The sequence below is a fragment of the Melozone crissalis genome, unplaced genomic scaffold (assembly GCF_028551555.1).
Source record: "Melozone crissalis strain CALT ecotype California unplaced genomic scaffold, PUWL_Pcris_2 ptg000018l_1, whole genome shotgun sequence".
Taxonomy (NCBI): Eukaryota; Metazoa; Chordata; class Aves; order Passeriformes; family Passerellidae; genus Melozone; species Melozone crissalis.
In genome coordinates this window covers 13,439,007-13,583,185 of record NW_026535796.1, presented here as the reverse complement: position 1 = coordinate 13,583,185, position 144,179 = coordinate 13,439,007, and the positions used below count along the sequence as shown (strand labels likewise).

General features: G+C 41.0%; 2 protein-coding genes across 5 annotated transcripts in view; both read left to right on the top strand.

Moving 5' to 3' along the window:
- PAMR1 (peptidase domain containing associated with muscle regeneration 1) overlaps nucleotides 1-48,435 on the top strand; it is a 55,506-nt gene extending 7,071 nt beyond the window's left edge. The window contains exons 2-12 of one of the 4 annotated variants that reach the window (XM_054276021.1): nucleotides 1,540-1,716; nucleotides 2,477-2,605; nucleotides 8,455-8,569; nucleotides 13,878-14,095; nucleotides 19,178-19,285; nucleotides 37,880-38,050; nucleotides 40,667-40,879; nucleotides 42,414-42,480; nucleotides 44,551-44,783; nucleotides 46,130-46,425; nucleotides 47,388-48,435. In XM_054276021.1, coding sequence (XP_054131996.1) covers nucleotides 1,540-1,716; nucleotides 2,477-2,605; nucleotides 8,455-8,569; nucleotides 13,878-14,095; nucleotides 19,178-19,285; nucleotides 37,880-38,050; nucleotides 40,667-40,879; nucleotides 42,414-42,480; nucleotides 44,551-44,783; nucleotides 46,130-46,425; nucleotides 47,388-47,924 — 2,264 coding nt within the window. In that variant the 3' untranslated portion in view covers nucleotides 47,925-48,435. Of the gene's footprint in view, nucleotides 1-1,539; nucleotides 1,717-2,476; nucleotides 2,606-8,454; nucleotides 8,570-13,877; nucleotides 14,096-19,177; nucleotides 19,286-37,849; nucleotides 38,051-40,666; nucleotides 40,880-42,413; nucleotides 42,481-44,550; nucleotides 44,784-46,129; nucleotides 46,426-47,387 lie in introns of all 4 variants that reach the window. The other 3 variants (XM_054276020.1, XM_054276022.1, XM_054276023.1) reach the window with 3 other exon arrangements.
- A 4,068-nt stretch (nucleotides 48,436-52,503) lies between these two features.
- On the top strand, nucleotides 52,504-138,250 carry SLC1A2 (solute carrier family 1 member 2). Its single transcript, XM_054276220.1, has 11 exons — nucleotides 52,504-52,962; nucleotides 103,763-103,902; nucleotides 105,250-105,402; nucleotides 106,023-106,273; nucleotides 109,687-109,846; nucleotides 112,813-112,939; nucleotides 114,787-115,020; nucleotides 115,760-115,954; nucleotides 119,886-120,020; nucleotides 125,456-125,687; nucleotides 129,137-138,250. The coding sequence occupies exons 1-11, from the start codon at nucleotides 52,946-52,948 to the stop codon at nucleotides 129,209-129,211; spliced, it is 1,719 nt and encodes a 572-aa protein (XP_054132195.1). The 5' UTR covers nucleotides 52,504-52,945; the 3' UTR covers nucleotides 129,212-138,250.
- Nucleotides 138,251-144,179: the final 5,929 nt, after the last annotated feature.

The following is a 144,179-nucleotide window of genomic DNA, read 5'->3' as shown; positions in this document are numbered from 1 at the left end:
GATTCCACTAATGGAACAAAAAAAATACAGAATCTTATTGGACAGAAGGGACATCTTTTTCTTTTTGAAATGCTTATAGGGGCAGAGAGGGGGGATGGAAAGGTTTCAGCACAAACAGCAGCCTCTTTCCTAAACTTAGAGCAGCAGTGGACTCTCCCTGGTCCATGCTCCAGGGACAAGGGATAGGCTCAGCTCGGAGGAGCACAAAGGGCTGCATTTCATTTCCCAGCCAAAGTGGGGGAAAAAAAAGAAAAGAAGAAGAAACAGTTTGGTGGTCCTTTTTTATGGAGTCAGTAAAAATCATTAGGGGGGAAGATAAGCTTCCAGCAACCAGGCTTCATGAGGTCATGGAGAGTCAAGTGAGACAGAGCAGCAAGGCTCAGTGGTAGGGAGCTCCAGCAGGCACAGTAATTAGGTTGTCAGTGACAATGAAACAAAAAAACATTCGTGTGAGAAGGCAGACAGGTACAGGCATGGATGGGAGTGTTTCACCTTAGAGATATGTGGCTTGTTTCATGACAAGGCAACCCCGTTACTCAGAGTTTATTACACAAGGAAAAAGGTTGTTACCTAACCACAATTAAAAAAGAAAAAAGAAAAGAAAAAAAGAAAGAAGAGGAGGATAGAAGGGAAAAAAAGAGCTAGTCTCATTAAGTTTCCTTCATGTCTCATCTTTCTAGTCTGCTCTCTCTTTTTACTATCAAACTCCATGAAAGCAGTCATCAGGGCTGTCAGCTGCTTAGAAGGCATGCTGACAGCTCTGTGCACTCCTTGGATCTCTCTTTGTAGAATTTAGACAGCGCACTGGTGGAGAAAGACAGGATCTGCACTTATTGTGGCAGTCCTGAGTCACAGTCTGAGGTTGTTTCCTAAAAGGGTACTTCCAGCACAGCGTAGATACCATATGAGGCTATGCTAAATAATAGAAAGATGTTACCATATTAGAAATGGCAGGCAAAATGAACCTTTAAAAATAACATAAAATCTTGTTTCCTTTGGCAGTGAAGTCAAATGTAACAACATGTGCTTCTGGGTGAAAATAGGGAGCAAAACCAGCTAAAAACCAACTTTAAAAATGGCCTTTCCTGGTGGGCCCCCTAGTTTTCAAGAATAGCAAATTCACAAGCAGAAATATAACCAAAACATGCAATCATAGTTCAAATAATCTAAACTATAGATGATGCTTTAAATCAGTCCTGCAATCTGAAGAAACTTTCTCATGTGATATCATCCTCTGTGTTTTTTTAAAGCTATTTTTCTCACCACGGAAGTGGGCAGGCCTTGCAGAGAAAGCGAACATATTCCTTCCCTCTGGTCTGTTTGCTTCCTCTGGCTGGCACTGTGAAACTCCTGTGTGTTCCTTAGACATGCAAGCCATGCTGACATTTCAGGTGCATGTTGCCACGTAGTTTGGGTGTTTCTGGGCTGAAGACCTTGGCCAGCCTCATGGCATCCATGATCTGACAAACCATTGGACAACAGATCCTGCCAGTCCTCATCAGATAATGGATTGTGTGTCCTCCTCTCCGTTCCCTGCAGAGTACACAGTGATCAATGAAAACTGCCCAGGAGCCGAGTGGAATATCATGTGCCGGGAATGCTGCGAATACGACCAGATCGAGTGCATCTGCCCAGGACAGAAAGAAAGAGTGGGCTACACCATTCCCTGCTGCAGGAACGAGGATAATGAGTGTGACTCCTGCTTAATCCACCCAGGTATGTTTGTGGACATGCTGTGTTCACACCAAATCTTTGGCCAAGGCATCACGGCAGATGCTGGGCAGGGCAGTGGTGAACAAGCACATCTCACTGAGGCATGGGATTGTCCTGCATTTCCGCAGGAACTTCATCTGCCGCTCAGCTGACAGCAGCAAGACACTTGGCAAGGTTCCCCCAAAGCAGGTAGCATCACTGGCCAAAAACCCAACAGCAGTGTTGTTTCTACTAGCAGTGTTGTCAGGATGTCTTGGGCAGGCTTGGAAGCTGCCAAAGGGTGACACAACAGATGGCTTCATACCAGGAGTGTTTTGGTGGTACTCTTGGTTGATTTGTATCCCTAAAGCAAAAGAGGAGCGATAACTTGGAAGTGCCACAAGCAAGGAGGAAAAAGAAAAGTGAAAGGGGATAGGAGGAGAGAGCAGGAGGAGCTAGGACCAGTTTAGAAGGCATCAGAATAATTTAGGCTGGGCCCAAGTGGCATCAGCACACACATTCAGACTCCTGAGAGAGGAGTTTACAGTTGGAGCAATGGGATTTAGAGGTTTGGGCAAGTCAGACCAGGAGTTTGGTTCCAAATCTCAGAGTGTGAGCTGCCTAGGGTGTGGAGGTTGGGTATGGTCCCTAGTGGGAGAGCTGTCAGCACCTCTGCAGTCATGAACGTCATTGGCATTTTCTGTGGAAAAGACAGAGAGGCTGCTCCTCTTCCCACAGGACAATCTACCTTGGCTTTCATCTAACACAGTGGCTCTCTTTTTAGGCTGCACCATCTTTGAGAACTGCAAGTCCTGTCGCAATGGCTCCTGGGGAGGGACACTCGACGACTTCTACATCAAGGGAATCTACTGTGCAGAGTGCAGAGCTGGCTGGTATGGAGGGGACTGCATGAGTAAGTGTCCTGCACGGGCAGGGAGGGATGGCAGGGACAGGGAGTGGTGGGACAGAGCCAGGGCCATGCTGTGCCTTTCCAGCTATTCCTGCACAGCAGCTCTTGCAAAAGGCACGAGCAGAAGGCAAACACAACCAGGCAGTAAGCAGATCTACAATTAGGAAAAAACTTCTCTCCCAGTGCTTGTCTGAGGCCCAGGAATTGGACTGGGCCTCATGTCAGGGTGAGTTAGAACCCTACTAAATATCTGTTTGGGTTTGGTTTATTTTAAAACTTTAACTACTGTGACTCCGGAAATCTTCTGTAATCTGCATTTCTTGGACTCACGTCATCATAGACCCTGAGCATAAGCATAAACATTTCAAGGGCAGCAGCTTTATCAAAAAGAGCTTACCCTCTGTCCTCCTTCAAGCCCTGCCAGCCCCAAAGATATCCCAGAGTTTCCTTCCTCTGCCACACATCTTCAACACACTTCAAGGTGCCTCTGGAAAACTGTCTTGTAACTTCTGATTATGTCACAACAATGAGTATTTCAGGCCCCGGTAGCAATATCTAAAGGTTTTGGTCCTGACAGTGTACAAAAGCTCCTGCTTTTGAGTTTTGCTAAGTTATTAATCCCAATTCTGTCTTTCAATAATGAATTCCATCAGGCAACTGTGTAATGTTTAAGACTGGTATTTCCTTCACCAATTTCCCACCAGTGAAGGTGAAGCTCTCTTTCATTTTTTATTGACTATCTCTTTGTTCATATTTTGCTGGAAGGGATAAAAGCAGATTCTGCTTTCCCTACTCTGTTCTGTCTATTGGGCTATATACCTTAGGCTTGTGTCCTCTTAGTCATTTAATTGAAAGCAACAATTTAACTTGCTTTCACAACACTGCCCATGATCATTCAGGAGGTGAAAGCATATAAAATAAAATCATTGCTTCAAATAGCAGAATGTGGGGAATCAACATGTTCCAGCAACAGAGCTATCTCAGCCTTGAGGCTTTGAAGTTGATCAACTGAGTCCCCTGCCGTTTACGGTGTGATTTCTGAGAACACTTTAAAGTCCCATTTTCTCTAGGCGCACGCTAGAGCTTCTCTGGAATTTTCTTTAAAAGAAGAGCCAAGAAAGAGTCATTAGCTCATCAAATTTTTCCTCCATCTGCCTGTATACATTGGTTGCCTACAGTATATTTCAGTTTATTCTTCCCACTTGTATTGAAGCAAACACACCTTCACACAGAGGTCTATTTGGATATTTTTGCATACTGAAATTTTGGACAGCTTTGTTTTATAACATTTTTCTTACTACCTGCTCTTTTAAGGGACCCAGTGTGACACTGAGGCTGTGCTCTCTTTCATGTGGTTCTGTGGTACTTGAGAGGTGGGGTAGGAAGGTTAGACAGTGCTGTTGTCTCTTCCACTCTTACAGTGGGGACACAGAGGACAGTTGTGATGCCAACACATCCTGAGCTCCCCTTTTGTGGCTAACTCAATTTTGGCCTTGATGCATGGCTCAGGCATGGAGAAAACCGCATGTCTGGAAAGCAGCCCACAACCACGATGGGTGCCGGACTGCGCCTCCCAGCGATGTGGCTCTGGGTCTGGAGGGCGGCCAGCAAGCAGCCTTGGAATGCCAGCAGGCACAGGCTGCTGGAGCCGTGGATGTGCTAGCACACCTCAGCTGGGAGAGCACAGGAGGAGCCATCTCTCTTTGGTACCTGCATACGTATCACAGCTCAAACTCTGCAGCCAGCCCTGGGTGCCTCGCCAGCGGCAGAGGGCCAAGAAATCCCGGAATGACAAAGAAGCGCCAGCACGGTAATAGCGGGATGTAAACAATTTGCCTACTCCGTCCTACGCTGCCAAGGCCAGCGCTGCCGGGCACGGCGCGGCCGCCCGTGCGGCGCGGGGGGCGGGCGGCAGCTCCCGCCGGGCTCTGTCTCCCTCTCGCGGGGCCGGCGGGCGCTGCCGCCGTGCCGCGGCTCCTGGGCCGGGCCGGCCGGGCAGGAGGGCGAGCGCCGCTCCGGCCGCATCCCTGCACTGCCGTGCTGAGACAGCGCCCCGGGCACGGCGCGCCCGGCTCGGCGGCCACTGCAGCCCGGCCCGGCGGGCACTGCAGCCCCGGCCGCCACGGGCCCCGCAGGCACCGGCACCGGCCCGCACGGGCGGTAGGGGGCGGCCGGGGGCCCGCGGAGGCCGCGCCGTGAGGCCCCGGTCATCCCGCGGGATAGGCGCCAGGAAGGGAGCGCGGGGGTACGGGGGATCTGCGGGCACGATCAGCGCCTGTTGATACTGAACGCGGCGGGGGCAGCTCTGTGGCACGGTCTGGGTGCCTCCGGGGGAACAATGAGGCCCAGGCCCCGCAGCGCTCCAGGGGCTGAGAGCGTTGGCCAGCGCAGGATGAGCCCCCTGGAGAGATTTGTGGGGCCTGCCAGCAAAAGTAGCAATGATATAGAGCCATGGCAAGGAAGAAGTACCACGGGACGGCCCATGGGTCTGTCCGGTTTGTAGTATCCGCTGGCATAGCTGGAAGCATGGGTATGGCTGAAAACCCACCAAAGGATACCAGATAATTTAGTAAAAGGGTAAATGATATAGGGTAGGCCAAAGGAGTGCTCTTAGGAAATAAGCACACTGACTAGATTTAATTGGGTGCTAGAATATTTCCTAATGGGACTTCTCTTGGACTGAATCATCATGACCTAAAAGGCACATCAGACTCTAAAACCAGGAGAAAACCAACCCTGCAGAACCCTTTCCTCTGTACCCTGCATTCCAACAGTTTTTGCCAGCCACAAGTTGTAATGTCACTTCAAGGCACATGCTCCATCAAAGCAGGGGAGAAAGTGGTGTTTGCTAACAGCTGTTCTCAGCTCTGCTGTCCAAATGTGGACCCTGTGCCAGAAAAGAGTACTCGTAGTTTTTGAAACTTTCTGAACATTACTGTTTCACATAATACTGGTGACCGACAACCAACAGGAAGCAGCAAGTTGGGACAAGTGACAGCTGCCTTCCCATATCAGCCTGTTTCTGAATAGCAGAAACCTTTCTACTGTCTTTCTCCTCTTTTCAGTCGTCCTTACCTTTGAAGGAGCCTCACATCTGAGATGCAGCACTCAAACAGAAGATAAGATGTGTCCTTATCAAAGGTCGTCTCAGGACCTCTCCCTCCATAGACCTATGGGTCTCTGTGGGCTACAACTCAGAGGTCTCCTGAATTTTTTATTCTCTGTTAGTAACAAGCCTTGGAGGAAATCTTACTGTGGCCCTGAAAGCTGCCTTTTTTTTCAGGAACAGGAACGGAACAAGGATGTTGATACTCTGCCAAAGTGGTTTATTTTTTTGTAAATGAGGCAGAATTTGCCAGCATTTGTGTTTATGATGTAAATTATTTTTGAGGGCTTTCCAGGTCTCCTGCAGATTTAGAATAGGAAGAGAAAAGGCTCCTTTTGATCAACATATGATTGAACTGTTGGTCTGGGGAGTCAGCCTAACTTCTGCTAGAAGCGCTGGAGATTAAAGAGCGCAGATTTGATGTGATCGCAAAGGTGCTTCGTGCAGAGAGGGGTGGGAGCAAACCTGAGAACGTTCTTTTGGAGAGGGTCACTGAATGGCTCCTCTTTAGTCTCTGGACCACCTGCTTTGCTGGCCAAACCTACTTCCTCGGCGCCAGTGTTCAGAGAGTTCAGGCTGTACCACGGCAAACAGAGAAGTGTGTTTAGTATGCCGTGCATACAAGTATCTCTTTGCACCAGTTCTCTGGCTTTCCTTTGTTAAAGGCATCGAAAACTCAAAAGCCCTTCAGGACGAAAGGGAAACTTTCTTTGAGGTGGTCCAAGCCCCCTGTCAAACCCTCTGAAGATTTCTAGCAGCTTTGTCCCAGGTTGTTTTTGAGGCGGGAGCCAATGGCAGCACAAGGGCCTGTTTCTTGCTGTGGGAAGGAGCATTATCATTTTCACCACAGCAGATCCTGCTGTACTCGTTGAATCCTAATGTGGTTGCTGGGCACACTCATTAATCCTCGCCTTTTACAGAGGGAACTGAGCGAGCCACAGAAGAGGATGAAACACTTTTGAGGAACTCTTCTGAGCAGGATTTCTGTTTCCTTGGGTCCTGCTTAATTAAGGGTAACTGAGGGTAAATGAACAAAGGGTATTTCATTTGAGCAACACTTTCTTAAGAAGAAAGAGGGGGAATTGACCTGCAGTCTTCATGTTTCCCCATAGACCAGATGCAGCAGGATTGATTTCCAGACACTATGATCAATGGGAACCACAGATGCTCGGTACTTCACCAAATCAGGTCACTGTCACTCTTTCTCCCTCGGGAAGGAAGGGCCCGGAGGCGAGTGTTAAAACCCTCTGTTTCAGTAGGAAACATTCTTCCTGGGTTACTGGTTAAAAGCTTAGGGTTTCTCTAGGGAAACAGACGGAAGCAGCAGAGCTTTCTGTCAGACTGAAGAGGTAAAAAAGAAGTGAGAGAATTGCTGTGGAGGTCTTTTGGGTCATTCAACTTTTTGCTTATCCTCATCTGCAGTGTGTAGGCTCTCCTGATTAGGTGACACTGTTAGACTGAATTGCAATTTTTGGCTTACAGATAACAGCCTCATTCTCCAGCAAAGCAACAGAAGGCTTACCAGGGGAGGTGGCCATGTGCAAGACTCCACTTGGAAAGATGTAGTCAGGAAAGCAGGAGCTGAAAAATTAGCTCTGTCTGATACAGTGACTTAACTGTGCATTTTGCTAGGACATGCATGTGCAGATCACAGTAAGCTCTGAAAAAAATCGCTTAACAACTTTGCATCTTCCACAGAGGAAAATATAATTAGCCATATTTCATAGCTGGGGAAAAGGGAGAGGTTACTGAAGGTGAGAGAACTCTCTGGGCTAAAAATGTTCAGCATTCAAGATGAGGAATTAGGACAACTATCCCTGGACAGATGCCTAGGGACAGCTGCAGGATTTTCATGAAAAGATATTGCTCCCCTGGTGTGACCTTGTCTGCTATTTGTTCAGCTCATTGTCCTCTGATGGTTTTCTTGGATTGGGCACAAATGACTGGAGCACTTCATCTTGTCCTGTTGGTGCTGAAGCACATTCCCATAGTATGGTGAAAAACTGAGAGCAGCACAGGCAGAGTGGAACAAGACTAGAAGAAGGATAAGAAATGAACCTGAAAGAAGAGATAAGGGCTGTATATTCTATATGTGTCACACTGAGTCATCAGTGTCACGCTGATGATAGAGGAGCTGTGATGTTTATATATCTTCATTGGCATGGTGGCATTAACATGCAAGGATGATGTAGGGAATCCTGAGGACAAACTTGTCCTCTATGAATATATCAGCTCTTTTTCCTCCTAGAGTCTCCTTATGAAGGACTAGCAACCATGACGTTGGGTGCAACAGATTTTTTGTCTCATTCTTTTGCTTGAGCTAATTCAGGTGTTCATTGTAGTTTTGTCGCTTTCCCACCAGCTTCCTCAGCTTCAATGGTTGCAAATGTCAGCATGGGCTCCATCAAAACTGTTCTGAGCTGGAGCATCAGCCAGGTGTGTAGGTGGGCTAATTAGAGGCAAAAGCTGCAAGAAATGGTTTCATGAAGTAGCATTGCAAACCAGGGAGAAGCAATCAACTGCAATTTTCCTGGGGACACTCTTAGCCTAGACAATACTCCAATATAGACCTAACTCATTATAACCATTGTGTGGCTGTCCCAGTATTTTATACATTGCCTTGTAAGAAAGAGTGTATCTTCCTAAGCCACTCCGTCATCTCCTTCTGGTGTTATTTCTACTTATATTTTCTTCAAATGTCTCTTGAAGGTCCTTCACACAATTTTTTTCTTCTTTTTCTCCCCAGGGTGTGGGCAGGTTCTTCGGGCCTCCAGAGGTCAGATTTTGCTGGAGGGTTACCCACTGAATGCACGATGTGAATGGACTATCCATGTTCAAGCTGGATTTAACATTGAGTTAAGGTGGGTCCTGCTGACTTTTAGCCAGATCTGATTTCAGGTGGACATTGGGGTGTGCGGGTAACCAAGAGTCAAAGAGAGTTAGCAGCTGTGAGCCCTGGGGCAGTGAAGGTATAGCAACCACTTTGCTTTTGGTACCAGAGCTCTTTCCCCTGGTCTGGCTTGTGATGGAGAGGCTCTGGACAGATCAGTGCTGGGCTTTCAATTCCCATTAAGGACAGATGGATGCTGAGGAGAATTTCTCAGGCATTGGGCACAATGTGTGTCTTTAGAGGTGTTTTCAAGCCCTTGACAGCAAAGCACTCTATATTTTCTGAACTAAGCTTTACCAGGCTGAACTAAGACATTCTTTGAAGAAAAGACATAAGAATGTTTTTATATAATATCTCATGCAAGAAGAGAGTTGCCCATGAGTCCTACCTTGCATTTAGCCTTCATTTTCCCTCTTTTTTTTTTTCACTCTTTTCACCAACCATGTTTTCTATCAGCCTCTGTTATTCCTCTCACCATTCCTATGCTTGGAGTATGTGATTGGTTTTCCTGCAAGTCACAGAATCACAGAATTAACTGAGTTGGAAAAGACCTTTGAGAAGATCAAGTCCAGCCTGTGACCTAACACTACCTTCTCACCTAAATCATGACACTCAGTGCCACATCCAATCTTTTTTTAGACACCTTCGGGGATGCTGACTCCACCACCTCCCTGAGCAGCCCATTCCAATGCCCCATCAGTCTTCTAGTGATTATTTTTTTTCCTAATGTCTAGCCTAAACTTCCACTCACACAGCCCAAGACCGTGTCCTGTCATTGCTCTTCTGAGCTGTGTATGCTTGACCTGTTAACCAACCCTAATGTCTCGAGCTCACAGTTCCTGCCTAGTGCAGGAGAGCCTCTTGTTGGGGTAATTAATACTGTTTCCAAATGTACACAGCAGGGTGCTCACACATGCAGCAGGAAGTATGGCAGGGGATGGTAATCCAAACACACTAGCTAATATAATAAAAAGAATAGCTTAATCCTTCACATTGATATTTCACTGAATTTGGAGCCCAGGAAAAGAACTATGCTAGATACATAAACATTTAAAATACGTTTAAGCAGTTTAAATATGCTTGCAGAGAAACTTAATGGGCGGAAGAACAACAAAGTATTTGAAAAGAAGAGCTTGTGGTTTTCCCACACCAATGCACTTTTTCCAGACCTGCAAATGCAAGCCTTTTGTGTAGTTCTGAGCTGTTATTGCCTAGATAGCATTGTATAGAAGACACAGGAAGAATGCTGTGAGGAAGAGTTTTCTGTGCACATGACACAACTTTGCATCAGTGTCAGTCAGCATGGATTGTACCTGCCTTCTTTTCAAGAGATATTGTTGGTGAGGTGTATGATTTGCACAGCCCATGCTTAGGGAGGTGGTATTTTTCTACATTTCTGAAAAGGGCTTTGTTAATTTTGAGGCTTAAAAAGTGCTTCAAGAGCTACAGGTATCACCCTGTCTTTGCTGTTGTGGGGATGGATGTGTGAGAGTGGAAATGGATCCTGTTCATGCATATAATTATTGAATGTACCGATCTCTGATTGAAGTTTTACAGCCAGATGGCATCAGGCACAAGAAGGGGACCAGAGGTTATTTTAGCAAAGAACACTATATTGAAGAGCAGAACTTGCTGTGGCTGCACAAAGGAGACTCTAATCTGTTTTCAAAGCAGTAGAGTGGGGAGTGCTGTAGTTAACAGATGTACTAACTCTTTGGAGAAATCAGACTTCCACTCTAGACCCTGAGGGCCACCCACACACAGACTAGGAAGATGTGTCACATGAGATCCATACAGTTCACAGTATGGTTCACAGTTCACAGTTCAACTTTGCTGTTACAGAAAAAGGAAAACTTTAACACAAGAGTGCCTTTCTCTTCCTTGCTATGTCCATCCTTCCTTCCTGCAATCAAATAAACATAATACTAGGTATCACCCTGATGTAAAATAATGTTACATTTCAACTGTGAAGGTTTCCAAGAGGGAAGCCTGAACTACCAAATTTCTGTTGTCAGCATCTAATTTATCTGAGTTGACTAACATTCGAGAATCCTAAAGCCCTTTGTCTAGGGCCCTTTGCCTGATGATGAGCCTAATGTCTGACTGCCTAGAAATCTCAGCAGATGACATAGCCCTCCCAGTGAAAGACCAGGAACTCTCCTGAATGTCCACACTTAACCCTGCCACCCTGCAAGACCTACAGGAGTCATAGAGAAAACCTTCTTGGCAAAGATGGAACAGGAGGTCCTCACAGAAGTTAACCCTGTAGTGTGTTCTGAGTCAGTTGACATCTTCAAGGTGCACCACCTCAGAGCTGTCCATTGAGGTATTTCACCAGTTAGATATTGTGGAAAATGTGTACATTTAATCTAAAACTTCACCTTTAGGCTGCTCCTACACAGAAGGGCAGGTTTACATAAGCTAACCAACAGAGCCTGCCTCCTGAGTCTGCCATCCATGTTTCCTTCACTTATTTTCATATAAACGTGCCGATCCCCTCTGTGGGTGGTAACTGCTTAGAACTGTAATGCACAGCCAACCCTGTGCTGAATCAGCACAAGTGCCAACAAAAGAACTCCTTTTCTCTGTGCACAAATCCTGTTTGCTGCCACTCTGGCTTGCAAGGGCAGGGATGAGGACAGGGTAATACAGAAGGCGAACAAAGTGGTTGTCTTTGCTTACATAGGGCAGGAAGAGTAACACTCCCAGGAGCACAGATAAATCTTCTCTTGTTTTAAGCTGTGCCATGCAGTCCTTCGGGGGTTGGCTCAGTAGAGCTGTTTTGATAAATAGTGTCCATGTTGTGGTGGTAGTTTGTTTTCTCTGCTTTTTTTTCCCAGCCTTGGAGTTTTTTTTTTGGGTTGTGATGTATAGGCTCCCTCAGCCTGAGTCATGTCAAGGATGTCATATCACAGTGGAAGCAGCTCACAACTTCCAATTCTTTTCTTTAGTGCCTCAGCAGAGACGCAGTTTTAAATATGTCCTTTGGCTAGAAGCTTTCCTCAGATGGCTTGGCCAATATATGCCCACTGCAGCCACTGATGAAATCAAGACAATACTTTTCATTCCATTTTGTATCTGATGACCTGTAGCACAAAATTAGCATGCTGAGCTTTATAATATTCAAGAGAATTATGATATAATTACACTTTCACTAGTGAGAAAACTGAGGTCTGTTGAATTGCGTGTACCTGAGGCTCAAACAGCAATAGACCTTACGGTCTGTAAAGGGTCCTGTCAGCTGGGCCATAGCCAAGAGGTTTTTAAAAGCTTTGGCAGGTTTCCTGACCTGCCAATTCTGAGTCTTAATCACAGGATCCCATGTCGTCAGTACAGTGTATCTGCTTCTTTGCCAAGTTAAATAAAATGCAATTCAGAACTCTTATGCCTTTCACATTTTCCACTCTGTTTTCATCATTTTTTAAAACAGACAAAGCAAACAATTAAAACCAGTATTCTTTGTATGGCTCTTTCATTCTCTGTGCCTGTGTTTTGATATTCTCTGTTCAGGGACATGCATCAAGAGATAGTTTACCTTTACATCTATAAATAATACTGGGCATTCCAGAAATTTTCCTTCTGTATTTGCACACATACTTAATTTTAATCAGAAATGTACCAGTTCAGAAAACCAGAAAGTATTTTTAGGATTGAGTCAGGATAAACTGTAGCCCGATAAGTATGACAAAGATGAACGGGTTAATTTGTATTGCTCTGTAACTTCCTTAAGGCTAGATCCCTGGGGTATGTTTCACCAGTGAAAGAATGTTTTGAAAATGTAGTGTATAACCTGATACGTGTGAGGATGTCTCTGACAGACCTGACAGAACTAGAATTCAACTCATGCATTTTATGCAAAGCCAAGTTGAATTATCTCTCTCTAATGCATATTTAAAGCAGATGTTTTGTTTTTTCTTCTACATTCCATCAAATTATTTAAAAAAATGAGGGGCTCTGCTCCATTGGTGCAGCTTCCTACAACTGCTCAGTCATTTCTCTGTAGGTAGTGTACTCCTGATGTTCAAAAATCAGCTGTATGACCTGAACAAAGGTGACTGAGTGCAGAGGCCTCTTAAGTCAGCTCATGAGTTGTCAAGGGAAGGTGGAGGAACATGGAGGCCTCCTTAACATGGGCACCTGAGTCTCAAGATAAGAATAGTGTGAAGCAGGCTCCAGAATTCTCTTCTCTTCACACTGTGAGGTCCAGGAGCAGATCCAAAATTTGTCTCACCTCTTTGGTGTGAAAACGCAGTCTTTGCAAACCACTAGGCCCACACTGGAATAGGCAATGTGGGAGACACAGCCTCATCCTAAATACACATCTACAGTGTTAGGAGTCTTCAGGAAGATTGAGTACATAATGAGTTTCATTTATAAAATATCCTGCTGAACAGTTAGTAGCACAGCCTCTCCCATGCCCATTTCTCCTTTTCCTGCTGTAGCAAGGCTGAGCCCAGCCCCCCGACCATTGCACATTCTCCAGAGGCACTTGGTGTTGCTCCTTCTGTTTCTTGTTCCTATTCTGGTGGGGTGCTTTGGCTCTGTGCCCACCTGAATTCCAGTGGCAGCATATAGCATGGCTGTTAATGAACAAAAGCCTTGCACAGTGGCTGGATCGAAGCTAGGAAAGGACAGACATTGTGGGAAAAGGCTTAAAGTATTTCCCTTCTGCACTAATTCCTGTGCCTTATTTCTGCTCTCAAAAGACAGGCAAGTGCCACACATTGGGGATTTACTGCCATTTTGCTTTCTAATGCAAAACATGCTGTAGTATTTTGATTCTGTTTCTGTGGCTGTTTCTGCTTCTGTTACATCCCCAAGCTCTCCTTGTATCCCTAATTGCTGACTTCTGAATGTAGATAGCTTTTGAACTTTGTTATTTTATACTGTAACTTTCAGTACTTAGAACTTTATTTAGGCCAAATAGAACATTTTTTAGCAAACAATGACAGTAGAAATATGCCCCCTGCAGTGCCTGACCCTGGATGAAAGTTCTGACATTGTATTATGGCTAGGGACCTGATGCACGTGTATAGACTGTATGACTTCAACTTGGACTTCACTGTTCTGATACTTGTATGTTCTCATGGAGCAACTGTATAGAGTTGAGCCAGCTTCTAGGGGTCATGATGCAAAAATTGAGATGAGTGAGGGGTCTTTGTGTGGTTAAGGGCATGTTGATTCACTGAGGGGGTATGCCCTAAATATCTAAATGCCCAAATAAATAGTATTCAGGGTACCCAGGTAAGCAGTCTGACTGTTTGTTCTTGTTCCCCAAGATTTTCCATGCTGAGCCTGGAGTTTGATTATATGTGCCAGTATGACTATGTGGAGATTCGTGATGGGGACAATTTGGACAGTCAAATAATAAAGAAATTCTGTGGAAATGAGAGGCCACCTCCCATCCGAAGCACTGGGTCTTCACTCCATGTCCTCTTCCAGTCTGATGGATCCAAGAACTTTGATGGATTTCATGCTGTCTTTGAAGAAATTACAGGTAACCTAATCTAAAAGTGGAACATGCCACTCATTCTCATTAATTCAATTTCACTAATCTCTTTGCCTGTTTTGCATCATTAAAAACTTTCATGCTGTGTTGCCAACAGCAACTTACATAAAGTCAGTGTGGGGAAGATTCAGAAGCTGTCAGATGGCATGTGAATGTGAGGCTCTTCTAAAAAAGACCGAATTCCTTCTACTTGTGTGAAGAACAAGCACATCAGCCAGCAGAGAAAAGCTGCTGTTTTGTGTGACTTTTCTGTTTGAATTGAAGAATTAAGAGCACAGAGGAAGTAGGGGAAGGGGCATGTGTATCTGCAGTGGCAGAATTGCTCAATGCTGTATGCAGGGGCAAAGTCATTGTCTCAAGCAGCAAAAACCTGATGCAAAGTCTCATAGATAGTTCAGTGAAAATGCCCTGACAGAATTCTTGTGTTGGCTCATGTACCATTAGGAATTTAAAAAAACCCCAATCAACCAAGACCAAAACAAACAAAAAATCCCCTAGTGTGTACACAGAACAAATTATTTTCTTTAAGAAAAAAAAATGAAGAGGCGTTTCCCATTCTGTGATGATCTCAGTGTTATGAATGACAGAAGTGGGGCTCCAGAATTACTGGTTTCATTACTACTCAGTGCTTCAGTCCCCTACCTTGCTTTCCAAAGTTTCAAAATAGCACTGAAAGTGTAGCTGGCTTGTCATTTTGCCATTGGATTTGCAGCAGCCTCCACGCTCATCCTGGAACTTCCTTATTTAGCTATGCAAGGAATTTTGGTCAAATCTATCTACAGAACTCCTGGCACAGAAGACTAATCAGACTGTGCTGTTTTGCCATAGATAAACCCTGCAGGATCTATGACTCACCATAACTTGCCTTCTGTACACCCTGGTGACCCACATTTCATGAGGCCATCCAGGGTATATCTGGCTCAGGAAATTTAGTTAGTTTATATAACCCTTACATAAATACACAAACCTGGCTCTTAACAATGATCAGAGGTGTATCTAGCAATATGAAATGTTCATACTTCTGGATGTAGCTCCTATGCCATTTCTCAGCCTGCCCTGCTCTTCAAATGTCACCTTTAGTACCTGCTAGCAGGAGCAGTTAGCTATTGATAGTTTGCCTGGGCTTACAGCAGGAGAGGTGATATAGAACAAATGAGTGTGGCGTGGGCTATGTTGCATAAGGGCTGCCTACACTCAGGGAACTAACATTTTCCATATGGTGCAAGCTGAATTGGTTCTGTTTTCTCTGCCCAGCAGGGAACACTCGGTATTTGAATATTGTGGAGCACTTTATTTCCGCCCCATTTTGAGGGGTAATTATTCTGAGGCTGTGAGGCTGCAAGTGTGGTAATCCACACAGAGCACATTGTAAAGGGCTTCTCAGAGTTTGTGAGGAGCTCTATTTGTGCACTTTATTATGAGGCTGTTCTGGTCTAATGTGTAGCGCAGTGAAAGGCTTTTCAAACACTCCCAGTGTCTTTTTATGTGAAGCACTAACCTGGCCAGCAGGACCATTTAAGGGAAGAATAGAGTGTGCATGGGGCAGCATAGAATTGAAAGTGGGGGCAGCACAGGATCGAAAGCTCTGGCAGCACATTGAAAACTGAAGCATTTGCCCTGAAATTTCCTTCTGTGCACAGCACTGTGGAAGAGCCAAGGTCCCCAGAACAGATTTCACGGGGCTTACTAAAGCAATTCCCTATGCTGCAGGTGGGAGCAGCAGCAACAGAGGTGCTTACAGGATGTGGACTAGGACATGAAGGTGATCTGGTGTCCCCCAGCACCTTAGTGGTGTAGTGGAAAGGACACAAGAAGTGTGTCAAAATTGAATTCCTTCTTTTTCTGCCTCCTCTTCTTGTGAGCTCTGTACTGGCTTAGAACCCATAGTTTGCTGAAGCAGGGGCACTGACTGCACAGAGATCACTGGTTCAAATTCCAGAAAGGTCTTGATTGATATAAAATAAGCTGCAAAGCCTATATCTCCTTTAGGAAAGGTCACTGTGTATATAGTTATTAAAGGATGAAACCACACAACCTGCTGTTCTGCCTAGTCTGGAAGCAGGTGCTAGGTCCCATCCCATGCCAAGTGGGAAATGGGAACCAGTAATTGGCATGAATGACTAGAAGTCACTGAACAGAATTCAGATGAGAAGCATGGGAGGCCAGATGGGGAGCTATCAGAGTCTCTTAAGGATTAGACATATGCTGGATCCAGTTAGATGAAAGCCAGTTACTGACTTTCAATAAAGATTTCCTTTCTGTACACACAAGCTAGTGGACATAACATAGTGACTTTAAACATTTGTAGTATTGTCCCTTGTTGTTTGACTTAAGCCAGGAAATCAAGACTCCTTAAAACAGAAAAAATATTTAGTGTTTTTTAGTATCAGGCATTTTCAAGGAGAGTATCTGACACTTACCTTATTCACTTGACTTGCTTACTTTTCCAGAATCAGGAGACAAAGCTGGGACAAAAACAAAGATAAAAGTTCACTAGCTTTAACCAGTGACTACAAAAATATCAGTCTGTAAGGAGTCTTCTAGTTCTCCTTCTCTTTCTCAGTGATATTTTGCATTAGTTGTATACAGTACAACTGTCACATATATATTTTATTTTAAAGAATGAATTATTGTTCTTATTCAGGCCCTAATCTTCAATGAGACATGGAAGATATTAATTGCCTGGCCATGTATAAATTGCTCCTACACCACCACATGAAGCCTCCAGAGAAATCTATATGTGGTATCTATATATTTCTTACCTCATGCCATCTGGATAATAAGAAACTTCTCTGAGAGAAGCTGCTCTGAGGTTGGTCCATATGGTGGCAGTGACAGATCCTGGCACCCGGGGGCTTTTCCTGAGCTGGGAGACACCTGAGCAGCTTGTGGGAGGTGCTGAGGAGATCTGCACAGTGCCAGAACAAGAACCTCTCTGTACCCCCATGCCTTTCAGAGCAGCCCAGGGTGCAGCCAGGGTGTGCAGCAGTTCATGGCACCTTGGGAGTGCAGGAAGGGCAAGGTCCTGCTGCAGCTGCAGAGCAGAGCCCAGGCAAGAATCAGCACCCCCTGGGAGGGAGGGCAGCTGTGGTGTCCCCTCAGCAGGAACCTGTCCTCTGCATGCACCAGGAAGGAGGTGATGACCCAGGCAGGGCTGCCACATTAAACATGGAGCCATGCAGGTTTGGCTGCAGGGAGGGCCAGAGCCTGTCTCTTTTGACTCAGTCATCGCTGGCAACCTCTCTTCATACACTCCTTGAGCTGAGGCAAGGAGCAAGGCAAGGACTGAGGCAGCAAACTCCTTCCCACCATAAGAGATGATCAGTGTTTTTCCTGAGGAACCTCAACATACATGAGCCTCTGGGACCTGATGACATACACCCCAGAGTCATGAGGGAAATGGCTGATGTAGTTGTCAAGTCACTTTTCATGATATTTGAAAAGTCCCTGGTGACTGGAAAAGAGATAAAAAGGCAGCCATTTTAAAAAAGGGATAGAAGGAAGGACCACAGAAACTACTGACCTGTCAGCCTCACCTCTGTGCCTGGGAAGTTCATGGAACAGGTCCTTCCAAAAGGAGGACTAAGGCAGATGGAGGGCAGGGAGGTGATTCAGTACAGCGAGAACAGCTTCACCAAGGGCAAGTCCTGCCCTGACCAATCTAGTGGCTTTCTACAGTTGAGGGACTTCACCAGTGCACAAGGGAAGGGCTACAGATGTTATGTCCATGAACTTTCATAAGGCCTTTGGACATGGCCACAACATCCTTCTGGCTAAACTGGAGAGAGATGGATTTGATGAGTGAACTGTTCAGTGGATGAGCAATTGATTGAATGGTCAGAGCTACAGGGTGGTGGTCAACATCTCAGTGTCCCAGTGAACATCAGTGACAAGTGGTGTCCCTCAGGGGGCCATATTGTGGTTTGGATTTTGTGTGGTAACACACTAATGTTTTAGTGATTGTAAAGTAGTGCTACTCTAAATCAAGGACTTTGCATTTTCTTTCACTCTGCCAGTGAGTAATTGCACAAGAAGCTGGGAGGGAGCATGGCCAGAACAACTGACACAAAGTGGCCAAAGGGATATGCCATACCACAGAATATTGTAAAAACTGGGGGGAGTTGGTTGGGAGCATGGTTTGCTGCTTGGGGAGGGCCCGGGCTTCAGTCAGTGATATGGTGAACAGCTGTGTTGAGGATGGGTAGTTTTTTCTCTCCAGCATTATTTCTCTCTCTCTCTCCCCCTTTCAATGTAATTATTATTCCTATTATTATTATTATCATCATAATATTTTTTTTCATTTCAATTATTAAAGTGTTCATATCTCAACCAATGAGGTTTTGTTTTTCTTTCTCAATTCTTCTCCCCTCCAGCAGTGGTGGAGTGAGTAGCAGCATGGTACTTAGCTGCCAGCTGGGATTAAACCACAATAGTTCTATTAACTCATCTCTTCTTAGAGCAGGCATCAAAAAACATGTGGAATGGAAAAACAATAGAATTTTCTGGTATTTAATTCACAGTTACACATTCTGATATTAAGTTATGCTGGTGTATACAAACTGTATACAGTTTGATGTGCATCACTCTTAGATTGTTGTATGCAAGAGTTTCCCACAGACAAAGCAACTCCCAAAATCTAAAACAAGGTCTGAGACACAAAAAAACATCACAAAAACCATGGATCCCAGAACTGATCCCTAAAGTGTGGGTTGAATGTCAGGAAAAATGTAGGTTGCTATTAGACTTTAATTTAGTCTAAGCTCTAAACATTAATTGAACTTGATGTAAATTAATTGTGTTCCATAAATCTTTCTCACCACTTGACTGCAGTTAAAGGAAAATGGTAAAAGTAACATGTGCTGGGGAAAAAACTGCTTATCCCTATTAGATCCCTTCTCTAGTAAGTAAGGGCAGAAGACTTTTTGACATGCATCAGGCCCTTTACTGTGTCTTTCTAACTTCTAACCATGTTAATATGTAATTTACCCCAAGACACAGCCACCACGAGGAAAAATGGGTAGGTTCCCCATCCTATGAGAGACCATGAGCATTCTTGCTTTTCTTTTACAGCTTGTTCTTCATCTCCATGTCTTCATGATGGGACATGCATTCTGGACAAAAGCAGCACCTACAAGTGTGCCTGTCTGGCTGGCTATACAGGGAGTCGCTGTGAAAACTGTGAGTACTGGCACTGTGTGCATGACCAGCCTCCAGGGCTCACTGATGCATTAATTGTAAGGAGTGTTGGTGGTTTGTAGGTTTGCTCAGTCACAGATTCAGAGAAGGCACTGAGTTTCTTGTGGCATTTTTTAAGACATGTTTCTTGCAGTTCATGAAGATTTCCACTCAGTCATTCTGGAGCTTTATGTCAATGTGTAAAAAGGTAAAACAGACTTGAAGCCAGGAAACTGCACACAAGAAATCTTTGTAATGGATTAGCCTTATCAGACAGAAGTATCTCTGCCGGCTGCTTTCCACTATGTGCATCAGCTGTTCTCTACTGAAAACATATACCCCAGCTGAGCCCTGTGCTTAATGCTCTAGACTGAGTTAGTCACAGGAAATTCATCTTTCCTCACATTCCCCTGGAAAGTAGAATTTTGGCACCATGAATGAAAGGGACTTGGGATCAAAACAAATGGAAAAGGGTAGATTCTGTTCATATCTGCACCTATAGTCACACACCTGGTTTTGTCCTGACAAGTGAATTGTAAAATTAGTGGATTCAAATCAATTGACTTTTCCAGTGATTTACTTCTTCTTGCATGAGAATATCTTCCTCTAACAGAGCTCAGAAGAGCATGAGGGAGTAAGAATTTTGCAATATACGCCCTGATAAAAGCTGTACCATCTAGACTAGCTGAAAGGAACATTCTGCAATACTTTAAGTCACTGAGCTAATTCTGGAAGATTTCACTGATAGTGGTGAAATCCACTTGGGATCATACTTAGCCCAAGACAGAAAACATGGCTTACTCTATCCTGCTGTGGCATTCCTCTGGCCCTAAGGCACACAAATGACATTGTATCAATGGAGATATGAAAACAGGAGGGACAGATACCCGCATGTAATGGGAAGCAGAGTTTTCAGTTCTATGTCAAAGGAACTAATATACACCAAACTTCACTTCAAAATCTTTTCCCTATGTATGCCATTGTTAGGAGTGGATTTATCTCCTGGAATTTATTTTATTTCATCAGGGCAGTTAAATCATAGTGGCATGATATCTCCTTTGATGATTCATTTTGAGGTAAAAGACTTTTCAATTTCTACACATCCAGAAGTAGCTCAGATATGAGGAGAGGTTGCTTCATATTTTCCAGAAACCTGAAAAAAAAACTGTTTCTGAACAGATTGCACAGATTTCTGGTATGTTTTCTTTAGGGAAGAGGTTGCTAAAAAGTGGAAGTTCCTGACCTCAGGACTAAGAGTGTCTGGCTCTTCTGCTAACAACCTCTTTCCTGTGAGTAGTTGTGTAGCAGGTCATTTAGGGACTGGAAACTCCTGAGCTCTTTGCAACTGCTCAGCAAGATTAGTTCTGCTCCTTTAGAACAGAGTGAGGGAAAAAAAAAAAAAAAAAAAAGGAAAGATTCCTGTCTGATTCAGAACCAACCAAAATTTCAAATAATTACATTTCCAGCAAACCTCAGCCCTAGTTTTGGCAGGTGCTACAGTACAGGCAAGGCAAAGAATGAAGCTCATATTCTTTTACTGACTTTCTTTTGTAATTCCAGTGTAGAAGCTTCACCCATGCAAACAACAGGGGAGATAGTTGAAAAACAATAGGATGGTATTTCTGTTACTGTAAGCAATGAAAGGTACAGGTACTAACAGGATGAAAGAGAGGAGACACTTAAACACATAGACAGTAAGATTTTTAACTTGATGAGAATCTTTTAGTTTGATTTGTAAAAGAACAATTTTGGTGGATAAAATTCTGTTACATTATGATGTTTGTGGCTATATGTTTGCCTTTTGCTTATGCTAGGCATAATATTGTTTTCCAGCACTATATTACTGCCTTCTCTGTGAATAGCAAACCTCACAGTTAGAAAACATCATGGCAAATCTTTTTTCTCTTCAGCCTCAAGTCATTTTTTCTTAAGATATTTCCTTCAGTTTTGCCAAAATGCATCCTAAGTATTTTCCAATGTATGGGGAGAAAAGCCAGAAAATTAAAGTTTGATTTGGTTTTTTAAGAACAAAAGGAAGAACTGGGAAAAATATCTATGGCTGCAATTCTTACAAAGCTAATTGTAGTTTCCTGTTTTCCTCAGAATCTTTCTTTCTGTTAGGTCTTTCAGCAAAAGTATACTGTCTTTTGAGGTAGAGACAAGGGAAATAAATTTATTTCTGCAGAAAACTGTCTGTCATAAAATAGTCACTTTTGGAGTATGGAATACGAGTTTGGGCACTATAAGACTGACTTTTTTTTCAGTCTGGTTTTCTTGAAACCAGGTGCAGTCCCATTAAAGTTAATGGATGAAAAATAGGTATAAGAGAGAAGAAAATTAGAGCCCCTTAATGTTAAGTGCATGTAGAAGCTCTGAGGTGGTGGAACAGAAGGTACCCAGAGAGATATGAGGGTTTTAAAGAAATCCAAGGGACAGGGTTCAGATGAAGAGAGACTGTGGGATTATCTTGGGAACGAGTTAAGGCCAAATTAAACAAATTTAGCAACAAGTATTTCATGACAGAATCAGAAATGGGTTTTTTTTCCCTTACCATTCCAATGCAGCTCTATCTTTTTGTCTGTTACCAAGTTTAATTTTAAAGATGTAGGAATCACTATTGGAATTATGGAAATCACCTTAATGAGATAAACCACAGGGAACCTATTGTTTCCCCCATTAAATTAAATTCCATCTATTTAGCAGGATGATCAACATTGGTCAAGCTGCTTTCCTGGGGTCATATTTAACCCTAATTGCCCTGCCACTTACAATCTGCAATATTAATAAAATAACCCAAGGTGCAAGTTACTTACAGCTAGCAGTCTCTTTTATCTTCTACTATGGCAGCCAAGAAATTAACATCTTGTTTACAATTTAAAGGGCTAATATAGTGAATTAAAGGTTTCAACAGCATGGAGTGAAATGTAGGCATTTATCTTTCTGACAGCTGCTAATATATTTCAGTCAGTCCTGTTTCAGGGCCAGAAATATTTTAGATAGATATGTATTATTTCCCTCCTGAGACCGTTTAAAAAAATTTATATGAAATTGTAAAACAAATGCTAGCCTTCTATCTTCTGACCCGAAACACAATAAACACAAATCCTAAAGACAGCAAAAAATACCTTCTTAAAATAAACATACTTTGCTATCATGATACAGAAGATAGAGAAAAATAACTCCTGTTTTAAATACTTGGGCTCTTTCTGACCTTAAAGTGAATTTGCAGTACACCTACATCCCCCTCCCTGTGACCCCTTAGCCATGCTGACATGATTGAGAGCAAACTCAGGCTTTTCTCTTTGACCTTTGTATATTCTAATGCTGTCAGAGGCATTAGGAACCCACAAAATCAGATAATCTTGTTCTTCTAGCATACAAATACACTGAGACAAACCAGCAACTTAATCAAAAGATGCAGGGGAAAAGTAAGAAGCTGACTAGTGCACAACCTGCCTGCTAAAAACCATCCACTCTAGTGTCAGAATGCCCATGACTCTGTGCAGTGTGACAACTACTTGTCCAACTCCACTAAGAAAGGTCTTTTCCAAAGTTTCCCTGTTGAGTTTGCCTGCTGAGGATGCAGCTGTACAGACAGTATTGCTGGTACCCCATAGCAAATGCTCTTGCCCTCTGCTTGTCCTCCTCCTAGAACGGGCTGTTCTGACTCAGAGTCCTCCCAGGGCTTGCTGGCCCCAAAGCAAGGGACCTTGACCTCATCCTGCCCAGAAATTTCCTGTTACCTTTATTTCAAACAAAGCCAGGCAAACTGGAGTTCCTACGCAAATAAGTAGAGCTTCACTGAATGGGGAATTCAGGGCTGAGATCTGATTTCCATTTTTATTCTGTTTCTTGCTCCTGTCTGCCAAGTAGGAGAGGATTGTTCTGCATCCTAATGAAGAGTCTAATCCAACTGACAAAACTGTATAAACTAACTCCTTGCTGTAGCCTTTGATGTTGCTAGGGCTGGCCTTACTGTGTGCCAACAGGCCCCTGAATATAGCTTTCAGGCCTTTCCCCACAGCTGATAAAATCCACTTCCATCCTTTTTGGCCCCATATATCTGTGACTTGGGCTGGCTCTTAGGGATGTGCTCATCCTGTCAGAGTCTGCTTTTATCTAAAATAGGGAGGAAGCATAACATCCCACCAACCACACCTCACCCCTGTTCTGCTATGGGAGAAAGGAGCCCAGCTGTCAGTGCTTGGCATAAGCTTGACAGAGTTTGAAACCCAGCAGAGCTGAGGATGAGGCACTGGGGAGAGGTTCTGGGCATTGAACCTAGGTTTTCCTACCTAACTTTAGATATGTAATGCAGAGTTTTCTAACAGCATGCTTAGAGGGTTTTTTTTTTAATATAATTTTGTCAGAAAGATTCTTAGTAATAGATTTCAAGTGCCATAATCATTGTGTAAGTGTATAATTACATTATATCAGTGTGTAATCACTTCACCATTTACAGCACACATACGTTACACCTTACCTACACTGGATGATTACAATGGAGAACTTCAGGTATAATTAAATAAAAACCCCTGAGTCCTTTCTTGCAGTGTTGTACTGGAAATTAGTCCTATTCCAGCTAGAGAAAATGTTCCAAATAGAAATATGACTCTTAATTTTCCTGCTCCTGGGATTGCCATTGGGTCTTTTTTGTTTGTTTGATTGGTTGGGTTTTTTGTTTGTTTGTTGTTTTTTTGGTGATTTTTTTGGGTTTTTTTGTTCTGTTTTGTTTTTTGGGTTTTTTTGTTTTGTTTTATTTTGTTTTGGGTTTTTTGTTGTTATTGTTGTTTGTTGGGCTTCACTTGAATTTTCCAGTGGAAAGTGGCTTGTTACAGATTTTTTTAAAGGGACAGAGTTCTTCCTCACTTGTGTCAAGGTCATGTATTTTGTGTGGTCATGTCAAAGATATGAGATTATTGCCACTCCTTCTCCACCACATTTCCATTGTCCCTCCTATTGGGATATGTGTATGGGATGGGAAATAAAACCCTGCTCCTGCTGTTGAAGGACATATGTACCTGGAGCAGCTAACGAGTAGAGGCTAGTGGCTTTTTTTCACTGTTACAATCCAAGGGATTTTGTGTGCCTTGAGAGCCACACAAAAACCTTTCACTCAGTGTGGCAGTTCTTAGGTTTTGAAGATCCATTAGGGGCTACAGGCTGAAGCTTAACACAGCACCACCCTTTAGCTTGTCATGCAGCAGCTCTGTAGTGTGACCACAGAATGGTCTCAGAGGTGGCTGTTTTCCAGAACTTTCCTGGAACTGCCTCTGAGAGGCAACATAATATAGAGAGGTTTTTAATAAGTCACTTCAGAGTTCAGTTCTGGTGGCATAATGCCCTCTCTTGTTTTACTGAGCTGGTCAGAAGAACATTGTGATGCTGTGTAGATGTTTGTTAGGATGTTAGCAAACATACATCCTGCCCCATAACATACTCACTGCCCCACAGTACACTCCTTTCCAGGAAAATTATGTGCTTAAAAGGCAATCTGTATTGGTTAGTGACTAGTGCAGGAATTTGAAGGGCTTGTGTTGAGATGGAGGTAGAGATTTCTGCTCCCAGTTTTCAGTTCAGCATATTTTCTGGAGATTTGTCCCTTGGTTAGAAGAACGTTGGAAACGCTCACAGAGAAACCACCTGCCAAACCACTAAACACTATGTGTGGTGATTTAAGATAACCTAACATCAGTTCTGGGTTGTCTTAATTCACTGAGCAATAAACTAAAGCTGTGCAGCTCATGTTACACAAACAGCCAAGATGCCTCATAGGAGGACAGAAACACCTAAGAGAAAAATGATGTTGTTGGCTGAGGATGGATATTGCTACAAACATTTGAAGCAGCCACTAAACAACAGCTGCTGTAAATCAACCTGCAAAAATCTGGTCCCTAACACTGGCTTTTCCTTCAGTTCCATCAGTAAGAATGTTGGATTGGGTAAATCACACACTCTCTGGAAAGAAGGTGCTCATACCATTTACCAGTGTTTGATCTCATAATACTTTTATAGTGTCTTGAAACTCCAGTGAGTAAGTGTCACTGACAGCAAGGCTGAAAGAGACAGAACATCTGCTTTACTGACAACTCCTCTTGTTGCTTTGTTATTTTCTCAGTGTCAATTAACTAGACAATTCTTTTCGTTTTTCAGAAAGTGAAACATATCTAGTAAAACTCCATGGTATTCTGCCCAGAGCACAGCCCCAGGCATACCCAACATCTAAATAAACAAGAAATTGTCTCTTTGTAAATGCAATCTATCCAAGGATAGGCCTGCCATAGGAAAAGAAGTGTATTTCTAAACTACATTAAATATATTCATAGCAATCTCTATTTGCCCACCGCAAAACAATATTGAACTTTTTCCTCAACCTGCTAAGACATCTTAGAGATAAAACCATCCATAGGATTGTCCCTGGTATGGCTTGCCATGTGGAAGGATGAATCAGTGTCAGGAGGACAGGTTGGACCAAGCCACATCCCAGGCATTTTTCCCCACACTGGATGGGACAAAGATACTTTTCCCTGTCATTTCACCACTGAATCACTGAGGAGGCTGGGTCTTTCTGAAAAGCCTCCTGTAATGCATGGCATAAACCAGCTCTTCAGCACATAATGACTGCCTGCAGCCCAAAAACCAGTCTGCACCACTGACACACTTCAAGCTCACCCCCACCTTTTCCAAAGGTCACAGAGTAGGGGGATGGAACACAGTTGTTAATTTGCTGATGGAGATGCTTTCTGCCTCTGAGCTGAGTGTGAGGAGATGTAACTTTTGGGTTTTTTGGAGTTAGAAGAACTGAGAGAAGGGGCCAGAGTAGATTATAGATTTGAGATCTTTGTCTCTATCAACCATTCATCACTGTTGGCCAGATAGCCTCCCTCACCTACTTCACCACCCTCCTAATCCTCTTCCCTATTACTGGAGCCCTAGAAAAACAAAGTACTCAACTTCTAAAAATACTCTAATAGTTTAGAAAAAACATAGGTCTTCTGAACCAATGAGTGAAGACTGTACCTCTTCTTAGAATTCCACAAATCACCTCAGAAAAAAAGGACTTAAACCTCTATCTCCAACTCTCAAAGCTGGTATTTTACATCAAACTATTCTCTGATTTCTACTCTTAAACTGCTTGAATGACCCTGCCAGATAACCCTCACACAAGTTCCAAAACAACAAATAAAGTTAGTAACAGCCCCACCAAAGCTATCCTCACCCTGCAAGAATAAAACATAGCTACACCACTAAAATCTGTTTGAACAGAAAGCATATCCCACTATCAACAGCAGGCACCCCGAATTATCAGCATTCAGTAAACTCCCCTAAAAACTACTTCCAAGAACTAAAACTACTCCCACACCATCACAACCAATCCCCCCAAGTCTCTGAAAAGAATCTGCCACTAAAGAAAAAGAATAAACATAATCCACTGACATGCCACCCAAATAAACCATAAACAACACCAAAGACATAAAGGAGATCCCCAACCTCAACAACCACCCACTCCCTACAATAGAAGCCAACACCAAACCTACCTCTCCAGAATACAGTGATGGGTTGTACGCAACTGCTAACCCTCCCAAAACAAAGCACAGCCCTAAGAAAAGTACAAAATAAGTCATAATTGTTCCTGCTTGGCCTCTCTCCAGTGTCTATGGCCTGAAAACACGTCGCCGTAAGCTTCATTTGCAGGAACCCTCCCAAAATACAACTTTGCTTTTTCTTTCTTCCCTCTCCTGCCCTTCTGTTCAGTCCTCTCTGAAGACTGCTGATACACTGTTTGTACTTCTGGGGTGCAAGCATACAGACTGCAGCTCCTGCAGTGCTTTGGGGTAACCTTAAAACTATGGTGAAAGTTTGCTGAAATAATCAGCATTCTTCAATGCTTACAGTTTTGTTCTTTCCCTTCCCCCTCCCTCCAAATTCATTAAGAGGCTTTGTTCTTCCTTGAGGATTATACACTCAAACACCTCTGAGGCAACTGCCTTACACACTTCCCTTCATGGGAATCATTGCATTGTCTTCCATGCTGTTTGCTGGTGATGCAAAACACTGCTAAGGCAGAATGGCCCCAGGAGGCAGGAATGATGACAAAATTGACCAGGCAGAATCCCACTTGTGCTTTCTTACGACTCCCACTTTCCACTTGGGTTCCTTCAAGAGCTCAGAAACTGCATTTCACAGCCAATCAAATTGTCTTGCTACTTCCTTAGTACTCTTCTGCTTTTCAGTTCCCTTCATTTCCTTTCCCTATACTCTCATCTCAGCGCTTGGTAATTGCCATCTCTTTTTCTAAAATGGGCAATGCCAGATCTTACTTCCTGTATGAAATTCAGCTCAGATCCCTGCAAAAGGCTGAATGAAATATTCTGTCAGCTATGCCAAGGTGAATCTATATCATTATATATTGTTCTCTTGTTTCAGTTAATGCACCTTCAGAAATATTTTTTCACAGCAATATGCATTTGTTTAGAGTGCCTTTTCCATCCAGTATTGCTTGGGCTTGTCCCTGTTTATTTGGAAAGATGACATTTCCACAATGAAACACCTCAGGATTATTTACTCTCTCATTTGTAATTGGATGTAATAATGAGCACACCTGCTTCTTGCCCTATAATCTTCCCCCTGAGCAGACAGTGCTCTCCGCTGCAGGATGATATTGTGATTTTTGCCAAGGGACACATTAGAGAACTTATGATAAATATTAGTTCTTGCTACTGATAGAGAAAATGAATGTTGAGGATTGTTAGGATTTCATTCACTCCAGTATCCCATGCACAAACAGGTCCAGTTGTGTAATTAAATAGGCCATCCAAGTACCGGAAAGGTTGTATCCAGAGACACAGCCTTCTAAGGGCTAAGAACAATGCTGATAAAGATCAAGTGGCTAATTGTAAGCAACAGCCTCCAAATTGCCTCCGGATGAATAAATCACAGTGAGTGATCCAAGCATATTTTCTCATGGATACGGTCTCATTCACAGAGGCAGGGAGTTAGAAAACATCAGGGGCAACTTCCAATTGGCTGGAAGGGAATGAAAAGATTTGGTTTTCAGTAGGGATTACGTCATAATTTTGTGTAATTATTCCTAACTGGTGGAACTACTGCAAAAGCAAAGAGGCCCAGAGAACAGGACTGGAAACCTACTCTCTGGTTCTTGGAGCTGGTTGATCAGCCACTCTTGTTATGATTTCCTTTGACATTTCCAAGATTAATGTGAGGACTGACAAAATGCAACAATGAGAGGTGATTTGAACTTCCAGGACTCTTTCATGGGGAATAAATTAAGGCCAAAGACCTTTGTAATGAATAGCTTGTCCCAGCACTTCTGCATGAGCTGTGGCAGGAGCTGGGCATGGAACTGGGAGGATGTGTCCTGGGACATCACAGGAGGCATGAAGAAGGTTAGAGTGTTTCCTCTCTTTTGAAACACAAGTGACTGAGGGCAGAGATAGTTTATCAAAAATCATCCCTTGCCAAAAACCTAAATGGAGGCTACTGTAATGCATGCTCACACTTTTGGGGAATGACTGTTACTCCTTCAGGACTTGCACTTGATACTAAAGGCCAAGTTCCTGAGGGATACTGGCTCTTTTAGCTATTGCAATCACCATGACATGAGCACTTCTGTGGAGCCTAGACTTGAATAAGTGCTTGTGGTAACACAGAGGCTTGAGGTACCTCTGAGACCCCTGCCTAGAGCCTCACCCACTCCTTGCTGAGTCTGTGGTGACAGGCATGACAAAGTAGAGCAGAGCTCCTTCGATACGTGGCTGTAGCTGTTTCAGAAAACACTGCCATCCCTGTGAACACCTTTTGATCACATTAGTGCCCTTTCCTGTACAGGATCTACTGTGGTGTTTCCAATCATTTGCTCTCTGCTATGAGAGTCTTGCTTAAAAAAAATTAGTTTTCAATCCAAACCTTAGCACTCTTGGCTTTCCTTGTTCACCCCCATCTAATTTCTGGTTCTAAAAGTTGCAGCCACATTCTTTTTTCATCTAAAGTGCAGAGCCTGTCAGCTCCAAAAAGTAAAAGTTTTGAGTGGAGTCAGAGAAGACAAGCGAGCATTCTAGTCATCACCAGCCCCCTCAGACACAGCCCGTGTAAACACACACCACCCCCAGAAAGCATTTTCTTCAGAGTCCTGACCAAGACCACCTGTCCTCCAAAGCTGTTCAGCTCCCAGCAGTCTGTTCCTGCTGTGGGGAAGAATGAAGATCACGTTGCAAAGTTAATGCCATCAAGCCTCTCTGGGTCCCATTCACACCCAGCTCTTGCCAGAATCTGGAGCAGAACAGCTGGGCTCCTTCGTGTGGATTCTTAGTCATCAGTGCTCTCCAGTGCAGGAGAGGTGGGATGTTCAGGGAGGTGGTGAAAGAATGTTAGCTTCTTTATGCTGGATCCTGCAGTGTTTTCTCCATTTATTCAGGAGATGTTGAGCTGAGAGTTGCTCTTGAGAACAGCATCAGAAGATGCCAGGCTCTTTCCTGAGTAGAAGTACCATCATTGTGAGTTGAGCTCCTTGTAGAAACAAAGCCTGTGCTGAAACAATTGTAGGCTCAGAGTGTCAGCAGTGTCACAGGACATTCCCACCAGAGTTTACACATTTTGCTCTATGAGGCACTACAGGATCTCACAAACCCTATGATGCTATGAGCAGATTTATGATATGCCCATGATCCCAGCATGCAGAGAACCTTGAAGGCAGACAGGAGCCAGACAAGAACACTGGGACTCCCAAAGAATCAGTCTGGAGGCAGGGTTCCTATGTAATACTGTGTATGACCTAATACAAGAAGGTCTCTAATGAGCAGAGAAGAATGCACAGCCACACTGCCTCAGGATGGCAGGATACCCTGACATCTCCCAATGCAGATTATTTTATCCAATCCACTGCCAAACTCATATGCTGGTATGAAAGCCCTGTGCACTACTTATGAGAAGCAGTAGAAAAGCAGGTCTGAGCACTCTGAGCCATGGCCTCCAGGAATCCCTCACCTCATTCCCTCTTGGAGGATACAGCCATTCTAAAAATATTTTGACAGCCAATATCCTTATGCTTTTGGCTAAAGTTAGTCTCTGTGGGCTTCTGTGTTAGGCATTAACCATCTCTGGCTGCTATGCCAAGCTGCCAAAGGAGGATGTCTCTGGAGAACCATCTGAGTCCTCCCCCATGGCAGTTCTTCTCTGCTGGCAAACCTTGTGAGAACCTGGGGTGTCCTCACCTTGTGGATGCATGCTGGGGAGAGAAGGGATAAGCATAGGAAAAAATGGTATTGGAGATTTGGACTGACATCAGAGACATGGACCTGACAGAGCTCATGGGCCAGCATTAGGAAATAAGCTCTGTTTTGAGTGAAGACTACAGATGTTGTCTGAATTCAGAAGAGCTCTTTACACATGGGGCTTTGCAAAGGGATTCACAATACCCAGCACTAGCTGCTGAGGTGCTCATGGCTGGGTCCCTCCTTAACTCACATGCTTTGTGTTCAGAAACTCTGAACTATCTGCTCCCATATGGCTCCACCTCCTTTGGACAAAACCCTGCTGCTGATAACAGTTTGTTGATTAATGAATGGTATAATAATTACTGCTGACTTCTGCACAAAGTCAGGTCAGTTTAAGTGTAAATGTAGCAAGAATGTCAGGAGATAACAGAACTGTTCCTAGCTCTGTCAGTCACTCTCTGCTTGCCTTCAGGTTAATCACTTGAAAACTCCATGCTGGAGTAAAATTCCAATAGTAAAATTCCAATATGCTAATGTTATAAAATTTTTGGAAAAACAGATATTACTGTTAACGTAATGATACTCAGGTAATCAGACTTGCCCTCTAAACAAAACTTAAACCAAGGAAAAGAATTTGATCAAATCAGACTTACACTCAAAATGGCAAACAGAATGGGATTTGCCACTATTGACTTTAGCAGGCTTGGCTGTAGGCAGCCTTTGCAAATACCAGTGAGCTGTATGAAGTGTATGTAGGTGGAGTTGGCTGCGAGTTTTCTGTTAGAATGGTTTCATAACAGTAAATTTCAAAGAAATTTGTATAATCCGTTGTATTTTTCCTTTAGTTTTTGTTTTGTTAATCACGGAGAGGAAAAAAAAAAGTGACTTCCACATACTCTGCATATTGTGCTCCCTCCAGCAACAGGATCCTGGAGCCACGTTTTTCAGGCTTCTAGGTCCTCTAGCTCCAGAGCACTTGTTGGGCACTGCTGTGAAACCATGAAAAATCCAAAGCTCAGATCCAAATCCTGATGCTCAGGATCCCTGTGCAGGCGTTTTTCTGGCTCAGGGGCTGCTGTGACTTTTAGCAGCATGCAGGGTAATGACAGCACTCACTGGGGAACAGAATGTAATTTAGGCTTCCTCCAGACAAAATGTCCTCTTTTTGAGGATAGTTATTTAATTTTTTTCAGTTTCAGTCTATCAGGCTTTCTCTGACAGTCATTAGAATGGTTTAGGTGGCATGGTGGCCCCAGGGGTTCCAGCCTAAGTCCACAACTGTTTTTCTGCAGAAAGATGCTAGGATTCCTAACAGCAGAAGCTGCTCTTATTCCCCTGCTGGTTACTATGTGCAGTTTCTGTGACCATTTTCAGTGTTTGGCCTCCTGAGCACACCAGCACAGCTTATGCAAAAGCAACATTACAAGCACCTAGAAGAGCTCTGTGGCCCCTAACACAAGAAGGATATGGACATGTTAGAACAAGTCCAGAGGAGAGCCAGGAAGAGGATCAGGCTGGAGCACCTCTCCTATGAGAACAGGCTGAGAGAGCTGGAGTTGTTCAGCCTGGAGAAGAGAAGGCTCTGGAAAGATCTTATAGCAGCTTTCCAGTACCTGAAGGGGGCTACAAGAGATCTGGAGAGAGACTTTCCACAAGGGCAGATAGTGGTAGGACAAGGGAAAATAGCTTTAAGCAGAAGGAAGGTAGATTTAGGTTAGATATCAAGAAGGAATTCTTTACTGTGAGGGTGGTGAGGCACTGGCACAGATTGGCCAGAGAAGCTGTGGATGCCCCATCCTTGGAAGTGTTCAAGGCCAGGCTGTATGGGGCTTTGACCAACCTGCTTTAATGACAGGTACCTTGCTCATGGCAGGGAGGTTGGAACTAGATGATCTTTAGGATCACTTCCAACCCAAACCATGCAATAATTCTATAAAAAATGTTCAGAGCTATACTACATAGGCAAAATGTGCTATATACATTAGCACAGCTCAGCCTGAAAGCCAAACTCTGACTTGGGAATATGCAAGTAGCAATATTAAAATATTTTGTAAGCAAATTAAGAGCAAAATTCCATACAAGCTCTTGCACCGAATTTCAGGGAGGGACAAAAAGGGAAATATAAACCTTTTATTAGTACGAGCAATGAGAAATGAGATTTATTTCAGGCATGCAATATATTATTGAAAGATTGTGCAGAATATAGAGATAATAAATTATATGTATGAAGGGGTATATATTATTTAACAAAGTGAGTGAGAGGAAGGCAGCAGAAAAAAATAGTGTTCATTTAGTGAAGAGACTGGGACAAAAGCAAATGACAATTCCATCAGGCAGGATTTGAAGGATATTGGAGAGAGAAAAGTGTGGCTCAAGAGATCATCTAATTTATCCCACTGGTGATAAAATGAGCCTGAAGACTATTTCTAAATGGCAGATAATTCTGATCTAAGGAATGTCTCTTACATATAATTTAAAAGGGAAAGGAATTTGTACTGTTATTATTAATAATAGAATATTTTACTTAAAAATTCAGGAACTTACTGTTCCTCTAGTCAAGTTTTTCTCAGATTGAGGAAAGTTATCCATGAAATGTGAAGCTATTTTAATGTTTTGTATGGGCCAGAAATTGTTTTCTTTTTCCCAAGAGACCAAAGTAAGAGGCAAGAAATATAATAAGTTTTATCAGGAATGTGTGAGTTTGTGATATAAACACTTGAGGCAGCTCTGTTTTTTATTATCTAACAGCTGCTCTGTCACAACTGAGCATTTCTGCCAGAGGAGCCTGTAACAACCCTCTCATATACCTTCCTACTTTGCTCTCTTATGAACTGTACAGAGATTGGTACAAGCCAAAATTCACCTCAAACCCCAAAGTGGCAAGGTTACCTATATGGCTGTATAGATTAATTGTGGAGCTTCCCAGAAACAACACTGTGTAGCAAAATAAGGAAAAAATTAAAACAAACAAAAATCTCTCTGCTCATGATGTGTTTGCTGGTGTTGCTCTGTTCCTTACATTTCTGTTCCATTTTTTTCTGTTTTCAAATGACAAGAATCATAAAGTTTCTACTTACATCCTACTATGCCTTTCCAACATTTGTCAAGGAGACTTTTAATTTTTTTTTTTGAGTAAAAATTATCCTGTTTCTAATTTTATCCTGCTTGAATATACTTCTTTGTCCTCCTTTAAACATTTTAATGTATCCTTTCTCTTTTTTACATTTTCAATCATGATAGTTTTTAACTTTTGCATGAGCAGGCTGGTCATTCTTAGCTCTTAATCACTTTCAGAATTATTTCCCCCCAACATTAGTTTTACCTTTCTAGATAAAAATTCACCTGGATCTTTGTAGATCTGATGACATCCTGGCAGGAAGAATGGGATCAGCCTGACCCTCATGGAGTCTCTGGGGTGCTCAGATGTTTTTTGACAGAACTGAAATGAATGTCTTTCATATTTGGCTGTCCATTACCACCTCTTAGTAGAATTCTGTAGGCATCTAATCCATTTTCGCGGTTCCTGGTGGGTTTGGTCCAAGAGGAAGGCGCAGAGGTTGAACCCTTGACATATGTCCAATTTGTCCCAAGGGCAGGAAGCCAGAGTCAGAGGGCAGTAGGAATGTTTGGGTTTTTTTCACATGGAGCAGAGCAGTCTAACTAGTGGCCTAGGAATGGTTCAGGCTCATGGAGTGCTCCTGGCCATCCCACCATGTCCTTCCCAAGGAAGTGCTGTCCAAGCAGCTCATAGCCCTGTCTGTGCTGCAGCAGTCAGGCTAGACCAGGCACAGGTACAGCTGGGATGGGGGTGGCTGGAGGTGAGTGAGAGCTGTGAGGGGGACCCAGCCCTCTCTGCTGGATCATGCACAGAAGGGGGAGTGATATTCAAAATTCTCAGTCCATCCTGCCTAAGCAAGGGAATCTGAAATCATATCAAATACCTTAGAAAGCTTAGAACCTGAAGAGAAGTGGGTCAGATCATGTGGTTGGATTTTATGACTAATGTGTATCCAGCGGGCAGAGCTAGGTATGAATGACATTTACAAAATGTTCTTTTACTTTCTTCTTGACTTCTGAGAAATGTCTGTTGGAGAGTTGGATTTAGTTGTACACCAGGAGAGAATATAGAAAGACTTCAATAAAATATCTCAAACAAAGAAGGTTGTCTGAAAATTCAATGAAATACACTGCCCATTCTGAAAGATGTAAGAACCAGTCAAATTCACTCTTGATGGGAAGCTATCCACAAAAAAATAAGATAGACTTGAATGAAACACATTGGGGCTAGGACTCCCTTCATAATAACTCTACAAAACTCCATTGCCTGAAGTGTTCACAAGTAAAGGGAAAAGGTGGAAAAGAGCTCCCTGAAACACATTAGGTGAAAGGAACAAAAGGCAAGTCAAACTGAAGAAGAAAAAACCTATAGAGTTCAAACCAAAGCAGTAAATGCAGGCACTAGAGTAACTGTATGAGACTTTCAGAGTAGATAGTATCACTTGAAACACAGAGCTCAGCTGTAGGACTGAGATGCAGGGAACATCTCAAGATTCAAAACCACATTTAATTTGTAGAGAGAAAGAATGAGATTAAAAATTATCCATAGGAAAAAATTAATGGAGTGGCTCTGTCTCCAGTGCCAAATTCATCCCTGTGTTACAAGAGAACAGACAACCAGTACTAGAGGCATGGGTAACAAAATGAACACATCTATTAATAATGCTGAGGTGTTTGCCACCAGAGAAACCCTACAGTGGCTCTGTGACACAAGTGGGTATGAGCTAATGCTTGTGACATCCCTGTGATGAAAGGGGTGCTCTCATTTGTCACATACAGCAGATGAAGCAATCTACCTACGACCACATTTCTTTAGCTATGATTAGATCTCATGACCTTCTGCCTCCATGTCCTCTGCTCTAGTCCATAGTTCAGTATTAAATGAATGTGTGTATGAAATACTGAATTTACATCATAAATAAAACAGAATTGTTCCAGCTGGCTCCCAGGAGTGCAGAGAATCTAAAGAAAGTCTGGCAACAAACAAATCAAAAGGATGAGAAACTAAATCTCTTCAGCACTTAGGGAGTGAACAAGGACAGATACTAGTAGTTAGAAAGCAAGTGTAGCTTGGTGACATTTTTTTCCAGGATGGACTGAGAACACAAAAGCACCAAAATATTTATTCTGCAGAGCTGAACTGGACCATAAGCAAAACAGAAAACCTGTATTTATGACAAAAAGTAGAAGTCTGAGAGGTGCACAGATGGTTAGTCTAGTTTTCTCATTTGACAAGCTGAATGTGACTTTACATTGAAAGAAAGAAATGTAAAGGTAGGGAAATGGATGGCTGCTCAGAGAAAGATATGGAGGGAGTGACTGGGAATACAGAGATCATGAGTGGGAAGATGAGTATTCTGGGAACTTAAAACACCTAGAAATTCTATGTTCCTATTGTTTATGTTTCATTTATCTACATGCTTATGTGTACACATATCCACCTATATATGTATATATATGTGTCCATATTTCACATAACATCAAGGGCTAGGAATTAATTTTTAAAATTTTTTCTCATTATTCTTTTGCTAGTGATGACATTAATGAAGAATACTTGTAGCCAAGAGGAAATGCTGACCTCCCCTAACTGGACATGATTTGATTAGGAGCATAATAGTCCAGGCCTCACTCTAATGCTTAATTGTTAGATAGTTTTTCTTGCCAAGATCTTTACTCATTAGTGCACAAATGATTCTTCCAGCTCATTGTTTGATGTTTTCTTTATGTGAATCATTGGATGGTCCACAGTCCATATACATGGATTCATTTATGTGGGCTCTGTATAAGGATTACAGAGCAAAGGACTTAGAAGTTTTCCTCTGAAAGTTTTAAGGATAAAAATTTGGCTGCAGGTTAGCAAGCAACTGGCTATGAGGCAAAACAGAAAAGTCAAATTCTAAAAGCATAAAGTAGGGATGATCTCTTTAGAACTCATCTATCTATTGTCAGCAGAGTACCACAGGTGGTAGGTAAAAAACCAATATGCATATCTATGTCTTGCACTGAATCCTCTCCCATGCAGTTTTTCACAACGAATGGTCCAGGCAAAGCCAAAGTGATGGGTAACTGTGTAGATAATAAACCATGTGTTTCCTACATTACCTACAGAAATATACATGTAATTTCTACATACAGGAAACTGGCCTTAAAAAGTGACTTGGAGAAGGGTAATAAGGCATGACATTCTCTGCCTCTCATAAAGAAGAAAGTACAGCATCAAATAAAATTATCAGGTGGCAGGCTAGAAACAAAACTAAAGAAGGCAGTGCACTTTTTGCACTTTGTAGAACTCATTGCCACAGAATATTGTGGACACCGAGTATGTGGTTGAGTGTAGAAAATACTAAGACAAATAAATGTTAAAAAAATATCAGCAGAGTATGTTATACCAAAAATGCCATTGTATTTTTTTGAACTCTTTTGTGTTTTGAATAATATATTATTATCTCAAAACTTTTGTGTTTTGAATAATATATACCCCTTCATACATTGAACTCTCTGTAGTTCAGGGAGTCCTTGAGCTTCAGACTTTTGAATGCTTGACAGATTATGCCAGCAAAATATTCTAGATGCTTGTTCTGATTTTATAGTCCTTCCTTCAAATCCATTGTTTACCACAATTGGACAGGTTTATGTGCTGGGTGGACCTTAGCATGGTTGGCTTGATGCTGTCAGAGAAATCTTCCTTTTGATGCTTAATTTAATATTTACTACTTGCAGTAATTATATAGAACATCATCTGTATTTTCCCAATATCCTGTGGAAAGGGTAAAAATCCCAGTTTAGTAAATATCAAGGTTCCTTTTAAATATAATTTTGTTAATGTTTGATTAACACAAATAATGATGTTTTATAATTTCTGAAATGTTATATGAAAATCTATATAAAATGTAAAGAGGTATTTGAAAGAAATTCAGTATAAGGCTTTTAAGGATCTAGATTTTTTTTCTTGAACATGCATGCTAGCTCATTCAAAACCCTTGTTAAGATGGAAAGTATTTCAAGTACTAATATTCCAAGCAAATGAGCCCTAATAATTCAAACATTTATGCACATTTATGATCATGTGACACTTCAGAGTAATCTTATTGAACCTTATGATGTAGACAGGTTTTGAAAAGTGGGATGTAAGTTTGTGTAGAGCTGATGTCTAAACAACTTTCTAAAGATCAGCATATGCTGGTCTTTTAATTTTGACTCCTGTGTCCATTGTAATTGGTTTTTCTATCTTCTAAGTAAAGAATCATCCTAACACAGTCCTGTTTTTGTAATAAAGTGGATTTTTTTGAAATATCTGAACTGTCAGTGGTGATGTGTAGGACTCCAGGTGCTCCTGCTCATGGTATTGTGGAAGGAGATGACTTTAAATACGGGGCCCGGGTTTACTTCAAGTGCAACGCAGGTTACAGCTTAAAAGGCAGCCGTGTTGCCTACTGTCAGCTTGATGGGATTTGGTCAACACATCATCCTCAATGTGGTAAGGTCACTTTAAGTTTTAATTATTTTCAAATCTTTTGGCCAATGTATTCCCATGAAACTAGACTATCAATTTCTTGCTTGAAATTTGGTAGGTCTGTGACATAACATGTCCTTTTGTCTTCCTGTCTTTAAGAAGCAGTAGGAATTCTTATTTTACTCTGCTGGAACCCCAGCCTGAAAGACTTTTTTATATAAAGGTCTGACTGAAACGTCTCTTTACTGAAAACTAATAACCTCAAATTCTTCTTACACATAGAAAATGTCTAGGACCAAAGCCAAGTGAGGGACATAGAGCAACAATGAATAGTTACTTCCATTACTCTGTGTGTCTGACGGGCACTTTCTCTGCAGAAGCCTGGTGCACTCTGTGCAGGTGAATAGGAGCTTACTGTGTGAACACTAGACTCCTATTTCAATTCCTATCCTACATAGAAGTTGATGTAAAAGAAACTTCCATTGATTCTGACTGTGCAGGATGGCATGCCTACCATTCACATTGGTTCAGTTGTAAAATTCCTTCTTGACATCCAAAGAGACTTTAAATTTCCTTTAGTTGATTTGCATTTGATAATTTCATTTCTGTATTCCAGAATAATTTGTTTCAATTGATAAAGTGTTTTCTAAGTGTGTTATGTCAAACAATGTGCATTTTGGGGGGAGTGCTGTAAAACAAATAAGTTCATTTGAAAGAGGAAGCAATAGGTATTCTTCTATCTAGAGAGGTCTCCAATTGCAGTAAATGTTATGTCAAGGTCATGCCAAGTCCCTGCTGCGTGATGGCCCTGGCTAAAGATCTATAGAAAGAGCTGTCTCTAGACTTGGCAGTCACTGAACTGCTAGGTCTCTCCTTCCCAGATATTTTCTCTTTGTTTTTAATAAATCAAGAAGGTCATAACCCTGAGCCTAAGGAAGGAGAAAATTACTGTCAAAGTACTGAAATAGGAGAAGGCCTTAAGTGACTTACATGGTCAAGCTTTTGGTACATTTGGAAACAGGCACTGTGGTGATCAGATGATGCCTCCAGGCCAGCCATCAGTGCAGAAAGCAACTTGCAAATAAAGCATTATTCTGTGGGGGATTCTCTGTAGTCTTTAGCTGCTATCAAGTTATCAGTCACTTATGGTTCACAACTGAGAGAGCCTGTAGAGGTACACAGGAGGAAAATGGAGCCAAATAAAACGGAGACAGGGCTCTGCTTTTCCTTTTCTCCTGATGGAGAGGAGGTTCAGAAATCCTTGTTTACTAAATATAACTTGTGGAAAAGTATTTAAATACATATATAGCCTTCAGCATATGCTAAAATCCTATGCTTGCAAAGAAAACACTGAAATATAGACTTGGCTTGAATGCTATACTCACTGTTAAAAGCACATGCTGTTCATTGGAGTGGCATTGTTATGGCTGGCTGTGTGTTCACACGCTTTGCTGAGCTGGGCTTTATCTGGTGGCACAAGGTATGACTTTGTGACAGGACAGGGCCATACCTTTGCACTGTAGCTGTGCTGATTTCACAGCAATTTAAATAAATGTCTGAGTGCTTTGTTGGTGCTTTTGTGAGCTGAGGCTCAGCAGGCAGCCAACTCTGAAGCACTGATATGAAGAGGTAATTTTGGGACAATTGATATGTCCCAGTCCTCTGGGCGCTCAGTGAGCAGCACCAACACCAGCTGTCTGAACTAGATGTGCACTGGTTATCATGCACTGAGGCACCAGGCAGAGAAATTAAATAGGATTGCATGTTAGTGTTGTCCTGACAAGAAAACTGAGGTGAAATCCAAAGGGAAAAAAATGTACCATGTCAGCTGCTAAATAGAAAGAGCAGAGGAGTTAAAAATAAAGGAAAAATCATCTTCTAGCATCACATAGTGAATACTGTCCTCCAGATTTAGGCCAAAAATCTAAGTTTATTGAGGAAAAAACCAGAAAAACCAAAAACACAACAAGAATTTAAAATAAGTGGAAAATACTGGGAAGGAGGAACTAAAAGAGATTTTATAGGCAGAATATAGTATGAGTAAGCGTTTCATATTAAATTTTTATTGTCAGTAAATACATACATATGTTCTCTTTCAATTCATGTATTTCCCTGGATTATTGAGATATCTCTCTCAGTGCTAAGAAAACAAAATGCAACCAAACATAAAAGCAAAATTAAGTAGTCTATTTTTATATCCAAGTGCAGTGAAGTATTGAAAATACAGAAAATGGAAAAGAATGCCAAAGGCCTGCAAATAATTTAAGTGCAGCCTTTTATGCTGTTGAAGAAGCCTTGTTAATATTAATGGGACATTAACATCATAGAAAGTCAAGGTTCTTTTTCAGGATTTTCAGCTACTTCTAAAGGTTTTAACAATTTGAGAATTTTTACCAATTTGAGACTTATGCTTTCAGTGAGACTGAAGTGTGTATTATAAACAGACATCCCTATATTATAATTTATTTTTTAATATTTGACATTTTCAAAAACAGCAATCCCAGATGGGTCTTGAAAAGGCATCTTTAATAAAGTGTAGATTGTTTAGTAACATCTGAATGAAATGCCAAGCAATTTGATGGGTGAAAATAATGAAGTGAACCTGATAAAATGGTTACTATCTTTTTTCCCTATCATTAGTTCTAGAAGAAAAAAACTGCTCAGATCCTGGTGGTCCACTCAATGGCTACAGAAGAGTAGTAGAAGACACTGGGCTCTTGAATGGACGCTATGCAAAAATTGGCACAGTCATTGCTTTCTTTTGTAACAACTCATATGTTCTTAGTGGCAATGAACAAAGGACCTGCCAAGAGGATGGAGAATGGTCAGGGAAGCAACCAATCTGCATAAAAGGTAGTTTATAAACTATTTTACCACAACTCACACAGGCTGCTATGGTTTTACTGGATTGTGTTTTATATCATTTGCACTGAACAAATGATCATATTTGCTGAGAGTAAGCTGTCTGGCTGATACCTGATACCAAGTTTTGTAGTTTGCCAGCTCTGCTGGCTGCTATACTCAGACAGAGAAGTTGCCAATGATTCCAGAAGATTCCATCTTTAAACAGGGAAAGGAATGTTCTCTAAGACCCTTATTATCCTCATTCTAGGACTGAACCTGCGTAAGATCAAGATCAAAGAAGGTCAGGAGGGAATTGAAATAGAATGAAATAATTGTCTCATGAGACTGTTAACAATCAGTTGCTGTCACAGGGAATAACTGTCCTTTCACAATCCTTTTAAAACAATGGGACCAGTCATAAATGCAAAAGGCAGAGCCTGTATAATATGATTAAATTATATGTATTCACCAAAACACTGCATCAAACCTTTAAATCCTATGCTCTTCACCTGGAGCTATTCTACTAAGTGTGTATGAAACCCTGAGTGAGTGAGTGAGTGAGTGAGTGAGTGAGTGAGTGAGTGAATGAATTTGGGCTGGGGAACTGCTAAATTCATTTTATAAACACAATTTCTTGACATATGGATTCTTTAAAAACTGAAATTATGATTATATAAGGAAATATGTCTGTCTCCTGGGCAATTTGCTTTATTCTGTTGTTTTAGATGAAAATAATCTCCCCCTGAAGCATGCAGTCATCTGTGGAAAGCATCTTTATTGATGTTTACTGTGATACTGACATAATGGTTAACACATATCAATCACAAAGAACTAGATATTGTTAAATTACACAGAGAACAAGGCATACAGATAAAATCCATCCTGCAAGATTCCTTTTCTTCCATTCAGGGGAGCAGGAAGGAGACCCTGGCAGAGTTAATTGAACTTGAATATTTTATCCTAATCTTAAAGTAAGTAAACTGAATATGCCAAACTAGAAATCTTAGATCTCCTGTCTGTTATTTTACACATATTTAGGTAATTCTGAAGTATTTCTTTGAACCAGAGCCTCCAATTCCTTCCATAAGTGCACAAACAGACTCCTAGAAGTGCATAATATCTTGCAGCCTTTCTCTGTATGCCAATTAGCTGCGTGGGGCTACACAGATAGAAATGAAGCATTTTTACGTATAATTCCATTACTGGAAAAGTTTGCTCTGATACAAAACCATCCTCCATAGTGGCGCAAGTGTGGCATTCAGACACACTGAATGATGGAAAAAACTTCCTCCATACCTGAAAGTGCCAATGCAGACTAGTTCAGAAGCTTCCACTGTTGTAAATGGGATAGATCTTGTGAACTGTGAAGAAGTATTTTTCCAAGGCTTTAGGTTTTAGGATTGTTAATGCTCGTAACTTAACAGCCTCTTTTCTTAATCCAGTCTACTATAGTTAGAGAGAGGAAAGTTTGGAAATGTGTGTGAACCGTAGCACTTGAGCTGTGAATGTGAAAAAGTACTGTGCAACATTATATCTTTTCTAGCCTGCAGAGAGCCAAAGATCTCTGACCTGGTGAGACAGAAAGTGCTTCCAATGCAGGTTCAGTCAAGGTGAGAATGCAATATGTCAACTACAGTTTAAAGAAAAAAATGTGATTGCTTTTCCCCTCCTCTCCTTTTCACTCCATGTGTTTAGCCTGCCTGAGCAGTGACTCCTGCAAATCCACTGATAATTGAGCAATGAGAGCTGCTGGGAGGGGAGGTCTGATTAAGCACAGGCTGCCAGTTGCAACCTGGAGGCAGCCAGGAAGAAATGCACAGATAGAGACAGACAAACTACAGCAGGATGCTGGAATTCTGCTGGCAAGCCTGAGAACAGTCTAAGAACAGTTCCTTGGGGCTAATGATGAAAAATATGAACATGTGCCATCTTAGTGCACAGGGAGAGCACAGGGAGGGAAGAGGGTATGGCAATGCAACCTGCTCCCAGTAAGTTTCACCATCCAAAGCAATACAGCACATTTTATATAGGCTGGGTTTGAGGGAGAGGGTGAAGTAGAGTAGGAGGGGAGGAAGGAATGAAAGATTAGATCCTTCCTGGGCTTACCCTTCTGATGATTTCTAGAAATAAATCCCATCAGAATTAGATATGTTGCAATGTTCAGGTTCATTTTCGTCCAAGTAGTAATTTCTCATTTCAGGGTTATTTTTGAAGTACATGACTAATTTAGTTTTCAATTCAGTGCAAGAACTGTCCTCATCTTTGGTCTTAAGAACAGTCATATGAGGTCAGAATGAAGGACCAGCTCAAGCTTTACCCTGTCTCTGGCAACAGCCAGAATGGCTAGAGAAGATCTGAGGAACAAGGCAAGCATGTACTTCCCAGTCACTCTGCCATTCTCCAGGTCTGTGATATATGATTGTAGAGATGGCCCTGAGAAGCTGACATGAGGTTTTAGTAGCCATTAGGGGATTTTTCTTTCTTAAATTTCTCTATTAACTTTTGGATACAGGACTTTGATGTTTCAGATATGAACACCAGCTGTGTCCTCCCATCCATAGGATGCCATGAGATGATGGCATCTCATGTTTGTGGACTGTTTTTAATTCCTTGAAGTAGAATCTCCATTTAATAGGTTAACGGTGAGGTAAAGTCTAGATTATGCAATATTGCAAGTCATCTGTGAGTTTGGAATGGTACCCTGGCAGACTAAATAGGACCACAGCAGCTCTCATCCTTCTTCCAAAATACAAGAGACTTGCAATTGCTCTTGTTCTTTGTAACTTTACTTTCCTGTTATGTATTGCCTCACAGATTGGATATGATGGAGGTGTCTGTGTCTCTCTGTGATAAAAAATGAAGTAATTATGAGGAAAAAAAAAGTCTTTTCTGGATGTAGGCAGTACCAGAAATCTCAAGGGAAACTAATTTCCTGCTGAATCTTTCAGGCATAAAAAGGGGATTTTTTGTAGACATGAGCTTTTAAGCATTAAAGCAAGGGACATATTCTAAATGATAAAAATTTAAGTATAACTGTAGTCAAGCTTATGGTCCATATCTATGCTGGTGCACATATTTATTTCTTAATTATGTGCCCTGTTTCAGCTAATCAGTACAATTTCTAAGTGGAAGCTTAGCAATTATGAAATTATGAAATCTCTGTGGTGAGGCAATTATCTCTGTTAATTGCCAAATCAAGCAACTTTAGCAACATCATTTAATCTGAATCAATTCCTAATACTGTCTATTAAAATATTCACTAGAGAAAAAATGTGTCTATCTCCCCTCTACTGAGAATTAATAATGACAATACCAAATTCAGGTATAATTTCTTAATTTAAAAAATGGTGTCTCAGTCCTTTTATGAATGGAAAAAACTTCCACATTCAGAGGAGAGGCAATTGATTTCAATTTGGAAACTGTAAAATGAAAAAACAGACACAAATAGGATATGTATGAGCATATGTGTAATTATATATATGTGCAGATATATGTAAATAAAATAGTGGGATGTAAATGGGAGTATTGCTAAACTATGCTGGAATTATGTTTTTTCCTTATTCTTTCATGAGCAAACTTTATGTGATTTTAAATGATACTTAACACAACTGGTGATAAAGTTATGGTAATGATTGCTTTTATAATATTATAATTATGGTGTTCTTTGTGCCTTGAAACAGAGAAACACCTTTGCATCAACTTTACTCTTCTGCATTCAGCAAGCAAAAGCTTCAAATCTATCCAACCAAGAAGCCAGCACTGCCATTTGGAGAACTGCCCCCAGGGTACCAGCACCTGCACACTCAGCTCCAGTATGAGTGCGTTTCTCCCTTCTACCGCCGCCTGGGCAGCAGCAGGAGGACTTGCCTCAAGACAGGAAAATGGAGTGGGAGAGCCCCTGTGTGTATTCCAAGTGAGTCTCCAAGGGAAAAAAAATGTGCATATCTCTTGGGTGAATGAGGGAACAGGATGTGCATTCATGTTAGATATTTAGGGAGTCACAGCAGTGTAGGCTGCTTATACTTCCAGCTGGGAGAAAGAAGCAATAAAGCTTGAAGGATATATGTGTCTTTTTATCCACCAGTAGAACTTGATGGTAAAGTGATCAGGCTTTCAGCACTGTAATTTGCCATTAATTTCTCTACTCTTTTATTGAGCAAGAGGTATAGTGAGTCTTTCTCCTGATTTGAAATAGCTTTCTACTACTACTTCATGTTTTTCTGTACGATTTCCTACAAATGGGATTTTTCTTTCATTTGTATACTTTGGCACACAGCTGACAAAACCATCAAAGTTTAAGCAATAGAAGGGAGAATCTGCAATTTTAAAAAGGCTCTTCCTTTAATAAACCCTGCTAAGGAAGAGTTCAAATTGCAAACTGTAAATCTAGATAAAATCTAATCTAGAGGTAGTGCACAAAGTAAGTTAGGGTAAGAATGTCACAAGATTTGGTAAACTCCACTACTGACATCAAGCAAACTGTGAAAAGTAGATCTTAACAACAAAAAAATTTTTATTGTTCTTGGTTGTGGTTTTACTTTGAGATCATATCATGTATTTTGAAAAGTATCGCATTCACTATGGACATGCACACACTACATATCACAAAGAAAAAATGCAACAATGCAATGTAACTCTTTCAACTGAAATTAAACCTTTTATGATATAGGGGATTTTACCCCAGTTCCAAGCATGGATAAGGTATTCCTAGAACAAGGCAGAGCTTTTTCTTTTCCCCAGAATGACTGTTGATTTAGATGCATTTGCTTCAACATTCTTGTCGCAAGGCAAGCCTGTTCTTATCGGTATGAATTGACCTGTGCAAAGAGTTGTGCCAAGAGAGGCCTCAAAAATACACTGTGACTGCCTAGGGTGAATTTTAGTGCACTGATGGCTTTATGGCATTTTATGATAAACAAGAATCAAGGGTGTTCTTTTCATTTCTTTCTGCAGTCATCTCATTATAGTGCAAGTCGATAAGGTTGTTGTGAAAATTCACCTGCTCAAGTGCTAAATCCACATTCCTACTTTGCCCAGGAATTCACATAATAATGGAAAAGTTGAATATTGTTTTAAAAAGCTATATCAAATACTGCTATAATTTTGCAGGTTAGAGACAGAGGCTAATTAGACAACTGTCCTTCATATTCATCATTGCAGTTTAGTTTCTTTTGGCACATTCTACAAAGGAATTAAGAGTAATGCTCGGATTCTTTTGGGGAGGAAGTGTTACCTACTTTTTGCTTCATGTTTCCTCAGTCTGTGGAAAAGCAGAAAACATCACCCTTAAGAAGGCAATGACCCCTATGAGGTGGCCATGGCAAGCAGCCATCTATCGCACAGCCAGCGGGGTGAAGGAGAACAGTCTTCGGAAAGGGGCCTGGATCCTGATCTGCAGCGGGGCCCTGGTGAACGAGCGCACTGTGGTGGTGGCAGCCCACTGCGTCACTGACCTGGGCAAGACCATTGTGCTCAAGACAGCAGAGCTCAAGGTGGTTCTGGGCAAGTTCTACAGAGATGATGACAGGGATGAAAAGACCATCCAGAACCTGAGGGTGAGTAAGCCCGACAGGAGTGAAAAATCATGGGCACAGGTAGATGCTGATCACATCTGTCTTGTATAGGGACAAAACGTTGACCCTTTGGGCAATGCACTCTCTTACATGTTGTTCTTTGAAATGCATGTGTAGAGACTCAAGTGAAATGGCATAAGAAGGGCCTATGCTGTAGCTCATTGAATTCCTCAAAGCCATCCAACTCATACATTCACCCCTAATTAAGAAAATAGCTCAGGTTCTGTGGGCCATAATGTCTTGAGTGATATTGCCAGTAAAAAAGTAGAAGAGATGCCAGCTACTGTCAAAATTGATTAGCATAATTTATGAGGGAAACACTTGTGCTCTAAATCCTGGTTTGATGCCATGAGCACATTTCACTTCTCAGCCCCAAGGCCGTAGAGCTCTAAACTGAAAAGAAGTTTGTGTCTGACTCCAGCTCCAAAAATAGCACCTTGGGCTCACCAGAGCGATTTGATTTTTTTCAAGCAGAACTAGAAAAGCTGAAATCAAAAGGAGAAATACAGCAAATTTGGGTATGTGTGTCTCTTTTTGGGGGGAAATTTGGGGTGTTTGTCTGAGTTAATTAATGGAATTTATCCAAAATATCATAATTAACTTGATGCTTTCCCTCCTGACCCCTTTTTAGTTTCTTTCTCTAATCCCATGTTTTTCATTGTGTTCCTGTAAGAAAATATATTACTTTTTTTTGTACAGTATTTTCTTATAGGAATCCTATCTGTTCTTATAGGATTTCATTAAGGACATGAGCAGTAAAGGTTTGGCCCCAATATTATGTAATGTATTGCATGTTTCTCATTTGAGTGGAAGAACACCATAGATGGGGGTAAAGGAGAAGTATGCAGGATAAACTAAAATGTATTTTGGTAGTATGGAAAGAGTGCTGCTGACCTGCCATTGCTGTTAACCCTACAATTCTTCCTACTGTGTTTCCTCTCCAGATTTCTGCCATCATAGTGCATCCCAATTATGACCCTATATTACTTGATTCTGATATAGCTGTCATAAAACTCTTGGACAAAGCCAGGATCAGCAGTCGTGTTCAACCCATTTGCTTGTCATCTTCTCATGACCTGACTGCGTCCACAGAGGATTTAAAGATAATGGTTACTGGCTGGAAGGTATTGGCTGACATTAAAGATCTCGGATACAAGAATGACACAATCCGCATGGGAGTTGTTCAGATGGTGGATTCACTGTTGTGTGAGCAACAGTATGAGGATAATGGGATACAAGTCAGCATCACTGACAGCATGTTCTGTGCCAAACAAGACCACACAGCCTTTTCTAATATTTGCCCTGCTGAAACTGGTGGGATTGCTGCCATAACTTTGCCAGGAAAAGCATCTCCTGAGCTAAGGTGGCACCTGATGGGATTAGTGAGCTGGGGTTATGATAAAACTTGCAGCCTAGAACTCTACAGTGGCTTCACTAAAGCTCTTCCCTTCAAGGACTGGATTGAGAAGAACATGAAATAAAAACCTGAGTCTGGAAATGGCATTTTATAACATAATATCTCTCTCAGTCTCTGCTACTTTAGGCTTCTCATCCTAGTGATGAGACACATCTGGGATAAGGTTAAGGCAGGCAGCCTGGTAATTTGTCCTAGGATCAGATATTTCATCAGGCTAATTTTACTTAACCCATGACAGAGGGTCTTAGTGCATGAGAAGTTTTGCCATATTTTGTCTGTCTCCCCTGGTGGGAGGACGATGCTCTGCTCCTGAGTCTGACATGCAGAAACAGGACAGTAAATTCTGTCTGAAATTAATCTGTAGTGTGGAGCTCCCTGGAGAAATTGATGGTGAGCTTCTCCCAAAGATCTGTGTGACTGAGTGGATTAAGAGTCTGGAAAGAGTAGCCTGAATTCATTACGACGGATGAGCTTGTTGTGGTATGTGCTGTCTGTATTGCCATAGTACAATGTAATCTTCTTCCCTCCCAAGTACTTTACACATTTAAATAAACCATGGTTTGTTTTTTTAACCTCCATACTCATGTCTGACATTATTTAGATCCATTTTTGCTTTATATGTGTCACACTCTTGGAACTCTCTACTGCCCTTGTCTCTTTGCATGTCACTCTGACTTGGGACTCTTCAGGAACACTAAAAGGCAGAATCAGCATAAAATTCAAGGACTATTTATAAATATAAATAACAAGATTCTTTTTTCTTAATACACCCATTCCTACTATTGTACATGAACCACTGCAATGAATTCTAAACAGATAAAAACACGAAACATATTTTAAATACGTTTTTTCCAAGTGGATTATTTCATAGAACTATGAAAACTTCAGGAAAACTTTTGGTTCCCATTAGTTCCCATACATTGGTGGTAAAACTACTCCTCTGTAGCTCTTCAGGGTAAGAATAATGTCCAGGTCTCATGCTTAGCAGGCACTTTTCTTGAGCTGAGACTGAACTGTTTAACATCAGAGTAAGATTCTCCTACTGGGCATGTTGTCCGGGGAGACACCTGAGTGTCCTCATGGTCCTTAGTCACTGCTCTTACACTAAATCATTCTGTATTCTTTATTTCATTCTTTCAGTCATGGCTAAAGACTAGGGATTAACCCTATAAAAATTGGGGAGAAGAGACAGTACTGACTGTCTTCCATCAATAATGATTTCTTGGTAAGTCATATATGACACTCTGGAGTTTTTAGGACCTTCAAATTATTACACTGCCCAAAACAGCTTACAGCAGTAGTTGGCTGTGAGGGCTGGGAATCTGATGAAAAGATTTAGTGCTCTTACCAAGAAGGACTCAGATCCTGAAGTTGTGTTCTGCCTATCGCATGGCTACAGCAACTTGAAGTTAGCAAGTCTGATTTCAGTTCTGATTCTTTGCTGCTGTAAAATCTCATTACAAGTTTCTTAGCATTCAGTAGTTTCTACCCACTTTTGAATCTGAAAACTGCTGCTAAAAGGACAATTAGTGTTGGACATCATTCCATGTAATTTATTTTTTATTTTCTTGGCAGAAATACTTATTGTGTATGCTTTTGCACTTTCCTTGTTTTCACTGGCAATAGGACCATATGATGTTGCTTAAATCAAAAAGTTTAAGCGCTGCAATTAAAGTATATTGCTTCTCTTTATCTTGTTTGTCTGTCTTCTCCTGCCAGGAGATTATGCTTGGCCAACAAAGTGCATGGCAACAACAGCAACAAAAATCCTGCATTAAATGTGAAAAACATGATGTGTTTCATTCCTCTGCCGGGAGGAATACATGCCAATGAATGTGTGGTACTCCCCTGCTGACAGAATGGCTTAGAGTAAATTAGGTGTCAGTTTTGGAGAAGCACAAACTTGCAGAAAGTCAACATGTGTTTCTTCCTAACAGCCATGACAAAGAGTGAAATGAGAAAGTTCTTTCATTATTACATTAAATGAGAGTTTCTACACTCTAAATAATTATTGGATTATTTAATGGTAAAAAGAAATTATGAAGACCTGGGAGCTGGTTGTGTTCTCAGTTAGCACACCATGACTGCATTGCTTTCCATGATATTACTGCTCTCCACTGCTACAGCTGAGAGAGACGAGGTTCTAAATGCTTTTTTCTCTCTTTAGGTTTTGTCCAGTCCAAACAGATCTGCAAAAGTCTGGTTTAATTCCAGCCTTAGACCTCACTCTTCTTTTTCTAAAGATCAACTATATTTTAATATATACTGATCCTCTAACGGCTCCTCAGTGTTGAATCCCATCCCCATTTGGCTTCAAATCAGCTGAAAGTTTCTGGGCTTGGACAGCAACAATATAGCTGTTCACTAGCTGTATATTACACAAAAGTACATTCTTGAAGAGAAACTTGTAGGAATTCATGGAATTAAAATCTCAGGAGGTTGCTATAGCTGTGCATGCACAACACTATTCAAACCCTTCTTTTCCCAGCCATGATGCTCTTCAAAGGAAGCAGAAGTAGGAAGATAGCCAGACACCTGGCTCAACCCCAGGGTTCATATTTTAGCACAGCCCTTTACAGGAGGAGGATGAGGTTGCAGCATTTGCTTCTGTTTCTGGATCTCAATCATGTTTGAATCCTAGATTCAAATCTGGCTATCTCCAAATGCCCACATAATGTTTTATTTCTCTGGTTGTATGACATAGGTATTCACATGCAAAAGTGAGCAGCCATATCAACATATCCAAGCACCTGTACCATGTTGAGTATTCTCAGGAATTACAAACCAGCTTGTCCATCCTGTCAGGCTTACCTACAATAGTTTCCTGTTTACAGACTGAGCAGAACTATGCAGGGGTTAGCATCTAATGCCAATAATGAAGAAAAATAGGGATAAATGTTTGAAAAAAAGCAATGTGTGACCTGGAATTGATAATATCTTTGATAGTTTGACTCTATTTTTAAGATGTAGAACTATTTCAAACATCTCTTTCTAAACAGGTGAGGATCTGTGCCATCTGTTGGAAAAAGGGTGTGAAATAGCACAACATGGATAGCAGCTCATTTTCCCTCCAAGGAAAAAGAGCTGTGCATTCTGGAAAGGCCATAAGGATATTGCTATGGAAAGAGGAGAGCAAAACACTCTCTGCATTCTTATTCCCTCCAACGAGTGTATGTTTTTCCTTTGTATGTTTCAGGGCTGCATTAAATTACTTCCAAAAGCCAGGGTGCTTAGCTGAAAAATAGGAAACGGACATACTGAAATACAAGCTCTTTTCAGGCACCCTCAGTTACTCTCATAGAATTGCCCTTGTAAAAGATTTTTGTTGAAAGTCTACGTCCATGGTAAGATTACAAGAAAAAAAAAGTGTGTTTGATTAGGACTGGGGATTGCGTGATAGGCTGCATCCTGCCATTTTTTAAGGGCAAGTAACTGGAATTGGCTTGGTTGCAGGAAAAGCATCCTGGGGGAGTGGGAGTGGGGCGGAGGGTCAGGCAGGCTTTGCTCAGCTGTGCAATCCCTGCAGCCTCCCAGCTCCTTATCGTGTCAGGGGGCTTCCGCATGGCTGCTGGCTTTCCGTGCCACCTCCTCGGTGCAGAGGGAACGAGCTGGGGCAGAAATGTTTGTTCCCTGTGAAACGAGACATCAAGTTGGTCAGACTTGGATGGAGAGACAGCACCGAGGTTGGCGGGCAGAGCCCCAGCTGAGGGAAACGGGAGCGAAGGTGTGTGACAATGTGTGGGCGAGCGTTCTGTGCCCCAGCACCTGAGTGCGGGTATAGAACAGGACAGAAATTTCCTGCCCTACGCTGCAAAAGCGCCCTGGGCGACACCCGGGCCCGGGTCCGCCGGGCCGCAGCCACGCGCGGCGCCCCCGCGGCGGAGGAGCGGGGCGGGGCGGGGCGGCGCAGGTAGGGGCGCGGGGCGGGCCCGGCCGAGGCGTGCGGAGAGGCCGCAGCCACAGGCGGGACGGCGGCCGCTCCCCGGGGCTGTGTGGTGCGGGGCCGGGCCGGGCCGGGCCTGCGGGGCCGCCGGCGGCAGGTGGGGCGCGGGCGCCGCGCCGCGCCCACCTCCCGGCAGGGGGCAGCACCGCCCCGCGCCGCACCCTGCGCGTCCCTGCGGGAGGGGGCCTCGCTCCCGCGGCCCCTCGGTCCCGCCAGCGAGCCCCGGCCGTCCCGGTGGGACAGCACGGCGCGGACAGCGGCCGGTCGGGCCGGGCCTCCCGGGGGGCTACTGCCGCCTCGGCGCGGCGGGGCAGGTGCCGCGGCTGCGGGGGCGCAGCCCCTCGGCCGCGCTGTGGAACCCCGCGCCGGCCGAGCGCCGGCCCGCACGCCGGGGCACGTGCGGGTGTGCGGCGGCAGGCAGACACCCCGAGCGGGGCCGCGTGTGTGTGTGTGTCTGTGTCTGTGTGTCTGTGTGTCTGTGTGCGATCGCGCCTTCCCGCGGCTGCCGGCCGCTCCCCGGAGTCTCGAGCCTGCCCCGGGAGGCGGTGGCGGCCGCGGCGAGCAGGGCAGGTCGCGGTCGGCGGCGCCCGGCCCTCCCCCTGCGAGGGGCTCGCCGCCCCCCCCCGCTGCCAAGGAGCTGTTGGGGGGGATTTATAGGAGTAACAACGGCTCGTGATGTCAGCCCGTGCCTAAAATAGAGAGGGATTGACTGCAAATCCACGGCTCGAGGGCTAAACCTTCCAATCCAGCCTCAGCCAGCGCCGCGCCGATGTGAAGTCGCCCCCCAGCTCTCGCACACAGCCGCGCAGACACGCACACGCTCCCCGCGGCGAGGGGAGGGCGCCGGGGATCGCAGCCCAGGTGCCAGCGCCTCCTCGCCCCGCCGGCCACTGCTGGGCGGCCGCGGCGCAGCAGCGCCGGTCCCTGGGGCACCGAGAGCCTGCTCTGGGACGGCGGGGTGGGGGAGAGCCGAGGAACGGAGCTGCCGGATCCTCGCCCTGCGGAGCCCCCAGGATTACAAGGAATTGCGTGCTCCTTCCCAGACGTGAGCGAGGGTTATACCAAAGAACCAACCTCCTTCGCGCCCTGCTGTCCAAATTAATCCCTTGGACCCTTGAGAAGACAGGGGTTTTTTCGGAACCATGGCATCGACAGAAGGGTGAGGGGGACCATCTCTTGGGTGGGAGGAACGGGAGGATGGGGGAGATGCCCGGCATTGTTCTTTTGGTAACAGTTTCCTGTCATCTGCTTCATTGTTAATCCTTGCCCCTCGCCATTCCCTAACACAATAATTAGGGAGCGAGAGGAAACGAGAAGCAGACGATCCACATATAGAAGAGAGCGAGGGAAAAAATTTCAAATATGAGCCACTGAAAAGGTCTTGGGTTTCCTTCCCATCACTTCTTTATTTAACCCCTGGAGGGCAGATCAAGCTTAAACCACCTGCCTGTGAAAGAAGAGTACAAGTGAATGGTTCGCTCAGAAAGGAGAGGGAAGCTTCTTCCTAAATATAACAGTTATGTTAATAATAATAATAGTAATAATAATTATAATTTCAAAAATAATCGAAAACCTGTCCTCCCAGCCATCCCTTCAAAAGGCAACAAACAAATCCAACTTCTTGAGGAGTTGTGCAATTTTGCAGTTCTGTGCCAAATGCGTTAAAGTTCTAGCAAGAAAAATGCTGGGAAGGGCAAAGGGTTCTACAAGAGGCTTTAAAGAAAAGCAAACACATTTCAGCTCTGGTAGTGTCTCCTGGAAGGAAACCGTTGTCCCTGCCCATGCCCGGATTGCAGGAGTCGCCCACTTCATCGCTCTCTGATGAGCCAGGGGGCTTGTTCAGTTTACAGACTTGCTGATTGTAGGAAAGAAAAGAAAATATTTCATTGATCTCTGCTTGCCCTCTTATAACACTACCTAGCATTAGACTGCGTTTAGTGTCAGCCTCCCCTTTATCCCTGGATGTTGTCATGTTGTATCAGCATGATCTGCTCAAGATAGGACTCTCTAAGGACAGAGTGCAAAAGGAAGCTCTGTTTATATTGCCTTTGTGTCTCTCAGGCTAAAAGACTTGCTGAGCTGATTTAAATAACCCAACACATGTCTGGGAGGGTGTGCACACAAATGTCCCATTACCTGGTAAGAAGAAGAAGCTGGCTGGCTGTGCAGCGGCCCCAAGCAGTTGGCTTGGGAGGAATGGAAGCTTAGAAAGTGTTGGTTTGGGTTGCTTTGGGAAAAAGAACAATCCCCAGTCTAACAGAGGACAAATATGTGAGGCTCTTTGACTTTTCACAGGACTGTGAGAGAAGTCATTAATTTATCATTTGCTATTACCTTACCTTTGCAGGGAATTTCTGCACTGAGTTTGTACGGTTTTGTTTTGGTGGCAGTGCAGCAGTTTAATCTGCCCTATGTAGCATTTCCTCTATTTAACTAGATGCTGTCAACAAATGATCGGAGCCATGAAGAAGAAGCTCAGAGGTGGAAGGACCAGCCTAGAGTTGCAGCTCTTTACCTTCTGTACCCTTGGACTACCCCAACTATCACTCTCCTCTGGATGGTGCAGTCATCTGCTGTTTGTATTCCCACATGAGGTGGCTGTAGAGGTCTGTGCTTGTTTTGGACCAGTGGTGGAAGGTGGGATCAATTGTACAGGAGTTTAATAAGAGGTGTTAGGGAGATCTGTCAACTTTGGATGAAAGGAGGTTTTAAATTAGTCTAGAAAGAGAAGGAGGTGCTTTTGAAAGAATTAGACTGAACAGGCGGGCTACAAAAGATCAGAGTGCCGAAACCAGAAAGGCTTCTGTAGACGTGTGCTTTTGTTTTTCTTATGAAACAGAGCTAAATTGTCAGGGTGAGAAAAGAAACTAAAAGTTTAGGCCTTGTTTTCAAACCTTGTAGGAAATTTACCTAGACTAAGACAAACTGAAATTGTTGTTTGGTATGATTCAGTTAGCGGTCTGTGACAGCTGAAGGAGGTGTGGAAAAAGAAGTTGAGTAGGAAGCGTTTCAATTGTCAATCCATGTTTACCAGTAAGAACCTCTTCCAAAACTGCATTCTCGTCTTTCTCCTCCCTCAAGTGAAAAGCTGAGGGTAGAGATTAGCTTTCACTCTGGCGTAAAGGTCAGCAAACTGAGGCACCAAAAGGATCATCAGGGAGAGGGAATATTGACTGGACCTTGTTCAAGAAATGCTTTCCACCAGCACTGGCACAATGTGAGAATGGTGGCAGAAACACTGCTCTGCTTGCAGCAATGGGAACTATCTCAGGCACACACGGGTACATGGAAAAGGACCTACTGGAGATGGAAACAAAGGGATACACTCCATATTTACACCTAGTCACTCTGGGGATGTTCAGCTAGATATGTTAGTTGAGATCAGAAGTATATAAAGGTTTTATTTTGAGGTGTTAAAACTGCTCCAACTACAACAGTTTTTGTAGTGGCTTATTACTCTTCTCACAGGGAAGCCTATGTAAAATCTTCAAAGTGAGGATGTCAGGTGTGTGACAGATGTTTAATGAACAACAAAAGGCCCTGATATATAACAGAGGAAGGTAAATTCATGCTCCATTGTTAAGAGTTAGCCGTTACTTGCAGACAGGATTTGGTAGGAAAGACTTCTTTGCCTGTTCCTTTTCAGTCATTCTTTTCTTTATCTTTCAATATCTTATTTGGTTAAGCTCATCCATGTATGGAAATTTGCTGCACAAATCTTTCTGTTCCAAGATGATAGTCAGCAAAGGGAAACTTCAATTGGAAGAAAATGGGAAAGGAAATGTTCAACAACATAGCAAAATCAGACCCATGTGCCCTCTGGGTTTACCTTACTGTAGTTCCAGCTGGTGGGGTTTTGGTTTACGCTGTCTGTATATTGCAGGTTTAGTCTTTCTTTCACAAAATCTCCTGATACAGATCTCATTACTAAGAAGGATTTTTGGTGTTTAGCTGGTGCTGAAAATGGAAAATATCCTGTTCAAGGAGGAAGGGCTAGCACCAAGTATGGATACAGTTCAAGGTTTCTTGTTTTTATGTTCTGTTTAAACGTCCTCTGCTGGCCGTGACTGCAGGTGGGATGCTGCTGCGAGACCTGGCCTCCTGATCTGTGCTGGCATTGCCTTTCACAAGTGCTTAGTGTGGTACCAAGATCCCAGGCCATGGGTCCACACCCACAAACTGTGGTGTCTGGTGCAGGGCTCAGTACGTGGTGGGTTGATCTATGGGGATTTACCAAAGCAGAGCATTTCAGCATTTCCTTTGCTTTTACAGGGTCTGGATCGGACCTAAAGGTTACATGACATTGACTCTGATCAGTTGATGCCCATGCTTGCTTTCAGACCTCTGAGCAAACTCCTTGCTTCACATGGTTTTATTATGGCTCTTATCTCTTTAGTCTTACTAAAGGAAAAGAATAAAGTACCTTGCTACTGTTTTGCTGGTTGTTTATTTGTCAAAAAAACATCTTTCAGAGTGCTGATTTATATACTCTAAAAATCTAGAGATATGTTTGCATTTTGTATGCCTCTGAAGAGCAGGAGTTTCAGGTGTGCAGCTTGGATTAGGGTCTGCTCCTTCAGGAATATAGCCACTAGGAGACACTATCACTGCATCGATAGAAGAGCATAAACAGAGGCAGAGCAGGTGTGTGAGCGGGGAGCTCAGCCCTCTGTGTGCAGGTCAGCCTCAGGGCAGCCCTGTGCCCCTGGCTGGGCAGCCCTCTCCCAGTCCATGGGCATGGTCAGGGAGTCAGTGTGGGCCAGTGGCCGTTCCCAGTGGGCACTTTGAGTGTGATCACCATGTTTTGCAGAGGTTTATAAGCCTGATGTGGGCTCTCCCACTTCCATTGGTCTCAGTTCTGAAGAGTGGTCCCAGGCAAGGTTTATGAAAAGCACAGAGATGGCACCTGTTCAGATTTGTGGTGCACAGTCAACAGGCATGTCTGTGTGTGTATGCACCCTGCTAACAAAATAGATCAGTGAAGTGGAAGAGTTTGAAACATTACTGTGTTTGAATAGACAGAAGTCTGGGTAATTGCTTAGTGTTGTGGTTTGAGTAGTGAAATAGTGCTTCTCAGTTCTACATACACAATATCAATGGTGTTTGTGTAATATGAAATGGCACAAATGCAGTGCTCCTGTTCTGTTCACGCTAGCAGATAAACTGCATGGCAGGGCAGAGATCCCCACCATGGTATTTGACTCTGTCAGTATCTTACTTAGAAGGAAACAAACAAACAAAAATTCTCATCTGAGGTCCATTCCTCCTCTCCAAACTTGGTCGTTTCCTCATTCATCTGTAGATATTCCTATCTTCATTACAAGTTGCACTGTCTCTGATACTGCAGTTCCACTTTCAGGAGTACTGTTTGTCTGTGCTACCAGATAACCCAACAATAAAAGTTTGGTCCAGACCAGAGAGCATATGATCTGATTTTTCCAAAATTAGCTACAGCTGTGGAAGCCACATAGATTTTTTACTAGCTGTAGGTGGATGGTTATTAGTCAAACTAAGTTAACACAGGAGGCACAAATAATAAATACCTTACTGCTATAAAGCTCTGTGAATACAAGTTAACCTGCCAAAAATTTTTGAACACATTTGAACATTAAGAATTCATTCACTACACAGGATTATTTTTTTAGTCATGCAGCTGTGATGGTTTTGGATCTTGTAGCAGGAGTCATAAGCCATTTGCTGCATTGTCAAGACAAAGCTTGAAAGGGAGATTGCCAGCATGTATTATGCACCTAGCCTGGAGACAACATGACACACCTAGGTGAGTCAGGAAAACTAACTTGGCATTTCATCATAGGGTTCAGGCACCTACATAGGAGAGTGGGTTTTCAGGATCTGCCACAATATATACAACAAGCACACCCACACATTTCTTGTCATCTGAGTTCTTATTCTGTAATTTACCCACAAAATTTCTCTAAAGGGAAACTTGAGGAATTCTTCTGGCACAAGTGTTTAGATACTTCAGAGGATGAAGTCTTCCAAGTGCTCTCACTGTTATTTTTACACAGGATTTGATGAGCACCAGCATAGGATGGAGATGTTTTACCCTATGCTCTTTCTCAGACATTTTGTGGGACAGATGGAGTGAATGTAGCTTGGTAATTAGTCACATCAGCTGTGGCTCTGACCTCATTTCACTGTTGTCAATTGCAAATCTTTCATCAATTTCAGTAAAAGACAATTAGGCTTTGCAGAAGATAACTCGTGATCCTTAAATGACACAATAGTTCTCATGGCCCCAACCTTCAGTCTTGTCTTGAGATACCCTTTCAAAAAGAAGTTATCACCTAGACAGCAACTCCATTTTTATACATATTCAGTTCATTTTATAGACACACAGGGGTTAATATGTTTCCTATAAAATCTACAGGTGCTTATTTATTTTGAACTTCTTGGAAACAGCAGGTTATAGTATTGGATTAGATATATGAAGGGAGATTGTGCTGTCTTAAAAAAATAACTTAAGTGCTCAAAAGCCTTATCTTACCATAGGTTTCTGTGAGATAAATGTATGTGATAAATGTATGTATGTGTGTATATATGTATATGTACAGCCTTCTCCATGGATGTATGTGTAGATGTTAGTATACAATGCACTAAGAAGTCAGCAAACAAAGCAGTACTGTATTGCTGTACTAGCAAATTATAGCATTTCATTTTCTTTCCTTCATTTTCCTGTTTCCCCTTGATCTAAAGGCTGCCCCAATGAAGACTGCTAAAAACTGTAAATTTGTGTGCAGTGTTTAAAGGGTCACAGTTTTTCAGTTTAAGAAGAGTAACATTAAAGCTCTGTCCTCTTTCAGAGTCAGTGTGGTTGGCATGTGGGTTCCTTAGTGGTGTAGGTGACAGAGGGAATGCTGGGACTCGGTGTGGACGTGGATCCCACACTAACAAGAGCCTCAGTGTTGGGTTATCTCCATTCCAAAGCAGTCTGTGCATGTGAGGGGTGTGGGGTGAGGGTGCAGTGCTAACGAGTGACCCTTCATCTTCAGTACCTTCTCGTGTAATACCTTTCCATTTTCTGTGGGATTTAATTCCCTTTGCCAGCAGAATGTGTTATAATGCCTGCTATTTAGAGCAGTTAATTGTATGATTTCTTGAAAACACTGGCTGGATCTGTCAAATCCGTCATTTCTGTAATTGTCCATCCACTAATGAAACTCCTCTTTTGCCAACTCACTACAATGTTTCACACAGTTTTAGCCTCCAGGTCATTACTCTAAAATGTTATTACCAGAGGCATACAAGCAATACAAATAAGCGTGCTTTTATATATTTAATCCTACTTTGGTATTAATTTTAAGGCTCTCAGTGTGTTTGAAGTTTTAAGACAATTAACTACAATACATTTCAGTCCTTAGGAAGGAAAACAGACTAAGTTCAAAGCTCATCATATTTTCTGACTTTTATCTTCAACATCTTTGATTGTATGTAAGCAATTCCAAATTTGGGATTTTTACAAGGAAGAACTAAAAAAGGACCAGGGCATAAAAGAATTAAGGAATATTCCTGCTAATTACAAGCATCTTTAGGAGACTAGTGTGGAATTCAAGAAAATGCAGTACTTCAGGTTCATTGCTGTGTCTGAGAAATCTAATTTGTTGAAGTGTTTAAAGAAAAGATGATAGAATGAGATTTTAAAAACTAAAATAATTTTAATTTTTACTTTCAAAAATAAATTTTTAGTGTCATCTTCAGTTAAGAACACTAAAATGGTGGGCCCTCCAATATAAAGGAAAATATTTCACTGTGTATTAAGGAAATGTTTTGAGTAGACTAGGACAGTATTTGTCTTTTTTGTGTTTTTCAAGGTGTCAACAATCTCCTCTTAGAGATTTGCAGAGAGCAATAAAGTCCTCCCTCATCCTCCTTTTCTGCAGGCTGCATAAAAAGGCATATCTGATTCTGTCTTCAGCTGGTTCAGCGGTGTTGCTTCCAAAATTTCCTCAGTTTTGAGGGTTTTTTTTCAATCTCACACCCTGCAAGTATATTTTGCAGTGTTGATTTTCACAACTGCAGTTTTGCAGCATTGGTTTTGAGTACTGGTAATGATGCTGAGGCATAGAGGCTGCCTGCCTCAATGTTCAGTGAGCAGGATGCTACTGCCACTCCCAAAGTCAAAGTCCTTGAGCCCCATCCATGAATTGAGCTTTTTCTTATTCTCTGATAGCTCATTATCAACTGCATCCCTAATAAGAGGATAATGGATAGCACCTCTGAAGTAGGTATTTTGGGGCAATCTTAAATTTAATTTATCATCCCTTTGGCGGATTAAGAATAGTCAAAGATGCATCCAAGTGTAAAATCTGTGTGAGTGAGAAAATGGTCGGTTTGGTACTAGAACACATACAAAGAATTCACACAATGCATTCAAACTGGTACTTATCAAAAGTGTAAATGCATTAATTTATCCCAGGGAAAACAGGTAAATGGGTCTAAGGTTGCATCACCTGCTAGTTCACATCTCTGTGTGATTCAAGTTAGTCTCACTTAGCCCTACTGCCAAATTTGTGCTTCACATGTGGGAATGACTGCACTTCTGATTGACTGGTGGCCTCCTCAAGCCATGCCATGTGGTTTCCAGATGGTAGACTTCATCTCCCTTGAGGCAGGAAGCCCGGGTGTCTGCCTTTCCAACTGTTTGTTGTACTTTCTGTACTGTCATTTACCCAGCAGCCGAGTGAAGTTTGGATCTTGGGGATTTGCTCTCTTGCAGGGACAATGACAGAGATCACTGCTAAACAAGTCACATGCACTGCTAAGCCTCTGACACTGCTCATCATTCACAAAGGTTGTCTGGAAGGTGCAGGGAACAAACCTGCTCGTTCCTACTCCTTTGGACAGGCATGTCAGATGCAGCACCCTCTTACAGGGATTGACAAACACTTCTGGTACAAACTCTTCCGGTACATGTTTCCAGTATGGAGGAGCAACGTGACCAGGGACCAATTTAGATCCTGAAAGTGTTGTAACTGTATTAGTCTGGTATTGTATCCAAGATAATGACAGCCTCTAAGTCCAGCTAATTATCTTGAGTGCAGGAGAGCACTAGCATGGATCTGCCAGGCTAGCACACAGGCAGACACAGGTACCCTTTGTATCCCAGGTTCAGCCCACACAGAGTCTCAAACCTGTTTCTTAAGGCAAGGACAAAAATGATCAGCATTATTTATGCATACAAAATTAGGGCCAGAATTTGTGGGTTTTACAAACCACCAACTGTCTGGAACCATGGCTTCCTTAATTGAAAAAGTGACAACATGTACGTAATGTGTAGCTGGAGATATGAGAGTGGACTAGAGGCTCTTCAGAGGTCCCTTCCAACTTTAGCTGTTCTGAGATTCTGTGCATGACAAATACACAGTATACAGCCATTTCCATGTAGTATATTCATATCCTAGTTCTTGGCCATGGCTGTGATGCCCTGTACTGCTGGCACACCATCCTGTAATATGCTGATCCATGTACTGATTTTTCATGAGATTGGATTCAGGCTGTGTATACATGAGTAATAATCCAACCCAACAGAGACAGCTGGACCTGCTAAGTCCACACGGTGCTGGTTACTTAGGTGTGCTTCTAGAGAGCATTGCTGGTGTAGCCTAATCCAAATGTAATTCAGCTCCTTAACATGAACCAGAGCACAGCAGGTGGGCATCTTCAGGAAGTTCACTCCAGAAGCTCACTTTGGACTAAATTGCTATTATAAGTTTACCCTCAGCTGGTCACTGATACACCTCAGGTAAGTGTTCCCTGGTGGGCAGGTGTTCCTGGCAGGCTCTCCTCATCTTCTGGCTGCTGATGTGCATGCTGGCAGCACGGCTCCTTCTGCAGCCACAAGCTGAGGTGCTGCTGTGGCCTTTGAGTCTGTGTAGACTTGCCTGTGTAAGTCACTAATGAGCAGCACAGACTGCTGCAGGACACAGCATGCCTGGAGGTAAACCATGGTCTCCAATCACACAGAATGTGGACGCTTCTGTTGCAAATTCATGCCAAGTGTGCAGAGGGTTCTGGGCCACGTTCGATGGCAGAGGCAGCATCTCAAGTATATATGGTTTAGTACGCTTCCTTTGAGGCAGAAAACTCTCTCATTAATTAAGCATCTGGTCCTTATCTGTGTAAGACCTACTTTTGCTGTGGTAACTGAGAAAAGATTTGTCTCAAAAAGCGCACGTGTATAGAAACACATGTCATCCACATACATGCATGCATATGGGAATTAATTAACACCTGGTTGCTATTTATATCCCAGAATTTAGGTCAGGTAGTGGAAAACAGATCAGAATCGCTCACCTGACATTTTAGGAGGACTTAGAACAGGCATTTTGCAGTGTCCCATGCTGGAAACTGTTAGGAAGTACTATATCTATTGACATAAATAATGCCAAAGGAACCTTCACAGTAGGGGAAAAAACACACAAAACATGTCTCACTGTAATACCAAAGCACTTTAGTAAGAAGCCTTCTGCTGCTTTCAGGATTAGCTGTTTCTTTTCTTCTTGCTTTTGTTCTTGACCCATTGCAGGCATCTGTTCCCTGGTGGTCTGCTGAAGGGGGTTCCCAGTAACCCTTTCCAAGGGGAACCTGCGGAGGACCTTCTGAAAGATACAGTAATGGGCTCAACACTTAGGGCAGAAGGGCCTCACAGCAGTCACCGTTTCTTCAAGTGAGTTGCTGGAGTGCCTTGAGGGGGACATTCTTGTCACCTTTTCTGGTAACGGGTTTGTGTCACACGGTGGCACCCTTGCAAACCAAATAAAGCTTGAACTCCCACTGCAGCCTCTCTCAGGGAGGTCTAGGGCGTCCTCATTCTTACTCGATAACTGAGGCTTCGGTGTCTTTTGAATGTTGCTACCCTAATTGTGTCTGGCTTGAAATCAGTGAATGGGTGGAAAGACTTACTGGGCAGCAGGAAACAATAAACCCACAGGGACAGTGTGGTTGTGTAAGCCTCATTTTTTTTTTTGGCAGCCTGGCAGTAGACACAAGATCATAGTGCAAAGGGGAAAATCCCAATATGTTGGTTGGTATTTATGGTGATTAATTTTGCCAGGACACTTCTTTTTTTCCTCAATAATATTTAGTAATGATGGTGTTACTATCAGTTGCAGTTAAGGATTTAGTGAAACATAAACCAAAAACATATGCAGCTAAATTTGCACTGAAGGAATCCCATTCTGGCCACCTGGATTCTGAACAGAATACTTAGATGAAAGTATTGTGTTACCAAGTGCTCTTAAATACTTCCACCATTTTGCCTTACCTACCTTCCAAAGCAGGTACATTGTTTAGGTTTCAATTTTGCAGTTGTGTGTGTTTTGGAATCCTCTGCATCGTAGGATATCAATCCACTTGAGCCTTTTGTCATTGTGCTGACAGTGTCCGAAAGCCTGGGCTGGAGATCAGAGCCCAGCTGTGTGGTGTTATTTACGTTTACAGTGGAATGACAGGTAGTTGTCTGCTTTGGACAATTACACTTTCTTACAGAGCTCCAGCAAGGTGCTGCAGCGAAGGTGTGGCAGTGTTTATCACCAAACCCTCTTTGTGTGGTGCATTTTTGCAGCTAAAAAAAGAGACAGCCTCAGTTGTTATGGGCCTTTGATGTAGCGGCCATGGTGATGGCAAGGAGTAAGGTGGAGTCTGAAACCAACTCAATTTGTAGGCATCATTTATTCACTAACCTACAGATAAATGTTTCTAATTGAAAATATCAGTGGTTAGTTAATTTGTATGTATTGTCCAAGTCAGGATCAGATAATGCATTTTATGTCTTGTTTAGTAAAGATGTAGTCTTAGAAAAGCTCAAATGCCTGTGTCTTTATTTCTGTTCAGTTTAAACTTGTTCCCAAAATACCCCGTGAAGCCAGCATCAGTAGCCCCTAACAATAAAACCACAAAAATCAATAGTACTTAATTTGTGAAGTTTTCCCATGTGTCTGGATCACTCAGTCTGGGTTTGCCCTTTGTTTTGATAAGTATAAATGATTTTCTGCTGTATGTCATGCTATTTGACCTGCATATAAAACTTGTTCATTGCTTAGACTTCCTTGACAAATTGATGGAATGACATTGTAGGATTGATACAATGAACTTGCGTGTTAAGTGACAGTTTAATTCCACTGGGTGGTAACAGTTCATAATATTTCTATTCAGGCTCTGCATTGAAGGTACAGAATCACTGTGATGCCTGAATCAGTGTAAGAGCTGACATAGCCCTCCTCCTCGTGCAAATACAGGAGGATTTAAGCAGTCAGCAGATGTCTGAGATTGCCAGGCTGCTTCTGACAGCCATAGCCTGCTGAGTGCTGGAGATGATGAGAAGAAATAGAGCTCTCACATCAAAGCCTCTGGCTTTACTTCTGCAAAGGGAGCACTAAACACTGTCACTTGGAAGCTGGTCAGTGCTGATAAAAGGACCCTGCCAGAACAGGGCATGGATTGGACAGACCCATCAAACATCAAACTGAAGCTGCAGAAGCAGCACTTGGTGCCTGGAGGTCAGGTCAGATGTGGCTGCAAGGCTGTGAACTGAAAAGAGTGGCACAAATTAATTACCATCTTTTACCTGTGTGTTAATGCCTCATAATTACCCTGGGTTGCTCACTGACCATACACCATTCTGTAAGTGTTTCATGATTTTGGGTACCATGAGGACATCACAATAACTGCCATATGCTGTTTCTTCATTATTTCCAAGGAGGAGGGAAAGGAAAGAGAAGGAGGATTTTAACTTCTAGCCAGTTACCCTCTATTTATACTCCATGCCATCAAGAAAAATGATAGTTTGGTCAACCTCCCTTCTCATCCATGATATATCAAGAATGGCTACATAGAGGTGTTATTGTTCCAGTCTGTTTATTAGACTAGTATGCCTAAGGTGTGCCTCTTTGTGGCTAAAATGACATGTACAGGAAGAACAAATTTCCAAAATTTGTCTTTATAGATGGAGAGTTAACATGTAAAGTTTTCTCCCTGTAACACCAGAATCTGCAGGTGTGGATAGGAAAATTTTCCTGTCACCATGGCCAGTCAGGCAATGCAAAACTCTCTGTTTCCCATATTTTCCATCACAGATGATGTTGGTTATGCCTTTGCTCTGCTTGACTAGAGCAAATGGAGACCAGATGAGGGGCTCAGCTTACCTCTTTGTGTGGACTTACAGTGGTTTCCCTCCTCTTACAAAAATATCATGTTGTCTTCACATTTGTTGAATTGATTGGGAAAGCTTAGATTCTCCTTTTGCTTTCTCTCAGTTTGTTTTTTTCAAGGTGAAGCTTAAATTATCTGTAAAACTGCCAATTATGATTCATTTTTAGAGACAGACTGCCTTTCTCAGAACTGCTGTTTGTAAGCACTCTTCTGAACTGATGGGTTAATTAAGAGTGGCTGATTTGTAAATCTAGGCTTTTAGACATCAAGGGCACATACCTGAAAGATAGATAGGACATTTACCAGTGATGGGAAATAAGCTAGTGCCAAATGTACATCAAAATCTGGAATGGAAAGATCTCTATTGGCAGGTGATCAGGTTATTGCATTTTGCTAATCTCCATCACTGTTTGTTTTGTGGACTATTACAAAAGAGTGCCCAGGAACAGGAAAGTCAAAACCCATCTGAAGCTTGTTGTTCCTTTAACAGTTTCCTGGAATAAAGTGTCATGTTTCAACGTAGACTGTCTTTCTAATGACTTACACTCACGCCATAACTTTAGATTCTGTCTAGCAGGACAGAGTAGCAGGAGACAGAAAAGTTATTATATCAGTTGATAGCAAGATCACACCCTAGAAAAATATTTTTTGCATTACAAAGAGTGAAAGAACAGAATAGTGTGTTTTCTTGAAATTGGCCATAAACAATTATTGTGAATGGTCTTTCTTACAATCTTCTTGTAAAGATGCGTACTAGACACATACTAAAAGAAACACATTCAGGCATGAAGTCACTGCTACATCCCAAGTGGTAATCTGCCACTAAATTGTCAGGTGTTATGTCTCCAGGACATAACTGAAAAACATGGCATAGTTGTAAATTGTCCCATTTGATGTGCTGCAAAATTCCCATTGAAGTGAGGAGGGCCTAACTATCATTTGGTTTGTATGTCTGGGTATACTGACCTCAAAACACTTTTCTTAAGATTTTATTGTCAAATTCTCTTCATCATGGTCCAAGTTCAATGTAAAAGAAGTATTTGGGCTCTGTGGAAGTCATCTTCACAGTCCCATCCCTGTATAAATTAGAATATTCTAGCATGTGTTTTAATTTTCAAAACTTTGTTTATAATGGCTAATGAGTGTACTAGACATCCTTATCTTGTATTTCCTCCTCAGCATTTCCTTTGTCCAGAATTTGGAGAAGGTGGTAGAGGAGTGGCTGAGCTATATCTTTATCTTTCTGTCTTCTTAGATGAGTATCCTTCTGTTCAAAAATTACATTTGTAATTCCTCAAGAAATACTCAGATTATGTATGTGGAACTGAAAAGACTCCAGATTTTAGCCTTAAATCCAGTACTGTCATAAAATCTCTCATTCACATACAGAGTGGAAGTTTTGTTCACCTTGTTTAGTGCCTGTATGGACAGAGCTTCTTCTGAAGACCCTCCCTGCTCTGCACTCCTTGGTGGTTCTTGGCAGGCTCACAACCAGACTGTCTCCTGTGAGTGTGTGTTCTCAGTGACTGTGAGAGCAAACACCCACACTCACATGCACATCACTGTTCACATGCAGTGTCCCGCAAGTTTGCACACACATTTTAGCACCCCTTAGACCTGAAAATTTTTCAGTCTCAATTTTTTGAACTGATCAAGTAGTGACCCCTGACAAAAGTTACAGTAGGATTTAACAGTGCTGGCCACCCGCTCTCTTCTGTTTACACTATAAGCTTCTATGTCATATTTTTTTCAGACTATTGGCAATAGTTAGTCACCTAAATTAGAATCAGACTCAATAGTTGCTAGAACTAATTCATTATACAAGTGTCAGGTTTGAATTGGAAAGACAGTGAGGAAAAGGTGCATTCTAGGATTTTTGCAGTGCTGAACAAATCCTTCTTTCAATAGATGTAAGGTAGGTATTCTGCCTCTTGGTTACTTTTTAGATCTTAACACTTTGCAACAGCAAATAAAAGTTAATTACAAAGGAATGTGAGCAAGGTGGTGCACATTTAATTGCACCTCTCTTGGCCAGCTTTGCATCGCTTATTTGGCTTTGCCAGTACAGATTGCTCTGGCTATTTGCCCTTGTTCTGGCAATCGGTTCTCATCAGTTGTAATAGTGGAAAATTAATTTCAGGCTTACTCTTCCTTCAGTGAGACTATTGCCAGTGTGGCTGGCAGCAAAAAAGCAGTGTTGGTGGAACTTGCTGGTCTTTTTGCTCAAGCCCAGACTTTCATAGGATACATTATATGTGTCACATGTAAATTCTAATGCTTTGCTGGATTACCTGTTATCTGAAAGTCTTTCTTTAGAAGTCCTTCATTTTGTCTGGAAATTTATGGGTTTGCCTTCTGTGAAGGAAGTTGTTTGCTAATGGGCTGTGCATGAGTTGCTCTGCAGTAATTTCTCACAAAGGTAGGATTATCTCAAAGCAAAGGGAAAGTAACTGACTATACCTTGAAAGTATAGGAGACCCAGAATGCTACTTTCGCCTGCACCACAATGGATTACTAGTGCAGGCAAGCCTTTAGAATTGGAAAGGCTTTGCTGCTCCCTCAAAAAAATCTCATTTTCTTTCAGTGCACTGTGTTTCAGCAGCTTTGTTTTCCTCAGCTTGGTCATAAACAGGATTGGCCAGATGAGGCCAGGAGGTGGGGTTGAAGAATTGATTTTGACTCTGCTTGTTTCTGACTACCAGCTAGCAGTACATGAGGCACTCTGCAAGTTTGAACCTGGCAGCTAATAAAACCACTGGATATTGTGCATGAAATGAATTTGACTCATACTTGTCTTAGAAATACAGTGTCAGAGCCACAGGCCTTTCTTTGTTTGTTTCAGACTTTGCCTTGTTCCCTCTGTGGCACAGTTCCCTTGTGCTGTGGATGTAAAAGAATCAGGACACTTATAAAAAATAGAGCATGATTGCTTGTGATTCAGTGGATAAAAAATCCCCTTAAGAGGTAAAGCTCAGTAACATTTATGTGATATTTCCAGTTTTCCCTTCACACAGAGCATTTTGTTAACAGTAAATGCTGCCATACAGTAATACATAACCACAAGGACTCAAAAGGCTGTATGGGAGGGTGTAATTAACACTAAAAAAAGATGACTTGAGAAAACCAAAACAAGCCAAATAGATGCTTCCTTAGTGAGCCTGTGAGGAAAGTGCTCACATATGTTAAGTGGATTTTTTTTTCTGTAATGAGATACAGTACATAGGCAAGTAAAACTCCATTTAGTAATACACTGATAACACAACTTCTAAGTTGAAGTTGTGGAGTGAAATTTTCTTCCTGTCTTATGAAAATACAAACCTGGAATTTAATTCCTCTAGCAGATGGAGAGCAAAAATTCTGTCTATTAAAAAGATAGAATTCCTAATACTCAGATCTGCTTTATAATAGAAACTATGACATAGTTTGAACTTAATATCTGTGATTTTTTTTGTTTGCTTCCCAAAGCAGAATAGAAATGCAGTTCATATAATCAAACTCAGGTAATCACATTTTTAAGAAGTGGAGAAAGACCAGTTCCTCCCTGTTTGCTTAATGCTGCTGTTTTTAGGGTAACATGCTGGTAAAGTGCAGATTGGAATGTATAGGTGGATGCTTGAGGTACAGAAAGAGGTGGACTTGGTCAGAAATTAATTCAGAGAGCTGAAACTTAGCTGTTGCCTCTTCATACAGGTAGTCTCAAGATTCAGATCTTCCAGCCCCTTGCTGTGCCTCTGCTCTGGGCTGGAGGGATGTAGGGCAATTCCAGTCAGGAGAGTGGTGCTGCTTCATTAGCCCAGTGTCTTGTCTGTCAAATGAGCCTGTGTGCAGTGTCATGGTGACCATGCTGGTCAGCCTGAGCAGGGCAGTCTGGTTCTGCACTGCTGAGCCCTGGCAGTCAGGGTTGGCGTGCAGCAGCCCTTCTGCAGCCTGACCCCACTGCACTTGTCTGGCGGAGCAGGAAGGATGTGGTTGTGCTGGCCTGAGATCTGATCTCTGTCAGGTCTTCACACAAGAGCCTCAACCCAAAGGCCAACCTGCCAAACTAAAATTCTGTCTAGACAATTAGATACTGTAGTCCACTTAAAACTTTTAATGTGGATTGTCACATGCTAGTGCACCATAAGAGATTAACAATTATCTTTTCCTACCTGTTATTCTCTGCTTCCTACTATCTTATTCACAGCTCATCAGAAATATGTGCCTGCCAAGCTTCTCTTTACTCTTAATTTGCCTTTTAGATCTTAGTCATATGCAGTTTCTCTGAGTTTTTTTTTCTCTCCTAGCCTTTGATTTTAAACTGAACCATAGTTACCTGATGGCTTTACTTTGTGTTAGCATGCTTGTTGTTTCCTCTAGGTCAGTGTGAATTCAGTGCTCATGAAGGATGCTAAATGAGCAGCCCAGAGGATTAGATTTGGTTTGGTGTTTCTCCATGGGAAGGAAGGTCTCTGCTTCAGTACAGTCTTTTAAGGAGGCCTCCAAAAGTACAAGCATCTGATTTGTGTATGCTTGAAAAATCTCATCTTGCTGCTTGCAAGGAGTGAATCCAGTCCCAACAGACACTTATCCTTTGGCTTCTCCCTGCTGTATGTGCCACAAGTAATGTTTTTGGGGTTTGTGGGATTGTTTCCTAGGGACTGAAATCACTCCTTTTACATATATCACAAAACTGCTGTTCGTGGTTGTGCGTTTCAGTCACAGCCGAGTCAGGCTGGACTGAGGCCAACAATGATCCCAATTCCCCTCCCTTAGGCAGCCAGTTCCACTCAGTTGCAACACCAACACCCTCAACTGTGTAAAATTAACTCTGCCTCTCCCAAAATAGAAGACATTGTGACATTGTGTGTTGCTTCATCCATCATAGAGGAGTGGCCTTATGAGAGAAGCAAGGCTGACGACATGTGCACAACTCATGCAGTAATGAGTTATGTGTTGTTATAAATAATAATTACTTCAAGCTGGTAAAAATGGCCTAAACTACAAGACACTCCTTCTGACATCATGGTTAGCACCACGAAGCAAACCATGTACCTGTCACCATTCCTTCTGACTTGCTTTTGTGCTCCAGGGAACTGAAGGAGCTGTGTAAAAATGTGACATAGACTTTTCTGGCCAAAGGACACAGACTAAAGCTGTTCTAACTCAACATTGGAGGTGGTTGTGTGAGTGCATTTGTGTCCATATACAACTGGTGCTTCACTAGGAGAAACAGATCCTATTATAATGTTAACATGAAACCAAACAATGCTTTTCCAGGAAGTATAGTCAGACAGAAAATGGAAAGAAAGGGTATTTCTTGTTACTTACTCTCAGTGAGATACATCTTCTGCTTTGTCCACTGATCATCACTCTACTGACTTCAGTACAGTTCCATGAGCTTATGTCAGCAGAGATGTGACCTTCTGCTTGCCTGCAATTTATGAAGACAATCATCTCTCAGGTAGTTACAGGCTGTGTGTTTTATGGGCAACCTCAGCTTCAGTGTACACACATCTACCTGCCCTTTGTCAAGACATATACTGTTCAAATTATTTGGTGTTTTCAGCAGCAGAAAATGCTAAATTCTGTTCCTTATCACTGCGGAGTCTTGTATTTTAATGAGAAAATAGTGCAAGGGTTTGGTAGCATGGGAATTTCATAGTACATCATGTAAGCTATAAGATTTTTTTTCTTATATATTTTATCCTGGAGCTTTGTCTTCCACTCTCAAACTTTAAGCAGCTCTAACAGTTTTTCTAACCATTAAGAGACAGAATGGGATATGTTTAAAAGGAAATTTCTTCCTCTGAACTTGAGAATTCCAATGCAAAATTTGCTTAATTTAATTTATTTTATACAAGATACCTCCTGACATTTAAAAAATTACTATTTTAAATTAAAATTAGGTGATTACTATAAAAATAAAAGTTTTGGAGAATATTTGAGTTCTCACTAGTTTTTGATACAGTTTTTCTATGCAGAATTGTCATGGTTGCAAAAGTATTGCAGAAGGTTTTAAGGGTTTTTTTGTACATTCAGTAATCCACAAACTATTTTTTGACCAATACATATGTAAGGAAAGATTGTGGTGTTGTAATATTACAAGAAAATAGAAGCTATATTGATGAGCTTTGAAATCCTGGTTTTGCACTATTTATTAAGAGTTTTCATAGTGAGTTTTACTTGCTCAGATCTGCCCTCTCCTGAACATACTTCAAACATTTTCTTTCATAAAATTTCCTGGAAATTCTTTTTAGGCCTTTGTATGAAAATCATCATGAAGATAAGGGGACAAACTTGGAAATGAAATATGCCAGTGGCATGATTTGAGGACAGTTTTGTCCACCTTTAATAGCAAGATCAAGGTGCACTACTGTGTTCTGGGATTGGCATGGACAGCAGCTGCTCACAGAGGGTCAGACAACTACCTCAAGCTTACAGAATTTGTTGACACAATGCTTGTTTTTTCAAAATGCTCTGAATAACTGCTATTGTGGTTTACTTCTTTAAAACCATTAATTGCTGTGATCCTACTTACAAATTTTTCTCATTTATGTACAGTCAGGTTTATTTTTTATTCAGATTTGTCTTTAGTCTTTACTCACTAAGGGATTTGGTTGATGACTCCAGATAAGAGGCCTTTTTTTCCCACTTGTGTAGCTGAGGTAGGGTGCAGTGCATCACCCTAATGCCTTGTGAACAGGAATTTGTGTCTTTGAGTCAAATTCAGAGCTTGCTGTGGGGATGTGCAGTTTAATCAAAGTCTTACTCCATCTTTTCACATTGTGGTGTCTGGTATACTCAGACATGACTGAAGGCTGACAATTATTGTTATGATCTTTATTAGCATAGATTTTTCCACAGCTCTTCTTGTCCTTTCTTGGCTCTCCATCTAGGCTTTGATATGCAGGAATGAGACCAAAGACAGGTTCTACACACAGGTTTGAAATCCCTATCTGATGGTCTAGAACAGATACTATAACCTCATCAGCCAAACAGCCTAGAGCTGTATCTGCCTGTCTGTCCATCACAAGCCCTTAATGAGGCCTTTGGAAAAAAAAGAACCAAAAAATCAGTGGTGTGGGATGCTTTACTGAGACACCTGGCAGGTGGCATTGATCATTTCTAGGAAAAGCAACAAACTGAAGAGTAGGTGATTTTCTTGCCAGCTATTCAAGTCAGATCATGCTTCAGTGCAGCTATATAGAGGTAAACATGTGATCCCATTTCAGGGTCCCCTTTCATCTGTTCAACAAAACTGGGAGCAGATCAGGCCAACCAGCTGACATTAATGAGTGGCAGCACAGCAAGTTTCTTGCATAAACTTACAGTTCAAAGCAAAGACTCCTCCTCTTTGTCAGTTTTTTGTTAAAAATAAATTTTCTATCCTAGGCTACAAAATTAGAGGGAGAAGCAGAGTTGGCCTTTACTTACATGAGAAGGAGAAATGTTGGTATTAACATTGTTAGTAAATTGCCTGTGCTTATCATAGGACATTCTTCTATTTCTAGGAAAAGCAATAAACTGAAGAGTAGGTAACTGTCTTGCCAATTGTTCAAGTCAGATCATGCCTCACTGCAGTTCTGTAGAGGTAAATGTGTGATCCCATTTCAGAGGGAATGGAAGAGTTCAGCTGTTCAGCAGGCCAACCAGCTGACCTCAAATAAGTGGCAGCACTGTAAGTTTCTTGGGAAAACCTGTAGTTCAAAGCACAGATTCCTGCTCTTTGTCAGGTTTTTGTTAGAAGTCAGTTTTCTGTCCTAGGCTGACAGAATGAGAAGGAAAAGAAGAGTTAGTCTTTACCATTACTGCCATGGGAAGGAGAAATTACTACTCTGATGTTTTAAGGAAGTGGCCTGTGCTTATCTGAGGTCATTCTACTACTGAGCTCTGAGCTGAGATATAATGCTGCCAGTTGAGACAAATATTTGTACTCTGAAGAAAGGAAAGCAATTCATTTCCTTGGTCCTCATGAGATATAACTAGGAATAGTCAGATAAAAAAAGGGAAAAATTAACTTGAATTTACTGAAAAAGAATCCAAATGTATGCATATATTTATGTATTAATGACAAGATTCCTTAGACAGTTTTGGACATTTTTAGAGGAAAGAGTAGAAGATTAATTCCTTGAAATTGTAAAGAGTAGGCTGGGCAAGTGACTCCAACATCAAAAGGCATACCACCTGAATTGCTCAGGAAGTGCCCAGATAACCTACTAGTCAGGTTATCTCTAAACCTATCTGGTTTAGAGCTTTATTTGGGAGAAGGAAGGTCAAATTAAAAAAAAATCCAGCCCTCCTTTTTCTTCTGCAGTGGAATCCTATTGTCCCTAGGGTTTCGAGACCTTCCACCACACTTGACATATTCAGTGTGCACAATAGAGAGGGAGCACTTGCTTATCTTCAGTTTCTTCATTATCTGCACCACTGCCCCAAAGTCATCTATTCCTTCCCCATGTGGGGTGCAGTCCATGGCTGGAAATGATCTCTTCACTAAGGCCAGGGAGTGACGCTGAAATGCAACCCACTGAAAACTGGATAGCAGGGAGGGAAGTAGGTGGCCTTTGGGGATTGTGTGGGGCCATAAGATTAGCAGTGGGGTTGTCCCCAGCAGATAATTTAGCTATTCAGTAAACGCAGATAAAATCCTGATTCAGGAATATTTAAGGCAACTCCCTCTTGCTTGAGACTTAAAATGAAAACATTATAAATCAGGTTAAAAAAAAGCAAAGAAAAGAAGAAAAAAAAAATGGAAAAGAAGAGGACAAACATAAAAAATAAAAATAAATATCAGTAAACCTTCATGAAAATCCACAAGGTTTGGGGATGATATATATTTTTTGCACTGTATTGATTACCACTCAGCCCACAGGGGCTGGCTGTAATAAACACATCCTGCTTTGGACATAGTCATTGCTTCATGACTGAGTTAAAAATAGAGAATTACCAGAAACCCCAGAAGTTCTGACTGTAGCAACAGCAATGCTGCTTTTTGCTAGTCTCCACCCATCCCTGACACTTGTATATTTTCCTCTGTCCTGCAGCCAGTTCAGCCATCCCTTGCAGACAGCTGATGGCCACAAGGCTCTCTGAAGGTTACCGTGTAGTGAGCCCTACCCCACTCAGCTGATTTCCCTGCAGAAGCGTTAGAAGGATTGGCCAGGGGATTTAAGAGCCAAAATTCGTGCCCCAAGAAAGGCAAAATGCTACAGCTAGAGACTGGTTTATAACTTTTAGTCAAATATTTATAGAGACCTTTACTTGCACTTTCAAGGCATTTCACTGCCCAGAGTTCAATAAACATCTCGAGTCGAGTAGTACATCTAGGTGTCATTTCACCAAAATGATCCAGTGTTTTCTTGTACTTGTATCTTAGTTCCCTCTGTAAAATGGAAAGGAAATTACTTAAGCATGGGGCAGAAGAGTTCAAGCTTGGTTTTGCAATGCCTCCTCTTACAAGCAGTCCCTGTGAGATTACTTGGAAGAATAAAGGCTGCATTCTTCCTGTCTGCAGAGCACATCAGGAAGCTGAAGCCAAGGATTTTTTCCTTACTGAAGAAAATCAGACTCTGTCTGTGCCCTGAGACACGGTGAAATGGGGAGGTGCCTGCCAGAGCTTCCCTGTTTTCCACATGGCCATTACTCCAGCACAGATTAGGAAAACTTGTTGGGTCTTTACCTCTACCCATCTGGGAGTAATTCAAGGTCTAGGCTGACACTTCCAGGACAGATGGAGTCAACTCTTTGTCCTTCTCATAACTCTTTAGTGTGTGAAATAGTTTTTCTTGTACCCATATGTCTGCTGTGCATACGTGTGTATCTCTGCCTTTAGGACCTCCCTCACACCAGAGAATTCTCTCCTGATTTTTATTGCATGATGTCCAGGTGACCCTTACCTTTATGCCACCTGCAATAATCATTGCATCATGTTTCCCAGTATAAGGGAAAAGGGCACTCAGAATTAGCAGCTACAAGGCTGTGAACACAAAAGAGGTCTCTCTGTGTGTCTGTCCATCTCTGTCTCACAGGCTCAGGCTGTCAGTCACAGACTCCAGGAGAAAGATTTCTAAGACTGTTGGTAGCTTTGGTACTGTTTTTATTATGTAATAAAACTCCACAATAATGTATATCAAAAAATGCACCATTCTGTTACTTGAGCTTGTTGTTCCCCCAGCTGTTTTTTTTTTTCCTAGCATCCTTTTTTGAGAGGCTAAGATAAAAGTAAGAAAGTAAATCTGATTCATGTTTTCCTCTCTCTTTGAGATGCAGTCAGTAATTGCAGACAGAGCTAACAAAATCATCCATTGTAGAGCTGCTGAAAAGACTGTGGTAGAGAGAGAGAATACAACAAAATGCATGTGGCTGCCCCACCTTTTCCAGGCTGCACTAAGATCCCAGGGAGGTGCTGCGTGCTGTGTGGCTCTTTCTGTGTCTTCCTTACCCTCTTCTAAAGGTAGATATAAAAGAGGATTAACTGAAAAAACACTTGGTGTCGTCTTGCTCAGCCACCAATCTAAGCAAAGATTTATCAAGAGATCAGCCTAGTCTGTGGTGCAGCAAAGGTTAGTCAGGCTTTAAAATAAAACTGCTTGGGAAAAAAGTTCACTAAAAATAAACTGTCGTGCTTTTGTCTATGAATAGGTACAAGGACTACAAATAGACACCAGTGCTCAAAACAATATGGAATCACAGTCATAGAGCAAAGAAACAGCTGTCTTGTTTTGAGATATGATAAATAACAATTTAATACCTCTGCACTAGATGGGCTGTGGTATCCTGGGTTCTTGAAGAAATCAGCAATCCAGCATTATTTTAAATGACTAAATGGCATCATGCTATTAAAGAAGCACGTGTACAGACCTGTCAGTTGGAATCTTCCTGCTAATGAACATCACTGAAATTCTTGGTGCTTAAAAATGCCATGTTCTTTGAAAAGTGTCAGGGTGCTTTAGATCCCAAACAACCCAGACACCACTGTTAGGGACTTAGCACATCAAACCTGGTTCACAGAGAGCAGCATGACTCCTTTTCCCAGCATGAACTGTAAAACACATTCACTATCTGAGGCAGACTGATAATTAGTAAGAGATTAAATGCAATCAAGTAATCAAGGCCCTTTGATCACAGAAGGAAAGAGTGGTTTGGGCTGGAAGGGACCTTAAAGATCATCTCATTCCAATCCCCGTGACATGGGCAGGGACACCATTTGCTAGATCAGGTTGGTCTAGGCTCCATCCTGCCTGGTCTGCAACACTTCCAGGGATAGGGAATCCACAACTTCTCTGGGCAACCTGTTCCACTGCCTCACCATTCTCACAGTAAGAAGTTTCTTCCTAACATCTAATGTAAATATCTCCTCTGCTAGTTTAAAACCATTCCCCCTTGTCCTTTCACTATCTGCCTGTGTATTAAGTCCCTCTCCAACTCTTTTTTGTTTGAACTAGAGAGTTAGCAAAGAGCCACCACAGTTTACTTCTCCAGCCTCCACAGTTTACTTCTGCCAAGTAGAATAGTTTGCATAGCACCTAACCTTAGCCTCCTCACTAAACATTAAAGTTTTTCCTTCAGTCTGTTACAGCCACAGATAACAGTTTCTGTCCCATAGAGCAGCCTATTTCATAATGGAATGCTTTTCTGATGCCCACTTGGTATTATATCTTAATTTAAATACCTAACTTTTTATGGGAAGAATTACTTTTGTTATATTAAAGCTTACAAGAGATGCAGTACAACCACAAAATAAAACAGATTTTTGTTCCAATCATAATAAAGCTATCAGTCACTTGGGTTTATAATATGGTATTTTCATGATGGTTTGCTGTATTCAGCATAACCTCTTTCCATTTTGCCAGCAGGTTAGATTTAGGGCCTCTCTTGTGGAATGTTTCGAGAAGAGCTCTTGTTTGGTGAGAGCTCTCTACCTTAACATCTCTTCAGAGAGCCTCCTTTAACTCCCAGTTCACAACTGGAACTTATTTTGCTTCTTACTGAAAGGTGTCAAGATGTCTTTGGTGACTGGTCTCCTTGAGCTCTGTTATGGTGTTTGTGTGTCTTGCACTGTGGACCACATGAGGTTACAGTCAGTGTTCTTCACTGTGTGCTTTCAAAATCACTGACTTGCCTCTGGAGAGAGAAAAAGGAAAAGTGAAGAACTTTGTCAGATGGGATGAATTGTACTGTTCAGTGGGTCAGGAAGGGTTCTGCATGCTCACCTAAGGGAGTGCTGTCATTGGGATCGTAAGGCCAATGATGTCGGTCTCTTTCTAGAAAAATCTTACTTTATTGTCTTTCTACATTATAATAATATGGCTGCATTTTGAGAAGAGGCTTGAGTTGAAACATGATGATTTTCATTGTAAAGGGGGTGGCAGAGTCTAACTTCATTTAAGCTTTACAAATTTGGGTGGCATATTCTGATTTTCTAAGAAGTTTCATTTTTGCTATTGTGCTTAACCACAAATGGGGTTTAATTTGCTAGACTATCTTAGTTTCCTCTTTGTTTTCCCTTGGTAAAGACACCATTTAGGAAGTGTAATTAGAACTAAATAAGAGTTTAGTACATTGTCTGAATTAGAGCACCCTGGTTTTTGATGAAAGCTGTCTAGAATTCTACAATAGAAGGACAGTGATTTATTATGTCCGTGGTAAAGCATGAGAGGAGAATGTTTAGGTGATTATCCTTGGCAGCTAAGTAATCTAATCGAGCAAACAGCAAAATGCTGCATTGTTGATCACTTTAGTTTTATGCTGTTTTAGCTCTCTTAAGCTGAGTGGTATAACAAAATTTAAATAGAGGAAATAAAGCCTGTGGTAAGTCTGGCCTAAGAGTGCTTTAATTTTCATTTAATGTGCATTGTTACGATCCCAGGAGGGAATCCAGTGAACTGATGGTCCATGTTCTCACTACAGATCTCATTTGACTCCAGGATGAATCTCTGATGCCAGCCTAAGGAGAATTAGGCTTAGCAAAATCAGACTTCTCTAACAGTGGTGTAAGAAACCTTAGGGTCAGGTAATTTTTCTAAGGTCAATATTTTTAAATGTTTTAAAATGCATGAGAGAAATTTAAATGTCTTTTCTATGGCAAATGCCTATGTGTTACTGTCCTTGTAACATAGTTCCTGCAAATAATTTCTGATTTTTGTTGGGGTGGCTGGGATCAAGCAGCTTGAAACAGAATATGCTGGGTGGGTTGTTGTGGAATAAAATTACTAAGAGGTACATCAAGGTTTGCAGTAGCTTCTCAGTATTGTGTCTCAGATATTTCTTTGGAAAAGAGCACCTAGAGAAGGCCAGGGCTCATCTACACCATTGTGCAAATTAAGGGTGTACTGACACTTGCACACTCGCCTTGCATGACATTCCCATGCTGATGATCTTTGAGATATAAGGAATGTGAGTCCTAACATTAACTTTGTAAAATTCACATTACCTAAAACTGATGCCTATGTCAATTCCAACACAGCAGGTTGAGACAGAAGAAGGTGAAAAATGGAAAATTATTCTTAAGAAACATCAGAAATTCTCACCAGCATATATTGATAAAGCATTTTCTGTACAAGGCTTTAATATCTGTTTTCCCTCTCAAGGCAAAAGGTATGTAGCATAAAAGAATTTGGATACAAATTTGCAGAGATCATACCTGTGCTTGAAATAAGTAAGATATATTTCAAGCTGATTTCTTTTCTGGAAGACTGCTGGGAGGAAGGAGAAGGTAAAAGCAAAAAACACGCTGGCTTTTAGTTTGTATAGCTAGAATTATGAAGGGATGCTATGCAAGGACCTTACTGTTGTAGTGGTCAGTAACTGGAAAAGAGTCTGGGGAGAGCTCTGGGCTAGGTAGGGACTACTGAAACAAGTAATTTGTCTAGTATCACCAGCCCAAGATAAAGACTGTGCTCCTGTGCTTTCTCCTGGGTTTCTGTTCTGAGGCTGTTTTTTGTGTCATTTTTAGACTCAGGAGATTGTCTGTGAGAGGAAAGTGGCAGAAGCCTTGAGGCTCTGCTCTGGGTCTCAGCACTTGGTGAGGCACTGGGCAGTTTGAGTCATTGCCCTGATGGGGGCTGGCATTGTTCCCCCGTGTGTGTGCTGCTGGCCTCCTGTGCCAGGGAGCGGCTCCTCCTGCCCCCCTTCCATCAGACTCCCATGTCGAAGCTAAAGTAAAACAGCAGTGGAACCTCTAGTGGCCTCAAACACATTTCAGCTTCTTAATAATGCTGTTGTGGGAAGCATTCCATTCATTTACTGTGCAGGCAGGTAAATGAAGGTACTGGGAATTTTGGCAATTCACCAAAGTAACAACTCACAACAAGAGTCAAGGACAAGTCTAAAGGAGTTATAACTCTTCAAAATGCTACTAATTAACTAATTAATCATTAACTGGTTTATCTCCACTGTTGCCAATAAAGCTGAGATGGCTCATTCCATTTAGCTTTTTCCTTAGATATGCCAAATTGTCCTAATAGTTGCCAATGGCACTTATATCCTGACTTAAATCCACAGCAGAGGAAAAACACTGATAAAAGAGCAGGAGTGTGTATCTGTGTGTATTAGCAGATACCAGGTCTCCTGTAAGGCAGTTGGTGATGCCTACAATGAACTGGCTTCAGTTAGGCTTTTGAAAGAGTTGCCAGGTGTCACAAAATTCCTGCCGATGTTTCTAGTCCAAGGTCTGCCTTCCTATCAAGTCAGCTGCACAATCTCTTCCCGGATGGTTGACATTTTTTCACAGGGTTCATCAGCTGTGAGCTGTTGTATGGTTTTTTTCTTTTTCCTTTGGCTGTATTAAAAAAGGCTGGGCCGATGGGCAGAGCTGCCACTAACCTTAAAGGGAACAGGATATGATCAGGAATGCAAATCCTCTGCTTTTTTCCTATAGCCATTGTAATAGCGCCTTTAAAGCATTTTTGTGTAGAACATGGAACTAAGATTTCTTTTCTGGACTGGTTGTTTTTATGTGTTCTTCATACGTCAACTATATATATTTTTTAAAGTTTTTTTCCAGATTGTCATGAATTTTGTATTTTTTAATGAAAAAGAAACAAACAAGTGCAGAAATCCTGCTTGTTTTTCAAACCCAAGCTGGGAAATCTAGACAGAAAGAATATATCAGCAAAAAGCTGTGGTTGAAAATGTTTCTAAAGGCAAATGTTTTAAATAACGTGTGTACTACATGGGTAACAACTAAATAGGATTTTTTCAGTGTTTGTGGCCTCCTCTTGTTCTGTTTGCAAGAACTCTCCCTGAAACAAGGGGACTGATGATTCTTTTGAGTTTATTTCAGCTCATGTTAATATTGCATGCTTTAAAATTAAATCTGCTTCTTCATTTGAAGTTAAGCTATACAGTCCCAAAAAGCCAGAAAATATTTAGCTTAAGGAAATAATTAGTTATTTGTTTGACAGTATTGTATGAAATGTTTTTTTTCCCTGAGACACTGAATACTATTTTCAGTATCCCCAAAAGGAATTTTGTATAGCAGATTATTTCCATGCTCCAGTAACAAAAGTTTGGAGATGGCAATATTCTTTGATGGTATTGTAGACACTAATTGCTGGGGTGAAATAAAAGGTTTCAAGCTCCCCTCTGCAGCATATCAGAACTGAATAATGCTTTTTTTATTGCTTGAAATATTAATATTTGAGCTAGAGAAAACTGAGCTGGGGAATGTAGTGTAAGTCTTTGGAAGATATGTCACAGGAAGGAAAAGTATGGATTAGTATCTGTGAGATTGTAGGGAATAACTTTATACTGGACAGGAATAGAATTGCTGCTCCTACCAGTTTAGTCAGTGTACCTTTTTGGACAGACATGTAATGAATGAGATTTACATCTACAAAAGCAGCAATGGGATATCTCCTTTTTCCTACTCAGGGGAATCTTTCCTGGCCTGTAGCTCAGAGCCAGGAGCCCACATCCTCCTATCAGGCAGCCCTGAGGTTTGAGTGCTTTCTCTGAAAACTGCTAAAAGAAACAGGAATCCCCCATTAACTTGTGTATGATTTGGCTCTGGTTCAAAAGCATGGAGTCTGAGAAGAACAGAGGAGATCTGAGTTCTGTCTCAACTTGTCTAACCTTTAGCAAACCTCTCCTGTTAGTGCCCTGCAGCTCTAGATGATTGTGAAGTTCTGGAGAACTGTATCCAAGGGAAACACGCTCTGTTCACTCCTGTAGGAGGGTGCATGCTGAGCTGCCTTCTACACCTGGTCATCTCAGCTGGCTGGCCGAGTAATGGGGGCCTTAATTCTAGCTCTTTCTGCTTCCTTTGAAGAAGCTCCTGATTGAAAAAAAAGAGACCTTGTGCGACTGTAGCTTTAGATTTTTCATCAAAATATAATCTGATCATTGTCATGCAGCTGGCTCAGAAGGCAAATCCACCACTGTCTGGGTAAGGGCAGTGCCATGATGGGGCTTGGAGGGACCTAGCCAAGGATGGCATAATTTGAATCTCTTATACTCCTGTAATATCTTATAATATATCAAATGCCCTAAATCTCGTACAGTTTTCATGACAGTCATCAGTTCTAATTATTATGGTATTCGGTTACTTTTCCTGTCTGTACCCTTTTTATTGGCTGTGAAAGGGGGCTCCTGAGGCGTCTGCTAAAAATGGATGCATCCATTGATAGCTGAATGACCTTTAAGGCAGTTTGGGTCAGGCTGAGTAATCAGACAGGCCCCTTTTCTAAAACCTTTAGCATTATCATTTCTGACAAGCACGTGAGACCATGACACCGTGTCCTATGTACAGGCCCCAGCATTAGGAGGCTGCACACAGCTCACAGCCCAAGAACTTGAGTCTCCACCTGCTGAGCTCAGTCCCTAATGGCTAGGTATAAGGGAGATCTTTCAAGGCTCTTTTTTCTTTGAAACCAGAGGTGAAACTGCTGTGTGCATGAGAAGTGTATAAAGTAGATAACAGAGCAAAATCATCCTTGTAAAAACCATCTTTCTTGTCATCTCTTCATTCTTTGAATGAACCCACAGAGGTCTGCAGGAGCAAAATATGTCAGTTCTAGAGCCCACCTGGTCTGGACCTGGGCAGAGTCAGGTTTGAAATAGTTTACATCAACTCAGAGGTTTCAGAGACTCTAGCAAAATATTTTCAAACAGCAGTTATTTTCCCCTCGTGTTTGTTTTTTCTGTTGTTAGTTTTGAAGTGTGAATCAAGGTTGTGCCTATTTCTCCATGAGTAACCAAACAAGAGAAGAATCTGCAAAAACCAGCAGCTAAGCACAGAGAGTGACCACAGTGAGGGCATGTTGTTTGCTGTCTGCTAACCTTTATCCTGAGTGCCAGTCACACATGCACTTCCTGAAGTATTATTAAAACAGAAGCTAAACCAAAGCTACTCCATCATAGAAAACATTGTGTACTCTCCAACACTTTTAATTGCACAATAGTGCATGGTTTGTGCCCCTCAAAGATTTGAGGTTTGAATGTACCCAGGGAAGTTTGCTTTGGGTGAGTTTTTTTCCCCCTTGTACATTAAAGTTAAGTAAGAGAAGGTGTCTTTATGAGGTCTTGTCCTTATCTTTAGAAGTTAATATCTCCCATTAAAATTTCCCTCTTTCTCTTTTCCTTGTGTACACTCCTTTTATGTCAGAATGCAAAGTTATGAAACTGGAATTAGGACATTCACATGCATTTGCAAAGAACAAAGGTGGTATTCATTCAAGTTGTTTGTGGTGTTTGCTTTCCTACTTCTGTATTTATTTATTAATCTCACATTTAGAGTCTTTATCCCACATTTCAAACATCATTTTGGTTACAGATAGCTTGGCACAGGTACAGCAGATTCAGCTTTTTAAAAAATAATTTGACAGCACCACCACCTTTTTATGACTGATTGCAGTAAAAAATGAATGTTAATTCAGACCATAGAGACATTAGGATGGAAAAATCCCAAGCAAGGAGCAGGAAGAATTAAATACATAAGCACTGTAAAACTTATAGGCAATGTAGGATCAGACCAGACATCCAGTCTTCCTTTAGATCTATACAAATACTGAAGCCCTTGCTAGCCAGATGTTACTTTTCCTGCTTCAAATACCGCCTCATATGCTAAAGCTCCTCAGCTGAATGTGTCTCCTTATCATTAGGCATAGTTTCAGGATCATGCCTCAGTAAAAAGTTTGGGCTTTTTTAAGTCACTTTTTGCCTGCTTCTAGGTGAGTGGAAAGGGAAGAGAAGGCGCAAGTGAGCTGCTGCTGCTGCTTCTCATGCCGCTGTTCTCTCGTCTAGCACAGCAGGTGTGTCACAGCCCATGCCAGCAGAGACAAAAGGGAAGAGAACTGGCTGCAGAGCAAAACAGACTTTGCATGGCTCCAGGGCAATACAGCTGCAGTGCTTCTGCAAGACCTTTCTTATCACTGCAGTGTCCTACATCCCCCTCTGGCAAAGGATTTTTGGAACAAGCTCTCCTGCCCCAATAGCACTGCATGCAGGCTGATGTGACAAGGCTGCATATTTGCTCCTTGAAAATGTCAACAAACAAGAAATGTCTGCTTATGAATTCTCTTTCCTTCACATACATGTTTTCTTTATACCACTGGCTGGAGCCATGCTGACTTCAGCAGCAGCTGCCAAAAGACACATGGGGGAGTTGGTGTTCTGGCCAAATTCCACTGCAAGCTTTATGCTAAGGGTCACTTTCACAACACCACTTGTCATTTCACAACTTCTGCGTTGAGAAGTGTGAATGTTTCTATTGTCCAGATTCTTCTTTAGAAGTTTTTCCCCATTCTACATTTAAGGGAAGTAAGAAGCATGTCATATTGAAAAGAGTCTGTAGGTTGGGTTGCTGGACCTGTGGAGGCAGGCAAAAGCAAGCAGTGAATAGAAATATTGAATGCTGGTTTTTTGAACTGTGATTGTTTACATCCAGCGCAATCATCTCTATGAATTTCAAGTTGCTGGACTTACATGAGGTTTAGCATCTATTTCATTTCAAAATCTGAATTGCTATTGGCATTTTTGGTTTGGTTTTTAAGTTCCTGACTATTCTGTGGGTTCAATCTAGTAAACACAGAATGAATGCAGCATTTACTACAAGAAAACATAATCCAGCACAATGGCCATGCAATAGAATGGGTAAATTGGGTTCTTCTGTTGCCTTTCTGGCAAGCAGTGGTGGGCCAGGTAAAACCAAAGTTTTTGTTTTTGTTGAATCCCATTTGCTCTTCTCCATAACAGCTGCTACTTGGAGAAAGACTTGTAGTATACTTTCAGTGTTCATTTCCTTCAGTTACATATGGAGTATTTATTTTGCTTCACCTTTGGGTAGGAGATATGTGGGAAAGTTTCACTATCAGATTGTAGTTTTGTGTTGAATAATTTTCTTGCAAATGAGATTTCACCTTTCCTGTCCACAGTCAGACACTACTTGAATTAAGCTCTATTACTTGGTGCTGTCTAGCTCATGCTTCTGTTAAAAAATTCCTATGGCACGTTACTCTGCAAATGCAGAGTTTCAAAAGCTTTTAGAGAGCCTACAAATGCATTTCTGCATTTAAGAATATTTTCTAACCTGTATGCCTTTAATATTTTTCAACAATGAAAGATTTGGCTAGGAAAAAAAATGTTCAAAGATGTGGACCTGTGACATTGTTTATTGTATTACATATAATTTGAGTTCTTCTATTTGTTTGTTTCAGATTACAAACATGCTTATTAGTATACTTTGGACATATTAGCATTCATTTTTATGTCTCTCCCTGAGTTAACCTAATTTAACAACTTCTAGTGCTATCTTTTTATGTAATCATTTTTGTGTTAAGGCTGCTAAAACATTTCCACTGTTACTTTACTTTTGTTTTCTAATAGGTTTTGCTTTTGAGGGGAAAAAAATTCAGATTTTTATGTGCAACCATATATATGGATGCTCATAATATATATCTATAATAAATATGTATTAGCAAGAATAAACAAAATCAACAGCTGTAATTTTGGTTTTTTGCTTTAGTATAAAGATTCACATTTCAACCTTTGTAATAATTATTGTGACCCCTAGCCAGGAATCTGCAGAAATTGTAAATCTACTGCTAGTTTAACTCCTCTCTGAAGCTGTACACCAAGGAGTGGTGGTATAAGTATGTATCTTGGCAAGTAGTGATGACATGTTTGTTTTGGTATTGTATGTTTGCATTTGATGGACCTCCTGGGAGTTTTCTTGCTTATATTTTATTCAAAGAGCATATGAAGACCTCATATATATTGCTTTATTTGTGTTGAACAGCTGAGGGGTTTATTATTCAAAAAGAAAAGCATTAAATTGTATTAATGATGCTGTCACAAACTAAGACATAGGGTTTTCCCAATTCTATGATGTTTCATTTATTTGTCATACAAATATGGCCCGGGGATGAAGGAAGTTTAAGAAAATTGAGGTAATTTTGTGAATCTGATTTTATAGCAGATATTTAAACTGCCTGGAGGATCTGTGTGAGAAACAAATATGCAAACGAAGATCTTGGGGCATGCTTCCTTTCCCTTGTATGGAAATCAATCACTTCAAGCTAAACTCAGATCAGAACTCCCCTGGCTGGATCATCAAACTGTCACAATGTGGTATTGCTGCTGTCTTGCCAGAGTAGCTGTAATCAGGGTACCCAGATGGTTTCCCATACTTCTTAATAGCCTGGGCTAAAGCAAGCATTATGCCTGGTGATGGGAGGAGTAAATCATGTTAATGTCCTTTACAAAGATGAAAATATGTGTGGGCCTTAGGAAATCACAGACCTTCATTTTAGCATATCTAAAATGGGAACGTGTTTCAAACCTTTGCTGAATTTTTATCAAGCCCTGAATTTCGACTAAGCTCTTAATTAGAAGTACATAGGCAATTGAGAGACATGGTAATGTCCCACATGATAAATTCCTTTGTACCTGGAGAAAGATATGGCTGAGCTTTATGTACTCCTAATTTTGGTCACTCATAGAACCAGGTCTTCTCTTCCCATATGTACCTGTACAACCAAGAGAAAGAAATCCCTCTTCTGACAGAAGAAAAAAAGAAAAGAAGCCAAGAGAATTCCTAAGTGGGCTGAGGACTTAAAAATTGTATAAATCTGTCATGTGTGAGAGGTAGCAGCTCAGAAAATAAATTAAACATAAGGAGATTAAAGGGACAGGCAAGTGAGAGACAAAAAAAGAGATGTGCTGACCTTGCTTAACTTGGAAAAGCTAATTAATAAAGAGGAAAAACACAGTTCAGGATTCAGCATGAAGGTGAGCTTTCTTTTAGGTGATGCTTATTAACAGTCTGGGACATTACTACACTGAATAATGGTCTGAAGAGCTATTATTTCCAGTAGAAATAAGTGAGTCTAGACTGTAACATGCTAGTTCAGTGACTTGGTAGAAAACCTGTGAATTATTTTGTTCTTAGACTCTTTTAAGCAGAACAGCTTTTCACTGGGAGCCACGGAGGACCAACCTTTTATGTTCCAAGGTAAGAGTGAAGGGAGTTGAAATATGGTCATTGGCACACACATGAATAAAATAAGGGATATCCCCTTTCAATTAGATCTTATACAGTTGTAATGACAATAACACTTCTTTCATATAAAGCAGGAAATGAGAAGAGAGACAAAATAAGTAGATGTTACCAGGGACATTGAAATGAGTGACAGAAGACTTATTTTTGGAGTAATGGATACCAAGTGTGTTGTTTTGCTGTTAAAAACTGTAGTAATATTCTGGTGAATTTCCCCAGTCCTCACCTTCTTTTATGCTACATACAGATAAACCTTATTAAAAACAATACTGAATTTAACATGTTTAATAAAATTGTGTCTGTACTAAAAAAAATACTGTGTTAACAAAGCAAACCAATTTCCATTTAATGGCTTTAAAAGTAGATTTTCTGCTAGTGCAGGTGTGCATTTCATCATACCAGGCAATCTGTAGCACACTTCTGCAAGTGCAATAACAAGCCAAGTTCTTTTTAACCCAAGTCATGTGCGAGAGGAGGGAGAGCAATCAGAATAGTGTGTTTTTTCTTCATATAAACAACCCAAGAAACTGGGTAACAGGTTCTGGTATGCTGTGGCCTTTGATGTTATTAGTGCTAAGCAATGCTAGTAGAGTGGATAGTCAAATTCCATGATTCTAGAGATGAGTAACTAAAAAAAGGAGATGCTGAGAAGATTTTTGTTTGTTAAAAATATACAGTAAAATTCACAGGTTCTATATTTCATTCAAAGGTCAGATTTGATATTTTAATAGAAGAGGTGAAGGCCTTGTTTTATAGTTTCGTATATTTTTACACTTACCTGCCTATACCATATTTGTTCATCCTTACTGTTCATGTTTCATGTTTATTTTTAACCATAGGTGAAGAATGTGTTTTCTCATCTAACACCTATGCTTCCTGTTATAAATAATCCCTTGCAAAATGCCTGTGAGTCATTATTTGTGCTACTAATAAATTAGCAAGCAAGGCAGTACTGAAATGCAGGGGAAAAGCAATGTGTGTAAAAATGTTCTGCATTAGTCTTAGCCATGGAAGTGATCAAATGACTAGAACAGAGAGCCAGAGGCAAACATGCAGAGGTCATTAATTGTGGTTCTCACCAGCTGCTTGCCTTGTGAAGGCAAGGCCTGATAGGTAACTTGGGCTTGAGGCACCAGCAGGAGTGGGGTGTAAGGTGCTGATCTGCCCAAGCCTCTGCTGCCTTCTGCAAATCTGCACCAGCTCTCAAACCACTGTCTGGAGTCAAGACAGCTGCAAGGAATGCACCTCCAGCATAAACCACACTCTCTAGCTCCTGTCACTCTGAAAGTGTGTATGTCACATTACCTGGGTCATTTCAGATGAGTCTTTTCCCTTCCAAAATGGAGCCCTTGTGTTGTTCACGTTACTAAAAAGAATCACGGTCTCCTACATCAGTTGAAGATTTTTTTTTTTTCCATTAAGTGTTTTAAGCTTCAGTTGCTGAAGAGTTTAAAGCAGAATAATGAAGAAGAAGGCAGAATAGGAATAAATCCAACGTTAAAATAAATTGAAATGTTTTATAAAATTATTTCATTGCCACCTGTCAATTATAGCCCAGAACAAAAAAACTATAGAGGAGTTAATGGGTGTCCCCAAATTTACATTAGCCTGGGAAAAAATTGGAGCTCCATGAAGTTCTTAGGAAACTGAATTTTCTTTTAGCCCAGTTTGCCTTCTGGCATTGACCCTATATGTTAACTCGTAAAGTCCTTGCAGAAAAAACACACTTTTTTTTTTTTTACCAGCAAAAGGTGTGCCCATTCATCTCCAGTAGATTTCTGCTGTGTAGCAAGAGGGAGAAGAGATCTTTCTCTTTGTGGGTGGTGCCGTGATTGCAGGCAAAACCCTTCTGAAATCTGCTAGAAGTAAAACTTCATAACATAATAAGAAAGCTGAAGACATTATTTGTTCCAATGAAATTTATTTTTATGGCAGCTGTTAGGGAGAGTTTGCTGCAAGGAATTGAAACAAACTGTGCTTTTGCGCCTTGAAGGTTCAAGTGAACCTGTCAAGAAATATAATAAATATAGTAATTATGGTAAGAGGAGTGATGCATTGGTTCTGGCTTGAAATTTTTCAAAATGTCACTCTCATACACTTCTGGAAGGTGACTTTTAGCTGAGTTCTGGGAAGCCTGCCTGCATGTGCAGCATGGCACAGCTGGAGTTGCTCTGCAGGCAGGTGGTGGGGGACAGCAAGGAATGGGGAATGGCCACCTGCTGCTGTGGAGGAGAGGACTGGGGACAGATGAAGGAGATGAGACAGGGAGAGAAACTGGTCAGAGAAAATGCTGAGGGCTCCTCTTCAAGAAGTTAATCCTTTGATATTTTCTCTAGAGAAAATACTTTGATTTTGATGAATCTTCTGGTTTCCATCAGCTGAAAGAGCTTGCTCATCATTTTTGGGGATGGCCACAGTGCTTGTGTAAATGTCCTAAGGGACACTTGTGTATTCTGAGACATTCTCTGACCAGTGCCTTGTGAAGGAGGCAGTGGCCAAAAGGTCACAGGAGACGTTTGCTCTGGCCACTCACTGAGCAATGGGGTGACATTTGGGCTGCACTAATAGCTTAAAGAAGCATTAGCAGCAAAATAATCTGAGTTAAGGGATTCAAGAACTGCAAGACTGAACTGTTTAATTGTGTTACAGTAAATGCAACTGTGAAAACCCATAGTTTTAAGTAATTAGAAAGTAGCAGGGTTAGTGTATGAGGCTTGAGCTGGGCAGTGAGAGAGAGGGAAAGAGAACTGAAAAAAATATGAGGTAACTTCAAGTCAGTGACTCTGCGATGCCTCAGGAAAGACACAAGAATGCATGGTGACAGATTTTTCATTCCCAGAGCTTTTTAAATATTTCAGTGGCACAAACTTTGTGCTTTGATTGGTGTTACCTGTTAGTTAATCTGGTGAAAAAGTACCAGAAATTAAACTGCAGGATACGTGGGTAGGGCAGCAGAGTTTTTAAAGAGCATTTGAAGAGAATGCTTCTTCAATTAGGTTTTCTGTGCAAAACGTTTAAAATTTTCCCACTTAAATCTGTGTACTAAATATGTAGCCAAAGACAACTAAAGTAGTACATACTGTATTGTTTGCAGGGATGCAAAGCTAGGTCATGTACTCTGTGGATTTTTAATCGCAATTTCTTCACAAACCTTAAAGCACCTGCTTTAACTTTGCATCATAATTTCAGTTCATAATTCAATGGACACAACTACAGCATTACTGGTCCAGTGTATTTTTAGTGTGTCCACTGTGGCTGCTTCTCCCCCTTGTTGTTTTTGAGGGAACAGTCTGCTGATGAGGAAGAGGCTGTAAATGTAAATGATCAAGACATGCACTGGCCTGCACTGAGGACCCCTGTGGTCTCTGTGCTGACAACCAGAGCTTGAGTGAGAGTGCCAGGAATCAGAAGCAGTATGGCCAGCTGGGACTCCAGCTCACTGCTGGCTACAAACAGCAGGACAATGGCAATGAATCATTGTTTCAAGTGTCCTTCGCTATTAAGTTTTGAAGCAACTAAATATAAATACAATAAATAAAAAAAAATATAAGCTAAACCCTCCTAACTAAATAGAATTTTCTAGATGATCTGCATATAATAAAAATAACCATTAGGCCCTTTTAAAGCAGTATTAGCTTCAATGTCCATAAATACTTAGAAACCTAATATTTGGTCATCATTAAAAAAATAAGCTAGGATATGTACAGCCATTAGTTATAATTTGATATTCAGGCATCAGTTGTTTTCAGTTTAAAGCTCCATTTTAAATTGGGGATTTTTTATGAGAAGTTGCCTAGTAAATTCTAGGGCTGTATCTTCCTGTGGTTCAGTGGATAGGGACCAGTTCAGCCAACCAGATAAATGTGTGCTTAACTTTAAGGACATGTGCAAGAGCTGCCAAGTTAACTCACAGCTGTGTTCCAGATCTCTTTTCATTAGATTAAAAGACCAGAAGATCATGTTTGGGTGTGATATGTTGTAAAGTGAGCCTCCAGTTGTGTGCATTTCCTCTCATGTTGGCCTGGGGATGAGCCAGTGACAGCTGAGCAGTGTCATGCTTCACACAGTTTTACTGTCCTGTTTCAAGCTCATGTGGAGACATCCATTGCTTAGACCTTTAGTGGTGTGAGATTTTTTTATTTCTTGGCAATAACTTCCTCCAAAAGTGAGTGAGATTTTCCACAGCTCCAACTTTAGGTAAACATTCAAGTGACTTTAGTAGAAATGTCTGTAAAAACTCAGCAGAAGCCTTAGGATTTACCTTATGGGAGTTCATTATGGGGCATAAACCTTCTATTCCTTGGACTTAGGCACCTGCCATACATCACCATTTTGCTGGACATGATGTTTACATAATATGCTTTGGAATTCACAATGGAAAACACAGACATAGTGCATGTGGTTTGGGTTAAGACCATTCTGTAATTTATGACTGGAGATGTAGATGAATATAATTTAAGCTAAAAGTCTGCAAGCTTTCTACTTGTACAGTGTTCTACAGAGGTTCCATCTTAGAAAAGCCATCTTATGCTTGGTCTCTCCTTAAGCAATCTGGATTATAAATCTCACATGACAGAATGGGAAAAATTGCTTGTGGTATGTCCTTCTGCTTAATTTTTCTAACTTTGCATTGAAGGAATCATACAATTTATGTTGGGATAACACTTGAAATCCTCAACCCACAGACCAATGAATGCCAGGACAGTACTTTGGGAAATACTGGGCTACCTGCTTTTCTTATAGTCATTCCCTGGGTATCTAGAGCTGCTCAGTGTCAGAGATTTCAAACCCAGTTAAATGACCCCTCTAGTTTTACCTGCTTCACTCTTCATATTAAAACACCATGGAATAACTGGAAAATGAAACATTTTAGGTTTCCACTAACAGAAAAATTCAAGTTTCCATGTTTGAATTTGGCCATGGTTAGAAAATCCATCCCAGTTTTCAGAGAAGCTCTTGGATCCTTATGCAGTGGCAGTAGTTGTGTCATGCAGAAAACCAACTTCAGCAGCTCACAGAAATGCAACCTGCTGTTGAGCCTCACAAGTTTTGGATATAAAGACTTGTCTTCAACACTTACACAGTAACTGTGCTGCTCTGTGTTTAAGGTAAACACCTCTCTAAGAAGGCACCACCAAACTCAACTCAGTATTTCAGTTGAGACTACTCCAAGTGGTGCTACAGTCCAGCAGACAAGAATAAATAAGCAAGAAAAATAAAGTGTTTGAGAAAATGCCATGTTAGGATAGAGACTTTTGGAATGCCAAAAAGAATCTTGTTCCTGCTATTGATGACATTCTCTCAACTCCTTTGCATCTATAGAATGAGTGTAAGCAGATCTGGGGGACACAGGCAGATCCTTTGATGGAGTGGGGCATGCCCTGAGGGTGTCACATGTAGAAAGCAACCCAGTCACCCATCTTCAGGTCCGTAATCATAAATATACTCATAAATATACTCCGTAATCATAAATATACTTACGTAATCATAAATATATTTACTTCTGAAAGCTTTTTTGTATTTATGACTTCCCACATTAATACTATGGGTTTTCTGCATGTAGTTTCTAAACAGATATCTGTGATATATTGGTAAGAGAAAGCAATAGAAGCAGATCACCCAAGCAACCTATTTATGTGAATGTCCATTCCATTTCATGCAGCCACTAGAATAAATTATTATTCCATGTGAATAGGAAACTTTTCCCTCCTTTCACAAGATTGTGGTCAAAGTGTGGTTATCACTGTTTTTCAGTTATTTTAAAGGCACAATATGAAAAAAAGGCTCCAAACCCTGGTTGCAAAGGCACATGAGACAAGGAAAAAGATGCTTTACACAGGGTGAAAGTCATTGCTGTTTTTAGGACTTCCTCTGTAAGAAATCCTTTTGATTCCAGTAGATGGCATGCACTCTTCAAAGCTTGCTGTATGTGATCACAAATACTGCTCCAAGGAGCACACAGAGCTCTCTTTTTAAGCTGTATCCCAAGGGATTCTGTTATGCTACATGTGATTTCTATAATCTCTTTAACATACTACAGGGAGCTAGTATGTCTTCAAAACTAAATTTCTTCACTTTTTCAGGGCCCAGCCCAGGAAATTTTTGTTGAGATGTTTTTCAAGAGCATGAGCAGTTTGGCCAAAGCAATTTTGTTGGAGAAATAGTTGTGATAAAAGCAATCTGAGCATCTGGCTACAACAAAAGTGTAGTTGCATTAAAAGGGAAGCAGTCATTCTAGGTAAGAAAAGCTAAAAAAATAAAAGAAATAAGAGAAAAGAATGGCAAGAATTTTATTGAATGGGATGTTTTAAAAGCTAAATATGTCATAAGGTGAGAGAAAAAGTTTAAAATTTATTTTTCTTTTTTTTTTTTTTTTGCACCCTGTGAGGTAATTTTGTACTGGGGAACAAATACAGTCTATAAAGTTATGCTATGAGACTTCTGCACTTTCGTAGAGGTTTCTGGCACTCAGAGGTTGCAGTAATCAAATTTACTAGCTTTATAGTTGTAAGTCAGATTTTGGAGAACAGTTGAGAAAGACCATTATCTGTACTCAGAGGAGAATTAATGTCCATTAGAGTACGTAGGAGCAAATTGGGACTTCGAGTTTTCATACACTAATTAAAATTCTGACATTTTCTGCATAGAAGTTCAACTGTTTTCTTGTAGGCTTCTTAGAAGTTGCTCTTTGTGCAGTTTCTGACTTTATCCACAACAGTTTCTGGAAGAGAGCTTTTCCCCACAGGAAGCACTGAGAAATATTTTCAAACAGAATTAATGCTGGATGCACTGTTGCATGCTGGCTCATTGACAAACATCTCATGGAAATGAATGCATTTGGAGTGTGTTTCTGGTTGCTTTTCATTATCTAAAGCTTTGTCAAATGTGTATCTACCTCTGCACTTTACAGGAATTAGAGGAAAATATTGAAATATGAATGGTCAGCTATCTCAGACCTTTGCCGCTGGCTGTTGGAGAGTAGCTCTGATGGTTGGGTTTTTTATCTTGATTTTTCTAGTCTTCTGATTGAATGTGCATAGCAAACCTGTGCACAGCACAGCACTACTCAGTCACTTCTCAGAAAACATAAAGGGCTTTTAGTATTTTGAGACGCAGTTTGTTGGATGTGTAGCTTCTAAAGCATATTGGAAAAGAAATACAGATTTTTGGTATGAGAGGGAACTTTTGTTTGCAGGTTGAAGCAGTAACACCTGTGGTCACTGTTCTTAGCTGGAAAATACTTTGGAACTGTTTTGAAACCACTTGGAATTTTACAGCACAGCATGAGTAAGACTCCTGAGCCATTAGAGGGGTAGGTGGGCATTTTTGTACTGCTATGAAAACTATAGGGAATTTTCAAAGTAGATAAAGAAAAACAGTCATGATGAGGTGGCCACAGAGGGTTTTCCTAATTTTTCGTATTTTTTCTTCTCATTAATACATATCATACTTTTAAAATAAATAGTTAATACACAGATTTGGTGAGAAAATAAACTAAGTAATTGAGATTGACTCCTTTTATACCTAATGATGTCTAGATGAATGGTAATAACTGTTCAGATTTAGTTAAAACTTGCTTAGCTGTGGAGCTCTGATGCACTAATTCAGCCATAGTGGGGGGGAGTTACATGGCCACTTGTTCTGTGTGAGTGGTGTGGTCAAAAATCACTGTTGTAGCCACCTGCAGTCACACACCTGTGACAATTTACTTCAGGAAAAAAAGTGTTTCAAGAGCCATTACTCAAGAAATAAATTAATAGGAGAAACTGCAATTTTCCCCCTTGTCATGACAAATTAATTCTTACTGTCTATCTCAATCAGAGCTCCTTGATCAGTCTCTCTTTCTGTGGACTATTCTGAATTATACAAAACCCCCCACTCTTCTACTCCTTTTTGTCCCTAGCCAGCATGTCTAGGAGCTGCTACATTTCTGGTCTTCTCACATTCTCACTGGCTTAATCTTTACCCAGTGCCCTTGAAAACTATGCTAATCCCCAGTAATTTCATAGCCTTTTTCTTTGTGCTGCTTGTCACACCCCAAGTAGAAGCAAATGCAAGGTCATGATTTTACTTGTTTCAGAGTTTCTGAGGATGTAAGGAAAGAACTTTTTGCACAAAGCACACTGTTATTGTATAATTTGCCATGATGATAATAGTATGATTCATCCTTAATTCTTCATCTCAGCCTCAGTACATAATTCTTGGGTAATGAAGCATGCACAGTCCCAGGTTGTTACACCACTATAAAGCCCTATCAGCAAATTGGCAGATATTCCACATGTGCATTATTACATAAATAAATGATTGTCTTTATGTTAGGTATTATACTGTCTGGTCTCAACCGCACTTTCTTGCTTTAGACTCTCAGTGATGTGTAGAATAAAATCCCTGGAGATAGAAATGGACCTCATTCATTCCAAACAAGAAACAAACTGGTGTCCCTTCTTGCAAATAGAACTGATATACTTCTGAAGTCTGAAATACAGGGTAAATCTGAATCTTGCCAAGAAGGACTGTGGAAGCCTACAAGGACACTTGTCTGTGTGAGGTCTGAATAACCACCTTAGCTTTGTTCTTACAAACTGTAGCTTAAATCTTTTTCCGTCAGGCTTTTTCACGACCCTTAAATCAGAGTCAGTTAACTCATACATTCCAATACACACACTCTTTGAGGTGTTCAGGTCAGGTTTTCATAAGATTGGGTAGGAATGCCTGAAGGCAATGGTCTGCAGGGTCCCAAAGGCACTGCATGGCTGCCACATGGAAGGACACCTGTAAAGCTTCCCATGGCCCCCTCCATCAGACCCACCATGCAGAGAGTGCGCAGGTGGTGTTACACATCTTCCCTTCTGCAACTTACTGCAGAAATGTCTCTCTCTCATCATTTCTAACAGCTAGGTGTTATCCTGGTTGCTTTATCCCTATGTACCTGACACTTCAAGGAGTTTCTAGGTGTGGAGGTACACACATGTCTGTATAAAATACACTTATATTCTTTCTAACAAAATCCATGTGATTCAATGCAATCTCTTGGCCTCATGTGGTTTATGGTGCAGGGTTCCATGAAAAGTGAATTTAGTTCACAATCTCTCCATAGAGACTAATATTCTTTTCCACACAACATGCTATGAACTGCTCCAAGATATCTAAGCTGCAAGTCAATAAGAAAATCTGAGCATAGGAAAAGGCATTATCCATGCATTGTGGTCTGTCTAAAGAGATTATTGAAAGCCATCTATGTGGCCATACACAGGATGCGTGATAATGAATCGAAAAGAATTCCTGCCTGGCAGATTCATCATCTTTACCTCTCTTATTATTCAGACGTATTACTGCAGCCTAGTTAATAAATAAGTCAATACATTAGTCAGTCAGACATAAAGAAACCTTGAGGGGGGAAAAAAGTCTCTCTTCCACAGTGATATATATGTTTGTGAAAAGACTGGATAGATATGGAAAAAAGGATCATACACTTGTAAAAAATTACTGTGGTATTATATTTCATTTTCCTTTGCACCTGCTATCAAGTACAGACTTCTCTCTCTCTCTACAGGACAATTTAAAAGCAGGAGAAACTCTTAAAGGAAGCATTTAATGAGTAGAAATCTCATGGCTATTCTAATAGGGTTTTAAAAGCGTAAACAAATGTAGCATAAATTTAAGGACTGCAAACTCAGGTAGATCATGAAGAGTTGTTTTCTTAAATGAACTCATGGAACAATACTTTAAAAAATCAGAAGAAAGAGATGAAACCAGGAACTAAATCAGAGTAAGAAGTCAGTTCACACAGACCACTGTTCTTCTCAGGTTCAGTGAGGATGCTGCTGATCAGCCACTTGAATATATAGCTGGAGCATCACAGAACTATTTAGGTTGGAAAAGGCCTTTAGGATCATTGAGTCCAACTGTTAAATCTTCATTGCAAACTCCTCCACCAAACCTTGACCCTAAGTACCACATCTACACTAACTAACTCCAGGGTTGGTGACTCAGCCATTTCCCTGGGCAGCCTGTTCCAATGCTTTTTGGTGAGGAAAGTTTTCCAAATTTTTAATCCAAACCTCCACTGCTGCAGCAGGAGGCCATTTTAATTGTTTTATCTGTAGTTGCCTGGGAGAAGAGACCAATCCCCATCTGGCTCCAGCCTCCTTTCAGGCAGTTCTGGGGAGTGATAAGGTCATCCCTGGACCTCCTTTTCTGCAGGCTAAACAATCCCAGCTCCCTCAGGCTCTCCTCACAAGACTTGTGCTCCAGACCCTTCCCCAGCTCCACTGCCCTTCCCTGGACATATTCCAGCATCTCAATATCTTTCCTGTAGAGAGAGGCCTGAAACTGAACACTGGATCCGAGGTGTGGCCTAATCAGTGCTGAGTACAGGAGACAGTCACTGCCCTGGTCCTTTGGCCGCACTATTGCTGATCCAGGCCAGGATGCCATTGGCCTTCTTGGCCACCTGGGCACACACTTGGCCCTACCCTGGCTCATGTTCAGCTGTTGTTCTCCAGCAATCCTTGGTCATTTTCTGCTGAGCAGTTTTCCAGCCACTTTGCCCCCAGCCTGTCGTACTGTCTGAGGTTGTGATCCAAGGGGAGGACCCAGCACTCTGTCCTGTTGAACCTCATGCCATTGGTTTGTCCCATTGATCCAGCCTGTCCAGATCCCTCTGCAGAGCCTTCCTACCTTCCAGCAGATCAACACTCCCACCCAGCCTGGTGTCATTTGTGAACTGACTGAGGGAACACTCATCCAGATCATTGATAAAGATATTAAACAGGACTGGCCCCAACACCGATCCTTGGGGAACACCACTGGTGATTTGCCCTCAGTTTGATTTAACTCCAGTCATCTCTGGGCCAGCCGTCCAGACAGTTTTTAACCCAAAAAACAGTGCACTCATTCAAGCCATGAGCAGCCAGCTTCTCCAGAAGGATGCTGTGGGGACAGAATGTGCAGTAAATGCTAACTCAGAGGAAACAACATGGCTGTAAATTGTTCCAGGGAGAAAAGTTCTTTTTCCTGCTACAAAAAGGCAAGTCATACTTGAGGGTGTTTCTTATAATACCAGTCCCGAGGCCAAATCAGGCTCCATAGTAAATCTCCACTCAGAATTCATTAATGTCTTACAAATAAGAAGAAAAAAGCCTACACAACACACTTAAAATTCAATCGAAGGGCTTAGCAGCAGCAAGCCATTTAAAACCCTTGTTACTGCAGACTCTTTGGCAGACTGAAGCTTATGTTACTCTTGTTTGTAAGATTTGTGTGTTTGGTTTTGCACTTTTTTTATTTTTGTGCAGAAGCTGAGACCTGACCAGATTATTTTACTGATATAGAATGCAACATTTAACAACTGAACATTATATAGAAGAAGTGATGCCAAACCTAATGTGTGTTTTCCACAATAAAAATATTTCAGCTGTTTCACCTGCATGGCCTGTTGTATTTTGGCTCTATATGCTGAGCTTTACCAGTTCCAGTGTGGTTTGAAAAATATATCTAATATAAGAAATGGAACCCCCAAACTATAGCACATGGCATGGCACAGCGTTATGAAAAAGTCTGAAACTGTCTCCCTAAAGAAGCTCAGCAGCTGTTGTGCTATAATTAATTTAAGCAGCAGAAAACACTATTTGAACTCAAACTAGAAGTTTCTTGGTGAGCTCACACTTGAACCCTAATTTCAAAAGTTGTGGCAAACAGTTTGGACTCCTTCCACCCAGCTAGTGAAATCCCTTTTGTTCTGGTGATGTTCCATATGTTTTCCTAGTCACTCGTCTTTTATCTAGCAACCAGAGCAGGCCCTTTCCTACATATGGGACAGGAGTAAACTGATCATGGGGTGGAGCAGATCCATACTCCCTCTCCCTGTCACGAGCACAGCATGTTATCCTTAATAATTAATGTTATACTGTCTCTCAAGGGAAAGGGGGAGAGATTAGCTGCTAGCAAATATTCTTCAGAGCATATTAAGCTCTCATTTACTCCCATGCAATCCCACTGATTGCTAGGAGGAGCTCTGTCAGTGAGGAATCACCAAGGTTGCTGTCCACCAAACTTCATCAGACCATTTTTGCAATGGCTTTTCAGCTCCAACCATGTTTGAACCACTTGTCTAAGTACTATGGAATTGGCAAGATAAGATTTGCAGTCCATTCACTTTTTATTCTGAGGTCATAAAAGCTGATTCAACTTTCTATGTCTCCTCTTTTTTTCTTCTTTCCTTAAGAAGAACAGTCCTTCTAGGAACAATTGGGCTTTTGTAGCTGCTGTTTACTCATTGGTTCAGAAGAGACCAGTGCTTGGTCTGACAATAAACATGTAGCTCAAGAGAAGTTCTTAAACCCTGATTTTAAGCCTGTCTGTCCATGGTTGTTTTCTCAAGAACAGCTCTTGCTACCTAGATTGAAGCAGTTGCTACAAAACAAAGCAGACTTTTATACTGCTTGATTAATTGACAGAGCTGAAATACCTTGAACAGAATAAACATGGTCTCTGTTAACTTACTTTGTCCTCAGCATCTGTTTTCAGTAGCCTTGTTATGGCCTTTGCCTCCATTTTTCATTTAAATTAAAGATTATTTTTTCCCTTCTAGTCTGTAATCTAGGTTTATGCCAAGATGGGGGAGTATTTGGGAAACAGAGAGTTCTTTCCCTGTAACTGACTGAAAATAAAAGGGCATTGTCACTCAAGCACTGTGTAAATCATTAACCCTTAACTTTTGTGAGGAAAGGAGTTACATTTGGTGGCAAAGGAAAAACAAACATTCCCCCAAGCCTTTTAGTTCTGAAAACTTCAGTGTCAATAAAAGAAAGAAATAACAATTTGAAGAGATACAGAGAGCAGACTAGTCCAGAGGGAACTGAGAGAAAACCTAAGGAAAATGCTTTAGGAGGAAATAGGTACATACCAGGGACCTTAGTGCTTTAATAAATGATTTTCCTGCATTTTGGCACATTATGTGTCACAACCAGCAAGAGAAACAGACTACAGCCTAAAAAGTGCAAATAAATAGATTATCTCATATGGCACTGTATATCTTACATGCAAACCTATCTGTAAATATTTAGATAATGTAAATTCAAATGTTTATGGACAGATTCTTTTTCTTGTACCTTATGCACATTGTGAAGATGAGGGACAATAGCTAACTTTTAGATTATTCAGGCAAGAGGTTGTTTCTTTGCTTAAAAGGGAGTAAAATTGAAGTTAATTCTGATACTAAGTTCTATTAATGCACTTATGTCTCACCTTGTCAGGGTAAAGCACATTTGAAATCAGTGAAAATACTGACTATTAATTTTGGGACAGTTCTGTACTTTACTAAGGTGAATAAAAATAAAATCTCCTGGGCTCAAAGGAGTTTCTCTCTTTTCTAGGGAAAGCCTCAAAAGGGAGAAGGGTAGGTGGCAGAGCTAAGCAGAACATCTTGCTAAATTATTCAAAAGCTGCAACATATGTCTAGCTCTTGGTATGTGCTGTTTGGTATGATCTGCTGTTTCGTGTGACTACTTGACTACTTATTTTCCAATATTTGGTTCGTTTTTCATAAATCCTGTCAATGTTATTAAGCATCTGTAGTTAGCAGTAAATATTATCATCTTTGAAGGTCTCCATACTTATGAGTTCTCTGTGGAGCTGTTTTGGAGCTTAGCTGTTTGGCTGCTTGTCATAACGACATAAGAAAATAATGAGCAGAATTAATTGATGTCTTTATGTTCTGGCCTCAGCGGAGTTAGACTAACTTCAATAGGCACTTGCTGCAGTTATCTCATCATGTGACTGCAGGTTTCAGGTGCAAAAATTCTGCATTCTTCTGGAGCCAAGTATCATTTACAAGATGCAAATAGAGGCACAAAACCAGCACAAGGAAGATATCTCAGTCCATAAGATAAAAATTAATTTCCGTGACTCTGAGATAAACAGATTTTCCTCTTCTCGTAATTGGATAGAAAATTTCTGTTGCAAAATTCCAATTTTGTCATGTGCTACACAAGAATCTTCTCTTATCCTTCATAGAAGGTTTATATTTCACTATTTTTTCTCTTCTTCTCCTCCCACAACATAGTCAAAAGCCTGGAACAATACTTCCTCTCTGGTCCAGTAATAAATATCTCATTGTTGAAAAGCAGTGCTAACTCCTTTATGGTACCATTTTTCATGTTCTGATATTCATCTGTCATCACTTTTTGTAACATGGGTGCACAGTTAGCATGTTTTCCTACTGTGTTTTTTTTCTTTAAAAAGCCCAGACTTATCAGAATTTCACTCTATGCCTACAATCTTGAAGTAGATGGAGAGCGTGAAACTTTGAAAAGTGGAAAAGGTTCCAGGAAACCAAACTAAGATTAGCCCAAAGTAAAATCAAGTGCTTGTGTTTACTGATCCATTTCAGTTCCACCCAATTATTTACTAGTGAGCAAGCCTCCAAGGTTTTCTTTTGAATTAGTTTCAGCTGTCCATATTTCAGAGTTTCTGAGGAGTACATGATTAACCTGTAGTGAATAATAGGCCAGAACAAGTTATATATTCATCCTTGGACTGCAAGTGAAACTAGTTGTAATCCTTGGTTGCAAAGTTTGGATCCCAAGTTCCTTGGGGTTTTGGCACATTTCCACCAGTGATTTCATGGCTTTGGGGCCCATGTGCATGAAAAGTGCAGACACTGTCTCATCTTCCTTGTAATTCCTCAAGTTGTGCACATTATCCCTTGGCTAATCCTCGTGTATCTCTGATACTTGCATGGATAAGTCTTTGAGAAGAAGGCAAGCTTCACACTTGAGCTGTCAGAATGTGCACTGGTATTCTTTGTTGCTTCACTGTCAGAAGCACATTTTGTTGAGACCACTGTTGTGAAATATTTTTAAAATTGCAGAATAAAGGTTACAACACTTGGAGAGGTTTTCCCCCTTAAAGAAAAAAGAAGAAGGAGTATTCTCTAATGCATTTTGAAGTGTTTGGGGTTTTTTTACCATCAAGTGTATTGGAAAGAAATGCAGTTTCAGTTTGAAAGAGCAAATTGTAGAAATATTTGCATCAAAATGACTGGATTCTTATTACATGTCTGATTACTTTCTGTTGAAAAACTTTACAAAGACAAGAAGTAGTAGAATATAAAAAAAGGTTTTGGTTCATTGGGAATGGCTCAGTACTGAGAACACTGAAACTTCATACATCTTTTCAGACCTGTTTGAGGTCTGTAAACCTCAGTTTACTGTTATAGAGGAAGATTTTCTAAAATCTTGTCCTAATCTGGCATAAGACCAGATCTCAAAAAGTATAATTCTCTTGATAATAAAAATTTTGTTCTTTACCTATTTCCATATTTACATAGCCTTACCTTTTAGGGGATATTTTTGATTCATAGTAGCATTTTTAATTTTTTTTTTCTAATACATTTTAATATTTTGTATATAAAAAGGGAATCTATTGCTATTTATATAATTTCTCAGCTATTGAGAAAATTAGAGGCATGACTTTTGCAGTCCTGCACTCATGTGTGTATCACTTTCTATTGGGTGTGCATGGCCTGCCTTTGGTAGCAGGGGAGGAGAAGGGGTGGCTTCTGTGAGAAGCTGCTGGAAGCTTCCACCATGTCCCCCAGAGCCAATCCCTGGCAGCTCCAAAGACAGATGTGCTGCTGGCCAAGGCTGGGACAATCAACAATGGTGGTAATGCCTCTGTGATAACAAATTAAAGGAAAAAAAAAAAAACCAAAAAACAAAACTTATTGCACAGATAAGTGGCCAGAGAAAAGTGGGGTGAGAACCTGTGAGAAGGACAACTCTGCTGACACCAAGGTCAGTGGAGAAGGAGGGGGAGGAGGTGCTCCAGGCTCTGGAGCTGTGATTCCTGCACAGCCAGTGTTGATGACCATGGTGAGGCCCTGCAGCCCATGGGACCCTTTGGGGTGCAGAGATCCACCTGCAGCCCATGGAGGAGCCCCACGCCAGAGCGGGTGGATGCTTGAGAGGAGGCTGGGAGTCCCATGGAGAGAGGGGCCCTGTTCCCAAGCTGAGGCAGCCTGTCCTTGGAGGACTGCAGCCTGTGTAAGAGGGACCCATGCTGCAACACTTGGAGGGGCACAGTTGCCCACGGGAGGGACTCATGGTACAGCAGTTTTGGCAGGACTGTGTGCCCGTGGGAGGGACTCACATTTCAGCAGTTTTGGCAGGAGTGCTGCTGGTGGGATGGAGCCACACTGGAGAGGTTCACAGGAACTGTCTCCTGTGGGAGGGACGCTGTGGTGAAGCAGGGGAAGGACTCCTCTCCCTAAACACTGGGAGAAGCCTCAGGTGATGAACTGACCACTGCCCCCATGCCCTGGCTCCTTGCACCCCTGGGGTAGGAGGGAAGGGAGGCAGGAAGGTGTTCTTAGTGACTTTACTTCTCATTATCCTGCTCTTTGTTAGTAACAAATTTAACTCATATCCTCAAGCTGAGCCTGTTTTTCCCATGATGGTATTTGATGAAAGATTTCTCCCAGCCTGTATTTCAACCCACAAACCCCTCATTAAATTTTCTGTCCCCTGTCCAGCTGCAGAGGGGACTGAGTGAGCAGCTTTGGTGATTGCCTGGCATCCAGCCAGCATCAACCCACTACACACTTCCTCAAATATAAACCAAAGCTAGTGAAAAAAATTTTCCTCTAAGCACTGCCAATTCAATGAAACCAAAGGTTTTCTTGGGAAATGCATAGTTCTCTAACTAATTTTCAGTGGCAATTGTTCAAGTCTCGTTATAAACAAGTTAAAAGTATTCTCTTGACATCAGCATTCTCATTGTATTGAAATAAAATGTTAATGTTGAAATTAAATGTTTTCAAAATATTGAGCAAAATTTTATTGAATGCTTTATTTTGCAAATTAATCCTAATTTTTAAACTATTATCCCCAATTGGAATTAAATAAGGTATTAAAATCTACATTTTCCTGCTAATAAAAACTTTGTTCTTCAGCTGTCTCTTCTACTTAAGTAAACAGCCATGGTTTTTGGGGAAACTGAATTTTCTAGCTCCATACCGATAGTTTAGTCCTTGAAACATTTGGGATGATATGTCCAGTGAATTAATTCTTATTGTATCTCTACCATTTGAGAAATAACTGCAAAAAATACTGTGATGGCTACACCTTTAGAAGGATGCACCACTGCCATTTCAGAGACTTCTTTGGAGCAGTAAATATGCAGTGTTTATGAAATGTGGGAGGTGGTGGAATATGCATCAGATTCCCCAGTTATATATGATGGAAGTAATCCAGACTTTCCCTTTTGGCATCTTGTGCTGTAACTTCTACTTGATTTTCACTTTTTATTCTAGTGCCAACAATATGCCTAAACAAGTAGAAGTCCGGATGCATGAAAGTCATTTAAATCCAGTGGAGCACAGATCCAGGAACATATGTGTGCAGTTCTGCCAGTCCCTCCACAGAAATCTGCTCCTGACTCTTACTGTGTTTGGTAAGCTACATCTGCTGCTCTGGACACTCTGTGTGTATCTGCACTTGCTCCTGTGGCACCACTGCCCTGTCTGTGGCCTTCAGCTCTTCCAGCTGATCAGCCAGAGATGAGATAGGATGCCTATGGGTGCTGCATGTGTACTGGGTTCAAAAGCACACTTTCCAAAATGCTGAGGAGTTAAATATTTAAAAAGGCTTTATTGTGAAATATGTGTGTGATTCATGGTAATTTGGAACACCTGATCTTTGAAAAATGTAATGCCCTCTTCTCTGGCCATATTTCAGGCAAAGCAATATATAGGCTTATTTTAATTTTGCAATATATATGCTTAATTTAATTTCTGTGTCAGGGTATTCTTGACACAGCACAGAGCAAATCCACACCACTGAGGTATCTGGTTTGGAAAGGACTATGATTCAAACCCCAAGGCCAGTCAGGTCAGTGTCATCCACTAGAACTGAATGCACTACTACTTTTTTCTCTGAGTGATTTGGAGGGGAAAAAAAAAAAAAGATAAAAACTCTTCAAAATTTTCTTTAATCTCTCAGTTTACACTTCACTGGTTTTAAGGTTTGTCTTTCCTCTCTGTAGCTGTAAGCCAGCGCTCCATGATCTCATCTTGAATATTGCCTCTGGCTTTAGCAGCTTCCATATACGGAACAGTTTGACATTTTATTGTGGTTCACTGGCTCTTTGCCTGTTTCTTTTTCACTGAAAGCCCAACACCCATATGCAGCAAATTTGTAGACATAGTCTTGTTATTGTTTGAAAAAACAGCTGCAACTGGTCTTGAGCTGCAAATTTCATCTCCATATTTTCAGCCTGCAAAACCACATACTGCTGAAATGTTTGCCTTGAATCACCTTTCAAAGGTGTACCTGATGCTGTCCCAGAAAAATGTTTTAAATACACATGTATTTTTTCATTGTATCAAAGAGATACTTCATAGTCATAGTTGCTGTGAATTGCAATACAAGCTTTGCTATCAGGTTTTATCGCACTTGGGCTTGAGATTAGGAAAAAAAGGCTTTCTGGATGTAAACATAAAATAGCTGTTCACAAAGATCACGTTATGAAAGTAGACATGGCATTTTTCCTCCTAATCTATGCTTTAACAGCCTTAATCCTGAGCAGGAGGTTTAAGTTTTATCACTTTATCCACATAAATGATGAGGGGTTTGTTTGTGTTATGAGAACATCAGCACGAGGAGAAGGATGCAGAGCATCAAAAAAAAGGAATAAGACCAGAACCCTAAGAATCAAGTTTTCTTCAAACATATGTACATTATTCCACATCAGGCAGTTCCTTCCAATGCCCACCTGCTCCTTTGTTTGTTCTTCCTCCAGGTGTCATCCTGGGTGCAGTGTGTGGGGGTCTCCTTCGCCTAGCAACACCTATTGACCCTGACATCATCATGCTAATAGCCTTCCCAGGAGACATCCTTATGCGGATGCTAAAAATGCTGATCCTCCCTTTAATTATCTCCAGTTTAATCACAGGTAAGATCCATTAGCCATAAATACTTTAAGATGCTTTCTACAGGTATCGCCTGGTTTGCTTTTTGTGATGTAGGAAGAACAATGGTGGGATCCTGCCAGCATTTTGCAGTCGCAGTGAGTATTTCAGAGTAGATTTCTGAATAACTGGGTTGGCTTTAGTAGGTATATGCTCCACTGAATTTATTTCCAAGCACATGCACACATGCTGCAATCAGAAATTTCTTCATATGCTGTTTGATCTGATTTCAGGATTGGAGCTTGCAAATAAAATGGCCTGACACTAGTGAGCCTAGCCTTCTTGAAGGTGTGGTGTCAGCCAGACCACGACCAGTTTGCAGAAATCAAGGGCAAAAGATGGTAGAGATCTTCTCTATTTTTCAATGCTTCCTCTACAATTAGGTGAAGTTTAAAATGCTTCTCTTCAAATTATTAGCAGTAGACACTTCACACATAAGAACTAGAGAGAGAAGCATCTATCTCATGATGAGAATATCACAGGGGTGAAAGTAGGAACCCAGAGATAGTCATTAAGTATTTAAAATTACAAAGGATTTTATTTTATAATTATTTAATTGGGTATTGAGTGTCAATATCTTCGCTTGTATCTTAAACACCTGCAGGGCTGTCTGGATTAGATGCTAAAGCAAGTGGCCGCCTGGGGACAAGAGCCATGGTCTACTACATGTCCACCACTATTATTGCTGCTGTGCTGGGTGTGATTCTGGTTTTAGCCATCCATCCAGGGAATCCAAAACTCAAGAAACAGCTTGGGCAAGGGAAGAAGAATGATGAAGTATCTAGTCTGGATGCCTTCCTGGATTTGATCCGAAACTTGTTCCCTGAAAATCTGGTTCAAGCATGCTTTCAGCAGGTACGTCCTTCTGCTCCTTGGTAATATTCTTTACATCTTGTCAGGGTTGTCTGCAGAGTTAATGTCCTTGTTCAGGTTAATCAGAGAAATGATGATGTAAAGAGGAATACAGGTCTAAAGTATTGAGCAGGTAAATAAAACAACATTATTTATAGCTGCCTTGGTTTATGTTGTAGTTATTATTTAAATTCATGGGGGCATTTTTAATGAAGTTTATTTAAATTTTGTTATTAAGTAATCTTTAATTTTCCCCATGCTTTTCATACAGTATCTATGGTCATGAATGCTGGCTTGGTCTTTCACCCAGGTTGAATTTTAACTTGGCTGTTAATTACAGAGATGATGGTTCTGCAATGCCCTGTTTGGGGAATATATGGGTGATCACCATTCCAGCTTGTTGCCAAAAATGTACCCCAAAACCCAACCTCCCATAACCTCTGTTGCTATGTTAGAGTCCAGATGAGGTGGGGATAATAGTTCCAAAGGGCTGATGCACCTACAGGTGGCCCCATCTCACCACCTTTGAAGCATACTGGGAAGGAAGGATGCATGCACAATGTGCTGCTTGCCCTGTAGGGAGTTAATTTTGTCTGAAAGCTTTTCACCAGTGCTTAATCAAAACACCTTGACTTTAAGAGGTAAAATATGCTTAAGCATATTTCTTGTATGTAAGCTGCTTTTCCCTCCAACTGAATTGTTTGAAAGTAATGCAGACAGGGTTTTTGGGGGGTTGGGTTGGTTTTGGGTGGTTTTGATGTAACAGGATTTGTTGCCAAATCTGTTCTGAAGTGTCCCTGTGTGAAATGGTGTGATAGCTGGTGCTGTGGTTATAGCCAAAGAAAAAAGGAACAAGAAGGGGGGAAGGGAGAAGAGGCCATGGGAGAGTGGAAGAATGAGGGTGACCTAAACTGCCAAAAGGGTTTGGATTGCTTCACTTCTTACATGGACTTCCACATAAAAACATATAATCCTTGGGGATTTAGAGAGAGAACATTCTCAGTATTTCCAAATCATCACGGGAATGTCAGTCATGTGGTCAAACTGTGGGTGGCTAAACATCACATGTAATGTGAAATGTATTTCTGCAAAACTAAGTGAGGGAAAGCAGGGTGCTTATGGTTTTTTCTTCCTCTCCCTCATTTGAACTGTGGAAGAGAGGAAAATTCAGTTTCTTGTCAGTTGAAGGTGGTCAAATATCCTGACAAAGGGGCAAAAACAAAAAACAGAAAAAAGAAGAATTAAGCCACCTGTGTCAGATTTTTTTTAAATGTTAGCATTATTTTTTCAGTGCGTGTAATACCAAACTTCAGGTTATTTCACTAGTTATGGATCAGTAATTTCACTGATTATTTTTAAATTTAGTAAAAAGAAAAAAAAAAAGGAGAGCTTTTTGGCTTTTCAGGGTGTGATTTTAGCAGATTCCAGACTAATTTCTACTGAAAACCTCTGCCACAAAGCCACATTTCATTTGTGAAATGTGACTAGATGGAACTTTTGCTTCTGATGGCCTTAAACTCCTCTGTAAGGAGTTAGGCTTTACTTTTCTCTCTCTTTAAGAGGAAAATAACCTGCTTTAATGGTGTCAGCATATATTTTATTTCCTATATTCATACAGTCTCTCTCCATAGACACTCAGAGTTTCCAGGTAGCTTTAGATGGAAGAAATATTGTGCAGTAATCATGCAAAGAGTGTTTCTGAAGGGTGCACAGCAATGGAGCTGAACAGTGTGTGGGAAAGTTTTGGTGCCTTTCATTGCAACAAGGCAAAAACCAGTGAAGAGGTTCATATGCAGCTTTGGAACTGCTCATTTGCAAACTGGACTGTGGCTATCATGAAATTTCACTCTCTCCTGAGTTTTCACATGGTCCACAAGAAAGTTTGAATTTATAATGAAAATTGCTATTCCAGCAGAAAAACCATAGGACCATCTGTGAATATGACTGTGACATTTAAATGGTTTTTTGGTCTCAGATGTGGTCAGAATCTAAGCTTTATGTCAGACTCAGCATTTTTAGAGATTGTGACCTTGAGCAAAGGACTGCTGAGGACCTTTAACTTAAGTGACTGTAGTGGAATTTGTGAATGTGAAGAGTCTAATATTTTACATTTAATTTCCATTACTCAGTTCTTGCATTCTGAATACCTCACAAAAAAAAGTACTGTGTTGACAAAATCCCTCAGATAAAATTTAACTCTGAAAAAAAGTAGGCATTCAATAATGCTAGGTGGTTTCAGGACAACTGAAGGGTTTCTCATGCAAAGCTATGTAGGTTTGCTGTCTATATCCCCCTCTCCAGATTTAGGCAGCAGGTTTCAGAAGCAGAGATGTAAGGTATTTTAAAACCATAAGGCTTTACACCATATGGATCAAATCTGGATCCTCATCCATAGTACTACAATGTCCATGTCAACAAGAAAGAGGTGGAAATGTTCTTTGAAAAGCTAATGCACAGTTTCTGTTACCTTGCTGAGTGTTTCTAGGAGCAGGTGGGAAAACATGGCAAGCCAGTCATAGCTTCCAAACCATTTGCCTGCCCCAGGACCATGAAGAGGCGGAAAAAGGGTCAAGGTGGGAAGTGGGAGGAAAACATCCCTTCTAAAAGCAGCAAATCACAGATCTCTCATTTTCCACTCCCTCCTCCCTTTTTCCCTAGTTGTAACCTCAAGCTCACTTCTCCTCCTACCACTCCTTCCCAGCTTTTCCTTTACCCTGACTTATATGTGCCAGGAGTGGGTCCAAATGGGGTCAGAAGCTGATGCCTTTTTTTTTTTAAGGTGGTCAGATTTGTATCTAGCACCATTGGTAATCTTTCTGTTATCTACCCCCCACAATCTTTTAATTAGAGATGTCAGGGCACTGTGTATATTCCATTTTGAGCTCTTGCAGTCAAGAGCTCAAAAGTTGTAAGAGAAGTGTTGGAAATGTCCTGAATTTTTTATTCAAGTTAACCATTAAACTGGGTTGACTTGAGATGGACAGACCATCCTGAATAACAAGCCTTACTGCAGAGCTGCTGCCATGACTGATTTTAGAGGCACCTGGCTTTTGGTGCTAAACAAATGGTATCAGCCTGTGGCACACAGTCTGGGAAGTTCCCTTTGTGAACTGCCTGGCCAAAGGGACTAACTATCTGTAAAATGTTTCATTGTAGTGATAAAAACCATGCATTTGCCATACTTTTCACACTAGAGTTATGAGGAAGACCCCCAGTACTTTGTAGCACTTGAAACTGTTGAAAAATAAACTTAGTTTTGGAAGAAGGGTTAAGAGGCTGTGGAATGCATATCTAATCCTTTAAAAATATAGTTTCCTGTAATTTCAAGTGAAGACTTTTTATTATTAATTCCTTGTATACCATATGGATGCATTCAGTCTATTTCCATTCTCATCCTCCCTTTTTATTGCCTTCAGATCCAAACTGTCACCAAGAGAGTGCTGGTGCCACTACCTGTTGAAGAGCCACCTAATGTCACTGATTCTGCTATTGCTATGGTGAATGAGACAGCAGCACCTGAAGCCCAGATGGTCATTAAGAAGGGACTGGAATTTAAGGATGGCATGAATGTCCTGGGTAAGAAAATTTCCTGCCTGTCAAATATGTACATGAGATGTATGTCACAGCTTTTTGCTGTGGCTAGGTAGTCAATGTTGTTTGATCTGGTCTTCAGTGCACGTTTGGTCTCTCTAGATAATCATCAAATGTTATCATCTAATGGCTGTCCATGGGTCTCTGAGATATCACAGAAACCAGCAAGTGAATTGTTCTGGATTGGCAGCTTTGTGGTTATGAATTGGAGGAGTACAGTGGCAAAGCATGTAGGAGCTACCCAAAATATCCTTTCATCCTAGAAGAAGCTGACCTAGGCTAATACTAATGCATATTGGCAAAACAGTATGGGGGAAGAGCTTCAAGAGCCAGTGCTTCACACACCCCCTGATGGATCCAAGTGGTTTCCAGTAGCTGTCTTGGGTGTGCTGAACTAATTTGGCTTGAGGCAGAGCCTGAAGTGAGAGGTGGAGTGTGAACCACACCACCCAAGAAAATTCCCAGAAAGGCTTGACACATTTCTGAGTCACAACTCCCTCCTCCTTTCATCTTGGCTGCTGACCTTTACCAGCTGCAATTGCCATCATGCCATCTTGTCTGAACAAGCCAGCAAGTGGAGGTGGTAGGAAAACTTTGCCTATCTCCCACCCCTTCCTGAAGCAACTGTTCAGTCTGGGATGGGGGCACACGAGAAACAAACAGCTTCCACACCACTTCTATTTTCTCTTCTGTGTCTAGAGTCCCTGTTTTTTCATCTGAGAGAGGAGTGCTCCTTTTTCAACTCCTTCCTTTCTGTATGTGGGTGAAGTCAGTCACAGATTAGCTCTCAATTTGTAGCCTCACACCTACGCTTGGAGATGCTCTGTGACAGCACATCCACAAGGCTGAGGCTGACACCTCCCTGTCTATAGGTGTCCTCAAAGTGGGACAGTATGTTGGGGTACCTGATCCCCCGTTTTCTCTCACCACTAGGCCATAATCTTTGAAGGGCAAATGGCCTCTTACAGCTGCTGAACAGCTCTTGCTGACACAGTGCTGTCTGCAGACCTTCCTGAGGTGTTGGTGAGTTGGCTGGCTGCTTTGCTTAGATACAGGGGAGATGATAGCATCTGTAAGCTGGTCTTGTTTTTCTGTGAAGCAGCCTGCTCTACAAGAGCCCTGTATCCTGCCTGCCTTCGTGACTCTCGTTCCATTCAGCATCTGTGGGCAGAGGAGCCACTTTCAGAGCTGCAAGTTGGCATTTTGCACCAGGCATGAGGCAGCAGCTTGTTGCCAGTGCTCTTTACCCTCGCCTGTTTTTTTTTTTTTCTCTCCAGGAATTCTCCTTATGCATTAAAATGAAACAGTTGTTTTGAGTGAGAGATGCATTGCACTTAATGCTGGGCTTGTTTTGTAGGCTCTGTCATGGATAAGAAAAGGCTGAATACAATTCCTGTAGAAAAGAAATAGACAATATAGCTGGGGAATTTGCTGTGGTGTTTTGACCAATGACTCTCAAATGTTCTTGAGTTTTTTGGGTTGGTTTGTTGTGGGTTTGATTTTGAATGAAGAAATGAAAATATTGTGGGAATTGCCATCCAGTTTGGATAATCTGTACAAGCCAGGCAAATTCCTGCAAATAGGAACCAATCTGACTTTCATGACTAACACAACAGCTCATTTGGAATTAATGAACAAAACTACCTATTAACATTTTCTAATGCAGATTCTGAATTCCAGGAAGTAACTTGGTCTTTGAAAAGCTTTTCATCATTTCTCTACGCTCTGTGGCACACAAACATATGCTTCACTTCCCTATTCAACTGACTCAACAAAGATAGCTTGGTTTTAAAGAATGACTTTGTATACAGGAAACTGGATTTAAAAAAAAAAAAGAAGAAAAAAAATCTGGTTGCTAAACCCAGTGTGAAGATATGGGACAGTCTGTCTTTTCCCAGGGTATTGGCAGCTCATATTCCCCTATCTTGAATGTTTTTGTGTCCCAATAGGTTTCTTTCATAGGAATTTCCCAGATTAGTTTACAGATTTGTTAAATACTGGACTCATATCATGACTGAAAAATAAGCCTCATAGAATGGCTGAAGATTCAAAGCATCTGTCAGTATCAGTTAATAATCCAGCCCTGGGCACTAAAAATTTCTGGATATAAAAGGTTAGCATTGAAGAAACAGCTCCAAAGTAATCCATGACAGATGCATCCATTGTTTTCTCACACTGATAGTCCGATACTCCAGATAAATCAACATTTGGAGCCAAATGTTACCCATTTTAAGTGCTACAATTTTGTATCAACTGATAGACTTTTCAGTGAGGTTAACCTGCTTATTGGGAGTTCTGCGGTTAAGTGCAATACCCACCTTCTCCTCCCACCTCTACCTTCTTCATTTAACAGGAATACTCCTGCCCTACAAAAGTTCTAGGGCTACTTTGCATTTTGCTGTACTCCAGGACTAATTGGTCTGTCAAGGCACTTTTGTAAAGCCTGAGAAAATTCCTCTTGGTTTCTAGAAACTCTTTTAACAATGGAGTTACAGTGCAGCACTGTTACCTTTCCCATTTGCCAGGGTTCATGAGGTTTCTAATAGCTGAATGGCACTGGAAGATTACTGTATATGTATATTTTTTGATTATCAGATCAATACAGGGAAAAAAACCAACAAAACTGTAATTGGGCTGTGAAATTAGTAAAACATTGAAGAAAAAAAGATTTTCTGGATTTGATTATGGTAGTTGAGCATGAGTGCATATTAAAAAGTCCCAAGACATTTGTAATACCCTGTAGCTCTGATATCCTGACCAATGTGCTTGAGGATGACTCTGCTTGAGCAGGGAGCTTGGACCAGATGACCCACCGTGGTCCTTTCCAAGTTTACCTAAACTGTGATTCTGTGTTTCTGTGAAATCTGGATTTGCAGTTGGCATCAAGACATTGACTAAGTGCAAAAACTTCCTAAGAGCCTTCTTTTTTGTCTCGCAATTTTTCCCAACAGGTTTGATAGGATTCTTTATTGCTTTTGGCATTGCTATGGGGAAAATGGGAGAACAGGCCAAGATGATGGTGGATTTCTTCAACATCCTGAATGAGATTGTAATGAAGTTAGTAACCATGATCATGTGGTAAGTTTGTAGTTCTAACTCACAGAACAAAAAAAAAAGTTTTAAAAAGTCCTTATAAAACCTTGATATAGTGATGCCAGTTTGTTAGTAAATGGTGTAATTAAATAGTTGAGTTTCTAAAGCCTTGAAAGGTATATTAGAACCACAGCAGCATTATTTCCATTTGGTGAGGATTATTTAGGACCCAACTTGAAACATTTCTGAAGAGATTCTGTTCTTTGTGTGCTGAAATACAACGCATGTACCAGGAAAGGCCTTCAAATGCCACATTGACTGTGGAAGTTCATTATAGAGGAGAACACCTCAGCAAGCAAGAATGGCCCACACAAGAGTATCCCAATCTTCCTGGGAGGTTAGCATAATCCCAGGGTATTTCCTAGAAGGTATAATTACAAAAAAAGCCTGTAGACACACTTTATTAATGGTCTTCTTTAGTAAAAATACTTTAGCATCAAATAAAATTCCAGTAGTTTTCAGTGATGTTTAGTCCTTTCACTCATAGTTTCTGCAGAATGTGTTACAACCTTGCTGCAGTGGGGTCACTGGAAGATATCTGCCCTCTTTTTGAAGTATACCTGTTTGTGATAATGGGGCCTGACTTGCCCTTAAGAAAGTCATAACCCACATAACCCTCCAGGAGCTAGAATTTACTGTTATTTAGCACCATTTGGTAGACCCAAGACGTAATACCCTGCCTACAATATAAACATTCTCTAGTAGTCAGTGTTGCAACAGCAGGAAATCTTTCAAGTTTCAAGAAATTCACTGTAAATATTTATTTTTTATTGATGTGATTTTTATTTCTCTTCTCATGAAAAAAGGAAATTGATGTTGGGAATTCCTTTTGTTCATCTCTGTTTAGAATTTTTAGAGATTTGTTGAAGCCAGAAGCAAGGGGATTTTAGTGTGTGTTTATAAAGAAAAAAGCACTTCCTTATGCAGAGTTGCATTCTGTTTGGTTTATGATTGCTCAGCACAGACATCTGCAACTCCCATGGCACCTAGAGACTCTCAGGAACATGGCATTGCTACACAAGCATAAAACAAAACAGACATCTGGCTCTGACAACATGTAACTCTCCGTAAGAACTGCACTTTGTCAAGTTCACTGAAACGTGGCATTTTATGATAACTGGTATAACAGCTGGCCTTGCATTTGGAGTGATTGAAGGCTTCCAGGCTTTGGGCACACTGCTTGAGAAACCGTGAGATATTCTAACAAAAACCAGGAAGCACTTTTATTCTGAAAATCTGTTTCCTTTGTATTGTTCTAATGATTGATGAGACAAAACCCCTACGCTAAGTAACAAAAGTACATAATTAATGAAGAATCCATAAATTAAAAAGCATTTGTCTGAATTATTGAAAGAACATAGTGGAAACATTTCCAGCCTTCAAGATATAAACAGTTCATTTCAACAAATGTTGAACTATTTCAACAAATGGTTTAACTGAAGTAAATAATGCAACCTCTTGAAACCAAATAAACAATAGGTTGTAAAAGTTACATTTTAAGAACAAATCTGCACCATTCTTTACAATGATACAAGCCTGTGTAACATTATCATATTCTTGTCCAATGTTATTTTAGGATTGAGAGCTATTCAGGAAAGGCATGTTCCATTTGATAGGATGGAAAATGAAGTAGATGGGGAATTTGCTGGAGATGTCCATCATTTTTAAAAAATATATGAAAACTATCCCTTGAATTTCCATCACTTGTTGACGTGCACCTCGCTGCTGAGCCTGGGAGCTCCCTGCTCTTCTCCAGTCTGTGTTTTGTTCAGCGCAGTTTCTATGACCGCACTGCCAAGATGATTCTGTCTATGCTTGTTTTCTTTCTCCAGGTACTCCCCGTTGGGTATCGCTTGCCTCATCTGTGGAAAAATCATTGCAATCAAGGACCTGGAAGTAGTTGCTAGACAACTTGGCATGTACATGGTCACTGTGATTGTGGGTCTTGTCATCCATGGAGGGATCTTCCTGCCTCTGCTCTACTTTGTGATAACAAGGAAAAGCCCATTTTCATTCCTTGCTGGGATTTTCCAGGCATGGATCACAGCACTAGGCACAGCTTCCAGGTACACCTGAGAAATACCAGTGTGCTTTAGTTTTTGGCAGATTATTACCTGCTGTTTAGACATGGTACATCTACTGTTCTAACCTTCACTGCAAAATCTTTTTATGCCACCGAATGAAAACTATTTTTAATACAACCATGTTTAAATAAATCAAAATACCACTTGCCTTCAGGATTCTCTAGAGAGGCTGTATCTCTGCAGAGACCTGCAGACATCTGAGAGACCTACTTTTTTGTTTTTTCTTCCTTCTTTTTTTTTCTTTTCTGCCATTTGCCTAATCACTTGTGCAAATTGTGTTAATTCTATGCTTGTTTCCTAAACTAGGAAAAGTGATAATTCTTTTTCTCTTCAGAGCATGTTAAGACCAGTCTCATCGCATTCAAGAAAGAAAAAACAAACATTTCTAGGTTTCACAAAATGAAGGAAAAAAACCTCTCCATTTGTATTTTAATCAATTTTGGCAAAATAATTGGGCTTCAGTGAAAAGCTGAGCATTCATCCAGGCACTCTCAAGCTCTCATCCTACATCAAGCCTCGTTCATGTCTTGGCTACAGTCCCACTTCCAGTTAAATGTAGACCTAGTTTAAAAATTGTCTAAAAAAGGCTTAAATCACAGCAGAAGGTGGAAGTAGAAAATATAAACAATGGTATTAGAATTTCTCATTTTTCTCCCTTACGTGTATGTGTTATACTGATTTTAATTATGACTTCTTTGTGTTTTTTGCTTTCTCTCCCTAGTGCTGGAACGTTACCCGTCACATTCCGGTGTCTTGAAGAAAATCTCGGCATTGATAAGCGTGTAACAAGGTTTGTTCTTCCTGTTGGAGCAACTATTAACATGGATGGAACTGCCCTTTATGAAGCTGTGGCTGCCATCTTCATAGCACAGATGAATGGAATTGACCTGGATGGGGGCCAGATAGTTACTGTGAGGTCAGTTCAAAAGACTCCTTTGTTTCTACAGACTGTAAAATGTGAATGCTTTGGCATGGATGTCTTCTTAGTAGCTGAGTCGTCTCAGTTGGATTCAGTATGAAATCCATGAATTTCTAATAATGATATGCAAATGAATGTTTTATATATGGGTCCTGGTTCTCTGGTGGTGTGTTTTCTATATTTGCAGCCATAGTGCACGCTGGTGTTTTACACTTCTACAGTTGACAGTTGTCGTGGTTTAACTCTGTGTGGACACCAAACCCCACACAGCCACTCACTCACCCCCTCACCAGCAGGATCAGGAAGAGAATCACAAGGGTAAAACTCATGGGCTGAGATAGCAATAGTTCAATTGGGAAAGCAGAAATAGTGCCCACAAGCAAAGAAAACCAAGGAGTTAATCCACTGCCTCCCACAGGTGAGCAGGTGCTCAGCCACCTCCAGGAGAGCAGGGCCCCACCACGTGTGACAGTCACTTGGGTAGACAAAGGACATCCCTCCAAACTCCCCCTTTCTCCTTCTTCCTCCCCCTTTATGCACTGATGATTCCACACACATGTGGTGTGGAATGTCCCTTTGATCAGCTGGGGTCACCTGTGCCAGCTGTGCCTCCTCCCTGCACCCCCAGCTCCCTCACCACCCTGGTGGCAGCATGGAAAGCAGAAAATGCCTTGGCTCTGTGTGAGCCCTGCTCAGCAATAACAAAAACATCTCTGCATTATCAACCCTGTGCTCAGCACAAATCTAAAACACAGCTCTATACCAGTCGCTGTGAAGGAAATTAATTCTACTCCAGCCAAAACCAGCACACAAAACAATGTCAATTCTAATATAAAGCATTCTCTGTCCAATGAAATGCTTTTTTTTGTTTGTTTAGGGGTGTGCTACAACTCATGTACGGGCCACTCACTTTATAGAATTATATCTGTTTATATACACTACAAGAAAAAGTTATACTTAAAAAAATCTTTCTATGTGTTTATATTTTCCTGTACTTTTTCTGTGACTTTGGTGAACAGGAAAAAAATAATGAACTGAGAATAGCCCATCCTGAGGGTGAGATTGTCTGTGGCATGATCTGGATACTCCCAGACCTTTTATCTCTAACCCAGCAAATATTAAATATAGTCTTTTCATATCAAATTGTCTTATCCAGAAGAAAGCTGAGCATCTGTAAGGACAAAAGAAAGTATCCATTAAAAAAGGATAAGAGTGATTGAAGGCTGTTTACTGTAAGGGAGTTTTAACTTGATGAAGACAGCAGGTCTGACATTTTGAATAGTTAAAATGGAAACCACAAGTGAAGGCTGCCAAGTTTGTCTTCTTCCTGTCGTTTTCACCCACACAGTTTTCTTTTATTAAACCTTTTTAACACTAAAGAAACTCCTTCAAAGGGATGTCTAATTCTGTGTTTCTTGCCCAGCTATACTAGTTCCACACTTTCCATTTGTTTACTTCCTGCCCTGACTCCTGAAATAGCAAAGCCAAGTTTGTAAAGGGTTTTCAGGGCTGCTTCTAATGAAGGCAGATGCTAGACCTGCATGATCCATATTTGTTCCTAAAACTGGAAACCGTCATTTCAGAGATGCCACATATTAAACTAAATTGAGACCAAGGGAATTCAAATCAGGAATCTGCTGTTGTCCAGGAGATTTGGTAGGCTTGAACCTGCGTTACTCATCTTCTCTTTCTCTGAGGGATTGAACAATTGGCTCTTCCTGATCTCACCATTTCAAGGCTGGTGTATCCAGCTTTGCAACTGACATTTACAAAGCAGGGAGCAACTTTGGTTGATTTGTAAAACCACTGCTTTCCCTCTTCATGCATTTTTGCTATAGCAATATGACAAGAGCTATCTCTTGAGATTACAATACAAATGAAGGAAAGATTATTAGGTTTTTTCTGGAATATGCACTTTGTGATGCTGACAATATTCAAATGACCCAGACATAACCTCATAAAGGCTTAATTAGCCTTTGACCAGCCTTAGTTACTTCATCCTGGTCATTTAATTCCTCTGATTTTCTGTCTTCTTTGGGAAGGGGTGATCTTGGTAGCTAAGACAGGTTCTGTTTAGTTCTGAACTCTGCTAGCTTCATTCCCCTCCAGGTCTGTAAGTACTGCTTTACTGTGGGAAGGCAGGCAGGAGCATTTGCTCACAGAGTTTGGAAGGAATCCCTTACCAGTTTAGGCTGGAAGTGCCTGAGGATCTGGCATCATGTGCAAAGCCTGAGAGCAGAGCAGAGCATCCTGCCTGCACATCTGCTGGACCTATCTATGTGTTTAGTGAGCCAGGCTGCACTCTAACCCAGACACCTGACAGACACACTGCAGCCTAGGTCAGACCCAGCCAGACAGCATCTGGCAGCTCTAAATCAGGCTAACATCCTCACAGATGAGTTCTGGGGCTAATGGGCAAGTGTTTCCTGCAGTCTGTTCTCCCCTACTTCTGTATTGGAAGCACTTTTGTCGTTGTCGAGACAGTCATAACAAACTGAAGAACGCACTGTAATTAAGAAGGCTTCTCTGTATTTATTTTACAGCATGCTGTATTTTTATACTCTTTCACAAAGTTTATACTTGTTCTTTGGTCAGGGTAAATCAGCATAATATTCATTGGAGCAAGGCAGCCTGCCCCTCATTTATCTCTCTCACTCTTTCTCTCTCCTTAGTTTCCATGCTGACAGCCTTGATAAAGCTCCTTTCAGGAGCAAAGGCAGCTCTTATCAGCTCCTTCTCTCTCACTAATCCTCTCTGACCAGCTGTGAGCCCCTCCCACACTTTCAGATTTGTTGGGTACCAGTGGTGGGGTGAGCTCCCGGTCCCTGCAGGAAGCCCAAAGGAAATGGCACCTGCTGTGGCACAGTTCTTGCTTTCAGGAGCTAAGGTGCCACCCACAGCCCCATTTCCCAGCATTTATTCCTGGGCAGCCCAGTTGTGGGACTTTTCTCTGCCCTGACTGGCTGCCAGATGCAGTCCCCTCAGAGACAGAGCATCCCTCCATTTTCTGCCTCCCTAACACCTGGCATGTGTTAGGGCTCTCAGCCTGTGTACAGACCCTGTAGGAGTTTTTCACCTCATGTATAGCATAAACAAGGCATAAAGAAAAATCTAATTTGTCCCTCTCACCTGCTTTCCTTTTTATTTGCCCTCCTCCTCTCCCTCTCCCTCTCCTCTTCCCTGTTTTTCTCACTTTGGCTTGCTCTCTCACAAATTTATTTTCCATTCTTTATAAGACTGTCCAATTATGTTGATATTTGTTATGGTCCGTGTTGCATTTTTATAAATATTTGAAGCTCAGACATTCACTCTACTGATCTTCATCAAAATATATGAGGCAAAAACAAACACAGGTTTGGATTTATGAAAGAATCACATCAATTTTGCTCTTTCATCTAGGCTGATTTGTATCTAGGCTTGGTAGACCGCCTGTTTATATTTTGGGAGTTCTGGATACCAGACTTTTATTCTTCTGTATTTAATAATAACTGATTTCTCTCAGCCTTTAACTCACAATCCAGTCTTCAGGTAACATAAATATACAGAAATGAATCACCCTGAAAATTCAACCTGTAGTCACCAAACTTTGGCATGTTGGGATGGTCAAAACTCAGGATTCAAAACCCTGGATGAGTTTGTCGAGTTTAGAAAACAGCACAACACAGATTTGAATGCCATGACTAGCTTATGGACACCCCTCTTCTGACTCTCGGAACAAACCCCATAGATCTGGCCTCCCCTAATAAATATTTCTAGAGAAACACAAGAGTGTTGTGTTGTAAATTAAGGAGCTTACCTTAATTTATCATATAGTTGTGTTTTGTGGGAAGAACGCATTAAAAATATGGCCTTCCTAATGGTCCCATGAGTATGCAAGCAAAGTGTGTGTTCTCTTCCTGCTGCTCCCATTTGATGTTTGGTTTTGCAGTTTGACCGCCACCCTTGCGAGTGTTGGAGCTGCCAGCATTCCCAGCGCGGGACTCGTCACCATGCTGCTGATCCTGACTGCCGTGGGTCTCCCCACCCAGGACATCAGTCTGCTTGTTGCTGTTGACTGGCTTTTGTAAGTTGTGCTGATGCTGCTGCTCGGTGCAGAAAAGGCAGGGAAATAATGTTTGTCCACAGTGCTTTACAACCATTGGTCTTAAAGAACTGCAAGCCTCTCCTCTACAGATAAGCCAAAGGAGGAAATGGGCTGTTCAGTGAAGTAGAAGACACTGAAAGCAGCTTCTCAGCTGTTACAAACTGTTACAGAGCTACTGAAGTCAGTTTCCATGAGCCAAGGGTCTCCTTGGCACACTTGTGAGCTCACCATTTTGTATTATCTTCTCCCTAATGTTGCCTTTCCATCACTCAAGAGCAGTTTTCTAATCTTTGCTTTTGTATTTCCATTTGTTATAGTTCTGGCCTAAAATGAAGGATGAACACTGAAAATGCAAATTCCATCAGGATGCTGCCAGCAGGTTATAGAGAGATGTGGGCATTTGTAATATCAAATGTTTTATACTTGTAGGGACAAAAGTTGGTTTATTTTTGTATATAAGAAAGTAAAATACCTTTAAAAAGAGTCTGTTCCAGGGCAGGACAAAGACCAAAGACAAATAAGAATGAAAACTGAAATAAAAAGGTAATTCCCTAGTTTCATTTTACTGACAGATCATGCAGACTAGAAAGAATGGCTTTCATTTCCAAGAACTTGTGATCAAAGTCCTCCTGTGCCATTGCAGGTCCTCCAGTGAGAAACTGCTAACCCACATATTGTTTTCTGAGGCTACTGGTCTTCAACACTTGAATACAGCAGCTGTAAATACAGACAGAGGAAATGCCAGGCCACATCCTTTCTCTTGCTGTAATTTGACAGCTGGGATATCCTTCTGTCATCTGGGCAGAGCTGAAAGAGATTCAGTAGCCCTTAAGTTGTACTGGCCTCTAGAGACACTTTTGCATTGTCCTGTACTGCTGCAGCACAGTGTATTCTGGCTTATTCTGGCCAACAGCCAGCTCTCCCATAATATCCTTTGAAGTGGTAAAGACATTTGTTTTTGTTGTTCCAGCTGTGGTGCCCAGAAAGGAAGACATAAATGTAACTGCACTATTTATGTGTTTTCTCCTACACTAGCAGCCTCAGCTGCCTGCTTCTGGTAACTTTCAGTTCCAGATATACAACCAAAATTATGCAAGGAGAAATAGCAGAGTTGAGAATGTACATATGTAGATAAAATAGAAGTTTAATTTTCTGTGATTATCTCTTGGCTTATTGAGAAGAATTGAAGAAACGAAATCAATTCTCTGGCATGTATTTTGGGTCTACTGGCATGGTCTATCTGTCACTAAGAATTTTGAAGGATAACATGCAGCTCTGATTTCTGCTTCAGGGAAGAAAGAAAAAGTAATTTACAGCTTGAGGAGGCAAAGGGAAAACTTGACTTAGATTATTTATATATAACTGAATCTCATGATATCATGATGAAGAATGGTGAAATGAGAAGATACAGCAGGCATAGGGAAAGATGTGATATTCAGTGGGTTTATTTTATTTATGATGTCATAGTTGAAAACAGGAAAGTGGTACAGGAATCTGCAGCTGGAAGAAGGCGAGAAAAAATATATAAAAATATATTTTAAATATCTGGTTTGCTTCACTCTCCAAGTAAGGCAAATAGGTAGGTTTCTGCAGCTGGTAGGAGAATGTGCAAAAGAGGCCTGTGGCTTGCTTGGTTTTTTAGAGAAATGTATTTTTAAAATATTCCTGTGGACTGAGAAGCTCTGCTAACTCTGGCAAGCCTCAGAGCTGTAAGTTTATCAGCAGCTCTGATCCATGAGTGGGTGTTGCTTTTCAGCAGCATTGTCCCCACTGGCTAATCCAACCTTGCTTAAGAAATAAAAACTTCTGTACTGTGCAGCTGTAGCCATGATGAATGTAGGAATAGGAAGGATAGGAATTCTGAAAGAAATACTTCAAGATGTCTTTCCAAAATAAATGGAAGGCAAGAGAACTTTCAGCCCAAATGGTTGGGTTTGGATCCTCATGGCCTACGATAAGCAGTGCCAGGGCACTGTGACTCAGAACTGAGGTAAAAGAAAAAGAGATAAAAGAAGAGGTGAAAAGCTCTGTGTCATGCCACTGTACTTCTTAATCTATGTTCAACAACTGATAGCTTCATTTTCCATCTTCCAGTGGCTGTTTTGTGGTAGCCATAATGATCTAATGGACTATGAAAAATGATGCTGCTGATATAGCTATATTAAGAAAAGGCACACAGGCCAAATTCTGAGCAAGCTTTTGTACCCACAAACCACACCTAAAGAATATCTGAAATGAAATGTAAAAACACATTTTATTTACCTACAAACACTGAATAATGTTACAACAGTATTTCTAACAGAATGTAGAAGAGAAAGTTAATAAAATATTTAAGACCCAATTCCAGCCAGTTTTCTGGGACCCATGAGTAAATGCAACCAGCCATGTACAAATACTTAGAACATCCCTTCAATAACATTTCAATTTCAGATAAAAAAGGTTTTAAAAAAATATTCTACTCTATGAATTTTTCATTATTTTGGACAAAAGCAAATATCAGAACATCACCTGATTTTACAGTACTACCACCATCTGAAAATGTGGTCTTACCAAAACCAGTTTTGCATAATTTGGTCATTGTGTAACACAAAGATCACACTATGTCAAATCCTTAAACTTGACACTCTCTCCTTCAAACAAGCTGAAAGGTTTCCATGTTGATTTTTTTTTTCAAGTCTCTCCAGTATCTATTGGGTTGTTCCATTTTTCTACCTCCCATGCATGCATACCCAGTGTTAGCTCTTTCAACCAGGCAAGTTTCCCAGGATTTCACAACTCTTACAGACTCTATTACGGTTTAAAAGAAAGCACAACACAGCAGTGACATTTAACAGGACAGCAAATATATGCCAACAGATGGAATAAAATGAGCTTATTTTGCTTGAGTTACAAACTGGGTACTCTCCAGATGTGAGCTGACAAGCTTAGCAAATATCAGCGTTACCAGATTAGTGGTATTTTGCAGCAAAGAGAGCGGAATTAGGGAAAATAAGCTTGGGCAGCTGATCCAGTACTTAAACCTTCATTCAGTAACTCAGAAAAAGATTGCTTCAGTTCTGACTCTGGGTCTGAATATTCTGACTCTGATCTAAGCCTTGGCTTAGATCAGAGTCAGAATATTCCGACTCAGGTGAAGTCTGGATGTAATGAAAAGGGTCTAGACTGCAACTTTTCTATATTTGTTTTGTTTACATCATCCCACTTGCCTGGAATTAATTGGTTGGATGGTTTTAACAAAAGAGTAAGTGCAATTGTCTTTGTTCTTCATAGGGTGTTCTTTGCCCCAAAAGAGGTCAGTGGCACTTTGCTGTTGATTCCTGACAGCTGAGACTTTGTTGTTTCTGTGGAAAGGACCTTCCTTGTTTCCTTCGGATCGCGCAGTGTAACACATTGTGCATCAGTGTGCAGTTTGTATTGCTTTATCTCTCAGCTTGTAGTACATGTGCATGAGCTGGAGCATCTCCTCAAATGACCCTTCCAGAATTTGAATTCTGCCTCAATTATATTTATGTATTCTCTGCACTTTGGTTTCTTGGCATGCTATACTATCCCTCTGTCATCTGGCATCAGTGAATCCTTTCCAAATTTAACACCACTCATGCAAAACAATTAAGTAGGTGTTCTTTTTGAAGAGTTGTATTGCCAGGTTCAGTGTATTTAACGGTCTTAATTAAAAATCATGCCAGAAAGTCTTATTTTCCTATTCTACCACTCTGACCAGGTTTAAAATAGGCATTTTCACAGGCATTGGATGAGAACTGTATAAAGCATTTAATTTGCATGAAGCAAAACTGGAAGGATGTTTTCCTCCTATAGGTTGTTGGTTTGTTTCTCGAGGGAATTACTGTAGAGGGTTTCCCCTTCTGGATATTCTTTTGAAGCCAAAACCCAGAAAATTAACTGCTTCAGCAAAGATATTCCACCGCAAAGTCTGTAAATATGTAAGCATGATAATATTGAGAGGGAGAGGAGAAACTTGAATGGGACTGTAATTCCACAGCTGAGAAAGGAAGATGTACTAATGTGTAGAGCAAAGATGTTAGAATGTGCTCAAAATTTGATATGGTCATGAATAAGCATGAATAATGAATGTTTACCAGTTGAGACATTATATATTTAGATGTTTTCTTCTTGGTGTTCTACAGAAAAAGGAGATGTCACACAAATCTAGTACTAGAAATACTAGAAAAGTTGTTTTGAAATTAATCGCTCTCTTGGGAAATGAGGTCTTACATGCTAGCTTTTGTCACCTGGCAAATGTGCACACTGTTCAACCTGGCCATTTTGTGTAAATGAATCTTCATAAATACACTTCTGAGAATTAATTGGTGTAATCACTTCTCTGACCTATTTGGCAGAGCTAGACTTGGCTGCTTTCAGTCGGTTTAATTTGCAACCCTTGGTCAGAAGGTTTTTAGGAGTTTTATGTTTAGTGCAGATATGAAGAGGCAAAAGAGATTGTAAATGATTTTTTTTTTCCTGCAGCAGGAAAGACAGCAGGACCCAGCTCCCGTTTTTGCAGAATTTTGGTCAGGTTTGGGGCAGAATTCTGAAGTCAGCGAAAATCCACAACTGTGACTTCACTGTTGTCAGATAGAGCCACACTAAAGACAAGACAGGAGAAAGGCAGCATGTCTGCTTAATGGCATCCTGTCCAGAAAGTGCCAACAAACATATTTCTTTGTAATGAAGTATGTTAGCCTCTGTTGACACCCTCCTACAACAAGGGGCACTCGTTAGTGAAATGCTGTCACAGGCTCATAATTTTGTAGGCCATGACCTATATTTGGGTTGCTCATATGCCAAACTCTGGCGCACGTAGTGTGAGTGGGCATGCTGCCACACCAACAGATGGCCATCTGTAAAGATGGTGCCAGGAGAGGAGCTTCAATAGCCTAAGCATTATGGAGATATTTCAGGCATTTTTGTTCCCCATAATTTGCTCACTAAGAGTAAAGGGACAGGCCTTTTGTTAATTCAAACTAGAAATGAGATCAGCTCATCAGAACCAAAATTCTTTTCTCTGGCTGCATTAAGTTCAGTGCTCTGATAAATTCAGATTAAATAAAGGGTAGGGGTGTGAGCCTGGCACCATGATATTGAAACCTCCAGCTCCAGAAGCAGGCATGGGGAATCTCACTAAAGCACATCTCTGCAGTTTGGCTGTGACCTAGCATACATTCATACATTCTTTGACATATTCCATGAGAATAAGCAGCTGGGACATAGGAGTTTGAACAAGTCCCTTGGGAAAGCAAACTTCTCCCATTTCCCTTGAAAGCTCCCATCTCTCTTAAAAAGATACCTTAAGCTTCCTGAAACAAATGCAGTAACTGTACCATGAACAGGGCTGCCATGCCCTGCTTTTTCTTCCTCTCATGCCATTCAGCCTCTGCCTTTTCCTTCTTTTGTAGGGACCGGATGAGAACGTCAGTCAATGTAGTGGGGGATTCTTTTGGTGCTGGCATTGTCTACCACCTTTCCAAGGCAGAACTTGACACCATTGATTCCCATCATAAAGGGCATGAAGACATTGAAATGACCAAGACTCAGTCAATCTATGACGACATGAAAAATCATAGGGAAAACAACTCAAACCAATGTGTTTTTGCAGCTCACAACTCAGTCATGGTAGATGAGTGCAAGGTACCTTTCACATTTATGGATATTGAGACATGTATATAGCACTGCATGCTTTATTTTATCTTATTTTTTAACCTGCATGTGTTTTTCAAATCGTTCTGCAAATAACAATGTGACAACAAGGTCCATGAACCCCAGACATTTTGAATGTGTTTGAGCAGTTCAAAAGATGGTTTTTTGCACTCTTCTTAAAACTTGTCATTTGATGGGAAAAAATCATGTACTTTGTTTACATATCAAAAGGCAAGATGCAGCGTATTATGGAATATGCCAAGACACAGAGAATATGGCATCACCTTCTATGGACATTTACTTAATTTTCTGTGGCAACAGAGAACTTAATTGCCAACCCAAATGAAGGATGGCTGCAATTCAGATGCAGGTGTTGTCACTTGCTGACTGCCTTCATGATATGCTGTTCAGAGGTCGACACGTTGAATGCGCTTTGGCATGAGAATGCTCCTGCACTCACACAGCACGCTTCTGCTTCTCTTCTGTCAGCGTTCCTTCCCCAGGCACTAAGGCACAAATACTCTCTGCCCTCTGTAACCTTGCTGTAACTAACATGCAATATTAATACTAATTATGATGTCTTGATCAGAGTGAAGTGAGCTTGAGCAACCCCACCAGCTGAATGTGAAGATAGGGAAGTTAGTGGTTAAAAGTTCACTAAGAACCCACCACTGGGATGGAGCTCTTTAAAATCCAGAGAGAGTTTTTGAAAAAGAGGAGAAAAGAAAGTAAAGCAAGGTGGAACTTCTCATTTAATAGTGTTTTTTCCTGATTTCATAGTCTCTTTTTTTTTTTGCACTGATTAATGCTCCAGTCTGATGCTGTGCACTGTCTTTGAGACAGTGGATTTGCCAATCAGCCTACCTTAGCCATTTATCCAAACAGATTCTCTCATACCTTTCAGTTGCCACAACTGAGCCAGTATCTATCTGTGAATGACTGCACTAAGTTCATTAGCAGATCACCATTTCTATTGGAAATATAATCCTATACTGTCATTTTCACTTGTCTCTAGCCTGGCTGATAATGTTTAGAATGATTTTTTTTTTCTTAATGGTTACTTCCTGAGAATGCAGGCCAAACCTGAAGTTTTGGGGGGAAAAAATAATATTGAATTCAGGAAAAAAAAAGAAAAACAAACAGCATTCATCTTATCTTTAATTTTTCCCTGAATTTTCCAAGGTTTCAATGAAGTGGGTTTTTTTAAAACCATACTTTTTTCTGATACGACTCTCCCCTTCTCTTCAGATCCACTCTTTTTCCATTTGGAAAATTTAAAAAATAAGATCGGAAATGGAAAGAGAATACATGCTTACACAAAATTGAGAATTGTCATTAATTTATATTTCTCAAAAAAGGCAAGGACACAAGGGATTAAAATTGGAAGAAAAAAAGAAACACTCTGGAAAGAAAGAGCGTGTGCACACACACTTTTTAGATAACTTCTTTTGGAATTTTTTAAAACTGTTAAGTTAAATAGACAATGCTGGATTTAAGATTATGTTTACAGAACTGAATACTGATAGTTTTGTCTGCTCCCAGTTTCTCAGATTTGCAGACAAATCCAAGTCAAGTTAAAAAGTAGTAGCCTGTTGCTGAAATCAGTACTTGCTGCACTTTTTTTTCTCCTTCAGTTTCACATATCATTTCCCTCAGCTGAGGCAACAGATTGCCTCAAAGCCATGGATTAATGGTGCTGTATGTCATCCTAAGCACACCCTTTAATTCAAGTTTGGGACCAGTGATTTATGAGCAAGAAATGTTTGTCCTTTTTAATTGTTTTAGGTTTGCTCTGCTTACAGTCTCAGTCTCGTGAAAAGAGCCAGGCTTTACTGGATTGAGCACAAGACTGACTTTGAGCAGGTCACTTCTCTTTTCTCTCTGCAAGCTGCCAAAAGGATGTGTTGTTGTGACCTAATTGATGAGCTATGAATATATGCTGGCACTTGCAAAGCATTTGGATCATGTTGAAGTGGTCTACAACTCCCAAGTGTCAGACTTGCAAAGGCATCAGAGAGTGGGATTTGGGGCTTTGAAACAGCCAGCTGTTAAATTTGAAAAGCCATCTCTTCGTCCTGTCCAATGCGCTGGTGTGTTGAAAAGCTTACTGCAACTCTGGTCAGGATATGGAAAAGCTAATCTACTAGCATGCCCTTTCTTTTTACTTTCTGTAATATATTCCATGTATAACACTAGTAGTTTATAATTTTGCATGGTCAATGTACATAATTAATAAGTAGTTTACCTTTGTATGGGATTAGAGTGGTTGCTATTGCATGATATTTTTGTATTTTTTTATTATCATATTTCACGTGACTCTGTGTGATTTTCATTTCTGAATAAGCTGGTAATTCCTGTACTTGCATGTTTCCCCCTTCCTATTATCTAAGAAAAAGCTTGACTTTGTTTCAAAAATCAGTGCATTTTGTCATGTTTCCATGTCCCAATGCTTCCATGCATCCTGTTTATCCAGCATGGGGAATTTCAGCTCTGTCTTTAAGTTTTCATTTGAAGCTGAAGATGTTAACTTACAAGGTAAGTTAGGAAAAAGTAAGCCATCCATTTAGAATTAAATGAAAGATTCTCTCGCTTTATCAAGATCTACATCACTTTTGTTGAAATTGACATTTTACCTTTTTGGGTTTTTGATTTTTTAAAGTTATATGGCTAGAGATTCTTTCTTAAAACACAGGTTCATTTATACTGGTCTCTGGAATGGAACACGTTGTCCAGTGTTCACTGTGAGTTGGTAGATCTCTATAGGTCTTTTACCATACTTAGAACCTGAAAATTCCAGCATATATCTTTACAGGAAAGAGTGAGGTTTTGCTGTTAATCATGTGAGACCAGTTTAGCATTACTATGAATTTTTAATTGGACTGTAGTCAAAATCATTCACTACATTGTTACAGTGGTATGATGAACAAAACTTTCACAACATGTCTTTTCTTCCATTTCTTTAAAGGTGGTGTAATTGTAGGTGAGTTTGTATAGATGCACATCTATGATTATTCTGGCCTTGCATATTTTTCATGTTGCATCAGGTATGCAGCTTTGCTAAGGAATTCCACTGAAAAAACACTATTTTCTACGTTAAAAAAAAAAATCTGTTTTTGACATTTTCCAGAGAAATCTACAAGAGACAGAAGGGGTAGAATCTGACATATCGATTAAAAAAACCCAAAACTGCAGTGAAGGTTCAGAAAATGTGGAACATTTTTCTACTGCTGATGTTTTCTAGTCATTATAATAAATAAATGAACAGGAGTCTCACTATTTGAAAGTGGTGTGAATTCTGAATAAATACCTTTTACTTATATAATAAGTGACAGTGTATGTCACATTCCTGTAAATATCATAATCTTCCATATAAAACTCACTACTTTTCTTGTCAAAGTGCCTTGGCCTTTAAGTTGCTTGTTGATGATAATTACTTGCAGGTAACACTGGCAACCAATGGCAAATCTGCAGACTTCAATGTTGTTGAAGAAGAGCCTTGGAAACGGGAAAACTAAGTGAAGAGATTCCTAGCTGCATCCTTAATAAGTCCTGAAGCTATGTTGCGGCAGAAGATACCATGATTAAGAAGATTTCTCTTTTTTTTTTTTTTTTCCTATTTAACATTACAGTTTCTGCTTAATTTTGTAACTGAAACTTAGCAAAGATCCCATCAAGTCATTGTAGTGTCTTTGCCCAGCAATGATCCATAGCCGTCTGTCTCCCTTGTGTTACTGTTTGGATGATGCACCTGGAGAACGCTCCATGCAGTGCAATGAGCTCTCACCCACTTCCCCTTTCATTCAAGACACAGAGAATGTAAATGCTGCAAAATGGGAAGATCAAAGTGCCAGTACAGTTCACTACAGGGACTCAGGGTCACAGATACAAGAGAAACGTAACACCACGTAAGCCTTCAAGTCTTTTGGTGACTCTTGTGGCATACCTGATCTGTTTATCGCTGTATGGCTAAAATACCTTTTGAAAACATCCCTAAAGATTTCCATTTGTTTTGATAATAACAAGCACTGTACTTTTGTGCCTAGTTGTACTTTAAACTGAGCTTAGATCCAGGGGCAGGATTAATGCATAGAAGTCAATAAATTGTCCCAGACATTTCATTGGATCAGTACAACTATAACTTAACATCAAGAGAAGACCTTCAATTTGTACGTGCATGTGGTGTGTTTTTATCAGATGCCCCAGGGCAGGTGCAGCCTTTCTTTTCTGCTGGGGCTGTGCTGCTTTGTGACCACAATGCACCCTACCATACAAGGCAGTGTAATTACAGGGGTAGTAGTTCCTTCACTAAAATGTATGACTGCTGTGCAAAATACAGAAAACCATGGACTCAGTTGTGCCATTTTTAATCAAAGTAGGTGGTACCTTACTATTCACCCTGCTCCACTGATGTCACAGGAGTTTCCCCCATTCATGGGAAGTAAGCTACTACTAAGATTGGTTATGGATGTCATGATTGGGTACTTGATAATGAGCTGCAAACAAGTTCTGAATCCATTACTCTTACATAATTTTTGAATATGATCATCCATAGCATTTGCTATGAAGTGAAAGCCACCTTTCAAGTACATCATGTTTCATAGAGTGGCTAAATCCTGAATTCATTGCTAAACCAAATTCCATATAAAGTTAAGAGAATTTGTCCAGGGTTAGGACTGAATGAAAATGAAACCAGAATTTCAGGATTAGGGCAGTATGTTGAATTACATCTTTATCTCTTTTGCAGAGTAATAAGTATATAACTCCCTAATGTCACAGAAATGTTTCTTTGAGCACATGGCATCTGAATTAGTGAGACAGTGTTTGATCAACATACTATATCTGACTCAACATGTCAGAAGAAATTGCAGTTAGAATAAACCTTGTGAAATATTTTTAAAGGTGCTTGTTAATACTTAGCAATTTTAAGATACTGGTGAATGCCATTATACTGTTAGCAATGTTCCATAGCAAAGCTGAGCCACGTGGTCTTGGATAGTTCTTCTCACAGAACAAGTTTTGTGCAGTTTTGGGGGGAGCTCTCGGAAGTTTTCAGAATGAATCATAATATGAGCATATGGTGAACTTAAAAATGGCAAGAAACAGAGTTCAAACATTTATGGAAATAGGCCATTTTGTGTCTATGCTCAGACCAGTCATGGGTTTAAAGGGGAATAATGTGTTTAACTGTAGAGTGTTATTTGGCTCTGCAGAAGCTATTAAAGTAAAAAAATAATCTGCTTTTGTTCATCTGCATTAATATAAATATCTCTGAAACTGCACATGGACCTAAGCCAGCCAAGGCTACTTGCATCATTAATGATGTGCAAGATCAAGTCCACTGTCAGAGTACCCCTCATTTAAGCATTTATCGTGGAATAGTTTTCTTACCACTGTGTTTTTGTCATCACTTGAATGCCATGGCCAAGCAAATCCTAAGCAAAATGGCCTATAAAATTTAACCAATATTGAACCACTGTGAATTCTGTAGACCTCTAACATGTATTACAGGGGGAGGCCTTTCCCAAAGGCCTCCTGTAGGATCTTGAGGATTTAATTTTTTTTTTTTTGTTGAAGGATGGAATTGTAGATTTTTCAGAGAAGTGGCAGGCATGTTGTATTCTCTTTTCTTCAGTCATTGCTATGAGCATATCCAGAGTTAACCTCTGTCTAGCTATTGCTTCCCAAGTAGCATTCCCTGGGTTATGGGCCTGAAATGTGCCTGGGATGGTGTGTAGGTACTGTAAAATGTTCCCTACTCTGAGGGTGCTGGCTTTCATCAAGTGAAATTTGCTGTCTCTTGAGGGGCAGTTATATCCAAGAATGAGCACACAGCATTTACCCCAATTTATATCCAGCATTCTTGAGCTGTTTCATGGCACAGCTCACCCATTAATAGATGATTTTTTTGTCCTCTTCACCACAGCAGTTTCTTAGGAGCAGCCACACTGATTGCTTGCATTGAAAGTAGCTTTAGAAAATTGGTCCATATACTTTTAACTGTCATTTGAAACTGTTTAGCAGTTGGAAACAAATAGGAATGTCAGCAACATGTGACCAGGCAGCTCCACAAAATTACATATTGAGAAACACTTAGAATATGCTTACAGTTATCCACTTGGGATGTAATGCCCTTTGAAGAGTGCTTCTTTGGATGGAGACTAGGGAAGGAAGGAATGCAGTGCTAGAGAAACCCCACCCACAAATGGGAGGATAAATTTGGATCTTTTGATAGGATTAGAATAGCAGACTGTGATTTTAAAGTGGTAATTCTGTAGATACAGTAACTCAGGGATTTTTCAAAATATAATTATGACGGTATTTCTCTATTTAAATGTGGATGTGGGAGAAGGAGAAATGTTGGGTTTCATATATTCCTCTGCTTGTAGCCTGACTGAATATTTAATATAGTGTTACTCCAGTGCAGCACTGTATTAAATCATCAAAAAGCTTTCCATTTATGTGGGAAAATGTAACTCACTGTTGGCTTTCATTTCTCGATTTGCTCATTCCACGAGGCCGGGTTGCTACTTAACTAAATAAACAGAAAATAACCCAGGGACCATCCACTTCAGCTAATCCAAGGTTCACGTTTCAGCAGGCAGTGCTGGTTGCTGGCCAGCCTCCTTTTGCTTTCACTAGGAGTCTCAGTGCATTAATTTGCATCTGGCAAATTTTTTGTATCTGCTCACAGTGCTGGGGTGGCAAAGTTAAGGAAAAAGCTCAGTGAAAAGTCATTTTGTTTCTGTGTAGTTTATATTAACATTGTTTTCTGCTGCTCTGTCAGTTCCCTCCACCTTTATCTGTGCAACTGTGATATCCTTTGGCCTTTAGATTGCTGGCAGCACGTTGGCACATGGAAGAGTCTAGACCAGGCAAAGACTCAGTTCATTGCATACAAAATTACATACATGATTGCACATTTGCTTCGTGCATTTGCTGCTGAAGCTGGGTCAGTATTCTTATAGTATCTGTTCACTGAAAGTAGAGCAGGCTGTATGTTAGAACAGCAGAAGAGGTGGAGCACTTTGCCACTTAAATTGTTTCTTCAATGCTGCACCAGCCTTTTAAGAAATGTGTGTGGGTCTTACACACAAAGATTCTTCAAACATGTAGGGCAAAAGCCACTTGGTCCCTATTAAAAAATGTGGTTTTTCCATCTGAATTGGTGAGAAACTTATGATGTCTTTGAAAAACTGTATGCAGTAGTAAAAGCTGTGCCTGCAATGCTTTGACTATGTGAAAGCCCCACTGAAATCTGTGGGAGTCACAGTGTTCCAGGAAAAAATCAAGTCTCTTCCTGACTCTGTTAAGTTATAAGACATTTCACAATCCCATCCTAGGGAATAGTCTTTGTCTGCTATTTATAATGAAGTTGATTCTCACATGGAAAAGATTTCTGCCAAGATACTTCTTTTATACTTAATTGTTTCAGTGCTACAAGTCCAGCACTGAATTTAAACTCAGCACAAAAATAAGGATCACTTTCATTACAGATTTTTCCCTTGTTTTTTTCTGAGATATAGATGATCTCCATTTCTTTCTCAAAGCGCATGGAATTCTAGACCTTATGCCACTTTTAAAAGTAGGAGTAATATAGATTTCTAATTTGTTTTCCATCACTCCCAGGGCCACTAGTTTTCTGGCAGTAGACACACAGAAGAGTAGACTGTTCATCTGAGAAGCTGAGGCATCAGCATGTGAACAAATTTATTCTGGTGACTTGCCTCAATTTTCTTTGCTTGCTTGCCTTCATTTCTGTTATTGCAGCCTTGTTGTAGCAACACAGGAGCAGTTGCACAAATCCCCATAACTATAGGCAATAATAAACCTCTCTCTAACATTCACTTCTCTTTCTATCTTTAAAAAGGCTCTGAGCTTTAGTACCGGGCTCAGAAGAATCCTTTTGTGGACACATAAAGGTGTAACTATTTCTCATCTCTTTGATTTCCATTCAGCTCTTTTGATTGCTGCATTTGAATTAATTTACAGAAGGATAAATAAGGGCACTTTATAAAAATGTACTGTAATATTATTCTGTTATGAGCCTGAAGACTATCTTGGTTTTATTACTGTGACTTTTAAGGCCACAATTAAGATATTTTTCACATTAGCCATTATGATAGGTGTGTAGTCCTTTGAGACAGTTCACCTCAGCTATAATTCACCATATAAAATTATGTAGAAGCACCTGTTCCCAGCAGAAAGAATTCTTGGAAAGATGAGTTATTTTCTTCTCTCCAATAGTATTGATGACTTTGAAGGGAAAGTATTTACCTAGTTTCCTTTGCCTGAAGAATGGTATAGAGAGTGTAGTTTCAAGTAGTAAAAAGAGCAAACAAAGGATTTACAGTAGTGAAGTGTCAAAGAAGGCAGTCGAGCTGTAAATTACTTGTTCAGCTTTGCCATGCTGTTTTTGGAAATGTCGTGTTCTTGCTCGTGATTTTCCTGAAGCAATGTATTTGGTGCATATTCCTTCCAAAGTCATCAGTCTTTCTTCCCCGTGGGCACCAAGGCTGTGTCTGCCCCCAGACAACGCACAGAGCCAGGCAGGACTCGTGGGGAAGCCCCAGCAGCAGCAGTGCCTGCTACAGCCTCTGCAGTGGGGGCCTCCCTCGGTTTTCCTCCTGGTCATCCTTTGTGCTCAATGGAAATCTGCTGCTATGAATGAGTCAAACTGCTGCTGATGTCCAGGTCCTGGTAATTCTCTTACTTCTCTTTTGAGTGGCCTCCCTGGCACAAGATTCCAAGGAACTGTCCCTCACTGGTGCCCACCATCCCAGAGACATCTTCTCCTGTTCAGGGGAAACCCAGTGACTCCCCACTAATGGCTGATTCAAATCATAAAGTGGTTATGCAGTTGCAGCTAGGAGTCTTACAAAAAAGCCGGGTTACAAACATTGGAAAAGCTTAGAGCACATGGCTGAGCCACTGAGTACATCTCTACTAGTCCAGGATGGAAATAACCAACTGCCTAATGCAAAATTTGGGGAGACAAGAAGACTTGTGAGGTTTCTCACTTAACCCAACCTTTGATCTCCTTTCATTTCTAACTCCATCCTGCTGCAGAGCCAATGCTGATCAATGCTAGATCATCCAGTCCTTCTAGTCTTCTACTCACCATTCAGGAGTCCTGCAACTGTTTTTAGTGATGCTCTGTGGCACACACCATTGCACAAAGGGAAGCTGTCATAGGCAGCATCACACAGCCTGGATTGTCTTGTACCTCTGTATTGCTTTGTACATAAATAGTGTAGTCTGCTGGAATTTTTGTATCATTCTCTTCCATTCATTTTTCTACAGTTTTTCAAAGACTGTAAGCAGACTGTGCTTGCATATTGATTTTGCAGTCAGTATTGTAGATTATAGCATTTCCATGTTGGCGTTTTGTATGGACTTGTGAGTTCTTGTGTACTACAGGTTGTCCTTCCTACTTAAAGACAACTGCATACACTTCCATCCAATATATCCTGTTCCTTTCTTAAATATATCTTATTTCCTATAATCCAGTATGAGCTCTTGCTTGTAGAATGCATCAGAAGAAGCTGAATATGTATTTATAGTGTTAAATATTGTGTGCTCAACACTGATTTAGTTAAGAATAATAAAGGTTTTAGGGGTTTGTACTTGTTCTCTGGAAACTACAGTGTAGACTGAATTAAATTACCTAGTATCTGTGATTTACAGACACACAAATATTTTCTTATAATGTTTTGTATGGGATCATATTAGGTAGGGAAATAATCCTTTAAAGGTGATCTATACCTTAGAACAAAATCAGTTTTCTTATGACATTTAGGATCAATGAAATATTTTTGTGCTATGTTTGGTGATGAATTATAGACAAAGCACAAAATGCAAGAAGCAAATAGGAATTTCAAGATGTCCTTAAATGCTGCAGTTCATCATGGAACAATACTATAATAATCTGAGCAATCTTCTAGATTGACTGTCTCGGGCGATCGTCCCTCACTTTTATAATTTTTCCTGATGTTACCTTTGCCAAATCCTGCAGTTCTTCCTTAGGACCTGTTAATGTATAACTGACTTGCTCAGAATGCAGTTTATAGAAAATAGATCTGGGTAGGCAAAAAAATATGTTGTCAGGCCCCATCCATCTTGCTACAATACAGTGTGTGTGAGTTCAGCCTGTGGAAAAAGTTCAGGATTTTGCCACCTAATATTGCCTTCTTGAAAAAGGACCAACAGAACCACCATGGGACCAATGTAACTGGGTAGCATCCATAGAAATACCTCCTGTGTTCTTAAGTATTTTTAAGAGAATAACCACTATATTTTTCAACCCAAATGACAGTTACTTCTCATTTTGGTAATTTCTTCCCATTAGGCAAATACCTGTTGCCATTAAGGTCGTGGCTATAACAATTTCAACTCAATTAATAAAGAACTGTTTCTAGAGGAATAAAAACGAAATAATATAAATATTCATAACAACTATATAGCAAACAAAAAAAAAATCTTCTATGGCCTACTAGCTCTTTGACTGTAATTCAAAACAAAGAAAACATGGAAGAGGAAGGACTGCTGTCCCACTGTGACTGATACTGGGTATCTCTTCAGCTATTCAGAAATCTGTGGGGCCATGTTATTCTGCTGAGGTTTTGGAGCCTACGTTTCTAGTAGATATATATGTAGGAAGTGTGTTGATATACCCTTGTACTTTGATCTATATTGTATTTTAAATCAGATGTAACAGGTATTAACTTAATAGGAATTGCAGGTAGCATAGTGCTGAGTTACTAATAGCTGTAAAACCTTATTGATACCAGTTTTGACATTTTGTTGAAGCATGATGTCCAGTGCCTCTCTGCACTTAGTGTAGATAATGTAGCTATCAATATGTAATTTCAGTGAAATGGTGTATACAGTATGTGTAGCTGTGCTTTAAATTAATTTAATTGGTTTCTGTGTGTTGAGCCATAGTAGAAAATTAGACTGTGTTTTAAAATTTTGTTCGACTTTCTGTTTTTCATTTGTATCTGGGTTTGTTTCTTTTTGACCGTTCAACTGATTAGATTCCACAGCTTAGTAACTACTTTATCTGTCTCTTATGGAGTACCCAGTTTTAATAACATTCAGAATCGTGTATGCAGCCAGCTCATTGTAAATATGTTAATTTTAGTTTTCAATATCTAAGCAGTATGGTGTGTGTTAGAAGCTGCATGTGTGTAGTTCCCTGGCAGTGAGTGAAAGTGATCCCAGCATAGATTTGCTGCCTGGTGAATACACTTGTTAGGACATAAAGAATTAATGTTCACCTGGAATGATAAGTTTCTGTTTTATTTTCTTCTCGTTTGCTTCAAATGTTTGGACTCTTTATCACCGGAAGCTTAGTAAGTCACTGTTTAAATTGGCACAGTGAATCAGGGGAAGTCCATCTAGCTGCATTCCTGCTGGCTGCCCGGGCTGCTTTTGGCTCTGTGCACCATCAGCCCTTAGTCACCTCACAGCATCACAGGATCCCTCTGAGGCACTTCCAGTCCCTCCTTGGGCACAGATGCCAGGAAAGCAGTGCAGTCCCTCAGCTGGGGCTGGGCAAGCCTGCAGGCAGCAAGGGGCTGCCAGTTCTGTCCAGAGTGCCTGAGGAGTCCCAGGAGGAACCTCTGCTTCATCCCCCTAGCAGGAACAGTCTCTGAGAGAGATGAATACACTCATGGGCAATGGGGCTGTTTCTTTCGTTGCTAAAAAGGGATGTTAGCATTTATTGGAAAATAAATGCCAAATTAAATACGTCTAAAGCTACTGTGGTTGTTGTACAGGCCTGTTATTCACAAAAGTATGTCTCGTCATAAAAACAGATCAGCTGCACAGTCAGTGGCAAAAATCTTCTGATATCAGAGCTATGGTTCAGATCTATGAGAAAATAGAACCCTGCAGCAACAAGAAGCTGATTCATTCCTAGATACTCTGGACCTGGGGCTTATAAATAGAATCATCCCCTCTAGGCAGAAAGAAATAAAAATTAGGCCCCAAAGCACAGAAACTATCCTGCTTGGTGAGTCCCATTATGATGCTTCAGGATGAATTGCACACTGGAGAATTCTGTGCTGCCTGCTCATCATCCTTTGCCCCTTCTTTAAGGTGACCAGGCATGAACTGGAATGTTTTGTGACGTTCTATTGTAAAAAAGGATTAAAAAGAAGAGGGATAAGGTTGGTCTTTATGCTCAGAAAGTTCCTGAGATTTTGAAATTACATACTGTACAGTATCTATAGCACAATTTGTTTAGAAATTAATAAATGCAGATGGTAAAATTTCTCCCAACCCTGGGCTCTGTTCTTGTATATTGTAGTTGGAATGCCCTGTAGACTGATTCTATTTTTGTAGTTCAGATCCTTTCCTCTTTACAAGGATTGTTAGTCATTTGCTTTTAATGCTTTCTTACAGAGTGAACTGATTTCTGTAACTTTCATGTATAAAACAAACTAGACATTCTTTCTATACTGGAAATAGTCATGAATATAATATTTCACTAAGTGTTGTACCTCTTATGTACATATCATCAATAAATGTTGATTCATAATTTTCACAGCTTACATCTGCGACTTTTCATTTCAGCCTGGGCTCAATATGGGAATGCTCAATATGGGAACTCTCCCATTCAATATGTGAATGCTTTAGGAGTTTTAGCATTTTCTAAATGAAAATAATTTGCATTTAGGTGAAGCAATCTGATGAGAGAAGATTGCTCTCTGTTCTGAGAACTACATGCAGGGTAGAAGATGGACCTGACTTTGCCAAAGAGTTAGAAATCTCACCCCTCACTTTATCCTCCAAATATTCCAGGATGCTGGCTGCAAATGAGCTCATTTTCCACAAAGGCCAGGATTCACTAACTTCATTCTTGGCAAGAAGAGAAGTGAAAAGACGTTAGAAGAGTAGGAGGACACAAATCAATGGCTGCAGTTGCTTTAGAAACCTACTTCCCTCCCCTGGCTGCTAAAAAATAAATCTTTTATTCATAGCCTTTCTAAAAAAATAATAAACAAAGCCTGTAGCGGAACTTCTGGTGTTCTTTATAAAGAAATCAACAGTATTTAACACATAAATTAAGAGATCTCATGGAGTGAACCGTGGCCCAGTGGAGTGGCAGTTGCCAAGTATGGAGAGAAAGCTCCAAGGTTGCCGCACGCTCGGGATAGCAGGCGCAGCGGAAATAGCACAGCTACCGGTGTGTGATAAAGGCACAGCCGAAACCTCGGCCGCGAGCACTCACAGTCTGCACAGCCCTGGCCTTTCTTCTTCTTAATCATCCACTTGAGAAATTTCCAAAGAAATCCAGGCATGGCAGGAAGTGGCTTTGGCAGTGCCTCAGCTGGCAGTCTGCCCTCTGAGTCAGTAACGAACTGAGACCTGATGTGGTGCTGGGAGAATCTTTGGGCAAAAAGTAATTCTGATTCACTGAAAAAGTAAATCTATCTGCTGACATTTTGATACCACAGCAAAAATGTCCTGATCTGGCCTCATCAACAAGTGTTGTTAATAAATGGATTTTGTTAATGTAAAATTCCTGTTTCAAGTTTTTCCAGGATGCTCATCCCTGACATACTTCATGTGCACTGTGTACGTTCAAATTCCTTCCATAAAAGGAATCTGTCTGCTCTTCTGTTACACAGCAGAATGAAAGTTTAAAATTAAAGGCTCGACACCAACCTGTGTACGTTGCTTTTTTCAAAGCAATGTTTCTGCAAAGTGACTTAAAATAACCAACCCTCGCAGGAACCAGTACTGCAATTATATGAAGCTGACCTTTCTGAAAATACACAGCCCAAAGGCTGATCCTCTATGCCCTTGCAAGCTCCTTGTACCCCTTTTCCCCATGTCTGTAGCCTTAGAGAAAAAGATTATTTCAGGAGTGTGTTTGTGTCTGGAATGTGTTCCTCTCTACAGGAAAGAATCTGCTAAAAGGGGATATAAAAGCCAGTGAGTTATGAATCATGGACCCATATTAAGAGACATTTCTGTATCTCCTCTAAGGCATGAAAGAACAACTGAGATAATACTTCGGGGTTGTTAGATTGGAAACAATCTTCCCTTTTGTATTAGATAGCACAGGTGAACAGGACCAGGTTATGAAACAAACAGGTGGCCCCAACGTACAGTGCTTTAGGAGGAAAACAGCATTAAAAACTACACTCAGTTAGGCTGGGTTATTAGCAGATCCAAAGCACCTGCATTGCAATAATGTACAAACCCCCCAGCAGGGCTTGGTGCCATTTTGCTTCTAAAGCTGTGCAGGGCCCTGTGCAGGCTCCCAAAGCTGAGGCAGCTTCCCAGGCTGGGCAGGTGACTGCCTGCTGTCTGACTGTGCAGCATGCAGTGGAGGCAGGCAGGAAAACAGATTGCATGCAAGATAAGGGCTTGTGGTCCTGGTGGCTGGGGCAGGCACATTCTGTTGTGATAAACAAGATGTGTCTGTGTACACAGATAAATGACAAAACTGACTGCTGCCCACCAAAACTACAGGAACAAGGTCTGGAGGAGCAAGGCCTCACACTCCTGGTAGGGCTTCTGAAGTACAGGGATGGGCATTTAGAAAAGTAACATAGGGTCTGTTTTACAGTGTTGTGCTCTTCATTCTCATTTGTGACTGAAGTCACAAAAATGTTTGCTTTTCATGTAGTCATTTGTAAAACAGATCAGTCTCCCATTTGGCTGTTTTCTACTGGGGTGCCTGAAGAGGCTGCATGGAATCACTCTGCTGTGATCCCTGGACCCCACTGGAGAAATGCTGCTGAGCACATGTGCAGGGGAGAAAAGGCAGCTGACTCCCAGCGCAGGGAAGGGACAAGAAGGAAGCTCTTTGCCTTCCTAGCATTTCCAAGCTAGGAAATGCACTCAAAAATAATTTCACTATTTCACCCAGGTTACTGGTGTTATCTAAATTGACTGGATCATTTCACCTTTGTTTCTGAACCAGGCTTCTCCCATTTTTGACCAGCCAGTAAACAATGGGCAGGCTTTATAACTGTCCTCTTCATGGATGGAGGGGGGAAGTCAACCTTCTTGAACAAAGGGTGAGTTTGTTTTTAAATTACTGGCTGAACAAACCAACATCCCTACCTTGAGTTCATTTCAGACTTGCACCTGATTAATGAAAGAAAGATTAACTAGAAAATAAACCACTAAAGAACTTCAGGGAAGTACCCAAGAACTATAAAGCTAGTGAATCTGAAGACCTACTGCTGGAAAACAAAACCTGCTGAACTGAGGAGATGCTTGTGAAACAGTTTTACAGGAAGACAAACTCCATGTACTTGCACACTAGGTTCCAGATAGACAGGCAATGTTTGAACAAAGCCAAAACAGAGGTTAATTTGTGGATCCAAAAAGTAAAAGGAGCCCAACATTTGCTCTGAGGATTGTATCACTGATGGCTGTAGTCCACAGCATGTGCAGGGCATTCTTCTCTCCCTTGGTCTGCAGTTGTCAGCTGAGATCACTGTGTGTGGGGCTCAGCTGCCATGGACTCACCTTAGATAAACCCAGCTGCAGGAAACTCTCCCTAAGCTAGCTCTGGTAAGGTGCTGCTAGCAATCTGCAGCAGCAGCCCTGAACAGGAAGCTTGCTTTTAAAAAAAAATTACTTTGATAAAATCTAAATCTAAATCCAAATATAAATATAAATATAAATAATACAGATATAAACTCAGACTTCAACCCCATCATGGGGCAGAGCAGTTTATTACTGTTTCTTATGAGAAACATGGACGTGTGGAGTCTCAATTCATGCAAGGTAAAATGTGGTCACTGAAAATGATCTATGGGGTATTTTTTAGATTTATTCAGAAAAGAAAAGACTTCTGCCCTGCCAGAAGCTAGATGATGTACACATCATGACTAGAAGTAAATTTAGAATCAAAGCTAAAACTCAGCTGTACCAAGGCCATTTGGTACCAAACAGTACCAAACAATTTATACACTTCCCCATGAGACTGGCAATAGGGGTGTTAAAGCAGACTCCATCCTACCACAGCTGCCCAAGGCAAGGCTTTCAGATGCCAGGTACAAAATTTAGACCCTTCAGAGGAGCAGAAAATGCCTTATTGCATCTTCCTCTGCCCGGGGCTGCTCTGAGAGTTACAAGGACTTCAGGACAAACTCAGCAGACCTGAAAGTTTCTGGATATGCAGAGTCTCCACTGCCTCTGAGCCATGTGCTGATTTACCACTGCCAGCCTATGTGCCCCTAATCTCAGCTGGGCCTCAGCTTTGGCACCTGCAGAAAGGGCACCTGCTCACCTTAAGTCTAAGTGGGTGTTTGAGGGAGACTTTCACTTGATTTTCAAAAAAAAAAAAAAAAAAAGCTGGAGATTTTTCTGGGAAATGCACTTAAATTTATGACATTTTAGACTTGAACAATTCTGGGGTTTTTTTGCATATCTTTTTTTCCAGTGAGACCGTAAATTACTTCTAAGAATTTCATTTTAGTACAAAGGGAAAGCTATACTATGTATTAGACGTGGAGAATCTTCCCCCACACAAAAGAAAATCCACAAAAAAACCCCCAAAACCCCAAACCCAACCAACCCAAATAATACCAAAATACAAACCCCAAAAACCCAAACAAAAAAGGAAAAACAAACAAAAAATCCCCAAAATAAACAAACAAACAAACAAAAAAGGATATTTATACAGCTGTATCTTCTATTTGGAATAATTCAACTAGCTGAAACTACATCTGTTTCTGAGGAAAAAAGTAATCTTCTTTTTGACATATTTTGTGGACTTGGTTTGATCCAAAACTTCATAATTTTTGAAATTTTCTTTTAAAGAAAAACTAAAGACATTCACATCAGTGTTCAGAGTACACCTTTTTGTGGCACTTTTTCATCCAAAACACTTTTTCCTGTAGAGTAGGAATAAATAAATTCCTTTCAATAAAACTTTTAAAATAAAAAGTCTGAGACTCCTTGAAGTTGCCACTCAGACAAAATCTTTCTATTGGTTGCTGGAACCACTCAGACAAAATTGAAAGGCTGTGTTTCAAGCATAGCTAAAGCTTTCACTGCCCCTGCTTTACCTTCACTTTGACAATAATCAACTGCCTTGAGGTCAGGAGAGCTGCTTTGATGGTGGATTCAATTCTAGACGTTTAACTTTTAAACACCCCTATGCAGCAGCTCACTTGGCCAATGTGAAGATCTGTATCAGTCCTGCACTTTCAGAACAGGAAGATAAGCAAGGAGCAGAATTGTCCCATCCCACTGTAAGAGGAGTCGGGGGGATTCCTTTTGATAGATTTCTTGGGTGAAAATAATGCCCAAAAGCAGCAAATACCCAAGAACCATTTATTGATAAAGGATATGGTTCTGACCAGAGTGGGACAGAAAAGAGACCAGAGAAAGAAAAAGGGGGATGGAGAGAATAACAGCTTTTATCTGCCCAGGCTGCTCCCACAGCTCCATTTCCCAGGCAATTTTCTCAGGCATCCTGGCATGTGTCAGAGCTCTCAGCACCTGCCCAGTCCCTCCAGTAATTTTTCACCTCATGTGTAATACATGTTAAGGCATAAATAAAAATCAAATCAGTCCCTCACAAAAATGTTTTTGAAATCTTGCCTTTACTAACCTTACTCCAAAGGGGTGAGAAAGAGACGACAAAACACACTAACAGAACACACTGTTACTCATCTTGCCAAAATTTGTCTCTCCTCATTGCCACAGCTGCTTGCCCCCAGCATGGGGATGCCATGCAGCAGGGCATAGGGCATAGCAACAGTGAGAAATAGGCTACCAGGGGAAAATTCAAAATCAGTTTGCAAATGAGGTGGCAGATGTAGAGGATGACTTGGAGGTGGGGGATGTTCACAGGAAAAGGCTCTTTTTTCCTACTCAGAGTTGTGAAATATTCAAGTGCCAGAGTGCTGGGGGTGTTGAAGGTACTTTCCCAGTTGCAGTACAGAAATTTCACTCTCCCTTTACACCCTTTCCCAGAAATTGTGCTCTCCCTCCATCCTGAACCCCCCAGATTCATGCCCAAAACACCTTTGCACAATTTTTTCCACCCTTAAGGAACAGGAATTTTGTCACTCACTCCCACAGAGCTGGAACCATACCCCAGGGAACAGCCCTTTTCCTGCACCTTTTGTCCTTTTCCCCTGCACAGAGAAGAAGTAGTCAGAGCCTGTGGTTACCAAAAGGGCAGGTTTTTACCAATCACAGCTCTTGCAGAGACTCAGAGGCATTAGACCCTTGAAATGTTTAATAAAGCTTAAGAAATAATTATTGTCTAATGGCCTAATATAGCTTAGAATAAACCCATTAACTGCTGGCTTACAAAATACCCTGGGGTCTTTGTATGTGGAGGCAGAACACAGTTGTCAGAGGATTTATTTCCTTCATCTACAGAAAGAATAATTAGGATCAGCCCTAACCAGAATGATATGTGCTAAAGAGACACTTGGCAGTTGTCTCCTAAAAATATTCCAGGCAAAATGCTTCAAACTAATTAGTACAGAGGCTGAT

What these genes read in the sequence shown, in the direction of transcription:
- SLC1A2 (XM_054276220.1), top strand. An exon ending in GGCCAGATAGTTACTGTGAG is followed by an intron (nt 115,955 to 119,885) that starts GTCAGTTCAAAA and finishes TTGGTTTTGCAG; the next exon opens with TTTGACCGCCACCCTTGCGA. An exon ending in TCATGGTAGATGAGTGCAAG is followed by an intron (nt 125,688 to 129,136) that starts GTACCTTTCACA and finishes AATTACTTGCAG; the next exon opens with GTAACACTGGCAACCAATGG.